The 144,179-nt window shown below is 37.9% G+C and overlaps 5 protein-coding genes, 1 long non-coding RNA gene and 1 other non-coding gene across 11 annotated transcripts; 3 read left to right on the forward strand and 4 right to left on the reverse strand.

The window, feature by feature from the left end:
* Positions 1 to 9,241: 9,241 nt before the first annotated feature.
* On the forward strand, positions 9,242 to 20,930 carry LOC147506059 (protein ACCELERATED CELL DEATH 6-like). Its single transcript, XM_086558372.1, has 4 exons — positions 9,242 to 9,417; positions 18,086 to 18,761; positions 19,441 to 19,967; positions 20,222 to 20,930. The coding sequence occupies exons 2-4, from the start codon at positions 18,086 to 18,088 to the stop codon at positions 20,810 to 20,812; spliced, it is 1,794 nt and encodes a 597-aa protein (XP_086414498.1). The 5' UTR covers positions 9,242 to 9,417; the 3' UTR covers positions 20,813 to 20,930.
* A 3,871-nt stretch (positions 20,931 to 24,801) lies between these two features.
* On the reverse strand, positions 24,802 to 25,748 carry LOC147506060 (uncharacterized). The gene is made up of 2 exons (XR_015220729.1): positions 25,282 to 25,748; positions 24,802 to 25,191 (listed from the first exon to the last, which is right to left on the reverse strand). It is a non-coding gene; the product is annotated as an uncharacterized LOC147506060 (long non-coding RNA).
* Positions 25,749 to 56,178: 30,430 nt separating this feature from the next.
* Positions 56,179 to 68,276, forward strand: LOC147506061 (protein ACCELERATED CELL DEATH 6-like). 4 transcript variants are annotated; one of them, XM_086558374.1, is made up of 5 exons: positions 56,179 to 56,456; positions 57,487 to 58,162; positions 58,880 to 59,406; positions 67,095 to 67,289; positions 67,375 to 68,276. In XM_086558374.1, exons 2-5 carry the CDS (start codon positions 57,487 to 57,489, stop codon positions 67,411 to 67,413), a joined length of 1,437 nt encoding a protein of 478 aa, XP_086414500.1. In that variant the 5' UTR covers positions 56,179 to 56,456; the 3' UTR covers positions 67,414 to 68,276. The 4 variants fall into 4 exon arrangements, with proteins under 4 accessions (XP_086414500.1, XP_086414499.1, XP_086414502.1 ...); XM_086558376.1 differs by having other exon boundaries at positions 56,180 to 56,456; positions 68,057 to 68,276; XM_086558373.1 differs by lacking the exons at positions 67,095 to 67,289; positions 67,375 to 68,276 and adding an exon at positions 65,507 to 66,299.
* A 9,785-nt stretch (positions 68,277 to 78,061) lies between these two features.
* LOC147506062 (protein FAR1-RELATED SEQUENCE 5-like) lies at positions 78,062 to 79,174 on the reverse strand. The gene has a single exon (XM_086605687.1). The coding sequence runs from the start codon at positions 79,172 to 79,174 to the stop codon at positions 78,062 to 78,064; it is 1,113 nt and encodes a 370-aa protein (XP_086461813.1).
* A 19,855-nt stretch (positions 79,175 to 99,029) lies between these two features.
* LOC147506063 (protein ACCELERATED CELL DEATH 6-like) lies at positions 99,030 to 109,093 on the forward strand. Its single transcript, XM_086605688.1, is given in 8 exon segments — positions 99,030 to 99,064; positions 99,146 to 99,389; positions 106,134 to 106,219; positions 106,301 to 106,735; positions 106,888 to 106,972; positions 107,268 to 107,918; positions 108,525 to 108,729; positions 108,732 to 109,093. Coding segments are annotated over 8 exon segments (2,103 nt in total).
* Positions 109,094 to 109,461: 368 nt separating this feature from the next.
* LOC147506064 (U1 spliceosomal RNA) lies at positions 109,462 to 109,622 on the reverse strand. The gene has a single exon (XR_015194064.1). It is a non-coding gene; the product is annotated as a U1 spliceosomal RNA (small nuclear RNA).
* Positions 109,623 to 110,780: 1,158 nt separating this feature from the next.
* Positions 110,781 to 120,292, reverse strand: LOC147506065 (heat-inducible transcription repressor). Of its 2 annotated transcripts, none has more exons than XM_086558379.1 (11): positions 120,153 to 120,292; positions 118,824 to 119,105; positions 116,905 to 116,982; positions 116,247 to 116,809; positions 113,915 to 114,544; positions 113,643 to 113,797; positions 113,303 to 113,514; positions 112,459 to 112,592; positions 111,982 to 112,334; positions 111,793 to 111,896; positions 110,781 to 111,018 (listed from the first exon to the last, which is right to left on the reverse strand). In XM_086558379.1, the coding sequence occupies exons 2-11, from the start codon at positions 119,098 to 119,100 to the stop codon at positions 110,960 to 110,962; spliced, it is 2,565 nt and encodes an 854-aa protein (XP_086414505.1). In that variant the 5' UTR covers positions 119,101 to 119,105; positions 120,153 to 120,292; the 3' UTR covers positions 110,781 to 110,959. The 2 variants fall into 2 exon arrangements, with proteins under 2 accessions (XP_086414505.1, XP_086414504.1); XM_086558378.1 differs by having other exon boundaries at positions 110,781 to 111,514.
* Between the last annotated feature and the right edge of the window lie 23,887 nt (positions 120,293 to 144,179).

The raw sequence follows: 144,179 nt of genomic DNA on the forward strand, positions 1-144,179 counted from the left end.
AGTTATTGGAACTGAAATGCCCTAATTTGATTCGGGAAGAAGTAATAGTTTATTCATACCTTATTAATGTGTTGATACTACTCAAGATTACTTCATCTTAAAATATCCGTTTTTTATCGACAGAGGATGCTGCTCAATTAGATAACAAGACTTGGGCCATTTGGAGATGAGTGTGACGAGAAAGAGAATGGTGGATTTCTTGAATATTGTCACACCCCAAATTTCGACAAAATCGGAAAAACAATATTTGTCTCCGACTCTTCGATTTTCGAGGTGTGATGCACTCTCCACTTCCAAAAATCCATTATCTATTTAATTACTTTAATAATTTCAAACCAATAAAATTTTTAAATAAACAAAAGTTTTTTTATTACCAAAAACTCACAAATATGATTAAATTACAAATTTCTTTTCAACACTCTTTAATTAAATACAAAACAACATTGTCTCAACTGAAAATCTATTGCACCTTAAGGAAAAAACAAAACATATCCTGAAGGCAATGCTAGCGCAAACCATAAGCAGCAACCGACCATCTTCAACACTAATCCTGTCAAGACTTATCAACTATGTTCATTTAATAAACACACCCGATAAGCAAACATGCAAATCGGGTTAGCATTATAAACAATGCTGATATGAGTAGCCCTAAAATACAAAATATACTTATACAAATATATACACAATCCATAAGGCAGTTAGTTCCTCCACCGAGGCGCATCAAATTACTTATGCCCGAAGGGCCATTCAGATTCACTGAAACGCCATAAGGGCCAATCATATCACATATGCCCATCACAAAGGCCAAATCACATGAGTTGTGGTAGCTAGGTTCTAGGATTTTCGTTACGTAATTTATTCAAGTGTCATACATTTATATCTCATAATCATTTCACTTTATCACGTGCATGCCAAATACATTATTGCACTAAGCCACGATATTTAGAAATATCTCAATACATCTCATAACAACTTTCATTCTTTCACGTGCCAAATAAACTATATTAACTCCTAGTAGCATCTCACAGATATAATAATGGAGCATTTACATCTATTTCTCCAAAAATATTGCATTTAATATATATATCCCAACATATCATATAATGTCACAAATTTCTCCAAACGTACCCCATAACATTTTTATAGCGTTTTAGGAATATTATATCTCCTAAAATCTCAATCTCGTCACGGGTCAAAAATACACAATATCAACGTCAAATCCATCTTAGAAAATTACGAACCAATTTATGCTGCCTTCCGCAACATTTTAGCATTTGATTTGTCCATACAATTTACAACATAAAATGTAGCACAATTAAACAGTCAAAAGTCTACAATCAAAGCCCAAAACCAAAACCCAAAAGTTTAAATATTTAAAGACCCAATTTGGATTTATATTAAGTTATATGGACCGGCCCCAAAACAAACTTGAAACTGGCCCAAAGAATAAATGAAATTTGCCCTAAAGACTAAACTGAAAAAGCCCAAACAACTAACTTATTTCGGCCCAACCAAACAAAAAAAACTGGCCCATAGAAACAAATGAAATGTTGGCCCAAACAAAACCAACCCACTTAGTTCCGACCCAAGCCCAACCAAGTCGTCTCCCTCACCAGCTCCCTCCACCACTAGCCACCACCGGATCAGCCACCATCCTCCACTCGCTAGCCCCCCCAACCTAACCGAAAATACTCACAACCAAAACCCCTACAACTTTAATTAACACAAAAACCTCAAATCATTTAATCAATCATCTTCATTAAAACTAGATCTAGAATTATCGACGCCATTAATAGCTTCTTCAAGCTTCAATCTTACCCCTTTCCAGCACCCATTCAAACATCAATAACCAACCTCAAATCAACAAAGTAAAAATCATAAAGACAAGAGTTCAAATAAAAGGTCGAGATTGGGGCGGCCATTAACCTTCCAAAGCTTCACAAACCCCATTCTACTACACAATCCAATTTTCATTCCCCAAACCCAATTCAACAACAACACCACTTTCCCATACACCCCGACAGTTCAACCACCAATTTCAATCTCGACAGCCCCAACAAACCTCAACAACCAAACATCAAAACTATATACAAGTTCAATTCATAATGTATAGGACAATTCTTTCCTTTGGGGCTTTAGCCGCCATTAACGGGCCCAAACAAGCTTCGACAGTTCAATATTAAATTTCAGAGTTTCAACAGAGTTTTAACAACACGACAGACAGAACGCCGAATAATAACAGGAGAATAAGCAGAAATAAAACAGAAACCGTGGACATAAATAAATATCTCTGTATACACAGTAAAACAACTATAGGTTTAATGAAATAACAAAATAACTACTCACATTAATTAAAAGCTCCAGAATCCCTCATAGTCCGAATCGTTGTGCTCAAACTCTCTAGCAAGCGAGCCGCTTCCATTTTATTTTATTTTTATCCAAAAACCCTATTCTCTAGAAAAATATGAATATATACTTGGGTTTAAAACCTAAGCCCAACACAAACTCGGGCCCAGAAATCAGGCCCACATATCCCAAATCCAATCTAACAATTTTTTTTAAAAAAAATAATAAATAAATAAATAAATAAATGCATATTACAAATACGAGCGTTACAAATATAGTTGGGAAAACATTGGAATCTTTGATGATCTTGACAACATGTTTAGGTAATACGACATATATCTTGGTTTCTTGACACGTGATTTAATTACTAATTCTCAAGACCTATTGACATTGGATTGGATCTTGTGGGCTTATCAAGCAAATTGTTTGTTATATAATTTTTAAGTGACGATTCTACATAAATTAATGATGAACCTATACTTGGACGTGAAAGTCTTGGTGATGCAGAACTCTGGTCACCCTCTGCAGATCTATTCAGCAGTCCAACAAAGTCATTCCCTATATGCTCCCCAAATTCGGTATGAATGCATTGAGTATGTCGGAACATGAAATGAAGCTGGAGTTTGTGCAACATGAAGAGCACCCTCTGACCTCGGCTTTTGTTGTCAGGTTTCATCTGAGTGCAACGGAATTAGTAGAATTAGTCCCAGGTGAAAAATTATGCAGAGTCTTCTTTAATGTTTAATGAGTTGTTTTATAGTTTTAGAAGTAATTTGTGTTATGTATAAATATGAAGTTATATATCTTGGTATGGTTGATCTATGGGGATTGTATTGTTTTGATTTTCAGGTTATAATAGGATTTAGGTTTTTGAAATATTGAAAATACAGAGGAGACTCGGCTAGATTTTTTTTATTACTTTTTTTTTAGACTCTTTCCCCTTATTTTCCTCATTCTCATTCTGATATGTGTTGAATTAGTGAATGTGTAAGGGGTATGTGTAATGAGTTGGTTTGTGAGAAATGAAATACATAGAATTGCCTAAGCTCACTTGAGTATGTGCATGAAATGATTATGAAGTATAAAATAGCTGGAAATAGTTATATCATCGATCCAGTGCTACCATAGAGATGGTCTCTTGGGGTGTTGTTCACAAGCAATGTGTCTAGAGTGCCGACTGGCACGGGCATTCGATCACTAGTAATTTAATAAGTGACGGACAGACAGCAGACTCTGTTCCTTTTGTGCTATAATTTCTCAATTTAGACATACATACTAATGAATAGACTGCCGGCTGTATCATTTTAGCACTTCAAAATTAAAACTTGCATTGGAATTATTTGGCGCGCCTAAATAAAATAGGGGTGGGATAAGTGCTAAAATAGCGATGAGGCCCCTATTCATCACCTAGTTGGGCAAGCTATATTTTGGACTTGCATTTATTGTTGTTGGGTGCCTATTAAAGTCCGTGGAATGGAATGGATTTCTCATTTTAGAAATGGAAAACACTAGTGTTAGTTAGTGGCCTGGGAATGGTTTTGGTTATAATAAGGGTTATTTTGCTTTAGGTCCTCCTAATAATGGCCTTATTTGCGTCGACTCCAGAATTTTTCTTTTATTGTAGCTTTATTAGGTCCTCCCTACCGTTATTTGACCACGTTGACCGTCATTGACTATTACTTGAACTCTTCAATTTTTAAATATCCTTAAATTACCCTCATGTGCTTTGCACATGACCTTATCATAAGAAAAATTTTAAAATTGGTGCAATTTCAACTAATTTTAAATTTTAAGAACTCAAAATTTAAATCAATCTATTGGTTTTAAACACAAGTTTTCTTCTTCAACATGCCTACAATGATGGATGGTGAATTTGGATGTCAAATGAAAGAATTTAAGCAAAAACAAATAGGTTGGGTTTAATTTTGATTAAAATATAAGATTTGTAAGTTTAATAACTTTATCATCATTAAAACTCATAATTAAGTTTTAAAAGCATTAATAGGTTTGAAGAAAGAAGATTGGTCAAATTCTTGCTGCACTAAATTTTTTTGCACGATTTCGAAGTTTTGTAAATTATCCATTAATGGTGTTAGAAGGACCAAAAACAAATATATTATGTCGATATGGAAGGACTAAACACAAATAAATATAATTTCATTATAAAAACATAGAAAGGTAATCTTGTCATTTAATTTTTTTTAATATGTCAATCAACGACTCAACGTGGTCAAGTAACGGTAGAGATGACCTAAAGCTAATAAACAAAAAAATCTTGGCTCAATGCAAATAATACCATTATTAGGAGGACCTAAAGCAAAATATCCCTTATAATATCAGTCGTCCACATCATTTGGTAGGATGAAATCTGTTTGTGCTAGTGTAATCTCGTTTTTGATTGAGCCAATGTGCTTATCTTATCTTGTCTTTCTCTTTTTTTTTTCCCGGTAAGCATCTGCTTTTTATTGACAGAGAATATTATGGTTGTACAAACAAATACCAAGACCAAGATACACATGGAATCTTAAAGCAATTAAAAACACCCCCAAGACAACAACCATGTAATCTTGAATTGCATAACCACTAAGATCCACCATCAACCAGCAAGCCCATTTCTTCCCTTTAGCTGCAACAACAAACATTTCCATGTCTTTCTCTCTTTTTATTTGATAGAATGGCTAGACATTATAACATAAAGAAATGATTACGACCGGATGTGACAAGAGTCCACTAACAACCCATAGTGGAAGTTCAAAAACCACCTAATTAAACATAATAGAGTATATTTGACTTGCATCACTACTTTTTAAGGGGCAATATTGTATTTTCAAAAAAACAAATCAAATACAAATAGTGGACAACAATAATCCGATGACACTTTTAGATTTTTAGCATCAGGATCAGTTGAACTCTTCATTAGGTTGCAAAAAGTAATAGACAACAATGCGATAGATGACCGTTGATCTGAGGAGTATGTTTTCAGGAGGATAGGATTTGCAATTCAGAAAGGGTTAGACATACAACTTGTAGCATGTTTGTCCCCTACCACTTTTGTATGATTTTTTTTCCGATATGATAATCAATAAAATATTTTGTTCAAAATCATAATAATAATAAAACCAAATAAATAAATGGCGCTACTCTTTTTGTATTTGAGTATTTGGGCACTATTTCCTTTATTTTGGTAACTACAATAGTTGCAAAATTTTATAAAATGAGGAAGCAAACTATAAAACTCTTATAAAAGAAGTGATGCAATCATGCAAGTGAAAAAATACAGTGTATATGACATGAGGTATACTACGACCATCATCCATACTATAAAAAATGGAATTGTATCACACAAGTTTGAGTGCAACATAGATATTTTGCTTGTAGACTGACAGTGAAATATGTTTTATGTTATATATATATATATTATCTATGTTAGAGATTTCTAAATGGGTTGAAATTTTGTGGAGGTGATATTTATGATAAATGTTTTATAACCACAAAAAATTAGGTTTGAATTAATTTTCTAAGTGAAGTTTTACTTACGTACTTTTTAGAATTAGCTACGTAAGTTAACTCAAAATAAGTACGTAAGTAAAAACTTCACCTAAAAATAAATTCAAACCTACTTTTTTGTGGTTATGAAGTACTTACCATAAAGATCATTTCCTCAAAATTTCAGCTCATTTAGAAACCTCTATCATAAATAAAAATTGTTGTTATATATATATGACTAAGAACAGACTACTAGTAGTCCAGGCATTTCGAATGGCTATAAATGGTTAGTTTTTATGAAATTGCATATTTATATACAACTACTTTACACAACTCTCTCACCATTTGCTCACAATTTTCACAAAATTTCTATCTACTCCATCTACAACAATGGATCCAATTGAACAAACAATCACATCAAAAGGGAAATGAAATAAATTTACTATAACAAAGTCCGCAAATTTCTCAATTGAAGAAGACCAGACTCTTTCACAAGTCGTGGACAAACATTAATGAAGATCCAATTGTTGGTGTCAGGCAATTGGTCACACACTACTGAGAGAGAATATATCAGAATTATTGAGAGAGAGAATTGACGAAAACAATAAGAGAACCAAGGATTCGGCGTTCACTAGATTTGGACACATCTAACGAGCTTGCAACCGGTGGGCAGGGATTATCTCTTCTTCGTAGAGGACTGCAAGAAGTGGCACAATGATCCAAGATTGGTTAGCCGATGCAAAATCAATATATACGTTGGCTCATAACACCCACTTTTAATTTGACGATTGTTGGGTCCTCCTCAAGGAAAGCCTAAAATGGAATTAAGAATTGGAGAGTCGGTCCACTACTATAACGAAGAGACGAGCCAACATAATTCTCAATGTAGATGACGAAGTGGTGCCTTCTACACCCACAATGTCGTTGGCAACTCTTGGTGGCATTCCAATTGGTCAATTTTCTACACAAAATGGGGATGGAAATAGTGGTGGAGGTGAAAGTGGAACCAAGAAAAAATGACCACCAAGAACAAGGGGTGAGAAAGAGAAGTTGAAGAAAGGATGAGAGAATTACAAAATGATGGAGAAATATTTGGCACAAATGACGAATGTCACACATCGATAGGGTGAAGTTGATGGAGCTCAAGAAGTGGAAAGAAAACAACAAAATATTAGCACAAGATACTTCGACTCTTGAGCAGGAAGTTGCCGAATACTTAAAGATGATGAAATTAGAGATAATTCGGCAAAGGAGAGAGAGTGGGACGTTTGGAACTCCAAGTGATGCGTATAATGGTGGTGGTGCTTCTAGTGAGGGTGATGCTTCTACTACTTAGATTAATTTCAATGTTGTTAGTTATTTCATTTCCATTGTTGTTGTTAGTTCATTTCCAATATTGTGATTTCAATTTGAATTATCTTAAAACAACATGAAGTCAAACATAGATAATCATTAAACATAGATAATACTCACTAAAATAGATAACTCCCAAACTACATTCTTTGATCCACACACGCAATATTGCCAAAGGTGATTAATAAGCTCAATTCTTAGTTGAACATTAGTTTCTCTGCTATGAATACAACGAAGTGTATTGAGTTTTCTTGCAATTTCCTCATGTCGATTTCTTGCAATATGCAATGCGGCTGGGGGCTCCCAAGAAACGTCAATTTGTCAATCTTCAGTATCAATCTCTTGTTCATCATCGACAATCATATTATATAAAATTATACACGTCTTTATTATTTGATTAATGTCATCCCTACCCCACATTCGCACCGGCTTCTTGATTATTCTCCACTTAGCTTGTAAGACACAAAATGCACACTCGACATCTTTTCGACATGCTTCTTGCATCTTAATAAAGAATTCATCCATTTGAGTTGTTGGGTGCAATGAGGGATTGTTTGCACAAGTGTAACCCATTTAGGATAAATCTCATTGGCCAAATAGTAACCCATTTTGTATTGGCGATTATTCACGGTGTAATTGCAACGAAGAGCATCACCACGCATAAGATTGTCGAATAGGTGAGAACGTTGAAGCCCGTTAACGTCGTTATTTGAACCCACCATACCAAAAAATGCATGCCAAATCCACAAGTCTCTATCGACGACGACTTCTAAAATTATCGTAGGTTTCTTCTTATGTCCTACATGTGTATATTACCATGTTATAGAACACTTTTCTCATTGCCAATGCATACAATCCAAACTTCCAAGTATACTTGGGAAGACATGATTTTCACCTTGTTGAAGTAGACGACGTTGAATGTCTTGTTTGTTTGGAGCTCTCAAATGTTCTTCTTCGAATATTGCCATCACGGCATCACAAAAATGCCTCAAGGTTTAAAAAAAAGTTCTCTTTACTATTTGAATGTATTCATCCCATGTATCCGCACTACAACCATATGCAAGCAACCAACTTTTGCATATCCGTCAACATCGTTTTCCAATACTATATATCAACCTTGTATGTGAAGTATTTGTCGTGATCGGAAACGACTTTCAAGATTCGGATGAAGAGATGGCGTTGCATCTTAAACCTCCTACGGAAGACATCAATGAGATACTTCGGGTGTTACCCAAAGTAATCCCTCATAATCCTATTGTGAGTCTCGATTCGATCATGATAAATGTACTTCCTACTGGTGACTGAGCCTTAATGATCACGACTAGTTTCGTGCATGTTTTGCAACAAGGAGAAGATAAGCAAGAATATGTTCTCTTCTTCAGATGAGAAATTTGATTCAACATAGTGAGAAAAAAAAAACCATTTTGAGTGTGAGAAGAAATGTTGCAAAGTTGAGAATGGTGAGACTTTGATGATACAATGAAAAAGAAGGTGTGAGTGAATGAGAATATTATAATTTTGTGGACTATAAAGTTGACACAAGAAATGAAGTTGGTGGAATGGATGAATGTGATTGGAGTAAGAAATGGAGTTAGTGGAATGGATGGATGTGATTGACATAGTATAAATGAAATTGGTTGAGGCCGGCTGTGAGGGTTGAGGATTTGAGGGTTGAGGCTTTGATGACAAGTAAATGCATGTGAGTGAAGAATTGGTTGATTTGGCTAAGTAAAATCGCGTTTTGTGTTTGGAATGGACAGATTTTGTCATCTGTCTATTTAATTAAAATGGGGACAAACAACACAATGTCAGCCGTCTGTACACAAATGACTAACAGACGGGAGAAATTGCGTTGTCCGTCCTCGACAACTTATTATAGCAGTTGCTAGACAAGGCCACAAATTTGGTTGGGTTTATCACACTAGCCAAATTTAGGAGCCTTCTAGCAGCCCCATTGGATTGGTGTTTTCATGTTTGGGGTGTTGTATTGCATTTAGCTGCCCCATATAGCACCCCATTGGATTTGCTCTTATATTCTTTTTTCGTCAAATATTTTGTTTGTATGTAATACAATGAAAAATGTCCTCTTTATCCTTGTGATGATCGAGTTTGCTCTCTTTTTTATATACTCAGTGACCAAAATAGAAATCCTTGCTTCAACTTCAGATTTGAATCAACTTTTATATATTGCTCCTTCAAGCCATAGAGGGGTCTTAATTATCTTACTAAAATGTAAGTTATATAGCTTGTATGTACCACTGTACTTGTACCCCTACGAACGACAATCATTGGGTACCACTATAAGAGCCGGCCACTAATGAGGCGGGCTTGCTAGCCCGCCATTTGTGGCAGCCCGCTTTGTCTACTAATGTGGCATTCGGGCATGCCCTCTATTGAAGCAATGACACTGCCCACTAATATGACACCCAAGTTATATATAGCAGGTCCGGAGATATGTCAAGGGATTTTTTCCATATGAAGCTTTAGGAAAGATTTCATACAAAGAGGGAAATATCTCGTCAAATAAGGAAAGGGTATTTTTAGCAATAAGATTCCTATAAATACCCAACAATCATTTCAAACAAAGAACTACGTGCATTTTTGAGACTTGATTCCAGAGAACAATTTGGATACGTAGGCAGCCATTAGTGGTACAGTCTCTTTCACTCTCTATCAACCTCTCCAACAAGATCATTAGTGTGTTTGTGTGAGATCTCACCCAAACATAATTGGCGCCGTCCGTGGTCCTTATTGACGGGCCCTCTTCCACGTTCCTTCTTCCAAGCACCATTAATGGCAAAAACTACAAGGTCTCAGGCGAACAAGAATGCAAGAACACAACAACAACAAGACAAAAATCCGGAAATACTAATCAATCAGGAGGTGATAGAACAACCGGCTGCAACAGATCTGCAAGATCAGCCTTTTCAACTCCCAAAACGGCAACCCCGGATCTAGGCGTCCGACATCTCGGGCTCCAAGAACTCACCTTCAAGATCTAGATGTTACAAATGCAAACGAAATAGATCCGGATAACATGGAGATAGGAGATGAAGACATGCCGTTAAAGTCTTTGCGTCGGAGGTTCGAAAGAGAAGGAGCATAGCAACTACTTGCGAAGCAATTGGACAAAGGGAAGCAAGTACAAAGGGATGACGCCGATGCTGCATCTTCCACACCGGCAAGAGCTCCCAGATCCGGTGAAAATCGGAGTGTATCCAACCGACTACAATTTAATTACGGTACATCCCGTCCATTGGAAACGGTCCCTGAGCATCGTCACCCAAGGTCAAACAGACATTCATCTCATTCAAGAAGACGATCCAGATCTCGAAATACCAACAACACTAGACGTATAAGTGGTCATAACATGACAAGATCATTGAATGTTGATCATAGCGTATCAGAAAGGTGGACAACATCCACCATAAGACGAAATGCTGAACGCCAAGATCGGGGACCTCGAGAGGCAATTGCAACATGACCTTAGACATGGCTTGAATGTAGCAAACCGATACAGACAGGTTAATGACGGTCAGCCCAGAATATGGCCACACCAAAGAAATGGGTCCCCAATTCGACAGCCTAGCCCGTTTTATCGGCATAGGTCTCGCAGCCCAAGGAACCAGCCAAATATAGAAGCAAGCAACAAGTGGGGGCGACAACACCGTGAGATGCAACGTAGTGAAGTTACTCCTCAAGTCGTAAGTCTAGAAGCCACAGGTGCACCATTCACGGAACAACAAATCAAAGACATCATCAAGAAAACAATGACTAATGTGGGTGTCACTGAAGCACGATGGAAAGACCTTGCAGTAAATGAAGATATCGTCGGGAGATTTTCTCTAAAAATACAAAATGCAGAGCATCAGAAAGGATTCAAACAACCAGACCTTCCTACGCTCAACGGCGGAGGAGACCCAAACGATCATGTTATGGAGTTTAAAAGCGGGGAGGTAATTCTATGGCGAAAGATGACCCCCATCGTGGCAAACTTTTTCCGTCTACGTTAAAAGGAGAAGCTCTACGTTGGCTTTCCCAAATTTGCCACTCAATCTATCGCGTCATTTCAGGAATTAGCAAACCCGGTTCACGATCGGTTTAAGCATAATTGACACGCCCTAAGGATGTCAACATCTTGCTCAACACCAAGCAAAGAAAGGATGAAGCATTGGCAAAGTTAAGTAATTCGTTTCCGCCAAGTGCAAGCAGAGGTCACCGATGTCCCCGGCGTAATGATCATTCATGCATTCAAGGAAGGAGTCCATTTCGATAAAAACGAATTTACAACTCCCTTGTGCGGACCCCCACAATCAAAATCCGATTTGTTTGCACGAACACGCTAGCTCATTAACGTGGAGGAAGATGTTAGATCAAAAGCCTCAAGAGACAAAGACTTCCTGAGTAAAGACTCAAACGAAGGTAAAGGCAAAACGAAGCAAAATATATCGGAAGGACCACAAATGTAAGTTAGAATACAACAAGGTTAACACAGTTAAATTGGAAATGAAGCTCACTCCATTAAATGCCAAGTACAATGTGATATATGAAAAGATCAAGGGGCGCAACTTACTTTTTCCACCACTACCCTTGCCTGAAAACACTAAGTCTACACGTGACAAAAATCTTTGGTGTCACTTCCACAATGATTTCGGCCATGAAACAGAGAGTGCAGATCCCTCAAGGGAAAAATACGAGGCTAGTCGACAAAGGGACAATTAGATGAGTTTGTGCTTTCAAAAACGGTGAAACAAAATGTAGCAATGACTGGCCACAATGTCATACTAGCTGGTCATGCCAAAATCAATGATGTTTCACGAACAAGGCAAAAGTGAACAAGGAAAGTTTGGTTTCTTACGGGAATTTTATCACGTCAATAACATTGATTTTGTTGAAGGAATTGCGCTCGAAAACCACGAGCTTGGTCCCCTATGTTTTAGTGATAGAGATCTAATTGGCGTCCATCATCCTCATTATGATGTTTGTCGTCATTTCAGCTTCGTTGGATTATGGCGAAGTTCAAATGCATCATGATAGTTCTTGGAAGCTCTGTCGGCCATTTTGCAGTTGCTACAAGAACATGCAACCGTGTCGAAAATTTAATTAATTACTAAAAGTACTCCAATCATTGGGTTTGACTAACCGCAACAACTCCAAAGAGGAAAGAGTCTCTCTACCAGTCACGCCATGGACAAGTCTATTGACATTGAATTCCTCCCCGATGAATTGCAAGTCCCCGCATACAATGCAATCCTAGGAAGAGATCGGCTCCACAAAGATGGGCGATGAGTCTCTACCTTTCACCAGCAATAAAATTCCCATCTCGACAAAATTTGTAAGGTCTTGCGACCCGATGGCTTCCCACAAATGTCCACGAGAAAGTCTTGGATGAATATCGTCGACCGGGATATCGGAAAAATACAATTCTCGAATTTCATGCGGTGTCTAAATCGAGTTAGCCACGCACGATTTATACCGCTAGTTCACAAAATGAAGGACACTGACTATCGACCGCCTCTTAGAAGTTCAAATTGGGAATTTAGGCGACAAACAACTTTCATTTCGGCAGAACTGACGGAAAATGAACAAAAAGAAATGGTAGCACTCCTCAGAAAAAACAAAAAGATCTTTGCTTGGTCAGTCGAGCAGATGCCAGGGATCAGCCCAGAAGTTGCATGCCACACACTTGACATGGATCCTACCATCAAGCCGTTTGGAAGCCTTGCGCAGCGCGATGGCCCCGTGATAGAAAACTCAAAGTCGAGAGGAAATTGATCGGTTACTCTCAACTCACCATATAATGACCAGTTTCATATCCGCGGTGGTTATCTAACGCGTGGTTGCGCGGCCAAAGAAAGATGGTAAAATGAGAGTGTGCATTGATTTCACGAACCTTAACAAAGCTTGCCCGATTCATCCCTACCCTCTTCCACGAATATCGGAATTGGTAGATGCCACGCCATACCCACGCTTATCATTTATGGATGCGTTCGATACCACCGATCCCGCTAGTTGTTAAAGACCAAGAAGCAACCGCATTCATCAATTCCACCAGGGATTTTTGTTACCAAGTTATGCCTTTCGGTTTAAAAACGCAGGGCTACGTGCATCAAAGGATGATCAACACCATATTCGAGATATGTTGGGCAAGACAATGGAAGCTTACATTGATGACATGGTTGTAAAATCCAAACACGATTGGCGATCACATCTCGACTTACAATCAGTTTTTGACAGAATTGACGAATTCAACATGCGGCTAAATCCTTTGAAATGTGCTTTCGGACTGATATCAGGAAAATTTCTAGGGTATTTGATGACTCGTCGAGGCATCGAAGCTAACCCAGAACAGATCCGATCCATTCAATCCATGCCCTCTCCAAAACAAAAAGGAGATTCAACAACTCACAGGGCGTTTAGCAAAGACTAAATCGTTTCATCTCTAAATACTTTCGACCGGTGTCATCCTTTCTTTCAGACGTTAAAAGACTCAGCAAAGTGGAATGATGATTGTGAAAATGCCTTTCAATCAATTAAGAACTACCTTGTCGCACCACCAATCTTGGCCAGCCCAGCTACAGGGCAACCTGTTGGAGCTTACTTGGCCGCTCAGATACTGGCAGTAAGTGCAGTCCTGTTCATCGATGGAGAAGACGGTCGTCCAATCTTCTTCATTAGTAAAACACTAACGGGGCCGGAAAGCAGATATTCGAGAATTGAAAAAATTGCTCTAGCCTTGGTTCATCTTGCCGCATTACCTCCTCAAGCCATATTTCCAAGGAAGACTGATCAAAGTGTACACGGAATATCCTCTACGCAAAGTTTTCCCAAGTGCCCAGGAATCAAGTAGACTCGCGGAATGGGACATCTACTTAAGTGCTTATAGCATCAATTTTGAACCTCGTGATTTCGAAAAGGGTCATGCACTTGCATCCCTAATGGCAGATTTCCCTATCGACGATTTTGTCCCCGAAGTCAACCAAGACAGCAGTATCTATAGTGAAACGGCTATAGTTGGGGGCGAGGAAGCCCTGCCAAAGCATACTGACCCTTCATCCGATTCATGGATTGTTTACACGGATGGCTCACACAACAAATCCGCCTCGATTAGGATGTGTTTTATCAAACGGATAAGTCAACCATTGAGCGCTCAGTTCGTTTTGGGTTCAAGGCCTCCAATAATGTAGCAGAATATGAAGCTGTCATGTACGCAATGCGCACAGCTTTGGACTTAGGAGTTCGAAAATTACAAATTTTCACTGACTCACGGTTGGTGGCAGGGCAATTCTCAGGCTCTTTTGAAGCCCGAGACGATAAAATGGCAGCATACCTAGACCTAATTCACAGACTTGCTCACCAGTTTGAAACCATCCAGATTATACAAAGGCCTCGGAATGATGTTCGACATGCAGACGCTTTAGCATATCTATCCGCAGCAGTAGACATTGATGGACCAAGACAAGTTAACGTTGATTTCCAGCAAGACCCGAGCATTGACTTGTCCTTAGAACAACTCACAGACATCTACATCAACGCGTGTTGCTTTTTCAGTATGGATAGGGAACATCTACCATCGGACATTAATATTGTCAATACGAGGAAAAGGAAGTATGATATTCCCCTACAAGACAAGCCCAGTGAAGACGCTTCCCAGAAAGATGGAAACATGACTCTTCAAGAAAATGATGCAGACTCCTGCTCTATACCTGAAAGTAACGATCAAGGTGACGACGAAATTAAATTACGAAGATCCCGACAACTTCACTTACCCAAATATCGCGGGCGCGACATCGGCGATTGGCGACACCGGTCATTGCATTTCTACGCGAATGGCATAGTCCCCGCAGAGCCCAAGATCGCAGATAACGTCAAAAGAGACTCATGGAAGTTTATATCAGTATCTTCATCCACGTGAACTCTGCAATTGTACAGAAAGGTAATTCATTGTCTCTATCTTTGAGGTGTCTCACAACACGGGAAAGGAACAGCCGTGCTACAAGAAATCCATGCGAGGGATATGCGAAATCATTCGGTGGTCGGTTTGGCTCATAAGGCAATGACGCAAGGATATTGGTGGCCTCATATGCAATTGGATCGCGAAAAACATTTCCCGGACATGTATTCCTTGTCGAAACACTATCATTTGGGTACTCTTCCAAACCAATCGAGCTACACCCGATTTTCTCACCATGGCCATTTGCAAAATGGGGTTTAGACATCATTGGGCCCCTACCTAGAGCTCGGGGAATGTTAAACTTTCTCCTCATAGCTACTGATTACTTTACCAAGTGGGCGTATACAACCTTTGGTGCACATACAAGCTTCGGACGTCGACGGTTCCTATGGAAGGGTATAATTTGCCGATTTGGTATCCCCTACCGAGCTAATATCGACAATGGAAAGCAATTTGATGCGTAAGAAATACCGCGTGCTTTGTGCTAGTCTCCATATTCAAAGACAATTTTTCTGCACCCTATCACCCCCAAGCAAATGGGCAGGCCGAAGCGACAAATAAATCCATCTTAGCAATCCTCAAACGTCGACTCGAACAGGCTAAAGGCAAGTGGACAAGGGAGTTACCAGCCGTTCTATGGGCGTATAGAACAACTCCAAAGCGCTCGACAGGAATGTCACCATTTAACCTGGCGTATGGAGCAGAAGCGGTATTACCCACGGAAATTTTTGTTGAGACGACCCGCACCGCTGCCTTAAATGATGGCCATAATGACGAATTAGTAGCTCATTCAAAGGCCAATCTAGATGAAGTGCGCGAGGAAAGTATTGCTCGTCTCCTCCATTACCAAGCTGCAATGAAGAAGCAATATGACAAGAAGCTTCGCTTGAAAGTTTTTCATCCAGGCGACTGGGTCTTGTGTAGACAATCAAAGATCATCGAGGCAGGGAAGCTAGGCGAAAACTGGGAAGGACCTCTTATCATTGACCGTCTCCTCTAAGGGCGATATTTCCTTCGCAAGACAATTTCGAACCCTCTCCCCAAACCATGGAATCGCTCCATCTTAGGCGTTTTATCGTTAAATTGGTTTCCCATTAGTACAAATTGGTAGCTTGAGTGACAGCTCCTTAGTGTTTGTCCATGAGACGGACTAGCTATGTTGTTTCAAATTTCAAATCATCAATAAAATTTCATTCTTCCATATTTGACTTCCATTCAAACCAAGACACGCATTAAGGTATATAAATTCCTCAAAAGCAATGTACGAAAAGGCACACTAGTTCAGTCACCACCACCTTAGTTTAGGTGAGGTTGGTATTTAACCTACACAAATTCAAAGTCGTGGAGTTTTCGTTTGCAAAACCTTACTCCACGCATCAAAAGTCGTGGAGTTTGGCGTTTGCAAAACCTTACTCCACGATCAAAAAGTCGTGGAGTTTGAGTTTGCAAAACCTTACTCCACGATCAAAAGTCGTGGAGTTTGTTTCGTTTGCAAAACCTTACTCCACGCATCAAAAGTCGTGGAGTTTGCGTTTGCAAAACCTTACTCCACGATCAAAAGTCGCGGGAGTTGGCGCTTGCAAAACCTTACTCCACGCGATCAAAAAGTTGTGGAGTTTGTGTTTGCAAAACCTTACTCCACGCATCACAAAGTCGTGGAGTTTGTGTCCGCAACACCTTTACTCCACGCATCAAGAAGTCACGGGACTTGCATATGCAATATCTTGACCCACGCACCAGAAAATCGTGGGGTTAGCATTTACAATACCTTACCCCACTCATCACAAATCACATAGCAATCAAGCGGGAATGACTATATAAATGCAAACCGGTTTATCGTGTCTATCAACAAAATGAAATTTCTGTTTCCCAAATTTTACATTATCACCTAGGTGTTCTTCAGTATAAAAGAGGTTGTGCACGCATCGACACTTAATTCAAAGCATTCTAAGTTAAGTACCTTAACTAAGTTATTCGCGTGGCATCGCAGAAATTGTGACCACACTGTTTCATTCTTTTATAGTAATATGATGTCTATTCTTCGCCGTAAGGAACGAATTCCATCCGGCAAAGAGGGGGCGGTGTATGTACCACTGTACTTGTACCCCTACGAACGACAATCATTGGGTACCACTATAAGAGCCGGCCACTAATGAGGCGGGCTTGCTAGCCCGCTACTGTGGCAGCCCCGCTTGTCTACTAATGTGGCATTCGGGCATGCCCTCTATTGAAGCAATGACACTGCCCACTAATATGACACCCAAGTTATATATAGCAGGTCCGGAGATATGTCAAGGGATTTTTTCCATATGAAGCTTTAGGAAAGATTTCATACAAAGAGGGAAATATCTCGTCAAATAAGGAAAGGGTATTTTTAGCAATAAGATTCCTATAAATACCCAACAATCATTTCAAACAAAGAACTACGTGCATTTTTGAGACTTGATTCCAGAGAACAATTTGGATACGTAGGCAGCCATTAGTGGTACAGTCTCTTTCACTCTCTATCAACCTCTCCAACAAGATCATTAGTGTGTTTGTGTGAGATCTCACCCAAACATAGCTCACACAGCTTTCTGTATAAAAGTTTTAACATTTCTGTTGTCCTTTTGTTAATGCTTCTGTGAAAATCTAACTATAAGCTACAAAATTGTGTTGGAGTTTCATACTTCCACTGGTGACATTTTTAGTTCTTTAGACATTTTTGTTATGTTTTAGCTTTCATAAAAGATAAAAGAATAATCTTTAGTTGAAACTTCTTCTATATGGATGAGTATCATGAACTCATGAAGCATGGATGCAATCAAAGTTCAGTAACTGTGCATATAGCAATCCTCTAGTGTTATACTTTACTTGCAGAATGGAGTTTATGTTCCATTTATATATGACTTTGAACATTCACAATTGCACATATATGTTTTATGCTTACAAAATGTTGAATGGTAGATGGATCAAACATTTTACAAAGCAGCGAGAGAAGGAAATGTTGAGTTTCTCATGTCAATCTCCTTGGACAAAGTGGAAGAGACTCTTCTTTTACAGTCACATATGAAGAACAATGCTCTCCATGTTGCAGCCAAACTGGGGCATAAATTGTTCTGTCAGAAAGTTCTCCAGTTAGGTCCTCGATCCCTTCTTTGTCAGAAAAATGCAAAAGAAGACACTCCACTTCATGTTGCAGCAAGAGCAGGGCACTCAGAACTTGTCAATCTCCTAATAGATTACTATCGTCGACCTTTAAATGGAGTCGCTCTAGCATTGGATTCTGAAAGAGGTACTCATGATACAGGAAACGGAACTGGGTCAAGCGTGGAGACTCAGAGAGATATAGAAGGTGGGGAAGGCCTAGAGCCTCTTTGGACGATGAAAAACTTGGAACAAAATACTGCCCTTCACCTGGCCTTGAAAAATCGACATGAAGACATAGCACTCAGCTTACTGGACTTGGAACAAGGACTGTCCTGTTTTGTCAACTCTGATGGGGAGAGCCCACTTTTTCTAGCTGTTGAAGCCAACTGCCATGGTGTTGTAAGGAAAATTTTAAATCACGAATCATCATTCAGCTTCGATGGCCCAAATGGACAAAATCCCTTGCATGCTGCAGTTACTGTTAAAAGTGCTAGTAAGTCTCTTTTTTCTCTTACATTAATCTGTTAAACGATTGGGAATGTGACAATTGGCTTTGCACTACGTGCCATTTACAGAACAGGTGTTGGTGTGCTTGTCAATTAACAACTGAGACCTCAGTGAATTTTCCTTCGGAGAAGTGAAAGAATATAGAATGAACGATGTCAACATTTACAACCAAGAGGAAACTAGGGCCATCTCCCACACTTAATTCCCTAAGTCTTATATAATTGCCAGATAACAGAAATTTGTTAGTGCAAAAATAGTATACTATACCTTGGTAAGTTGAATTTCAGTTCAAGGGTTCTATGTAGGTACGTGTTCTGCAAAACAGCTTTAGAATTAATGTAAATAAATGTGTCTTTGTGAAATATAAATATTAAAATAATAGGAATAAGTACCTGGTGACACTTTTAAATTCCAAATAGAACGATTAGTCTTGTAAGTTCATCATCTCTTAGACAAAGGGTTTTTTTTTTTTTTTTTTTTTTTAATGGGATTATTTTCTATCGCATGTGCTCAGTAAATCTTTAGTCCGCTAATGCATTTCTGTTTTTGTTGGACACAATACTAAGGAGTTGTACTTAAATGTAATGTGTCTTTCACTCTTCATCTCATTTTCTTTGTTTTTAACATCTTCTTTTTCTCTGTGCTCTTCTGTTTTGGTGCTATAGCAAGTGCATATCTTCTACTACACAGAACGCCAGAGCTCATCCAAAAAATGGATAAGGATGGACAAACAGCTTTGCATTATGCAACAGTAGCGAATTCTCTGACTATGATACGTTTGTTGCTGAAACGAGACACATCGGCCGTTTACATTTTTGATAATGATGGCCTATCCCCTCTGCTTATTGCTGCTCATTCAGGCACTGCATCTGCAGTTAAAGCTATCCTCAAGTTCTGCCCAGACACCATTGAGCTTCTCAATAGGGATGGACGGAACGTGCTTCATCTTGCAGTGGAAAGTAACACTGGCACTGTAGTTAGGAGCTTGTTGAAAATGCCAGAAATACAGGAGCTTATAAATGAAGCAGATCATGCAGGGAATAGTCCTCTGCATCTAGCAACAAAGAATCATCACTATCGAATAGTGAAGGAGCTGATGAGGACCAAAAGCATTGACCTAAATGCTAAGAACAAGGAGGGCTCCACAGCTCTGGATATCTGTGAGTCTCAATGGGAACTTTCTCTGCAACAGGTATTGGTTGCTATCGTTAACACTTGCAGTGCACACACATACGAGCAAATGCACTCATCATTGGTGCCGTACTTCTTTCCTTTTCCCTAAGTTCCCTAAGCTAAAATAAATTTCTTTGAGAATCCAGGTTGCTGCTTACAACCCAAGCAACATGGTGTTAGATAATGAACATGACATGTCGTCCATATATAGATCTAATTTTTATTAACTCGAGGATTTATTTTTAACTTCTTCGTTTTATAACTTAATTTCAGAGGTTTATCTGGAAACTCCTTACAAAGCACAAAGCATCTAGAGCTCAACGCCGCCATCCCCATTGTATCACGAAATTTGAGAGATCACATGATATATTTGCCCACCCCAAAGCAGACTTGAAACGAATGGCCAATGCCCTAATAATTGTTGCTACACTTCTGGGTACTGTAACTTTTGCTGCAACATTTCAGATGCCAGGTGGTTACAGAAGTGATGAACCTCGTGCCGGTACTGCTATCCATGGGAAAAATATAGCATTTGTAGCTTTCGTTGTCTCAGATGCAGTAGCTATGTGTTTCTCCATCACGGTGATGTTTCTCCTCATTTGGGCAATGCTAGGTGACCCTGCATTCTTATTTCGTGCAGTTAGTCTAGCTGTTACTTGGCTCAGATACGCATTCTGTGCAACAATACTTGCGTTTGTTACTGGCATCTATATGGTCATACGTTTGGAAGCCTTGTGGTTGGCCATCCTTGTTTGTATGGTGGGTTGCAGCGCTCCCATCCTGGTTCGCTTCTTGCAAAACCGATCTTCTCTTTGCACCCGCAACACTAAGATAGCAAAGAAGAATAGGTCAGAGCGACGTTAATAACCTGACAAACCGCGCACTAGCTTGAGTGAAAAAAATCAGAGCCCAGTCTGATACAGTTGTATGACTTCAACTACTCAACTAGATTATATATATGCAGTTTGTATTTAAAACTCAACTGACTTTTGAGATCATGAACGCTTCTATATTCCATTGATTAAAGTTCATATATACTTAAAAGTACGTGTTTAGATTAGTATGAAGGCCAATGCACTAAACGGTATAATAGGCGACATAGAGGTTCCTCGAGTCCGAATTTGTTCACCAGCACATTTGCTGGTGAAATCTACCAGCGCTACTTAGAGCCCACGTGTAACCTCTACTATTTTCTTTTTTCTTTTTTCTTTTTTAGAGAAATAAATTAAAAAAAAAGTAAGTATATAAAAAAAAAACCAAAAAGGAAATAACAATTTTTCCCACGATTTTCTCCTCAAATCATTGGCATACTCTCTCTCTCCCACTTCCCTCTAACTTCCATTCTCTCTCCCACCCTTCCTTCATTCTTCATCTTCTCCTCTCCTATACCGTACCTTTCTATATTTTTCCTCTTTTAGTAATTAAAGATGGAACCTGATGAAAGCGAAACTGGAGAAAAATCATGGGATGCCAAAAAAATTCGACAAGCTTATTTTTGCAAGTTTACTTTCTTGAAAGCAAGCTCTACTGCATATATGTGTTGGGAAAAAAAAGAACGGGGTTAGGTTTTTAAAATGCTATAATTGCCTTTTGTGTTTGAACCAAAGCAAGTTTACGTGAAGCAGATATATGTAAGTGAACAACTTCATGAAAGTTGATACAGGAAGAGCTTTAGAAAGGGATTAAGCTCCTAAAATAATTGTTGCACTTGCACCAACTGCTACAATTGGCTTGCTGGGTATTAACCTCTTTTTATCTGAATTTTTTAGAATCTATTTATAAATTGATTCAATGAACACAGAAGAGTGGGGAAGAAGAGGGAAGGAGGGAGAGAAGGAAGTTTGAGGGAAGTGGAGAGAGAGTACGTAATGTTTGGGGAGAAAATCTTGGAGGGTTATTTCCTTTTTGGTCTTTTTGGATATACTTACTTTTTTTTTAATTCATTTCTTTAAAAAAGAAAAAAGAAAAAAGAAAATAGGAGAGATTTGGTAATACACGTGGGCTCTAAGTAGTGTTGGTAGATTTCACCAGCAAATGTGCTGGTGAACAAATTCGGACTCAGGTTCCTCTGGAAGCAACTGTTTACTTTTTCCTTAGTTTAACGGAAAAATGCAGAGTCGGCCGATAAAAGTTGAGACAGTCATATTCCATGGAAATTTGTACGCGTTTAGGCTGCTGTGGTCTGTGTGTCAAAGGAGCGTATAATAAATTGTCGGGCCATAGCCCAGAGGTAGCTCATCCATCCTTTTTAACTTACATATACCAAAATTGCACCTGCCAAAATGAACTAATCTTTAAATACATATAAATACATAAATACATAGAAAAACAGATTGCCTGCTGACAATAAATTTGATGTTGCAAAGACATGGAAAAGCAACAAAAATGAAAAAACGGTATGTAAAAGTGGGTTTTGGGAAACATTCCGTCAGTTAACCATTCAATCATATATACTAGTATAACTCCTAGCAGTGGGAGTAAGCGGAGAGGGAAGGAGGGAGAGGGAAGCTGATGCAGTATCAGCCTTGTCAGAGCAATGCAATGCAGCGGTGGAATAAGCCTGTCAAAGTGAGGGAGGGGCGCACCTATGTCAGGCACAGTTTGAGCGTGAGGCGCCCTTTGGTTTTAAGTTTCGAGTGTTAGTTTTATTTAAGTAGTTGTGGGCCTTGTGCGTGTCGCAATGCAAGAATCCAGTCCTTTTATTTTCATAAGTATTTCGGAATACCTATATCATGGCTTAGTTAGGGTTTTGGAAAGGGTTTTTTTTATTTGATTAATTAAACAAAATAGAGATTGTCTGTTCTTGGTTGTGAGTATTGAGAGCTATTGATCTATCAGAGCTATTGAACTATCGCCTTGCATAATTTTATTAGAATATGTCCTATATGTAAAGTTCCACGTTTCTATAAGTGTGGACATCCATATATAGTAGTTTCTATTCTCATGTTTTGGGGTACTTCACACCCAAAGTAGGTTAATATAAATATGTAATTCTAGGTAGAGAACTCTCAATCACTCTAATCCTAATCAATCTCCAATCTCTCAATCCATTGTTCTTCTTCTTGGTTTCTCTCAATATATCAATGTCACAACTCTCCTAGCATCACAACTAATATGGAATTTAACATGTATTGGAGCCATAAGATTTCATGACATCATGCCTCGAGCAAGACTTGTAGCAGCAAGTCGTGGTAGAGGTCAGAGAATGGATCCCTTAGAAAATGTGTATGAGCGAGATCGTGTGGCCGATCTCCAACGGCAGTTGATCGCCACCGCCCGATTGGCGACTCTCCAAAGAAGAAATTGAAGCTGCCGTCGTTCTCCTTCCCTAGACTCGGAGGAAGAAGATAGCGGTGAGGGGGATGTTAATCCTTTTGTTCCTATAGTTCGACAAGCAAACCATGACAATAGGCGCTAGGAATCTGGCATCAAAGTAGAAATTCCTGAGTTCCAGGGAAATCTGCAGCCAGATGAACTTATTGATTGGATTTGTACTGTGGAAGAGATTCTTGAGTTCAAAGAGGTACCTGAGAACAAACGGGTTCCCCTGGTGGTCACAAGATTTCGGGGAAGGGCTTCGGCATGGTATTAGCAGGTGAAGGCCACTAGAAGCAGCCAAGGTAAGAACAAAATCGCATCTTGGGATAAATTAAAAAAACATATGCATGCGGCTTTCTTACCCTATAACTATAAGCGCGATTTGTACAATCGCCTCCAGAGTCTTCGACAAGGGTCTCAATCCATTGATGATTGTACACAGGAGTTTAATCAGTTGGTGGTGCGTGCTGATTTAATGGAGGGTGATGAACAACTGGTTCACCGTTGTATGGGAGGGTTGCGGCATAATTTTCAAGACACACTGAACCTGTTCGATCCATGGTCTGTGTCTGAAGCTCATCAGCGTGGTTTGTGCCTTGCGAAACAATTCTCACGAAAGGGTGGACTAACTACTCCAGTTACAAATTCTCGGCCTATTGTTGGGACGCCAAATAGATTTCCAACTCTGCAAGGTGGGGGTCAGCGATTCAGGGATACTACATGCTTCAGCTGTGGGGAAAAGGGTCATATCGCCTCTAATTGTAAAAAGAAGAGTTTGTTTGTGAACAATGATGAGCCCACTGATGCACAGTTGCACAATTTTGATAACCCATTGTTTGATGTGGGTGACGATAAGCAGCAAGCTAAGAAGAGATTGTTCACGGTGACCAGGGTGAATTACTAGTAGTTCATCAGGTCTATTTTACTCCAAAGGATGACAGTAGTGATGGCTGGTTACGCAACCATATCTTTCACTCTAGCTATACTATTGGTGGTAAGGTTTGTCGCATTGTCATTGATTCGGGGAGTTGTGAGAACGTAGTCTCTGAAGATGCTGTCAAGAAGCTGAAGCTACCCATTGAAAAACACCCCAAACCATATACTCTGTCTTGGTTGAGTAAGACTATTGAGATAACTGTCTCCAAACGTTGCCTAGTTTCCTTTTCTATTGGTGCTAAATACAAGGACAAAGTTTGGTGTGATGTGGTATCAATGGATGCATGCCATCTTTTGTTGGGTAGGCTGTGGCAGTTTGATAGAGGTGTGGTGCATGATGGTCGTCTTGGCACGTATAGCTTCATGGTTGAATCTGTTCGAATTGTTGTAGCGCCCCGATTTTTCAGACAATTGAATATTCAGATAAAAAAAAAACTCGATCCAAATATTCAACCATCTAATCAACCAAGACGTGAGCGGTTTTTTACTCACATGAGTCAAACTAGAACTAAAATATAAAACACCCCTTTGAACATCACGTTCAAAGAAATTTCGACAGAGTTTCCTCTGTATTTCTAACATTTCATAAATCTACAACCTGTCCTAACCTGAAAATCATATAATATACTTCCATTTAATATATTACAACCTCAGTCGTAAACCCAACTACTAAAAGATATATTGATTCGTGGCACCGGCTACTTAACCATCTCGACAATTGCCAGTTAAATCAAGTAGCTGTAGCGCCCCGAAATTGATCTTTTACCCAATTATCTTCATAACTTCTAATTAATGAATTCATAACTAAAGACAATTAACATTATACTAAATTATTACAAACTCACTTAAAGGGAATAAATTTAGAACAAGAAAGAGTTAAAAGAACCGCCTTAGCCAATCAGAGTATGCTTCACGTTAAATTTTCTTCGTGAGCACATACGCCTTTTCCTGTCTTCTGGGAGCCGGTTTTCCCTGTCATTTAACACTTTCTAACACGCAACATTAAATGGTTAGTAAATATAAGATAATCAATGTGAATTACACTTATTAACAGCTGACAAGATTACTTAACGGCTTACCTTTCAGCTACATCGCAATGCTTGGCCTACTGTTTTTCTTATAAAATTCCCCTAGCTCCTGATGGTCCTCTTATGCAAGTCCAGCATGAAACTTCTTTACTATGTTCAAGACATCAGGTGAGATCTCCCCTCTTTTCTTCTAGGTGGTGGCAATATGTTAAATTTCATTTTGTAAGTGGAGAAACCCCGCTCCCCCTCATCATGCGTAACCCCACTTTCTTCCTCATTTCCTTTCTTGTTGTTGTTTTTTTTTAACCCTCCAATTTTTGTTTGAACAGGAGGTGTACCTCTCACTCTCCCCCCATGCGACAGCTAGCATCTCCAGAATATATCCAAAACTAACCCTTGACTAAGTCAAGCTCCCTCTAAAATGTGTCTACGCCACTAAACTTTTATGTAGGCTTGCTGTGGCCCAAGCCCATATATACCAAGCGTGGTTTAATGTAGAACATGCCAATAATATTAGAACAGGCCCAAAATACAATAGGCCCAATAGAATAAAACAGCCTAACTAATATAATAAAACAGACTAATTACGTAAACAAGTGGCCCAACAAAATAACAAGCCCAATACAATAATTAACCAGGCTCAATATAAAAAATAACCATTAATGAAAAGCCCATAATCATCAAATCCCTCCAATAATATACGTTACTACCCCGCTAATGATAAACGTTAAACCCCGCCATATATCTGGTAATTGACCAGTTCCATTTTAATGGTAACAACAATAAATTTGCATTAATTTTGGAATTTACCGCATCAAACACCCATACCAAAAATTGTAATTACTAGAATACTTAAATAAAATATATACCAACACTCGTCACCCACATCAGTCTACACCAATTATTCTATAGTAGCACTGAACTAACACGTGAAATGACCAGATTACCCGTAAGTAAAATTATGGGTCATTACAATTGTATTGATGCCTAGTCAAGAAGTGGTGCCTAAACCGAGTACAAGTAATAGTGATTTGACTACGTTGTTATCTCGACGTAACTTTGAGAATGAGATGGTGGATTCGGGTGTGGTGTATTTACTTTTGGGACAATCAAAGGGGATGACTAGTGACATTCTTGAGTGCGTCAAAGGGTTGTTGGGTGACTTTAGTGATGTGTTCCCTACTGATTTGCTGCATGAGTTACCACCTTTACGCGATACCAGCATCACATTGATCTTGTATCGAGGTCTAGTCTTCCTAACCGTCCTCATTATCGGATGAGTCCAAAGGAACATGATGAACTCAAGCGACAGGTGGAAGAGTTACTAGCAAAGGGGAATATCAGGGAGAGCCTTAACCCTTGTGCAGTACCTGCATTGTTAACACAAAAAAAAGATGATACTTGGCGTATGTGTGTGGACAGTCGGGCAATTAATAAGATCACTGTCAAGTACCGTTTTCCAATACCTCGCCTGGATGATTTGTTAGACCAGCTACATGGGGCAGTGGTGTTCACTAAGTTGGATTTGAAGAGTGGTTACCATCAGATACGGATACGGATTGGGGATGAATGGAAAACGGCATTCAAGACTCGTGAGGGTTTGTTTGAATGGTTGGTTATGTCATTCGAACTTTCTAATGCACCTAGCACCTTCATGCGAGTGATGAATCAAGTGTTGAAACCGTTCATTGGTCATTGTGTCATTGTTTACTTCGACGATATCCTGATTTACAGCCGTGATTTAGAGACACACCTTACAATAGTTGTGTGATGTTTTATCAGTTCTGTGCATGACACAGTTATTTGCTGCACCCCAGAAATGTTCTTTCTGTGTTGACAGCGTCCTTTTCTTGGGTTATGTCATCTCTAATAATGACATTTCAGTGGATGACGCTAAGGTGGACATTGTTAAAAGATGGCCTAGATCAGTGAATTTACATGATTGTCAGAGTTTCCATGGGTTTGCATCCTTTTATCGGCAATTTATTCCCAAAGTTCAGCACCGTGACAGCACCCATTACAGCTTGTATGAAGGCAGGTTCATTTGTGTGGACTAAGGATGCAGAAAATAGTTTTGACGAGCTCAAACAGAAGTTGATTTCGGCTCCTATCCTTGCTTTACCTGATGTTTCGACTCCTTTTGTGGTTCATACGGACACCTCTAAAGTTGGAATTGGGACAGTTCTATCTCAGAATGGTAGGCCCGTGGCTTATTTTAGTGAGAAGTTGACAGGTGCGCGACATAACTATAGTGCTTATGATTTGGAGTTCTATGCTATCCTTCAGACGCTTAAACATTGGCACCACTACTTGATTCATAATGATTTTGTTTTGCATACGAATCATGAGGCTTTGAAACATATTGGTAATCAGGACAAAGTTAGTGCTCGGCAACTTCGTTGGTCCAGTTATCTGCAAGATTTTACTTTTGTTCTTAAACACACATTTGGTGCTCAGAATCGGGCTGCGGATCGATGCACTAAGTAGGCGTGTTTCTTTGTTGGTTACTATGCAAACACAGGTGGTGGGTTTTGATAGTTTCCGGGAACTTCTAGTTGACGACCCCTTTCTTCTCGCCTATCTTAGCTGATTTACAGGCTGGTAAGCGCTCAAATTATCTATTGTATGATGGCTTTTTGTTTAAGGGTTGTCGTTTGTGTTCCGGATGGTAGTATTCGTTTGAAAATTATTCATGAGGTACATGCAGAGGGACACTTTGGGCGTGATAAGTCCTATCAGCTTATTTCTGACTCTTATTTCTGGCCCAACATGACTAAGGATGTGCACCGGTTTGTCGATCGTTGTTGTATTTGTCAGGTGTCTAAGGGTAATCCAACCAATGTCGGCCTATACATGCCTTTGCCTGTCCCTTCTCGGCCTTAGGTTGATATTAGTATGGATTTTGTTGTGGGTTTGCCTAGAACTCAGCGGGGTATGGATTCTGTGTTTGTGATTGTTGACAAGTTTTCCAAAATATATGGCTCACTTCATCGTATGTAAGAAGACAACTGATGCTGTTAATGTGGCTCAGCTTTTCTTTCGTGATGTTTATCGTCTTCATGGCCTGCCTGAGTCGATTGTGTCGGACAGAGATACGAAGTTTTTTTAGCCATTTCGTGATGTTTATCGTCTTCATGGCCTGCCTGAGTCGATTGTGTCGGACAGAGATACGAAGTTTTTGAGCCATTTCTGGCAAAGTTTGTGGAAGCTCTGTCACACTAAACTTCATTTTAGTAGTGCATATCATCCACAGACAGATGAGCAGACTGAAGTGGTGAACCATTCTTTGGGAAATCTTCTCCGTAGTTTGGTTGGGAATAATGTGCGAAGGTGGGAACAGGAACTGTTTCAGGCAGAGTTCGCGTTTAATTGCTCTGTCAATCGCAGTACAGGGTATAGTCCCTTTCAGATTATGTATGGGTTTAATCCTCGATCGTTCTCCTCTTGAGTTTGCTCCTGTTCCGGATTTAACTTGTATTCATGGGACAACGGATGAGTTTATAAAACAAATTTAGGAGATCCAGTGCGCTGTCCAGAAGCACTTAGTTGCTTCTAATTCCAAGTATAAAACTGCTGCGGATAAACACCATCGGGTTGTTACATTTGAAGTAGGGGATTTTGTGTGGGCTATCTTTACTAAGGATCGTGTTCCTGCTGGTGCTTACAGTAAGCTGGGTCCTCGTAAGATTGGCCCGTTTGAAGTGATTCGCAAGATCAATCCTAATGCCTACAAGTTGCAGTTACCGAGCCATATCCGCACTTCCAATGTCTTCAATGTGAAGCACCTTCGTCCTTTTCATGATGATGATTCTTCCGGTGATGACATCCCGAATTTGAGGTTGAATTTCTCCCAAGCAGGGGGGAATGATGCAGTATAAGCCTTGTCAGAGCAATGCAATGCAAATGGGAATTACTGTCGAGTGAGAGGGGCGGGCGCCTATGTCGCAGCCTCCGAAATTGGCGCGAAACCCTTGGTTTTAAGTTTCGGGTGTTAGTTTTATTTCAGCAGTTGTGGGCCTTGTGCGTGTCGCAATGCAAGAGTCTAGTCCTTTTATTTTCGTAAGTATTTTGGAATGCCTATATCATGGCTTAGTTAGGGTTTTGGAAATGGAGTTTTTTATTTGATTAATTAAACAGAATAGAGATTGTCTGTTTTTGGTTGTGAGTATTGAGAGCTATTGATCTATCGCCTTGCATAAGAAGGTGAGTTTGGGGCGAAGAAGAAGAGAAGAGAGACTGAGGACAGTCATACAGAAACAAACGAAATAACATTTTGGTTAAGGTAGTTATAACTTATCAGTATCATTTGTTGTTTAGATATGCTTAAATGCTGCAATCTAAACAATGATTTTGTTAAGCGTTTACATAAGACTGATTGAACTTTATCGTAATGCAATAAGAGTTCATACTCAAGAAATAAATGTGGTTTATTACTCATTGACAACTAACATTCAGTAACAATATGAAAATAAAAATGACAACAAAACTATCACTCAAGTGTAATAAAAGTAGAACATGAGTTGTACGCCAGACATCCTTGAATTCCTCATAAACCTAAATTCATATTGCATAATATTAATCTCCTTGTTGATGAGGCATCATCCTCTTTAATATTTTTGTTGGAGTCTGGTATCTAATAAAAGTAGTGTCGGTTTAGATCTTGGCGCGTACCCAAATTTAGACAAATTTTCCAATGCACTCCTGTGAGCTTCCTGTATATGTGTTCTGATGGGAAGTAATTGATGAAAAAAATTGACATGAACCTGTGTTGCTGCTAGCAAACTGGTCGAAACAATGAGCTTCCGAGAAAGCTCTCAAACCACCAGCAACTTGTGTTCATTGCATAGGGACCTGCGTACATAAGAGCTTCCTGTTTGTGAAATGATTAGCTAGCTGCACTGATTTAAATATTCTAAAAAGCCTATCGCACATCTTATAAAGTGAAAATTTGGAAAAGAGAAAAGGGTGAACTAGTGGTAGCCCTCCCCCGCTACATGAGCCACCCGCTAGATGAGCCAATTAGGATTTCTTCCTCCAAATACACACAAAAAAAATTCGGTCAATCCAATTTAATTTTTTTTTTGTGTATTTAGGATTTTAGGAGGAGAAAATCCTAATTGACTCATCTAGTAGGAGGTAATATTGGTTAATTAGAACACAACTAAGTAGTGTTAAAATACTTTGACAGAAATATCTTACCATTTGTCTAAAATCATTTCGCGGTATACCACGTAATGTATAGAGTCGCCTTAGACACAGTGCAACTAGTTCTTTCAAATGGGAAACACAACTGAGCAGTCCCATTCACCCACATGTTAACAGGTCAATTCCACCACCTTCAGTCCGGTGGAACATGGTCCATTTTCAAACCGAAAATGTAATAATAAGGTCAAGACATCACCTAGATAAACTATATGGTTTTAAAAGAAGAGTATGAAAAATCAGCAAACAAATAATGTAACAAATAGCATAATGGAACTGCTAAACGTGCCTTGATATATCAAAGTTGTATTACAGAGTATAAACTCGAATAGCATATGTTGTGAATAGGACAATGCGGAAACAACGTTATCCACAACAAATAGATCAATCCTATGCAAGGATCGATCCGTCTCACTAGACAATACTTCAACACCCTCAAAGTAATATCCCAACACTTCTCAATATCAAATAGCAAGCATATAAAGTAAAACAATTAATGTAAAGGAGAACAAACCATAAGACGAGATATATCGTGGTTCAGCAATTTGCCTACGTCCACACTGCGAGTTCCAAGCTTTCCTTGATGTCCGGAGTAACAGATTCAATTCACTCACAAAGAATGAACACTCAACTCACACAGAATTGCTCTCTTATAATCTCTCTCTTTCTTGGTTTTGGTTAAGTTAGGTTTCTACAGAAAAAACTTATATTTATACTATTTCAGAAAACTTTCGAAATAAGTCAAATTCGTGCTGAAATACGGTGGAGTACGGGCCGCGCCCTCGGCAAGCCAAAGTCGAGCGCGGGTCACGCCTAATCGTCTGGAGGTCGACCAAGGCATAAGCGCGGGGCGTGCCCTTGTCAAGGCAAAAGTGGCCTTGGGTATTACATTACATGAGAGAGAAAAAACACATTTTTCTCTACATTCTCCACCTCAGTGAGGTTTTAACACATAAAACCGAGCTGAACACATCCAGCAATAACACATCCAGTAGGAACACATCCAGCAATGAAGACTCGCAGTCAACTGCCCCAAAGGGCCATGCCCACAAAGGGTTCTTTCAAGCATGTAGGATTTGGAGCAAGTCCAAGTAGTATTGGAACTTAACTCCGGTAACAACCTTTGTCAACATATCAGCAGGGTTGTCATGGGTGTCCACTTTCTCAAGTGCTACATCACCATCCTCAACGACATCCCGTATAAAGTGATAACGGACATCAATATGCTTGGTCCGAGCATGATGAACCTAGTTCTTCGCCAAATGAATAGCACTCTGACTATCACAATATAAAACAACACTGTTTTGCTCAATACCCATATCATCTAGAAGACCTCGAAGCCATAGTGCCTCTTTCACTACCTTTGTCACTGCCATATACTCTGCCTCAGTATTAGATAGAGCAATTGTAGCCTGTAGCATAGACCTCCAACTAACCGGTGCACCATGCATCATAAACACATAACCAATAGTCGATCGTCGTCTATCTAGATCACCTGCATAATCTGAATCCACATACACACTGATATAACAAGTGCCTCCACCATAAACTAATCCCACATCCAAGGTACCCTTCACGTACCTTAGTATCCATTCACTGCCTCCCAATGCTGCTTCCCAGGATTTTGCCATATACCTGCTTACAACACTAACTATCTGTGAAATGTCTGGGCGAGTGCACACCATAGCATACATCAAACTGCCCATGCTATTTGCATAAGGAACATACATTTGCCATATGCTTTTGTTCTTCCACCGAACTAGGAGAGAACTTAGCTGAAAGCCTAAAATGCCCAGCTAAAGGTGTAGAAACCGACTTTGCATTCTCCATGCCAAAACGAGAAATTACTTTCTGAAGGTATTTCTTCTGAGATACAACTATCTGTCGCTTCTTCCTATCTCTATCAATCTCCATGCCCAGTATTTTCTTGGCTCCACCTAAGTCTTTCATCTCAAACTCAGAGCTAAGTTGAGATTTCAACTTGTCTATCTCCACCAGGCTTTTGGAAGCAATAAACATGTCATCCACATAAAGTAGGATATAGATGAAGTCATTACCATGAAGCATACGAAAGTAGACACAAGAGTCATACTTACTTCGGGTGTACTCATGTTGCATCATGAATGTGACAAAGTGCTTGTACCATTGCCTGGGCGATTGCTTTAACCCATACAGTGACCGATTTAATTTGCATACATGATCTTCTTTCTCAGCAACAACAAACCCTTCAGGTTGTCTCATATAGATCTCTTCCTCTAAGTCCTCATGCAAGAAAGCAGTTTTAACATCAAGTTGCTCTAACTCCAAGTCGAAGTGAGCAACTAAACTCAATAACACACGAATGGAAGTATGTTTGACCACTGGGGAAAATATCTCATTGTAGTCGACTCCTTCCTTCTGTGAGAAACCCTTTGCTACTACTTTTGCCTTGTACCCAGTACTGTCGGACTCAGGAAGAGCCTCTTTCTTTCTGAACACCCATTTACTGCCGATAGTCCTTTTGCCCTTTGGCAATAAAACTAGGTCCCATGTGTGATTTTTATCAAGAGATTCCATCTCTGCTTGTATAGCTACCAACTAATCTATATAATGAGCATATTTAACAGCTTCTTTGAAGCTATTTGGCTCATCATCTTCGATATTCAGTACATATGCCACTAAATCCACCTAACCATAGTGTTTCACCGGCTTCTCGTGCCCATACTTGTACACTTCTTTAACTTGTCTCTTTGGCCTAGGGTTAACCAATACAAGTTGCGGATGTCCATGCTCTTCTTCCTGTTGCTGTGTGGTTCCATGATTTGGTACCTCATCATGAACCAACCAGTCATCTGCTGCATTAGACAACCCAAGCTCAGTGGCTTGAACTTCTATAGACTCACCATTCTGCCCAGCTCCTTCCGGCTTACTGAAAAATAACCCGGAAGTCTCATCAAAGGTAACATCTCTGCTGACTAGGAACTTGTGGTCTTCTTGACACCACAATATGTATCCCTTTACCCCATTTGCGAAGCCTAAGAATATGGCTTTCTTAGCTCTAGGATCTAGCTTGCTCTCTCTCACATGGTAGTAAGCTGTCGATCCAAACATTCGTAAAATACTATAATCAGCTGGGTTACCTGACCACACCTCATAAGGTGTCTTGCAATCTATAGCTGGAACTAATGACCTATTATACAGGTAACACGCCATGGACATTGCATCTGCCCAATACTCTTTGCCTAGACTGGCATTAGACAACAAACATCTCGCTCTTTCAAGCAAGGTTCTATTCATCCTCTCTGCCATTCCATTCTGCTGATGTGTGCCCCCGATTCGATTAATGCGGCAATTCCTGTTGCGCACAAAAACTCTTGGAAAGGCCCATAGGTATACTTCGATTGCCGTTGTCGGACCGTAGTGTCTTTACCTTCCTATCTGTCGCGATTCTCAACCACTTGCCTTCCACTTCTTAAATGTCTCAAACACTTCATCTTTCGTTTTCATCATATACACCCACACATAGCGGGTATGATCATCAATGAATGAGACATAATAGCGGTTACCTCCCTTTGAAGCCACTCTGGAGGGTCTCCAAACATCCGTATGCACATAGTCAAGGATGTCTGTTGTCGTGTGCTTGCTTGACTTGAACTTGACTCAGACCTTTGCTTCTATAGGACGCCTTGAATGCTCACAAAACCCCATACTTGGCTTCTTCAAGTCCTTCAAGAACCCTCGCTTGCACAACTCAGACAAACTCTTTTCACTCATATGCCTTAGTCACATATGCCACATCTTAGTGCACTCATAATTGTCACTACATGCAACCATTGCTACATCGCCTATCACCGTACTACCCATCAAAGTATACAAGGTTCCATGTTTTGACCCTTCATAACAGTTAAAGAGCTACTGACAATCTTTAGGACTCCACCTTCGCCCACAAACTTGTGGCCTTTAGAATCCAAGGTACCAAGAGAAATAAGGTTTTTCTTTAGCTCAGGAACATGCCTCACATCAGTTAAAGTCCTCACTATACCATCATGCATCTTAACCCGTATAGTTCTAATTCCTACCGTCTTACAAGCAACGTTATTACCTATCAAAACGAAACCACCATTAATACTCTCATAAGAAGTAAACCACTTTCTATTCGGGCACATATGGTAGGAACATCTGGAATCAAGAATCCACCTTTCGGCCATATAGTCTTATGTGGACACACAGAGACTCAACTCGTCCCCTTCAGATCCTGAAACATAACTTGCCTCAATTTTTGCCTTACCTTTCTTCTTACCATCTCTCTTGTTCTCTTTCTTCGGGTGAGAACAATTACTTGCGTAATATCCTTTTTCATCACAATTGTAGCACTTCACATGTGTCAAAGGCTTCTTTGACTTGAACCTAGACTTCACATTGCTTGTAGAAGCCTTTTCATACGACCTTCCTCTTGCCACTAGCCCTTGACCTGCATCATTGTTATTCTCTACACGTGTCTTCTTCATCAACTCGTAAGAAAGAAGAGCACTCTGAACTTTGTCAAGATCAACATCTTCTCTGTTCATAAATGTAGTAATTAGATGCTCATAGCTTTCTGGCAAGGAGAATATTAAACATGTCGTTTGATCCTCATCATCTATCTTCATGCCCACATTCAAATAATCTACTAGGCGTCGACGGAACTAACTAACGTGCTCTTGCATCGTTGAACCATCCACCATCATGTACCGATAAAGACGCTTCTTAAGGTACATCTTGTTCATCATGCTCTTGGTCATATACATAGACTCTAGTTTGAGCCAAATACCGGCAGTGGTATTTTCTCCTATCACACTATACATGACCTCATTAGCAAGACATAACCAGATTGATGAACAAGCCTGAAGATCGAACTCTTCTCAATCATCATTACTCATACTCGCCGCCTTAGATTTAATCCCCTTTAAAGCCTTGTGCAAACTTTGTTGGATGAGGATATCCTTTACTTGGACTTGCCAAATCCCAAAGTTATTCTTCCCATTAAACTTTTTTACTTCAAACCTTGCGTTTGACATCTTGGGAGTCATCTTTCAAGTTACACATAATAACCCAAAAAATAATTTCACTTCGGAATTTAATCGAACACCTTGTCTTCACAAATTTCGAGTACTAAACTCAAAATCTTAGGTCGAATACCTACGCTCTGATACCAATTGTTGTGAATAGAATAATGCGAAAACAACGTAACCAACAACAAATAGATCAATCCTACACAAGGATCGATCCTTCTCACTAGACAAGACTTCAACACCCTCCAAGTAATATCCCAACACTTCTCAATATCAAATAGCAAGCATATAAAGTAAAACAATTAATGTAAAGGAGAACAAACCACAAGACGAGATATATCATGGTTCGGCAATTTGCCTACGTCCACACTGCGAGTTCTAAACTTTCCTTGATGTCCGGAGTAACAGATTACAAGTCTCTTAATTCACTCACAAAGAATGAACACTCAACTCACACATAATTGCTCTCTTATAATCTCTTTCTTTCTTGGTTTTGGTTAAGTTAGGTTTCTACAGAAAAAACATATATTTATACTATTTCAGAAAACTTCCGAAATAAGTCAAATTCGTGCTGAAATACGGTGGAGCGCGGGTCGCGCCCTCGGCAAGCCAAAGTCGAGTCCGGGTCGCGCCGAATCGTTTAGAGGTCAACCAAGGCATGAGCGCGGAGCGCGCCCTTGTCAAAGAAAAAGTGAGTGCGGGGCGCGCCTTACACGTGAGAGAGAAAAAACACATTTTTCTCTACAGCATACTAGCCAATATATATATAGTTAAAAGTAAGGTATAAGAATACGTAAACTTACTTACAAACATGAGTCCTTGTGTAATGGGTAAGAATTTAGAGTAATAATTAATGAATGAAGAAGCAAGTTATGTCTCCACCAACTTTCAAGAGCTAGTGTCAAAGCACCGGGAAGAGGTCCGCAACAACGTTACCACGTACACTTATTTAAGTGTAGTGCCTGCTGGGGGCACACAATGGCAGAGTGGTATTTCAGCAGGGGAAACAAAGACACTCATTTTCAGTCATTTGTGACTCGCCATGTAACACCCACGATAATTTATTAGCTGGTAAGTATCATTCACCTCTCTTTGCTTCCTGCAACTATATCTTGGTATGGACTATACATGCCTGGCTGCCAAGAAACAACCTCATCCTCTGAGTGAATGTTGTGCTAACCTTAAAAAGCATTCCACGGCGCATCATATGAACGCTTATGAATCTAGGAAGCTCGATTAATCATTAGAGCAAAGATGACATACTCCATTAATATATCTTCGTGCATCTATAACCTCATAAAGTACAAACAAATGAAGATTCATCCATAATCTATAATCTATAATCCATAATCCATAATCTATTATCTATTTTTATATTGTTTGTTTAGTTAGAATTAGAATTCAAAGAACCATACTACCTCTATAGTAATAGATAATAGATGTCTAAGCGACGAGTTTAAAGACTTGAAAAAAAAACTGATGCGCAGCACAATTTGCATATTTGAATATATACAAGGGCTTACATCATATATTGTTGTTACCTAAGCTCTACATCATCATAGTGGAGTGATAGTATAGTTGTATTGAAACAACAACTAGAGTAGAACAGAAGGAACAGTTGACAGCGGTAGCAATGAAGAGACAAGGACATCAGTAACAGGGAACAACCACGGCGCGGATTAGGCTGCTCTTAAGGAAAGATTTCTCCCCTTCCAGTGGTGCAGAAAGGCAGTAGTGGCGTTTTCCTCACAGGATTCAATGGTTTACAGCAGTTTGACTTGCACTAGAACAAACTACTCTCTAGAACGACAATATAACTCTTTCTAGCGGCTAAGTAAGAAGAGAAGAAGAATAAGGTAGGATGCAAATTCTGTTTCTCTGATGGGTTTCACGAGTTCTCTATGGACGCACAGTCCTCTTTAAATAGAGACAAGGTCGGTCACCGCAGTCGGTTTCCTAAACTGATGAGGAAGAGAGACCAACTACTAATATATAGAACACCAAAACTTGCTGTTGAAGCAAAAGTAAAACAAGTTTAGGCAATTCGTCAAGCCACTACCCACTAGACAGTAAGCCCAAGCTCAACTCGGTGTGGTGCGGACCGGTGCGCGCGCGCGTGGCTTTGGGTGAGTCCTCCCTCCTAACACAAAAGCATTTGTACCCTAAGGGTACGCCCTTATGGTAGAGGAATGTCTCATATACCTAACTTGCTAGTGGTGGATAACCAATGTGGGACTATCTTCTATGCACTAAAGTGGAGAGAACATTTTTAGTTCATCTCTTCCACTTTGCACACACACACTAGTACTTTGAAAAACAATAGAGATTCCAACATGGAGTACACTGACGCTTTACTCATTAAACTGTCATACGTAACACTCTTATTGCTACAACTCCGCATACACTTCTCATCAGTCAAGGAAGATAACTGTTACAAGATTCAATGCGTGTCAAACATACCATATTAGGCACAATAATCCTCTAGATCTTATGCAACCGTTACAGATTTGCTCATCATTGTATAGCTTATTACGTTACTTCCTCCAATTCTTTTTTTTTTTGCTAGGTAAGCGAAAATATCATTAAAAAAGAATAAAAGAATAGAAGGGTTTGGGGCTATATGCATGTAGCACCAAAAATACAAATTTGTCTCCCATTAGGCAAAAGCCCAATAAAAAGAGACCCCAAAACTACATTAGCTTGATTTCTCTCCCTTGTAGATTGGATACGTAGGCGTCTTTTTCATTAATTGAAGAACAACCACTTTCCACTATCACAACTTTCTCCTCAATCTTAAAACCTTCAACCCAATTCTCTTCACTTTTAATGTAATACCGATTACAAGTCTTACAGACAAGAATGGGTATTTACACTAATCAATCGCTATGTTGTATTTCCAAAAAAATAAAATAAATAAAAAATAAAATATGGCACTACACTTTCTGCACACATTTGAGTTTTCAGTCACTATTTCTGTCATTATTGATAACTAGTTGCAAAATTTGATAAAATGAAGAACGTAACCAAACTCAAAAACTATTTTAAAAGAAGTGATGCAAGCATAGTACAAAATATCTCGATATATCACGATATTTGGGGATATCTATCCATATTTCAGAAAAAGATATATAAATATCACGATATGTTTAGAGATATATACGACTGCAAATATCAGTGATATTCGATAATATTTGCGATATTTGTGATATTTGGAGATATTTGGCGATATTTTGTATATATAACAATTTTATTTAATATTTACTATTATATTTCAAATAAATATAAATAATGTATCATGATATATCAAAAAATATCTACAATATCCATGATATTTGTCGATATTTTGAATATATCAACGATATTTGTATGTGAAACAATGTCAAATATCTCCAAAGAGGGAGATATATCCACGATACATATCCATAAATTGAATATCGATAAATATTCATATTCTGATATTTTGTACTATGGATGCAAGTGCTAAAAAAAGAGAGTATGACATTGTTGGGTGTGTGGACTGAATAAATAACCATCATGCATGAGTAGCAATGAAGCTGCAATCTAATCAATAAAGTGGGCTCTGCCTCTCACCCTTCATAGTGCCGAGGGCTTTTGAGTTAAAATCACACGCCATAAGTGAGATCCAACTGTGGATTGGGCTTACTAGTGGCTAAGGTTGGAAACAGTAACGGACTTGGTTGAGAGCACCATGTGTGGGCCCTAGGCTTGGCTGTGGTCATGCTTGATATAAGCGTATACCATCATCTTTTTCTTCTTCTTTTTTCGGGCCTTTTTCTTCTTCTTTTTTCGGGTAAACTAGCGTATACCATCATCAAAAATAGAAAAAAAGAAAATTGTGTCACACAAGTCCGGAGTGCCATCCTTTTGTCATCGTAACCTTGACTAGATTGGATTAACTATGGATCAGTGTGACAAATTAAAAATCATCCTCACAAAATTTCATATCATTTGGAAACCTCTAACCTAAACAAAAGATGATTGCAAAAACACGACATTTCTGGACCGTTGGATTTTTTTTTAAAGATGACAACAATTGTTAGTTAGGTTAGAGATTTCCAAATAAACTCAAATTTCGTGGAGATGAATTTAATGGAGTGTAGGTAATACCTACTAAAAATTAGAATTGAATTCATTTCTAGGTAATGTTTTACTAAGTATATATATATATATAGGCAGTAAAAATAGTCATATTAAAACTTAAGGTTTAAAATTGATTCCACCTTTACTTGGGAAATGGAAGGGTAGGGGTTAAAATGAACTAAAAACTATTAGGAAAAATACAATACATTTTGCGCTCTCCTAGATTTATCTTCTAATATTATGATCATAGTATCAATGAAGGACCTTTCATTGTTTCCATCGTCGTCGCGATCGTAATAATGAAATCCAGTTTTGTTACATCTGTTATGAGTGTGACATTACAGTATTTGAACTTTATTTTAATATACAATACAGAGACACTTGGATTATTGCATGTACTTGTATGATATGTACTACATCTAGATAAGCATGATATTATGCCAATCAAATATTTCAACAGAGGTGAGAAATAGTTAAGCTTAAATTCAAACCTTTGGTGTATTCTTTGTTTCCATTATATCATAGCACTTTGATATCCACAATTCTTGACATGATGGCTCAACCATCAATAATTCAAATAGAGACCCAAAAAACTCTTTTTACATACATACATGAGATTATATTATTTCTTAATTGCAGTTCGAATGACTCACTTTTTTCTGATGGACAGCAAGACTTATGTCCTTCATGGACGTTATGAGCTAACTTGTGATTAGCTTAGTTGACCTCCTTCCTTTTGATATTTCAACTCAAGTTCAATGATTTTTGGTTGGGTTTTAAATGGTCCTTGTTATTCAAGTTATCACGTATTTACATACCTGAGCTAGTTACAATAGTCGTGGAGAAAAACAAAAAGAGTAACTACTACAGTAAACAATATTATTTACCTCAATTCGTGAAGAGGTAACAAGGGAATGGAGCACATCGGATTCGGTAAGGGTTTTGTTTCATTGGGGTTTTAGGCCTTAAGAAGTTACTTTTTATCGCCCTCATATATACTTTATTAAAATAGGTTTGTCGAAGAGCCCGATTTTTTTTTTAATTCACTTTCGCTGTTTTTTGTTCCTGATTTCTCTCCTAATTACTCGTAATTACCAGTATTTTGAAAACTTTGGAAACTGTTAGCAATATTTCTTTTTTTTTTCTCCTAAATTGTAGTGAGTAAAAAAAATGACGTAGACACTCTTAGAGCTCTAAAAGGGACGGGCTATTATATATATATATATATATATATATATATATATATATATATATATACACTAACTTGTAGGCCCGTGCATACGCAGCTCTTTTGAAAATATTTATATTTTTTTTAGAAAATTGGGACTATAGTCGCTAATTTCGTTTTAATTTTCTAACAAATTGTTTTAAATTAAATTTTAAAAACCCGTTTTTTTTTAATTGGGAAAGAGAGAATGATTCCCATATTAATTAGATACACTAGATTTTCGCTTAATTTTCAATAGGGGAGGAATTCTCATTTTAATAGGAGAAGGATTCTCACTTTAATTAAAAGTGGTGGAATTTGTTTTAATAGGAGAAGAATTATCGTTATAATTGAAGAGAAATTCTCGTTTTTCAAATATGAGAGAAATTCTCGTTTTAATAGGAGATGACGTGGAATTTTAATAGAGCACGGAAAATACCCCTTGTGGACAATCATAACTATATACATATAGAAATTTTCTAACAAATCATGATTCCCGTTTTAGTTGCTAACCTATTGTAATTTCATAACAAATCGTTTTAATTAAGTTTTAATAACCCGTTTTAATTTTCTAACAAATTGTTTTAAGTAAGTTTTATAAACTCATTTTTTAACCTCGTTTTAATAGTTGACTTAATTTAGAAATATGATTTCCGTTTTAATAGGAGAATGATTTTCGTTTTAATTAGAAGTGTTAGAATTTCTTTTTTCTAATAGAGGAGGAATTTATGTTTTAATAAGAAATTGATTCTCGTTTTAATTAGAAGTGTCTAATAAATAAGAAAGGAATTCCCGTTTTAATAGGAGATGATGATGTGGAATTTTAATAGAGCTCGAAAAATACCCTTTGTGGGAGCTTTAATATTATGACTAGCTTGTAGGCCCGTGCATATGCACCGACTCTTTTGAAAATATTTAGATTTTTTTTTTAGAAAATTGGGACTACCGTTTTAGTCGCTAACCCGTTTTAATTTTCTAACAAATTGTTTTAATTAAGTTTTAAAAACCCATTTTTTTCAATTGGGAGAGAGATCGTGTTTTAATAGGAGAATAATTCCCGTTTTAATTAGATATGCTAGATTTTTCCTTTTCAATAGGGGAGAAATTCTCATTTTAATAGGAGAATGATTCCCGCTTTAATTAGAAGTGTTAGAATTTGTTTTAATAGGAGAGGAATTCCCGTTATAATAGGAGAGGAATTCCCGTTGTAAAAAAGGATTCCCGTTTTAATAGGAGATAACGTGGAATTTTAATAGAGTTCGAAAAATACTTTTTGTAGGAGCTTTAATATTAAGACTAGCTTGTAGGTCCGTTGCATACGCACCGACTCTTTTGAAAACATTTATATTTTTTTTAGAAAATTGGGACTACCGTTTTAGTCGCTAACCCGTTTTAATTTTCTAACAAATTGTTTTAAATGAAGTTTTAATTAAGTTTTAAAAACCCGTTTTTTCAATTGGGAGAGAGATCATGTTTTAATAGGAGAATAATTCCCGTTTTAATTAGATATGCTAGATTTTATCTTTTCAATAGGGGAGGAATTCCCATTTTAATAGGAGAATAATTCCCGCTTTAATTAGAAGTGCTAGAATTTGTTTTAATAGAAGAGGAATTCTCGTTATAATAGGAGAGAAATTCTCGTTATAAAAAAGGATTCCCATTTTTCAAATATGAGAGAAATTTTCGTTTTAATAGGAGATGACGTAGAATTTTAATAGAGCTCGAAAAATACCCTTTGTGGGAGCTTTAATATTAAGATATAGATATAGACTAGATTTTGGACCCGGGCATACGCCCGAGATCTATTAAATATTTTGTGTGATGAAAAGACTTTACAAAATGTCTCACACAAATTTTCAAATCAGAATATATTTTTATTGAAAATAAACCGAAATACGTTAATGAGCAGCGATTATGGTGCATAAGTGCTTGGAAACTAAGGGATCAAATTGAGATAGTGTCTTCACTTTGTGGTTTAGGATATTAATCCGTAATTTTTCAAATGGAATTATCTTAAACTCGATCTAGCTTGTATAATAGTTTTCTTAGATTTATAGTGATTTATCAGTAAATCATCACCGCTCGGCTTACGTACTAATGTGTACAAATCACTAAAACAGATTGATTGTTTCCATATCCTCAAAGAATACACGTACTACTCCCACTTGAAAATATTTATCACATGAACGTGTTCTACGATGAATTAATGAATACAAAAAAAATTCTCTTTCAAGAAAATGCATTCACCTACTTAGAATACTCTCCCAAGTATTTTCTCTTTTTCTAAGTGATTGTTTGTATACATGCAAAATATATTTATTCAATTCCAACATGAATAACATAGAAGATCATGTCGTTCTATGTCTATCGTCAATGTGAACATGTCAAAGTCTTAACGTAAGATTGGGTGGGTAAAATGAGTAATGATCATTAATTTTCAGATTTGAACAATCTAATAATCAAATGGATGGAAGAAGAGTGTGACTTTCAAATAACATTCCCTTTCCAAACTTGAAGCTTCTAACACACACCTTAAACTTACAATAAAATGCTCAAATATTCCATCTTATTTCACCTTTTTCTTTATTTCTTATAGTATATTTATCTATTCTCAATGTTTCTGCAAGCACATTGTAAAACAAAGTTCAGATGAAGAAATAGTACCACAAAGTTCTTCCAATATTACACTAATGTTGAAAGGGTTAAGTTTGATAGTATCAATAAAGTGTCACAAAAATAAGTATAATAATAATTAACACAAACACTCTTCACTCTTTTGGACCAAATAATTATCATCCATCAATTATTAGTAGAATACTCGTAAGAATTTTTAAGTTTCGATATATTTTACTCTAAAATATAATTATTAAAATTCCTACAACCAAAAAATGTTTAGGTGGCTCTCTTTGCAACCAAAGTTTGTTGTGTATCGAATAAAGGTTGTTGAGCTATTGTAAGTTCAACTGTAGTTCCATCGCTTTGAAATGCTAATCACAATGCAAATTCAATAATAGGTTTCTTATGCAATACTAAGAGTAGCTCGTATAGGACATCATATTATTATACAACTTGGCAAGATCCTACTCCATGATGATATGAACATTCTATAAGCATCCACACCCATTTATGAAGTTAGAGAGGTGAAACATACTTGGCAGGATCCTACTCCATGATATGGACATTCTATAAGTATCCTGACCCATATCTTTTAGCATTATCACATCTTCCCCACTTTTCGGAATGAGTACAAATTTTGAAAACTTATTTTTAGCACTATCCCATTTTCCTGTACTCGGGAAAAAAAGGAACAAAACTTAGGAAACCAAAGATAGCCGCCTCGATTAGTTAATTTAATCATCGCTCCTGAATGAAGTGATTCACTCACAGTATCTTGTATTTGTTATAAGAGTCAGTTCCAATTTATGTTCCAGGAGCTGAAATGAAATGTAAGAAGGTTGTATGTATTCAGTTCAAAGAAAGCCAATGTTGTTTATAAATGAAATTAGTTAAGTACATATACTTAAGGTTTTGCTTACCATTTGGGCCCTAAAAGAAATCATCCCCAGTGCCAAATACAATTTTGCTTTTGAGTTCATTTGTGTTTCCCGATGATATTCGAATACAAAATCTAGATTGTTATAGTTAGCTCTTATTGTGATGGAAAAAGCTCTATGAATTCACATATAAATGTACTATATTGCTCTATATACATTGAATAGAAAAACAACATCACATGCATAACCACCATGCATTACATCTACCTGTCTTCCAAATATATATGACTATCGGTGACCGTCCGATCCTTTCAATTCATAGTGTTCTTAAATCGATAGAAGCACATTTATCTACATTAATGAGAAAGAACTTGGGAGAGTTTGCACTTTAGCATTTGATCTCGTGTTAACTTTGACATTTTCTGAATCGAGTGTTCGAGTGTATGTATGTGAGAGGTTGTATTTGGATGATTATTAAATATATCATTAGATTGTCTAAAGAAATAATGTCATACAAAGAAACATAAATCAAATGTGCAAATAAAAGCACCCCTTCATAATAAGTCGGTGTTCTTTTTACAGGTTTAGACTTTCAATATGTATTATCATATTGTAGCCTACATGTGTTTGAAAATCAAAATGAGATCCAAGAAAGAAAAATGAAAAGGAATAAAATTGCATATGTTAAAAATATGAGAGTACGTGATGGGTATTCAGGCACTTACTCGAGAAGTATATTAGTCTACTTCTTAAGAAGTCAATAACCAACAACAAATGCAAATTTTAGGTATATGAAAGGGTTATGCGGATAACATTTGGAGTGTTCTAATTCGGTATATCTCACATAATCCTTAGAGAATGTGGGGAACCGTCGGAAGCTGATTTTACACTCTATAATAAGTTATTAACTGAAGAATATGTAGTGTTTTTGAGGTCACGTTAAGGATATATTGAAAATAAGTCAGTGCTTTATCATAAACACTAAAAGTGTATGATTTGTAATAGGAAATTAGCTTATACAAATCATCTATTTTTTAGCAATTTTTTTTATTTGATAAAATATATAAGAATTTGAACACTAAAAGTGTTTGATTCGTAATAGGAAATTACCTTATACAAATAACCTATTTTTTAGCAATTATTTTTATTTGATCAAATATATAAAAATTGGAAACACTCAAACTCTCCAAATATAAGAATTAGAAATACACTCAGACTCTCCAAAGAGGTTCTATGTATGTGGGATTGTAGGCTACTATAAAAGACTATCTTTCATATTAGAGTGCCACATAGGAGAGAGAAAAAGCTAACTCTTATATTAGAGTGGCACATAGGAGAGAGAAAATGATAACTCTCATATTAGAGTGCCACATAGGAGAGAGAAAATCCTCCATTGGAGGTCTCCGCTTTAGTATATAGACTAGGTATTATACCCGGGCATATGCCCGGGTTCTTTTATGAAATTTTCATTTCCAGCATTGTATAATAGGAGTAAGGGTATTATCATGTAATTTAACTAATTGAGAAATTTCATTTCCAACATTGTGTAATAGGAGTAAGTGTATTATCATGTAATTTAACTAATTGAGAAATTATTGTGTAATAAATCACAAACATGTAATAAATTTAAGCATATATTTATGTGCTTGATAAGCTTAAAACTTGGCACAATCTATAACCTAATTATTACTCCTAAAATAAGTAATAGTTCCATTAAAATTTATTCTACTGATCATCATCATCACTAATGTTGATTATCTTAACAACTTCATCACTCGTCATGTCAACATTAGTAAATGATGTTCGTAATTCTCTATTTTCTTGCCCAACGTGCATAATATCAACATGCAGTTCTTGATTTATTTCATGAAACTGTTCATTGGCTTCTTGAAGTTGTATGATTTCGTTTGTAGCTTCTTCATGAATCTGACGCAGATGATTGATTTAAACCTTGCTTATTTAAGTTGTTGTCGATATGGCTAAGTTCTTTGAAGTTGAAATCTCGGCGTCGAATTGGTACAATTCACTGGTGATGTGAGAGCGACTGTCGCGGCTTGATTTTCAGCTATATTTTGTGTTTCTTCTAGAGTTCCATAACATGTTTGCAATGTTGACAAATTATCATAGTCGTCACAATATTCTTTAAATATTCCTTGTAAAATAGGAACGTCTATAGTCACATTAGATCCAAATTTATCGCCTATAATTTCCGTTTTGTAAACTGGTGGTGTATAAATTTTGTTATGCATTAGTATCTGATTCAATATTGCTTTCCTTGAAATAGGAAATATTTTATCATCATCCATTTTGCTGCACAAAAAATTAAACATAATTAGTACGTTAAATTGTGAATAAGTTTATATACATGTTGGCATAATATCTACTATCGTGCCGATGCAATATTCCGGATATGGCATTTACCAATACATTTGTTAATTATATTTGCTAAAGTAATATGCCAAGAAATATCGTGAGTTCCACATAGCGATATTTCTTTAATATTCAACAATGATAATAATTAGTATGCGAATTCCATGTACGTGTAATCCAAATTCCAACTAATTAGAAACACGTACACGATATTAAATAAATATCGTGAGTTCCACATAGCGATATTTATTTACTATTCAACAATTCAAAAACACTCACCATTGGCACTCTGGCAGTATTGCTATTTCTGGTTTGGTTGATCATTATTGATAATTTCATCAAGCAATGCTACGACTTTGAGTATGATAAATATACTCAAAATTTGGAAAGGAAGCATTGAAGAATTATAAATTCAAGGTAATTTTTTCTAGTTATCCACGTTTATTTTATTTTATTTTTTTATCTTACAGTCTACTCTAGAAGGTAGAACTAATCTTTTTCCAACTGAAGTTGGTGTTGAGTCTCCGACAACAACTGCATCTTGGAGACCTTGGTACAATTCTGATATGATCTTTTTATGGTTATCACGTATCCAACGTAGGCAGAGTTCCACCATGCTTGTTTCTGCATCAACAACTAACTGGCTCAAAAGACGTCCACCTCTCATCAGTGTCTGTCCTTCATTTTTTCTATGTTGAAGCCTGTAAGCATAGAATTCTCTAATGCTTAATGTATTGCGTTTTGTCAGCTTACCTCCACATACATTATTTTTTAAAATCTGCAAATGGAAACCGTCTTCTCCAAATGGAAAAAGAATAGGATATTGCATAGCCATAAAGCTTGGTTGTAACTCATTCATCCTTTTTAAGCCTTCTGATCTTTTCTCGACAATTACGTCTCTACCGTTATTATTTTCATGTCCGTCTCCAACAATTAATCTATCAACTTTTGCTGCCTCTGGTATGTTGTACTGCCTTGCATCCTTGTTTCGTGTTCCGATGATTCTCAAGAGCACGTGGATCAAATCAGACTCTCGGAATCTTTCTCTTGTTGTTCTGAAAGATTTTATCAGATTATTCCAACATTGAACATTTTTATCAATCTGTCAACAATTTCTTTATTTATGTTTTTTGGATCTTCCTTTTCTTTTCTTTTCAAAAAATCCACTCGGTTTTGAACTTCGTTTTCTGTGTCATGTATATATAACTGAGCAAATCTTGGCTTCTGGCTTGACATTGGCAGTAAAAAACCTATCTTATGATGCTTTTGCCCAGTCAATTTGAAAACATAGGGTCCACAACCTTTTTTGTTTATATCTTTGTCTATTTTTCCACCCATAGACGTCATAGCAAACATCGTATTGTATGACCGTATGTTTTCTCTGAATTTTCTTGATCTAGGTCTCCCATTGTAGTCCATGAGCTGCTTTAGAAAACTCGGAGGTTCTTTTAGTAATGGCAATTTTACCTTCCCTTGTTGGCAACAGATGGTGAACTTAGGATTCTTGGGTCTCTTATATTTTGTGTTCCTCTCCTCATACCAAAGTATAGCACCACAATGAGAGTAGACACTTGAAGGTCCTCCGAAATTCCATGGCGTAGAGAATTTTCCTGAAAATGAAAATGCACACATGTTAATAATATAAATTAATTTAGCAAAACAATAATACAATTAGAACTTACTATTGGTGACAACTTTGTCTTGATTGTTCTGTTGATCCGTAAACATCTCGTCTGCTAAATTGTCATCGTCTGTAGCATTAATAAGGTGTTAACAAATGATTTTGTGATATACACTAAGAAATGCATTAATAAGGTATTACCAATTGTATCATAATCAATTTCCATATGATCATCGCTTGCCAAGGTTGTGGCATTTGTGTATACAGTCGAAACCTCTTGTGACCTTTGTGTATTGCAAGAGCCAATATCTGGACGTATAGATGAGAAAAGTAAGAATCCTAAAAGTTTTATTTCATAAATATATTATCATATTTTCAATATTGTACCTGATTGATATTGAGGAAGATTTGCATATTGAGTCTGCTGGAATAATGATTGTGAGATTGGATGTGATGGCTGCACATTGTTATATCCAATTGCTGCACACATAATGATGTAATTAACTTCTCATAAACGATATAAATATAATATAAATATGAATTTTTTTACCCGTGAATGTTGAACATAAGGAAAGTATCTTATTGTGAATGTGAAATCATAGGTGATGATTGCACGCGTTCCTATTATCTTGAAAAAGATAATGGATACAAAGGAAAGAATCCATGTGCTTGTCTTTGTTGAATGTTGAACATAAGGAAAGTATTGGTATTGTGAATGTGAAATCATGGGGATGATTGCACGCTTGCTATTATCTGGAAAAATAATGGATATGAAGAAAAGTATCCATGTGCTTGTGTTGTTGAGATAAAGATATGTTAGTTCATGTGCTTGTACGTGCTTGTGCTGTTGAGATAAATGAATGTGATAAGAATTACCAAATGCTTGACCGGTGGGTGAGTTTTGTCTCCGTGTGTTATGCATTCTTCTTCTGTGTGTATGGTTTCCCTTTACTCTCAACTTAAACATTCTTCCGATGCGTGCTTGTTTTGCCTTCAGTTTTTTGGAGATATCCATTTAGTTCTGCACTGTAAAATAAATTAGTCAATAAAATAAATATATACAAACTAATATGGCATGCTCTCTGTAGGATGGCTGACTCCTCGTGCTACTATGAATGTTATTGTGCTATGAATAATGGAGATCAGCTTATGAAGGCCTCACAATCTAATATATAAGGAATAAGCAACGAAAACTCATCAGATGAAGCATTCGAGAGATGGAGGAAGCTTTGTGGATTTGTTATGAATCGTAAGCGTAGGTTTCACTGCCAATCTTTCCAAATGTTATGAAGCTCAGGCTATGTGTCAAACCAATCAGGTTGTTACATTTCCTACCTTGTCTCGTTTGTAAAATTTGTGCATGTTGATTTTTCTTCTCCGTAACTTTATCTACGTAGTTACTTTAATTTTTTTCTTATGACGTGACAATCAAATTTGGATTCTCTAATTGTTTGAACAAAAAATCAATGTGAGTTGGGGTTCGGAATGGAATTTTTATTCAAGTGTAATTGAGGATATAGGTCTTTCTATTTATTTCTAGTTTGAGGACTCGTAGTTCTAGGAGTTAACTCAGTTCTAGGACTTTTATTTCCATTAATAAGGGTATGGTAATTGGTCAGACTACAACAAAAACACTTATTAGCTTCCTTGATCTAATCCATGACGTCTATTATACAGGATGGACGTAGAAGAACCGGAAATAAACTGTTAAAGTTCAATAAGATAGAAATGAAATTGAGATTAATATTGTTCCATTTTTTATTTTTTCACAGGTAAGTCAGTTCCATTCTTTATTTTCAGGCTCAAAGTAAGAATTGAGATGAAAGAGGAGAAAGAGTAAACCCCCCTTTCAGGGCTTGGTATCAACTATGTCATAAGGTCATCGAGCCTCCACCGACTTCGAAGCCTACCTCAGTGAGGCAGCCTTGAAGGAAGGCTAGAAGAGCCCAAGCATTTCAAAGTGGAATACCCGTTGTGCACTAATGTGACTGTACTAATGTGCAGTCAGTTGGAGCAAGATGTTCGTCTGCATATGTAAAGGCCTACATGGGTATTCAGTGGAATACAGGGGGCAATGGATGGTGCCAAGGGAATGATAAGAGAAGCGATTGGAGAGAAGCTTCATGTTTCTTCTTCCTCTCCATCAGGCACAATTATTTATATTGCAAACTTGGGATGTTCAGTAGGACAGAATACATTCCTTGCAATACAGACCATAGTAGAAGCCATATAATACATATTTCAATCTCAAGGCCTTGGCCCTCAAACCCCTGAGTTTCAAGTATTCTTTAGTGATCAAGTCTCAAATGACTTTAACAAACTCTTCACTTCCCTTTCTCCCAAAAGACAATATTTTGCAGCAGCAGTACCCGGTTATTTTTACTCTTGCCTTTTTCCCGAGTCTCTCCATTTTATTTACTGTTCATATTCACTTCAATGGCTCTCGAAAGTACCAAAAGAAATCTAATGAAACAAATCAAGGACGCTATGATTAGTGCTACTGGATTCTTACAATGTTGAATGTGCCCAATCTAATTGCATATGTTGACGCATTGCGAGGTATGGTTTCAGACTAAATTTTTCTTTTGAAGTTGGTGGTGAGGTTTTGTTGGGGATTTTTCTAGTCAGCTTATGTGTGTTTCTTGTTGTTTGGTTTGCTAGTATTGGGATTCGTTATAGGTGGTGTTACAATGTACTACCTTGATGAAGAACAAATTCACATATCAGATAACCTTAACTTCGATTATACCAAGAGTATTATCTTCATCATCATGTCTTGCCCAAGCGTGTCATGTGGCTTGAATTGTAAAGAGAATATTGAACTTGAAAAATATGTAGGATCGCGTGTTATTGCTCCTAATCAGAATTTGAATCTTGCTATTTCGTTGAAGTTACCGGAGTCAGATTACAATCAGAAGCTTGGAGATTCCAGGTATATACATTTGAATCACTTTAAAAAATGTTAGATGTTTTACGTTCTATGTGTAGTGATTTTGTTGTCTGCCTGTAGATCTAAGTTTTACGTGCTTTTCGTGTTTATGCTAGTTTCGTTGTCTTGTTACATTCCATCATGTTGGGAACAACTTTCCTTGGAAAGACTACAAAGGACCCTTATCAAAACTTTGGTTCATTGATTCTTAATTGTACACCATGGTTGTTCATTATATATGTGTGTCTGACTTAATGACTTATCGACCAATGTTGTGTGTATAGGTTAAGGTGAACCTCTTATCGACTGATGGTGAAGTTACTGCCAGTCCAAGCTATCCATGTTTATCTACACGGTGGGTGTTAGCAACTATTTTTATCTATTAAACACGGTGGCATATATTAAACACGGTGGGTGTTCCATTATTTATTTTCAAGTTTAACAAAAGAATTGAGATTAAGGCAAATACTTTCGGGTGGACTCGAGTCGGGATAGATCGCAGATAACTTGGGCGATGAACAAATTATTGTTAATATATAGAAGATGAGCAGCACAATTCGATTGCTAATAGAATTTGTTATCTATTTGTCGTACGGATTCGATTGCTAATAGAATTTGTTCTAATAATATTTAATAGATTGTGATGTTATCTATCTACAGAGTTTTAGTGGAGAGATGAATCTACGTGGGAGTCTACAGAGTTTTAGTGGAGAGATGAGTCTACGTGGGAGAGCTCTCTTATAAGAAATTGCCACCTAGGATTGTGATTGCCACCTCAGGTGGACTCTGCTTTAATATAGAGAGATGTGATAGTAGATACTAGATTTTGGACCCGGACATACGCCCGGGATCTATTAAATATTTTGTGTGCTGAAAAAGCTTTACAAAATGTCTCACACAAATTTTCGAATCAGAATATATTTTTATTGAAAATAAACCGAAATACGTTAATCACCAATGATTATGGTGCATAAGTACTTGGAAACTAATTAAGGGATAGATCAAATTGAGATAGTCTCTTCACTTTGTGGTTTAGAATATTAATCCGTAATTTTCAAATAGAATTATCTTAAACTCGATCTAGCTTGTATAATAGTTTTATTATATTTATGGTGATTTAGCGGCAAAATTTCGAATCAGAATATTTTTTTATTAAAAATAAACCGAAATACGTTAATGAGCAGCGATTATGGTGCATAAGTACTTGGAAACTAAGGGATCAAATTGAGATAGCCTATTCACTTTATGGTTTAGGATATTAATCCATAATTTTCAAATAGAATTATATTAAACTCGATCTAGCTTGTATAATAGTTTTCTTAGATTTATGGTGATTTAGCAGCAAATTTTTGAATCAAAAAATATTTTTATTGAAAATAAACCGAAATACGTTAATAAGCAGCGATTATGGTCCATAAGTACTTGGAAACTAAGGGATCAAATTGAGATAGCCTATTCACTTTGTGGTTTAGAATATTAATCTGTAATTTTCAAATGGAATTATTTTAAACTCGATCTAGCTTGTATAATAGTTTTATTAGATTTATAGTGATTTAGCGGTAAATCATCATCGTTCGGCTTACGTACTAATGTATACAAATCACTAAAATAGATTGATTATTTCCATATCCTCAAAGAATACACTATTCCCACTTGAAAAGATTTATCATATGAACGTGTCCTACGAACGGGTGTCGTAATTACTCGTAATTACTCATATGAGAAGGTTAAAAAAGTGGATATTTATTTTTTTAGGTCAGTGCGATGTAGTTACATCCGACTTTCCGATTTCTAGTTAACCATTTTTTGATGTTATTTCAATGCATTTGCATCAAATTTCTGATTTCCCGTTAGTTAATATCTGATTTTAGTTTAATGCAGTTGCATCCAGTTTTTGGTTTTCCGTTAATTATTCTTTGAGGTTAGTTCACTGATTTCCCGTTAATTATTTTTTAAGGTTAGTTCAATGCAGTTACATCAAATTTATAATTTCCCATTAATTATTCATTTAGGTTAGTTCAATGCAGTTTCATCCATTTTTTAATGTTTCATTAATTAGTCTTTGAGATTAGTTCATTGCATTTGGATCTAGTTTCCGATTTTCCGTTAATAACTCTTTAAGGTTAGTTCAATACATATGCATCTAGTTTCTGATTATTTATGTTTTGAGGTTATTTCGATATAATTATATCCGGTTTCTGATTTCCCGTTAACTATCCTTTGAGGTTATTTCAATATATTTGCATTTAGTTTTCAATTTCCCACCAATTATTCTATGAGGTTAGTTCAATGCAGTTGCATTCGGTTTTTGATTTTATGTTAATTATTTTTTGAGTTAAGTTCAATGCATTTGCATCTAGTTTCCGGTTTCTCATTAATTATTATTTGAGGTTTGTTTGATGTATTTGCATACCGTTTTCGATTTTCCGTTAAATATTTTTCAAGGATTTGCATTCAATTTCTAATTTTCCATTAGTTACTCTCTGTCGTTAATTTAATGCAATTTGCATAAAGTTTATAATTTTCCGTTAATTACTCCTTGAGCTCAGTTATGTATTTGAATCAAGTTTCCAATTTCCTTATAATTATCAATGTGGTGTGTAATACCAACTTCTACTGATCCATCTGTAGTGTCCTTGCAAACATGACATAAAAAGTAAATTATGCTTAATTTACTATGTGGGATCATCGAAGATTATCCAGTTTTTGATTTCTCGTTAATTATTCTTTAAATCATGCATGACTCACTATGTGGAATCTTCAAAGATTATCTACGAACGGGTATTGTTATATTAATTATTCTAAAAAATATTTGCAAATATGCATAATTATTATATATTAATATTATATTGATCACTCAACCAAATTTCTTATAACGTGAAAACCTCACTCTCCATTAAAAAAAAATAACTCACTTTTAATAAAATCTTTCAACTTCATTTTTTTGTTTAATAATAGAAGTTTGATTAAAGTTTTGTGAGATTGCCTAATAAGGCGAAGTTCATATATATTGAAGTTATTTGAATAACAAGGAGTTCCCAATCATACGGAAAGAGATAAGATAAATATCATTTTAAATGCAAAACTATACTTATAGAGACATTCCCACAACATATAACCAACCTATGTTTTGAGGTTAGTTTAATGCATTTGCATCTAGTTTCTAATTTTTTGTTATTTATATTTAGAGGTTAGTTCAATGCAGTTGCATCCAATTTTCAATTCCCTTTATTTATTTTTTGAGACCAGTTCAATGCAATTGCATCCAATTTCTGATTTATCGTTTATTATTCTTTTCGATTAGTTCAATACATTTGCATCCAATTCCCAATTTCCTATTAATTGTTCTTTGAGGTCAGTTCAATGCATTTGCATCCAGTTTCTGATTTCACATTAATTATTCTGTGAGATTAATTTAATATATTTGCATCAAATTTTCGATTTCTCGTGTTTATTATTTGATAAAGTTGCATTTGCATCTAGTTTATGATTTCTCGTTAATTATTGTTTGAGGTTAGTTCAATGAGTTTGCATCCAGTTTCCGATTTCCCGTTAATTATTTCTTGAGGTTTTGCATCCAGTATATTTTTTGAGATTAGTTCAATGCAGTTGCATCCGGTTTCCGATTTCCCGTTAATTATTTTTTATGATTAGTTCAACGCATTTGCATTATGTTCCCAATTTATCATTAATTTTTTTTTAGGTTAGTTCCAGTTGCATCCAGTTTCCGATTTCCCGTTAATTTAATCTTTGAGGGTTAGCTCAATGCATTTGCATCCAGTTTCCAATTTTCCGATAATTATTTTTTGATGTTAGTTTGATGTATTTGTATCCAAGTTTTGATTTTCCGTTAATTATTCGTTGATGTTAGTTTAATGCAGTTGTATCTATATTCCGATTTTCTATTAATTACTTTTTAAGATTAGTTTAATACTTGCATTTGCATCCAGTTTTCAATTTTTCGTTAAATATTATTTGAGGTTAGTTCGATGCATTTGCATCCAGTTTTCCGTTCCCCATTAATTGTTTTTTGACGTTAGTTTCATTCAGTATTATATATATTTTAAAATATTTGTCATTATTGCTTTGCCATTATTATTTTTTTTTCATTTTCTATTATATATTTTGTATAATTGTTTTTAACTATGTTTTGAGGTAATGTTAAGGATATATTCGAAATAAGTTGGTGTTTTATCATAGATATTAAAATTGTATGATTTGTAATAGGGAATTAGTTTCTACAAATCACCTATTTTTTAGCAATTTTTTTTTTATTTGATCAAATATAAATTAGTTTCTACAAATCACCTATTTTTTAGCAATTTTTTTTATTTGATCAAATATATAAGAATTCGAACACTAAAAGTGTTTGATTCGTAGTAATAGAAAATTACCTTCTACAAATCACCTATTTTTTTAGTAATTTTTTTTATTTGATCAAATATATAAGAATTGGAAATACACTCAAACTCTCTAAATATAAGAATTAGAAATACACTCAAACTCTCCAAAGAGATTCCATGTATGTGGGATTGTAGGCTATTAGAAAATATTATCTTTCATATTAAAGTCTCACATATGATAGAAAAAAGGCTAACTCTTATATTAGAATGTCACATAGGAGAGAGAAAATCATTTTTTAAAGGTCTCTGCTTTAGTATATAGAAGATAGTAGATAAATAGATATATATCATCATCATCCATGGTATTATTTCAACATTATGAAAGATAATGATTGAGGCTCTTCATACCTCATCGTGATATATTCAACATCATTTTTTTCTCATCTGTGGTGGGCGATATTGTAAATTTAGAAAGAGACTTCTTCAGTTGATGGGACTCTTTTGAGGATTGCTCACATAGCACTTAGCTTAATAGATAGAACGCCACATAGGAAAAAAAAAAATTGTCAACCTCATACATACTCGGCTTTAATATAGAGACTTTAGAGAGAGGTGATAGATAGAGTAACAAATGTTTAACTAAAAGAAAACAAACTATTTGAGTTCGGTTGAAAACTTATGGTCACCGGCTCACTCTCGAACTAATTCTTGACCCCGCGAGGGTCCAGCTAGCTTATGGACACCATTATTCTTCCGTACACATATTTTTTGTGTGTAATATTCTCCTGATCCTTGTGATGATGAGTTTGCTCTCTCTTTCATAAACTCAGTGACCAAAGTAGAAATCCTTGCTTCAACTTCATATTTGAATAAACTTTTATTGCTCCTACGACAAAGCCATAGAGGGGTCTTAATCATCTTACTAAAATGTAAGTTAAATAGCTTATACATCTTACGTTTTTATTAACATTCTTGTGTCCTTTTGTTAATGCTTCTGTGAAAATCTGACAATACGCTAGCTAGCACAATTGTGTTAGAGCTTCGTACTTTCACTGGTGACATTTCTAGTTCTTTATTTAGACATTTTGGTTATGTTTTAGCTTTCATAAAAGAAAAATAGATGCAATCTTTAGTTGGAACTTCTTCTATATGGATGAATATCATGAACTCATGAAGCATAAATGCAAACAAAGTTCAGTAAATGTGCATTGTAGTATATACAAATGAACTATAACCAACTGCACATAGTATTTCATGTTGTATTGCGCGCATTTCTGGTAGATGTACTTCTTTTGTGTCAAAAATAAGACTTGATATTGGAAATCCGAATTGAAGGCAGCGCAGGATAGAATCGTAGTCATGTTAAAAATCCTAGATCAGGTTCTTAAGATGCGATAAAAAAAAAACAATGTACATTTTGTTTCTTCACTTTGAGTAGATTTTCAAGCATATAGTTCTGCAGTTCTGTTGGAGGCCTACCTAGTAGGGTTGCAAGCACACTTCATCATTGTACTAAGCCTAGATTTTTCATTTTCTTTTATACTTTTATGTAACTCCTCCCCTCTTTTCCTATACTTAATAAAATTCACAGCTAACTTAGCAAAAAAAAAAATTGCAATTTTGTTGTATGTTTAAAGCTGCGGGAATGACGATTCTTCTTGATTTGCTTATCTGCTATGTTATTTTACATCGATCTCTTCATGTTCAATATGTTAGAAGTACCCAAAAGGTTTGAGATTTGAGTGAACTTTTGCATGGTATTCTTAGGAAATAATGGACATAATAATGTTTTAGTGTTACTAGAAATGCAAGGTACCAAGCACTTGACCTCTCCTTACATAGCAATCCTCTAGTGTTATACTTGACTTGCAGAACGGCAATTTATGTTACATTTATGACTTTGAACATTCGCAATTGCACATCTATGTTTTATGATGTTTACAAAATGTTGAATGGTAGATGGATCAAACGTTTTACAAAGCAGCGAGAGAAGGAAATGTTGGATATCTCATGTCCATCCCCTTGAACAAAGTGGAAGAGACTCTTCTCTTAGAGTCACATATGAAGAACAACGCTCTCCATGTTGCTGCCAAACTGGGGCATACATTGTTCTGTCAGAAAGTTCTCCAGTTAGGTCCTCGATCCCTTCTTTGTCAGAAAAATGCAAAAGAAGACACTCCACTTCATGTTGCAGCAAGAGCAGGGCACTCAGAACTTGTCAATCTCCTGATAAATTATTATCAGCGACCTTTAAATGGAGTTGCTCTCACATTGGATTCTGAAAGAGGTACGCATGATACAGTTAATGGAACTGGGTCGAGCGTGGAGACTCAAAGAGATATAGAAGGTGGGGAAGGCCTACAGCCTCTCTGGATGATGAAAAACTTGGAACAAAATACTGCCCTTCACTTGGCCTTGAAAAATCGACATGCAGACATAGCATTCAGATTACTTGACTTGGAACATGGACTGGCCTGTTTTGTCAACTCTGATGGGGAGAGCCCACTTTTTCTAGCTGTTGAAGCGAACTATGATGGTGTTGTAAGGAAAATCTTAAGTCATGGATCATCATTCAGCTTCGATGGCCCAAATGGACAAAATCCCTTGCATGCTGCAGTTACTGTTAAAAGTGCTAGTAAGTTTCTTTTCTGTTACGTTAATCTGTTAAACGAATGGGAAGGTGACAATTGGCTCTGCACTACATGCCATTTACAGAACAGGTATTGGTGCCCGGCTTGTCTATTAACAACTGAGACGAGTGAATTTTCCTTGGAGAACTGAAAGAATATTGAATGAATGACGTCAACATTTACAACCAAGAGGAAACTAGGGCCATCTTCCACACTTTCGTTCCCTGAGTCTATTTAATTGCCAGATGACAGAAATTTGTTAATGAAAAAATAGTATACTATACTTTGGCAATAGAAAAGGCTAATGCAAACCTAGTATACTATACCTTGGTAAGTTGATTTTCAGTTCAAGGGTTCTAAGTAAAGTAGGTAAATGGCAATTTTTCTGTAAAACAGCTTTAGAATGAATGCAAGTAAATGTGTGTTTGTGAAATATAAATATTAAAATAATATATAGGAATAAACACTTTCAAATACCAAATAGAACAATTCTTCTTATAACTAAATCATCTCTTAGACCAAGGTTTTTTTTCTTCTTTAATGGGATTATTTTCTATTGCATGTGCTCAATAAATCTTTAGTCCGATAAGCATATATATCTGGTTTTGTTTGACACAATACTAAGGAGTTGTACTTACATGTAATGTGTCTTTCAGTCTTCATCTTCTTTTCTTTTGTTTTTAACATCTTTTTCTCTGTGCTCTTCTGTTTTGGTGCTTCAGCAAGTGCAAATCTTCTACTAGGCAAAACACCAGAGCTCATCAAACAAACAGATAAGGATGGACAGACAGCTCTGCATTATGCAACAGTACTGAATTCTCTAACTATGATACGTTTCTTGCTGAAACGAGACACATCGGCTGTTTACATTCTTGATAATAATGGCCTATCCCCTGTGCTTATTGCTGCTCATTCAGGCACTGCGTCCGCAGTTAAAGCTATCCTCAAGTTCTGTCCAGACGCCATTGAGCTTCTCAATAGGGATGGACGGAATGTGCTTCATCTTGCAGTGGATAGTAACACTTGCACTGTAGTTAGGGGCTTGTTGAAAAGGCCTGAAATACAGGAGCTTATAAATGAAGCAGATCGTGAAGGGAATAATCCTCTGCATCTGGCAACAAAGAATCATCACTATCGGATGCTGAAGGAGCTGACGAGGACCAAAAGCATTGACGTAAACGCTAAGAACAAGGAGGGCTTCACAGCTTTGGATATCTGTGAGTCTCAATGGAAACTTTCTCTCCAGCAGGTATTGGTTGCTATCGTTAGCACTTGCACTGCACATATACAGTAATACACATACGAGCAAAAGCACTCATCATTGGTGCAGTACTTCTTTTCCTTTTTCCCGCAGCAAAAATAAATTTCTTTGCATATCCAGGTTGCTGCTTACAACCAAAGCAACTTGGTGTTAGATAATGAAACATGACATATCACTGTAGCCACATTATAAATGAATCCAAGCAAAATCGTGAACTTAAAAGTTGAAATAAATGCTGGATTTTCGTAGATACGATCTCCCCACCATGGAGTGTAGAACCAGAGGATTTAATTCAATTCAGTGTATATTTACTTGATTGAATTCTAAAGAGATTACAATTGTTTATATAGAGTTTACAAAATAGGAAACAACACAATTCAGTGGCTTGAGAAACACGGGGCGCGGGTCGCGCTCTATACACACTATATCTGAGCACAGGTCGCGCCCTATACACAGAAAGCAAAACACAGCTTTCTACACTCCCCTCAAGTTGGTGCATAGATGGCAATCATGCCCAACTTGTCAACTGAGCTATCAAACACCTTGTGGGATACACCTTTGGTAAGAACATCAGCTAATTGCTCCTCAGAGGTTACAAACGGAAAACGAATAACCTCCCTATCAAGATTTTCTTTAATAAAATGACGGTCAACCTCCACATGCTTTGTCCTATCATGCTGAACTGGATTATGTGCAATTTGAATGGCGGCTTTATTATCACAATGTAAATCCATGGGCTTTTGAAGTTCGAATCCCAATTCCATCAAGACAGTATGAATCCATAACAATTCACATATTCCCTATGCCATACCTCGAAATTCAACTTCTGCACTCGATCTGGCAACAACTTTCTGCTTCTTACTACGCCAAGTGACAAGATTTCCACCGACAAAAGTAAATTATCCTGATGTATACCGTCTATCAGTTTTATCACCAACCCAATCTGCATCTGTGTATCCAACAATATCCAATGCATCATACTTTCCAAATAGTAAACCTTTGCCAGGTGCTTTTTTCAAATACTTCAGTATACAAAAGACTGCATCCATATGTTCTTCACTAGGACAATGCATAAATTGACTAACCACACTCACAGCATAAGCAATATCAGGTATAGTATGAGATAGATAGATTAACCTTTCTACAAGACGCTGATACCTGCTTTTATTAGTAGGAATGAACTTGGTCAGAATGAATGGCGAGTCCGTGATTCATCTTAATGGGTGTCTCCATCGGTTTGCAATCCAACATCCCGGTTTCAGCAAGCAAATTAAATCAAGGACATACTTCCTCTGTGAAAGTGAAATCCCCTTTTTAGACCTTGCAACTTCAATACCCAGAAAATACTTCAGTTGTTCTAGATCCTTCATTTCAAATTCCTTCGACAAATACTTCTGCAATTCATTTATTTCTTTTGGATCATCTCCTCTAACGATCATATCATCAACATACACAATTAGAGCTGTAATCTTACCATCATTGTGTTTGATAAACAAGGTATGGTCAGAATTGCTCTGTTTGTACCCAAAAACTTTCATTGATATGTAAAGTCTTCAAACCAAGCTCTTGGAGATCGTTTGCCATACAAAGATTTCTTCGGTTTACACACCTTTCCAACATCTTTGGGATGGTTCTTCACGCCTGGAGGCATATCCATGTATACTTCCTCCTCCAAGTTCCCATTTAGGAATGCATTCTTCACATCAAGCTGGTGCAAGGGCCAATCTCTATTTGCTGCAAGTGAAATTAAAATTGGATTTGTATTGATTTTTATTTCACAAAGCGAAAAGTCTCCTCGTAATCAATTCCATAACGATGTGTGTATCCCTTGGCAACCAATCTCGCCTTATATCTATCAATAGTTCCATCTGCATTAAGCTTCAAGGTAAACACCCAACGACATCCAACAGTCTTCATTCCAACAGGCATATCAATTACCTCCCATGTTACATTCTTTTGAAGGGCTTCCAATTCTTCATTCATTGCTTTTTTCCATTTTGAATATTTCAAAGCATCCTGCATGTTACTAGGAATAGATACAGTAGACAATTGATTAATGACAAGTGCATGGGTTTCAAAAAGGCTATGGTTAGACATAGAGTTAGCTATAGGGTATTTAGCATTGGCTTTGATGTCTGGTTCATATTGTTTCTTAGGAACTCCCTTACTAGCTCTTTGTGATTGTCTAGGTTCAAGACTTTCTACCCCCAACAGACTCATTAAAGGTTATAGGAGGTACCTGAGGAGGAGCATTATGATCGAGATCTTTAGTTATTGATGTAGAAGGGAAAATGTCGTGTACTACAATTTCAGATACATCCGGATCATGTGCTTGTCTCTATTATTCTTAGGATCAATTTCTGCTTTAGGAACTTCAAATCGTTCCTCCAAGTGTTCCAATTCTCTAAAGACATCATGATTCCCTTCACCGCCACTCTCCCCCTGAAGGGAAGACTGGGAAACTCCCCCTAAGTAATACGGGTCTGATTCATGGAATGAGACATCAAGAGATATATACATCTTGGCATTAATCGGATCATAACACCTATACCCCTTCTGAAACTCAGCATAACCCACAAAAATACACTTCTTCGCACGAGGATCAAGTTTACTTCATTTTGGTTGTGGGATATGAATAGAAGTTGTACATCCAAACACCCGAGGCTCCAAGTTAGGCATAGATGGGATGGACAAAAGTGTATGGAGTTTCTGATAAGGATTCTGGAACTCAATTACCCGTGAGGGAGTACGGTTGATAACATAGGCTGTTGATTTCACTGCTTCACCCCAATAGGATAAAAGTACATTCATGCCAAACAAGGAAGCACGAACAACCTCCAACAACTGCCTGTTTTTCCGTTCGGCTAAACCATTTTGTTGGGGGTACCAGAATTGGAGGTTTGATGACGAATTCCAATTAACCGGCAAAATTCAGACATGAGACCATCCACAAATTCTCCACCATTATCAGACTGAAAGACCCTGATAGATTGTTGATACTGCGTCGCCACCATTTTGTAAAAATCAGCAAACATCCCATATACATTACTTTTGTTTTTCAGTAACGACACCCACGTCATGCGACTGCAATCATCAATAAAAGTCACATAATATCTAGCTCCAGAAAATGAAGAAACTTTAGCAGGACCCCAAACATCAGAATGAATTTTCATAAAAGGAACATGACATTTATTAATACTTGGTGAATATGAAATACGGTGGCTCTTGGCCAGTTCACAAATGTCATAATGAAACTCAGACTCACTAACAACTGAAAATAACTGAGGTTGCAACCTCTTCAAATAACTTAAAGATAGATGACCTAACCTACGATGTCATAACCACACAACTTCTTTTGCATTCTCGACCCTATTAATCTGATTAGCTTGCCCCAGAAAATTCTTTTGTTTCTCGCCAGTTTCTGTCAAGTCCAGGTAGTACAATTTCCCCTTTCTAACACCATAACCAAGAATGCATTAGAATTCGAATGTCCTGAAAAACACAGAAAGATGGATAGAATGTCACAGTACATGCAAGTGCGAGGATAATTTGACAAATAGACAATAGGTTATAAGCAAGGGATGGAACAACTAAGACAGATTCAAGAGTGAAGGTTTTAGATAACTCAATAGACCCTTCTCCACTAACCGGAGTTGGAGTACCATCAGCAGTAGAAACAACGGTCTGAGGTGAAGGTCTAAGACTTTTCACAAAGTTAGGGTCATTTGTCATATGGTTAGATGCACCTGAATCAATTATCCATGTATTATTCGAAATAACCTTACCATTCATACCTGATTGCGCGACACTAGCTGAAGCATTGTCTCCATTCACAACATTATCAATGGCAGCCTTGCTTAAATTCTTTCGTGGCCTCTTCAAGAAGTCCCACTAATCAGGATAACTGATCACTTTATAACATCTCTCCTTGCTATGACCCAAATCTCCGCAAACACCGCACTTTTTATCTGCCCAAGGATTTGATTTACCTTTAGGATGGAGTGGAGGACCAGAAAAAACTGGAGGAGTTGTCTTGCTATGAACAACCAAGATAGAGGATTCAGTTGATACAGAGCGCCCCATAGCCTGTTTCTCATATTATACCTTACGAATGTAAGCATAGCTTTGTTCCAAGGAAAATTTAGGTTCTTTCCGAAGGATCTCTCCACGCACCTGATCATACTCCTGATCTAGGCCACGTAAAAACATATGAACACACATTTTGGATATCATGGATGTTTCATGGACTACAGCTTCAACACTGTTATTCTGGGATGTCACTCTCTGATCAATCTCCTAGAACATAGCCACCAATTCGTTGTAATAGGAAGGAATAAGCTAAGTCTCCCATTCCGCTTTACTTCAAAACACTTCATATTCAATTCAAAAATTCGAGTTTCATTAGAGTCATCATAGAAGGTCTTCTCCACAGCCTCCCAAATATCTTTTGCAGTAGGAAGACGAATATAACGGTTCATAAGAGAAATTTTCATAGAATCAATAAGCCAGCTTTTTACCTTTTCATTATATGTTGCCCAAACTTCATATTCGGACGAATTCATAAGCGGTTCAACCTTTGCACCAGTCAAATAACCAAGCTTTCCCCTTGCTCCAATCCGCATCCGTATGAGAGGAGCCCAAATGGTATAGTTAGACTCATCTAATGGAACAGTTTTTGGGAACGCTGAGTTGTCTTGTGGGGTGTAGTGGTGATGAATGATGCTTGAAGAATTGTTGTCAGATTCAGCCATTGCAGAAAAAAAAAAAAAAAAAAAACAATTTAGGTTTTTGAAAAAAATAAAAAATAAAACTTTGTGAGAGGGTTTAAGATTCAAGGATTCAATAATGGGTTTAAGATTCAAGGATTCAATGCAGCGGATTTCAATGGTTTGGCTCCGATACCATGTAGAACCAGAGGATTCAATTCAATTCAGTGTATATTTACTTGATTGAATTCTAAGGAGATTACAATTGTTTATATAGAGTTTACAAAATAGAAAACAACACAATTCGGTGGCTTGAGAAACACGGGGCGCGGGTCGCGCCTTGTTTAGGCTAGAGAAGGGCGCGGGTCGCGCTCAATCTACTGGACATCCCGAACGTCTGAATGCGGGTCGCACTCTATACACACTATATCTGAGCGTAGGTCGTGCCCTATACACAGAAAGCAGAATACAACTTTCTACATGGATAACATGCTCACAAAAATTCAGTTCATTCAAAGAAGTCTAACCTTAGAACATGCTCACAAAAAATTTGGGCCGTTGGATGAAAAGTTCAAAAATGACATATATAAATGGGCTACCTTGACATACTTATTCTAACATACCATCTTGACATACCCATTATATATAGGGGGGATTTCCCGCTACTGTCTAAATGACATGTGGTTGGGAAATATCCTAAAACTATAAATCCTCGGTATGAGATGAGGACTATCAAATTAGTTCTGAGGATAAGTGAGCTCGTGCTTGTCACGTGACTTTAGCGGCATGTGCATGTCATGTTGATGAACCGCCCCCAGGAGTGTTCTCCATATCGTTAGGAACTAATATAGACAGTTCCTGAACAGAAAGAAACACGAGAGGACCGGTTCTCAATGATAAGGAAGGAATCTTGGAAGCATATCTTGTAGCTTCCTCTTAGGGATAACCTTGTATCCAGAGAAGAGTTATCTTGACCAAAGGGGAAACTCACATTAGAGAGGATGCAGTCTAGATTCGGACTTCTAAATAGAGTGGACTCCTAATAGGAAAGCAGAGTCCGAGGAGGGAAGGAAACTCGCGGTGAGTTAAACCCGCCTAACCCTAGGACTCCTAATTAAGGCTTCTCCTATATAAACCGTAGGAATCCACTCCTATGAACTACGCGTAAAAGGGTTTGATTCTTCTAGCATTAGGAGATACGTAGGCAACTGCACACTGGTTCAACCCTGATTCATTATCATCCCATTCCCACCTTCACCACAGTTCTAAGTTCTACATCACACTATCCAGTTGGGGATTGTGGAATACTCAGAGAATTCCACAATATATATATTAACTTGAGGATTTACTTGGATCTTCTTTATTTTTTATCTTAATTTCAGAGGTGTATCTGGAAACGCCTTACAAAGCACAAAGCATCTAGAGCGCAACGCCGCCATCCCCATTGTATCAGGAGATTTGAGAGATCACATGATATATTTGCCCACCCCAAAGCAGACTTGGCACGAATGGCCAATGGCCTATTAATTGTTGCTACACTTCTGTGTAGTGTAACTTTCACTGCAACATTTGAAATGCCAGGTGGTTACAGAAGTCAAGAACCTCACGCAGGTGCTGCTGTCCATGGGAAAAAATTAGCATTTATAGCTTTCGTTGTCTCAGATGCAGTAGCTATGTGTTGCTCCATCACGGTGATGTTTCTCCTCATTTGGGCAGTGCTAGGTGACCCTGCATTCTTATTTCGTGCAGTTGGTCTAGCTGTTACTTGGCTCAGATACGCATTTTTTGGAACAATTGTTGCGTTTGTTACTGGCATCTATTTGGTCATACATGCGGATGCCTTGTGGCTGGCCATCCTTGTTTGTATTCTGGGTTGCAGCACCCCCTTCCTAGTTAGCTTGTTGCAAAACCGCTCTTCTCTTTCCACCCGCTACACTAAGGTATCAAAGAAGAATAGGACATAGCGACGTTAACCTAACAAACCACTAGCTTTAGTGAAAAAATCAGCCCAGTTTGATATATCTGTATGAGTTCAACTAGATTACATGTATATATGCAGTTGTATTTTGGCAGTTTATAATTGTATGTTCCTATATAAACTTTAGTGTTTACTATTACGGTAAGATATGTTTCTCTTATCTGTTCCCTTGGTAATGACAAGACTCTCATTTAAATCTTCCTATGGTGATTGTATCATGCAGTTGTATTCCAAAACTCAACTAGCCCTGATTATTGAGATCATTAGCATGGCGATCTATAATTCCATACACTAAAGTTCGCACTTAAACTGTATGTTTAGAACTTTTGATTGGAATGAATGCCAATTGCCAATGCACTAAACGTATAATAAGCGCCATATAGCTTACTGTTTTTCTTTAGTTGAGAGGAATGAATGTATAACACAGAATCAGCTATGTACACATTATTAATTACATAAAACTAGGTTCAAAATCCTGATTCCGGTCTTTATTAGCCTAAAACCCGTTGACTTTATGAATTACGTCTAAAGCCCACCCGGTTTTTAAAAATGCGAAATAATGGTTTCATTTTCGGTAAGTCGCAAGAAAAAACCAACCGTACCATATTTGTTTTTTCAAAATGTCGTATATACCCTTTTACGGTATTTCTTATTCATTTCTTCAAAATTCCAAAATTGAACACATTAAAATTCAATTCTAATGACAGAAACGAAAGAAGAAGAAGAAGAAGAAAAGAGTGTCATCCAATTAGACGAAAAAGTAAAAGAAGGAGACTTCAAAGAATTAGAATATTTGTTTTTCAAAAAAAATTGGTCATTCCATTCCTTTAAAATCTCAACCTTTCACTTTCGATCTTCAAAACCCACCAACACATCTATTAGCAGTATCAAAAAACCCTCCAACTCTATTTATCGCTCATTCTCAAGGTAAAACTTTTTATTTATTGTGAATTAGGGTTTTATCTTATTAATTGAATTGCAATTTTCTATAGTTTTATGTGGCGAGAACTAAGGATGTTATCGAAGGGGCGAAAGAGAAAAAGGGTTGTTGTATTAAGGAGATGAGTGTTGTTGATGTACAAATTGGTAGAGTTCATATTGTAGCTGTGTCCAGAGATTGTTCGACATTGGCGGCTTGTGTTGGTGCGAAGATTTACTTCTTCGAGATTGAGTCACTTTTGAATAAGGTATAATGTTGTTGAAATTTTAAATTTGTTGTTGTTGTTTTGGATTTTGTGGTAATTATTTTCCTGTATTTGTGACATATATTAGATTGAAAAATTAGGCAAATGCATACTTCCGCGGTGCTAGATACAGTTAGATGTGCTCGACACTAGCTGAATGTTTCAATGCATGGATCACTAAGGAGTGTTTCCTGTCTATTACTCCTATGCTTTTTGGAATCATGGAAAAGATTATGGAAATGAGTTGGAACAGATTGGAGGAGTCTATGAAATGGAATTCCATTTTATTATGTCCAAAAATAGAGATAGTATTGGCTAGCAAGGTTGAAGCTGCAAGGACTTTGAGGGTTGTTAGATCCAATGAAAATCAGTTTCTAGTTCATAGGGACGTTATTCATTCAGACTTGGGATATTTTTCTCGACAATGACTTACGTGGTAGTGGAGCTTTTCAAAGCTCAGGGGGTGCGACCGCCCCCACACACACACCTATAGTTCCATCTATGCATTCAGTTGATTTGATGAATAGAACATGTACTTGTAACTATTGGCATATCGATAATTTCCTTTGCATACATGTTATCGCCTGTATTGGTAGTAAGGGTGGTGATGAAGGATATACGATGATTGTGTTTAGGAAATGTTATGGCTACATTGATAAAGGATATACGGTGATCGCGTTTAGGCAATGTTACTCACATTTTATCAAGCCAATTCTGAATGGTTTTATGCCAAAATGTATACTTGATTTTCCTGTGGTTTATCCATGTAGTCCGAAGATTGATCCTGGTAGACCCAAGAAGAAAAGAATTGAAAGTACCGGTGTGATTCGTTAGTTTGAGATCAATTTTGATGTTCTTGGCAAACCATATTTTTTTTTTGTTATCTTAATTGAGATTTTTAAGTTTGGTCTTCTAACATTTGTTAATGAGAAATTGATACTCATTGTATACTTTTATTGAATGTTGATACTTATTTGAGATTATTCGCTAGTCGGTTTGTTTTATTTTTCATTTGTTATAATAAAATTTCATAGTCTATGAAATAATTCATGTTGCAGTCGTTATTGACAGTGCAATATTCATGTTGCAGTCGTAATTGAGAGTGCAACATCCATGTTGCAGTCGTAATTGACAATGCAACATTCATGTTGTTATAGGAGTTGAGAGTGCAACATCCATGTTGTAGTCATCATTGAAAATGCAACATTATTCATGTTGCAGTCGTAATTGACAGTGCAATATTCACGTTGTTGTAGAAGTTGAAAGTGCAACATCCATATTGCAGTCGTCATTGACAGTGCAACATTCATGTTGCAGTCGTAATTAACGTACAATGCAACATTCATGTTGCTGTAGGAGTTGAGAGTGCAACATCTATCCATGTTGCAGTGGGATATTGCACAAGAACCATGCATGAGACTTACTTTGTTTGAACCCATCTCTTTTAGAGGAGACTTCTCCTTTTAAATTGAGTGTTTTTGTCTTTGGAATCATGTACTCATAATGCAGACAAAGCTAAACCCATTTGTTGGAAACTTGGAATTTAGGAAGCAACTAGCTGAGGTATTCAACATGAACAAACATAGGATACTAGCATTTAAGAACAAGCCACCACCAGCTGTTTGTGACCGCCGATAATTGTAAACGTCGACAATTGGAAGATTCTTTTAAAAACATGGATGTTACACAATTGTAAGCACACAGTACACCTGATAAACGATATTACAAAAATAATGCTATATACACATATAAAATAATCTTGGTAGATTTGAACCACCATCCTCTTGGGATTCTTCTCCCAAGTGCTCTACTTTTTTTTAGCTAAATATCCATTCTTTTTATGTTAACTTCATCGATCACGACAATACTTAGAGTGCATTTGAATCAAAAGTAATTAGTGCATATATAGCCATTAAGTTCTTTAACATTCAATTCGTATATGAGTGCACGTAATCTCAATTATTTGATGTCAATGTAACAATGCAACATCCATCTTGCAGTAGAGGTGACAGTGTAACATCTATGTTGTAGTGGTAATTGACAGTGCAACATTCATATTGCAGTGGGAGTTGACAATGGTTGTTGCAGTAGTAATTGACTGTGTAACATCAATGTTGCAGTAGTAATTGACAGTGCAATATCCATATTGCAGTAGGAGTTGACAGTGGTTGTTGGAATGATAATTGACTGTGCTAAAATACATCCATGTTGTAGTGATAATTGACAGTTTAAAACAACATATTAAATCAAACAACAAGCATCAATAGTTAAGTTTCATATTCATCTAAATAAGAAACAAGTTCATTCAACCAAAGCACAAAATAAAACTGAAATCAAATAGAGAAGAGAGAGAGAGAGAGAGAGAGAGAGAGAGAGAGAGAGAGTTTTAGTTTCTCACCTTTGTAGTAGTTGGTTCTCTTTTGTTTTGAGTAGATCTCGGTTTTTATTGCACAAAATCAGTGGAATTGTCATTAATTTCGAATTTCGAATTTCCATGTTACACACTTCAAACTTTCAATTCAATTTGGGGGAAGGGTTTGTTTTTTTTGTTTTCAAACTATTTAGATTTATGTTTGGAGAAGATGGGGTGATGGACAAATTTGTAATATTACCAATAAATTGACGGGCTTTTGATATAATTAAAAAAGGTTGTGTTTTTTTATCCAAAAAAGGTTGTGTTTTAAAAAGTTGACACGGTTATACTCCAAAGAAATTAAAAGGCCATTTGATCCAACGGTTATTAATTAGCTAAAAAGTTGACACAGTTATACTCCAAAGAAATTAAAAGGCCATTTGATCCAATGGTGGAACACAATAGAATCAAAGCTTAACATTTTGTCTGTGTATACTAGGATAGATTTGTGAGATAGAAAATGGCAGGCGCCACATCGGCACTGTTTCTTTTAGATATACAAGAACGTGTTTTAGTCTGGAGGGATTACCGTGGTGATGTTTCTATTAGTTTTTATGGGGTTTGATCCAACATACTTAACATGGTTACTATGTCTCGAATTGAAGAATAATTCTTCTATCATTACCTACAAAAAATTAGCTTTTACCCCTAGCCTAATGGGAGCTGGGTGGTGGAGTTGTTGGAAGCTCTTAATAATCAATAATGCTACACCAACCCCACTCATTTGACCTACTATTTGAACTTACTAATGTATCAAAAGACCAAATTATTGATTTACATAGAGATACGTGTCAATGTGCATTGCAATGCAAACCAACGTTATCCAAATAGTGAGTCGCAATGGTAGTTCTAAAAAGTAGGTCTGTGTAGCACTACTCCTTAATAATTAGTTCTTGAAATGTAGATTGAGTTGGGGGAATACTATGAGAAACAAATTCTGTTAAATTTTGAAAACGGGCCATTTTGTATTGGGCCCCCAAAAAAATTCACATTCCTCATTCTCAATCCCCTCTCTAGCTCTCTAATTATTGGGAAAAAATAAATAAATAAAAATAAAAATTGGAATAGAGAAAAAAAAAATTTGTTGGTTCTATATGTTAACACTAATTTAATAGTGTTTAGAGGATCAGGAATCATATATATTATTTCACATTATATAAAGAATGTAAATAATGAATCAATAAAATTGTACATTGATCCATAGCAAGAGTGATGTGTTGAATCCAATAACAAATAGCAAATCACCATTTATATTCCAAACTTTTAGTTTCTTTATTGTGTTAATTGTTGTTGTATTGAAATATGGGGTTTCTATATGCTTTTATAAAGGACGGAGAGAGGACGGTGGTTACTTCCAAGTCTTTTTATCTCTCATTTCCTATAATAGGTGAAATAGAAAATATAACATTCTTCTCTTAATTAGCCAATGCAATTAAGGCACGAGTAATAGAATATTTACTTAGGACTAACCCACACATCAATTTAGAAACCGAAAAACTAGCTATAAAGTTTTGACTTGTTGACCACTTTATGGAGGATATGATATAGTGGTTTTTGGACTATTATATCATATCTTACACTATATCTATTGACTCCAACAAATAATTGGAGAAAGATGAACTAGACATGGAAGATGAAAGGGCAAAATATCAAAATGGTGTGATTGAATATGAGTTTGTATTATTTGTTACTATTTTTTGTTTTAGTTATTTAATTAGATAAGTTTTTGAGTTTTGGAAAAAGAAAATATGATTTGGATGCCACATAGGACATGGAGTCCCAAAGGAGTTAGTTAGGGGTCTGAATAGAAGTATATAACTGCTCTTTTATATATATATATATAGGCGACTACAACACATGGCCCAGCACAAACAAAAGTTGTGAAGTCATCTCTTATTGGCTGGATTGGAATGACGTGGCAGAAAATAAAAGAATTAAATAACACCAAGAAACCGCGAGAAAATAAACAAATTCTTCTCTTCTCGTTTCTTTCTCCTCATATCCCTTCCTTTCTGTTCTAACATTTTAATGGTGAAGAACTAGAAACCATTAAAGCTGAAAAAGCTACCATGTTTTTGTCACCAACTTGTCCAAGAAAAGAACACTAAACAAAAGCGTCATATACCATTTGTTGAAGCAACTCCGAATTCATATTTTCAACACCCAACATTGTTTTTGTACAATTTTCATCTTCGGTATTACTTATATCAACTTCTCCACATTTTAAACGAAGAAACGAATAAGACAAATTTGTGGGTTTTGTTGGGGTTTTGAGTATGACACTAGTTGTGGGATTGAGATGGAAAATGGGGTGGGTCTATCGTTAGTCAGAAAAGTATAAAAACAGCAGATTGTTTTGGATAAAATAGAAGAGCAATTATTGAAGAAAAATTAACTAGAGCCTGTCTTCTTGACTATGTAAATAAGAGATTAAATCCTATTTTCCAATAATAAAATCCTCAAATTGTAAACTTTGTAACTTCAATATGCTTTCATTTTGATCTTCAAAGTCCAATCCTAATAAACGATCACAAACTTATAAGCATTGATAATACTTTGGTATTTCTTCTCCACCAACACATTTTATTGGTTTTTTTTCTTGTTTTGTAGAAGAGGAAGCAGGGGTGGGGAATCGGGGAAATGAGGAGAGGGAAACGAGAAGAGAAGAGAAGAATTTGTTTATTTTCTCACTGTTTCTTGGTGTTATTTCATTATTTTATTTTCTGCTATGTCATTCCAATCCAGCCAATAAGATATGACTTTGCAACTTTTGTTTGTGCTGGACCATGTGCTAGTTGTAGGCGCGCCCATATATGTGTGTGTGTCGTTAATCAATCGCTATGTGTCACACCCCGAATTTTGACAAAATCGGGAAAACAATATTTGTTCCCGACTCTTCGATTTTCGAGGTGTGATGCACTCTCAACTTCCAAAAACCCAACATCAGTTTAAATATACGGATATATAATTAAAAACAAATAAAAAATTCAAATAAACAAAAGTCATCTTCATTACAAAAATTCACAATTATGATTAGATTACAAATCTCCTTTCAATAACTCTTTAATTATAATTACAAATGAAAATACAAAAAACATTGTCTCAACTGAAAATATATTTCACCTCAAGGGAAAACAAAACATATCCTGAAATGTGACACTAACGCAAACCACAAGCAGCAACCAACCTTCTTCAATACTACACCTGTCAAGACTTATCAACTATGTTCATTTAATGAACACACCCGATAAGCAAACATGCAAATCGGGTCAGCATTATAAACAATGCTGGTGTGAGTAGCCCAAAAAAATACAAATTATACTTATACATATATATACACAATCCATAAGGCAGTTAGTTCCTCCTCGAGGCGCCTTAACTTCCAACGACTAATACAACATTCTTAATTACAATAATTAAGGCAGGTAGTTCCTCCACTGAGGCGCCTTAGCTTCCAATTCAATAATAATAAGGTATTTAGTTCCTCCACTGAGACGCCTTAACTTCAAACCCGTACTAGATCAACTGTATCTAATAATAGAATAACCAAACTAACACTTACTCTATACTTACATTGGTGTAAGCCAAATCACAGAGTGAGTCACACCTGCATAAATAATCAATTCAACCCACCCTTCTGCAAAACCTTTGTGAATGCAACATAAATTACCATAAAACAAACATATCATACACATAATTCCAATCATCTCATTGAACCAAATTTCACAACCACCATCAATCATTTATTATAGATTTAACGTACACTTTGATATATTATCACAATTATTGTTTAGAGTTTCTTCAAGTGTCTCTATAATCACGTCATCTTTATATCTTACCTAGTTTCCCTGGCTACCACAATCGTTTCCCAAAGCCGAACATGTACATCCACATGCCTCCCCTCACATAATGAACCACTTTGTGCGCGGCTACCCTAAGCGGGATATCGCATACCAGGTAACCCTCACACGAAAGCCATTATGTGAGTACTGCCACTATTCGGCATAAAATATCGCGCGTCTCGTTCTAGTTTTGCGAACGGAATAATCAAACCACTATTCGGCTACGCCAGAAGGTCATTCAGATTCACTAAAACGCCAGAAGGGTCAATCAAATTACTTACGCCAGAAGGGCCATTCAAATTCACTGAAACGCCAGAAGGGCCAATCATATCACATACGCCCCTCACATAATGAACCACTCCGTGCGCAGCTACCCTAAGCGGGATATCGCATACCAGGTAACCCTCACACGAAAGCCATTATGTGAGTACTGCCACTATTCGGCATAAAATATCGCGCGTCTCGTTCTAGTTTTGCGAATGAAATAATCAAGCCACTATTCGGCTACGCCAGAAGGGCCATTTAGATTCACTGAAACGCCAGAAGGGCCAATCATATCACATACGCCCATCACAAGGGCCAAATCACATGAGTTGTGGTAGCTAGGTTCTAGGATTTTCGTTACGTAATTTATTCAAGTGTCATACATTTATATCTTATAATCATTTCACTATATCACGTGCATGTCAAATACATTATTGCACTAAGCCAAATATATTTAGAATTATCTCAATATATCTCATAACAACTTTCATTCTTTCACGTGCCAATATATTATTGCACTAAGCCACAATCCCGTGGGAAAATATCCACAAATACTATACTACCTCATAGTAGCATCTCACATATATAATAATGGAACGTTTATATCAATTTCTCCAAAAATATTGCATTTAATATATATATCCCAACATATCATATAATGTCACAAGTTGCTCCAAACATATCGCATAACGTTTTTATAGCGTTTTAGGAATATTACGTCTCCGAAAATTTCTTTCTCGTCACGTGTCAAAAATTGCACAATATCAACGTCAAATCTTTCTTAGATAATGACGACCAAATTTATACAAACTTCCCCAGCATTTTAGCATTTAATTTGTCCATATAATTTACAACATAAAATGTAGCACAATTAAACAGACAAAAGTCCACAATCAAAGCCCAAAACCAAAACCCAGAAGTCTAAACATTTAAAGACCCCATTTGGATCTATTTTAAATTCATATGGACCGGTCCAAACAAAGATAGAACTGGCCCAAACAAAAGAAATGAAACTGTCCCAAAAACTTAAACTGAACTGGCTTAAAACACAAATGGGTTCGGCCCAAAGAATAAATGAAATTTGCCCCAAAGACTAAACTGAAAAAGGCCCAAACAACTAACTTATTTCGGCCCAACCAAACAAAAGAAACTAGCCCATTGAACTAAACCAAACTGGTCCGGCCCAAGCCCAAGCGAATTAGAGTTAGAATAGGTGAGACTGGGAGCACCGGATCCAAATCTCGGTCATCCCCTCCACCAAACCAGCTCGCATCCGGCCACTGCAAACCTCCACACACCACCATCCAAAAACCAACCGAAATTAATCCCCATAAAAAACCAACAACATTTAATAAAAGCAAAATCCTCAAATCATTCAATCCATATTCTTCATCAAAACTAGATCTAGAATTTTCGACCTCCATTAATGGCTTCTTCGAGCTTCGACAACCCCCACCCAATCCAGCATTCAATCCCCTCAATCAATCATCATAACTCATCTAAAACAACAATATAACCCACCAAAACAAACAACAAAAATTTAAAGAAGTACAAATTCGAGCTCGCGCCTCCATTAATGCCTATTCAAAGCTTCAACAGAGCTTCAACAACCCCACCCAAATCCGGCATTCAAACCTCCTAATACAACCAATCAGACATCCAACTAACACACCACATATTAAACACAATAAAAGTTTAACAAATATACAGAGATGATCTCTCTGTCTTACGCCACCATTAATGCTTCTTCAAGCTTCGCCAACACAATAATTTTAATAACTAAGAGCATCAAACCATATATAACAGTAATCAGTTTAACAATTTGGCAAGTTTAACACTTCAGCGTGATACAAAAAATATCGAAAGAAGAATAAAGGCATCACAAAGAAATTGAGCAGAAAAACTCGGCAGTAAATGTTTTTATTCTAAAACTCTAGTTTTGATGAAAAAGAAAAACATAACTACTCACCTGTATCGCGAAAAACGTATCTAGAATATGAAAGAAAAATCGAGTCCGCGCCAGCTAGAATACGCATGATCTGTGCTCCGTTTTTCTTTGTTTTAACTTGTCTAGTTCTAATGAAAAATTAGTTTTTCTTAAAAACCTCCATTTTTGAAAAACCATCCATTCTAAAGAATTCTGCCATATTTCACTTTAAGAAATTTTCTATATTTTCTCCCATAAATTTCAGAATTATTCTCTCCATGTTTCCTTATTAATACAATCTCTACACATTATTTTAAAACTTAAAAACTTTCCTATTAAATCATTTTTCAAACCAAACAAACTATTTTCCCTCTTTTTTTCAAAAGGTCAAACATACATATTCACTCAACTTAACTTAAGACTTAGTCAATATTATATTATTATTATTATTATTATTTTGCAAAATAATTAATTTTGGACATTTAATAAAATGAGGGTGTTACAGCTATACACATTTCAAAAGAATCTCGTCCCAAGATTCGGAAGTAAGGTAAACTATACGAACAAATAACGTTGGTTATTAACTTAGAACCTACACAAGAATATACAGAGATATTAAACTTAAGCAAGATAACTTTGATATGAATTATTTTTAAATAATTCCAGAATATATGTCCTCATGCCATTACAAAATCTATTATAGTTTAACTGCCTATATTGAAACAAATTATTACTGTCACTTAAACACAAAACAAATATATCGCTTCTCATTAGCATGCAGTTTCTTGACACGTAGCAACCTCTAAGAAAAAGTAATATTATACTTAAACAAATCAATAATGTGAGGTAAGTTCATCCCTGCATAAAATATTATGGAGTTTTTCATTATCAAACACAAAAAAAAATTAGTGTCCTAACACACTTAAAACAAAATCAATCATGTCATTGAAACTACAATAAAAATCTCAAACATTTTAATTAAGTGTACTCCTGTTTCCTATGAGTCAATTCGAAAGGGAAACATCGAATTAAAAATACAAACAATAATATGAATCAATAATATTCACTACTCTAAACACCAATGTATCATCATCAATAACGCATTAAAACACTCTTATTTAATTTTACATCAATTTTTTTCTCTTATTATCATGGATGACAATCTAAGCAATGGACATACTACGCATTTCATAAGAGAAATTGAAACAACAAAATGCATATAATTTGTAGTTTGTTTCATGACTGCTCACACCATAGGTCATTCATTCAGATGCATTTAGAGTCCACTGGATTTGTCTTTCTTTCTTTCTTTCTAGATTAGTAGTCCATTGGATTTGTCACCATTGGTCACTCATTCAGAGTCAATTTTGAACTATTGAGCATTGGCAACATCCATTGAGAAAGTTCCACAACTAACTTCATAAAATATAAGAAACAGAGTATAGATTTGATGTTATATTTATATGCTATGCGTTTCTAGATCCAACTGCTGCAACACCTACTATATATATCAGGGCACTAAAACAAATCAGCAACATTAGAAAAAGTTAACTATCAGACGAAAAGAAAGATTCCTGACCTGAACCAAATCCACAAAGATCACGATATCATTGAACAAAATCTTCAAAACACAAAGATGCCATCACTTACTATTCATATACAAAAGAATGTATGCCCCTACATATTTAATCTTCCAAAAAGAATATGATTCCTACATATTTTGTCCATAAAAAAGAATCGGAATTCTATATATTTAATCCACCAAAAAAAATGGCAGCGTCTTTTCGTCCTCGATCGTTCCCTTTTCAACCTCAAAAGTACGTTTTTCCTCCTCGATCATTCCCTTTTCAATCTCAAAAGTGTTTTTATCTGTTGCAAACATGAACATGTAAAATAGTTTTAGTACACAATAAATTGAGTTAGAAACTTACTTGTAACAGTCGAGAGAAAATAATTACCTTAAAATCACATCTTCTCATTGTTGTTTAGAATGTCAATATGGTCATGTCCCAAGTTTTCAACAGTCTCATCAGTAGGGGCTGCATATAAAAATAGTTAAAATTAGTACAAATCTATGAAAAAAATAGTGTGGAATGCCCACAAAGTACTTACAAGGCATAAATAAGTTTGCTTGCAGCTTTGGATTTTTTGGACATCTTCGTCTATCATGCTCTGTGCTTTTACATAAGACACACTTCCTTTTCTTTTTATTCGAAGCTATCTCAATAGCGGGCTTCCACCTCTCATTGTTATTACCTTTCTCCTTCCTCGTGCCACCCTTCGGTCTTCCTTTCGTTTCAGAGATAACTGGATCTAATATTGGCATTTGTCATGATCCCTTAAACACAAGTCCTTCTTGATGGTTCTGGGCACTTGAAGTCTCGACATTTTTTGCAATCTTAGCAATTTCATCACGCTCATTTAAAATATTGAGAAAGAGTCCTTCAATTCCCACTAATGCCATCTTATACAATTTTTCATCTTCGGAAGCAACACACCACATTTGGGTAGATCTACGACATAGATGACTTAGCCTAAATGCTTTAGGACAACCATGAACACCATGTAATGCTTGTTCATCCATTCCTCTAAATAAGTTAGCTCCTTTGGTCCATCTCTTCAAAATGTACGGTGATGGAATTTTATCCACATCATGACGAACAAATATTTTCAAAACATGTCTACATAGTATGTCTGTAAACTCGAAGTGACCGCATTCACAAGACACCGTTTCTTTCTCTTTGTTCCACTTCACGACATATTGATGACCAGAAACAGCAAGCACAGAAGTAACCATGTTAGTGTCACAAACTCCATCCCATATTGGTTCACTAGCTTTAAGTTTATCCACCAATTCCAATTGGATACGAAACTTGTCGAACATATTCCGAGTATAGACACTTGCTGCATGTTTTAATAGCAAGTTGTGTTCACTGACGATTCGATCCTTATGTTCTGAAACAAAATCCTCGTCACATTCATTCCGACCTATCCTTTTTAAAGCTTTATCATATCTATTAACAAAATCACCCAGACTAGTTCTATAGTTTAGAAACTCATTAAAGAAGGCATTGACCCCCTCACTACGACCTGTCGTATTCATACCAGCAAAAAATGTACGACGATGATATATAGGTGCCCAACATTCTCTTATATCAAACAAACCCTCAAGCCAAGGATTCTTAGTCAACTTAAATTCTTCCATCAAGCTTTTCCATATCCTTTCAAAGTCTTCAACCTTATATGTAAAGTGAATGCATTTCTCCAATCCATTCTTAAACTTTGAGTTTTTGAAATAAACATGTCCCAACTTTTCACCAAATTTCTTTTTAATATGCCAAATGCATAGGCGATGTTTCGTATTAGGGAAAACCTTTTTCACAGCACCACACATGGCAGCATCTTGATTAGTGATGATGGAGGTTGGATGTCGACCACCCATTGCTTCAACCCATGTCTTGAACAACCAATAAAAAGTAGCCTCTATTTCATCGTGAAGAAGTGCACATCCAAATTGTATAGATTGGTAATGATGATTGACACCGGTAAAAGGGGTAAATGACATTTTGAATTTGTTTGTCATGTATGTGGTATCAAATGTTACAACATCACCAAATTGTTCATACGCCATACGAGATCTTGGATCAACCCAAAAAAAGTTTGTTGCTCTTCCTTTTTGATCAACTTGCATGTCATAAAAATATTGAGGATTTTCTCGATACTTCTTTTGAAAATAGTTAATAACTGATTGAGCATCACCTTCCCCTAGTCTTTTTCTGATTTCCCTTGTTGTCCGCAAAGTGGTTCCAAAGAATCTCGTCGCCATACCCAAATTGGTCACCTCCAAAAATCCAAGGAACCTTAGACACTCGCATATTCTCCCTATCAAATCTCTCAGTCAAATCCTTAGCAGCAACATGCATATTCCTATTAGACGGCAAATGGTGTCTTTTAATTGGTGTAACAAAATTATGGTTATGTCCCTTTTCATAGACAGAAACTTTCCACTTCTTAATTTCCTTCATGTACAATATCCGCATGCTTGCCAAACAAGCGTTTTTTGACAGTGGAACAACTACGAGCTTTTCCCTTGCGATTGACGTTGTGTTCCTTCTTATGAGTTCCCTCACGTGAACATACAAACAAGACATTTGTCACTTCATCCACGCGAGATTGAGTTTTCTGTGATGATTTTATTCTAATGGTAAATCCCTCTTGTCGATCATATTCTTGATAATATTCCTTCGCTTCATCAATGGAATCAAAAAGCATGCCCACTTGTGGCTCTTTTTGGTTTTCAACCTCTGTAGGACTCGAAGTATTTCTGTCACCATTTTGTGGCAAGTCATTTCTCTGACTTTGATTTTCATATCTGTCAACTTCTACCAAATTCAAACTTTCTCACCTTATTTCATTTGAAACTTCAGAACTAACATGCTCCACCATTTGACCACTTCTGATAGAATCTGAAACAATTTTAGTTGGTAAAGTCAATGAAATGCGTTTAAAGTCTACAAAAAAACTGAAATTTCAAAACTTTGGGTTGAGAAATTTCTATACTAAAAATGTAGAACAACATGCTGGAAAAAGAAAAATAGAAGATGCAAGTAGCATAGGAAGAAACAAAATATTTCATAATATAATTAAGAGAATGAGAAAAACTTGTAAAAACTACCTTATCCCTCTTAAAACTCTGTGTCTTATTCCTCTTTGAGCAAATAGAGAAGAAATGGGACAAACTTGTCTTCGTTGAAGTATTGCTATAGGGTGAATTATGAAACCAAAACAGAGAAGGGATTTTTTGACGGAAATGTTTTTGGCGAAAGAAAAGTATTTAGGCTGGTGAAGAAGAGGATTAGAGCTTCTTCTCTCTCTTTCTCCCCAACTCTCGTATTCTGTTTTTCAGAAGAAAATAAAAGAATTCCAACCCGGGTTTAATTTATTGTTGAACCGGGTTTAACTCAAAAAACCGGTTTAAAAAATTGCTCTCTCAGTTCTTTCCTAACCGTTAGGTCTGTAATGATCCAGTGGCCCAGATCTTGAGTGACTTTGTGTGTCATTTTTATATGTCCCTAGATCCCCTCCCATAAATAATAGTCTCACATGATGAAGCTGCACTCCAATTGATAGAGTGGGCTCTCACCCATCAAAGCCCCGACCATTTTTGAGTTAAAATCTCACACCATACATGTAGAGCACAGAATTGACAGAAAAGAGAAAACAAAAGAAAATTGTGTCACACAAGTCCAGATTGTGGGGAGTGCCACCATTTTATTTGTACTGTCATCAGGAAGTGTGTTCTTCAGGCCATGCATGGAGGGGTCCAGCTAGCTTATGGGCACCATTATTTTTCAGTACACTACATATTTGGTTTTTTTCATTTACGCCGTGACCAAAATAGAAATCCTTTCTTGCTTCAACTTCATATTTGAATGAACTTTTAGTGCTCGTTCAACCCTTCAAGCCATAGAGGGTCTTAATTATCTTACTAATAAAATGTAAGTTATATAACTTAACATTTTATTTTTTTTAACGTTTCTTTTGTGTCATTATATTATTAATGCTTATGTGAAAATCTGATTATTAGAAGCTAGCAAAATTATGTTGGAGTTTCATACTTCCACTAGTGACACTTCTAGTTATTTAGACGTTTTGGTTATGTTTTAGCTTTCATATATATAAAAGAAAAAAAAGAAGTAATCTTTAGTTGGAACGTCTTCTATATGGATGAATATCATGAACTCGTGAAGAATAGATGCAAACAAAGTTCAGTAACCGTGCATTGTAGTATATGTAAATGAATTATTATAACCAACTGCAGATGCATAGTATTCATGTTGTATTGCACGCAATGTGGAAATTATGTACGTTCAGAGTCCAATGTTATTATGTTAACCATGTATGAAGTCCAGATGAATAGATGATACTTGTTAGAGAAACAAAAACAGGAGATCAAAGTCCCATTTCTGGTAGATGTACTTCTTTTTTGTGTAAAAAATAAAACTTGAAATTGGAAATCCGAATTATCCAACCAATCAATTTTCCCTGAAAGTCAGGATAGAATCGTAGACATGTTAAAAATCCTAGGCCAGGTTCTTAAGATGCGATGAAAATGTTAACTCGTAGAGCTTTTTTATTCTGTTTTTCCCTTCTTACTCTGTACACAGGCGAACACTCCTATATAGCTCATGGAAGGAGCTATATATATTAGCATAGATGGAGACAAGGGGGGGGGTGGGGCAGTCGCCCCCCAAAGGTTTTGAAGAACTATTATATTCTATGTATTATCAGTATGAATTTTTTTGAATACGTAGAGGTTTGCCCCCCTCAAAATAAGTTTAAATATTTTACTACCACCCCCTCATAATTTTTGACTATGTTTTTTAAACGTGAAACCACAACATAATCTTCTTATAATAGGTGTAGGAGCGCCATATCAAACCCAAGTGTTTTATCATTAATCTATTCAAGATTCCTTTACCAATGGGCATCATTTTTGAGTTGAAATTTTCATGGGTACAATTGATTCACAGCTGCAAGAATTAAATCACAGGTTTAAGGAGGATGTAATGAGATTGTTTATTCTTAGCTCTGCTTTAGATCCCAGGAACAATTATAGATCATTCAAAATTAATGATATTTGCGAGCTGCAAATAATTATTATCCGATGGATTTCACCGAGCAAGAAAATTTTCATTTGAGATACCAGTTGCAAAACTATGAGAATGACATTCTCATACACTCTGAGTTTCAAAATTTGTCACCCATTTCCAAGTTGTGTTAAGTTTTGATAGAAACAGGAAAGTCAACAATTTATCATCTTATAGATAGACTGATTCTGATTCGTCTTGTGTTGACTTTACATGTTTCAACTGCTACATCGAAACGTGCATTTTCAGCGATGAGGATTGTAAAGACCAGGCTACGTAATAGGATGAAAGATGATTATCTAGCAAATTATTTGATTGTGTTTATTGAGAAAGATATTGCTAGACAATTTGATAAAGATTCTATCATAGATGCTTTTGATGTCTTGAAGAAAACTCGGCGAGAGCGGCTTCAAATGCCTGACTTGGCTACTTGAGCTCCTTGTTCGATCTTTTTTGTATTGGAGGATATAGGCTAACAAACCAATAGGTTCTTTTTGTTTGTAAATGTGGTATGTGGATACAAGTGATCATGATTAATTGTATATCCTCTTTGATTTTGCAATCATACTTTTTTATGACAAATATATGTATGCAGAAACTGTCATTCCAATTGTGGTGTTGTTTACTTACTGTCCATTACTATAGACAATGTATAAGTCATTTTATGGTTAATTTATATGTACAATATATAATTTATATGTTGGACTATAGTGTAGCGTGAGTGAATTTGTAGTAGAAGAATGAAAAAAATATAAGTGGTGAATTTGGGTTAACTAGTATTACCATATCCCCCTCCCCCTAGATGAGCCAATTAGGATTTTTTTTTTTTGCGTACCTGGGGGGAGACCCTAATTTCCCCCCTAGGGGGGGGGTCCTAATTGGCTCATCTGGGGGGATGTGGTAATTTTTGTTTTCAGGCCTTGATGTGGTGATGACCATAGTTGTTATACTTACTTACAAACCATCTGATCGGATATGCCAATTCAACGATTTGGCTTAGTTTTTTGGAGACGAAATAGCATGAGAGTACACGTAATATATGGAATAGACCTCTTAAAACAGTCTATATAAGTGACTGTGGGGAGCTTAAAGTGGCCAAGCCTTTGCTTTCTCCTAGTCTGCCTTGATTGTTCCTTTTCGAGATCCATGGGGTATGTTCATAATTTGAATGTTTTACTTCATCTACTAATACATTTTGTTATCCCTTGTTAATTACATGGTCAAAGTGGTAAACACGCTTCATGTTATTTCATTTTCTGAAATAGTTTAAGCACTCCCCCCTAGGTCAGATTTCTGGCTCCGTCCAACCGTCTTGTATTTTGATTGTGTATATACACTCGCTAACTCGCCCCCTAGGTCAGATTCCTGGCTCCGTCCCTATATATTAGGATATTATCTAGATCCCACAATATGTGGAGTCTAATACAATAAGGAAACTTTAGATTTCCTACATCTATTACAATTTCTACAGCTCACACCAACACTCCCCCTCAAGTTGGTGCGTAGATATCTCCAATGCCCATAGATATCTCCAATGCCCAACTTGACAAGTGAGTTGTAGAATATTCTACTGGAAACAGCCTTTGTTAGTATAACTGCCAGTTGGTCTTTAGACTTAACAAATGGAAATTGAACTATCTTGGCCTCGAGTTTCTGTTTAATGAAATGTCTGTCTACCTCAACATGTTTTGTGCGGTCATGCTGAACTGGATTATGAGCAATATCTTTTGTCGCCTTGTTATCACAGAATAAACTTATTGCAGAAACAGGTGTGTACCCAATCTCTGTCAGTAACCTCTTTAACCAAAGAAGTTCACATAGCCCTTTGGTCATTCCTCTAAATTCAGCTTCGACACTAGATAAGGCTACTACCTTCTGCTTCTTACTCCTCCAAGTAACTAAGTTGCCTCCCACAAAGGTAAAGTAGCCTGATGTAGATCTTCTATCCATAACACTTCCTGCCCAATCTGCATCTGTATAACCACCAATATCCAGATGATTATTCTTTGAGAACATAAGCCCCTTCCCAGGAGCAGATTTCAAGTAGCGAAGAATTCGAACTACTGCATTCATGTGATCTTCACTAGGACAGTGCATAAATTGACTTACTAAGCTCACTGCATAAGCAATATCTGGCCGTGTATGTGACTGTATTAACCTAAAAACTCTTCATCTCTTTTTTCTCTCTTCCTTCTTTCTCTAATGCGGCCTCCCCTTTTCCTCTCCTCTTCTTTTCTTTATATACCCCTCCCACTCCCTCTATGCACCGTCCATCTGTCCCTTCATCAAACGGTTCTCCCCATTGCCGTACCACGGCCACATCTGACTCTTAGGGTTCCGCGGCTCCAATCCTCTGCTCCCTATGGTAATGTATTAAGCTGCTCCACTCCCTTGTCCCGCTAACTCAGTCAAGCCTATCCAGTTCGTTCCCCTCCCCTTCATCACATGACTATTACTTGTGCCACGTCCACTCTTTAGAGTTTCGCGGAAATGATCTAGTACTTACCGGACTATCTTGTTTCACTGCCTTCTTCCTTTGTCCTTGTCCAAACCCCGTATCCTATAATGGCCACTACAAATGCCCCTTCTCGACTTCGCGGTCATATGATTGACCCGAGGTCGAGAACTTCCACCTCCTTATCTTCTCTCCAGCTAATACATGTTCACCTTGGGAAGCGTGAGATGTGACAGGCACTCATCACGCGTGCTTTTTCTGGCGGCCCCTTGTTTCCTGTGCTTACACGTGTCGTCTTTCGGCTAGAATTCCAGCCGACGCTTCGATTTCCTCGCCACCCTAAAATTACCTTTTTGCCTCTATACTATTTAAACGATACTCCTTCTCCATCTTCCCTCACTTTCTTTTCTCTCGTATCTTATTCCCCTCTCACTTTGCTCCAATTCTCCATTTTTCTTTCCCTTCACTCCTTCGCTGGTGCTCGCGTGCTAACCGGTGGTGATCTCTCCGGTATTCTTCTTCCCCTCCGGCTATCATTCAAGGCCTCACCAGCTCTCTCTTCCCCTTAACCGGTACATTTTTTCTTGGCACTCTTCTCTTTAGTTTCACTGTCTTTTCCCTTTCTCTTTTCTTTTCTTGTTTTGAAATGCTCCGATTTCTGGAATCTGTTCATCTCCCTTATGATGTCCGACCGTGAATCCGGCGACTTGTCATCTTCCCGTTCAGTGGGGGCATCCTCTCCTCCGCCTCCTGCTTCCACTGCGGTACCCTCCACTTCCGGCCGCCTCACTACTTTACTGCCGCCCCCCCTAGATCTCGTAGACCTAATTTGGACGCCCTTAGAGCTGCATACGGTGTTCCAGCTGATGTTCAATTGGAACACATGTCCTCTGTCACTCACTACCCCCATTTGGTTCCCCGCCGACCGGGCTCTTTTGTCATCACGGTAGGCCAGATAGTTGCCGGTCTATGGCTTCCCCTTTCCCTCCTGGATGTCGAAGTTTGCAACCACTTTAACATTCCCCCTTACCAAGGCATCGGTAATTTTTTGCGGATAATGTATGCCGCGAATTCTTACAATAGGACCCAAGAACCTAAGATCACCAGCCGCGACATCTACTCTCATTACTACCTCAAAACTAGCACCAAGGACGTCAGCATAGGATACCAATCCTTCTGTGTTCGTCCTAAGAAACAATCTTTCCTCCTTCGTCTTACCACTTCAGATAAAGTTTGGCACCACTACCCTCTTTATGTTTCAGGACACTTCCTGTCCGCGGATATTCCCTCACCCTGACTCTTAATCATCTTGCCTTCCAACTTTGCGGTGAGTATTATAGTTCTTTTCCCGCTATTTGAAATGTTTTCCACTTAACCTATTAACTCACAATTGCTCTTATTTGCAGGTTGGTGGCCGGATTCCAAATCTCGGATTTACGACAACATCTCCTGTCCCATCTTTACCAAGCTCCACGACCTTGGTTCTGCCCAAGCCGACTTTTTAGGTATTCATCCCACCACCGCTACTCCCTTAGTACCCATTCCCGCTCTCAACACCTTCCGTGGATTAACTGGTCCTTTTTTTCCTCCCCCTCCTCCCAAAGAGTGAAAGTCCCGTGCTTCTCCTCCTTCAAAGAAAAGGTCTCGCCCCCATAAGTCTCACCGCCCCTCTCCACAAACTTCCTCACACTCTTCTGCCTCTCAAGTCCCTCAAGACCTCCACCCTTCCTCCATTCCCGACGACGTCCCGTCCTACCGCTCTATTTCCCACTGGGACGATCAATTCACCTCACTCCCATCTCCTCCAGAAGACATGGATGTTCGCAAGCAGAAGTTATTCGACAATGGTTTCGACGGTGATGTGATGGAAGTACCACCCACCGCCATGCATGCACCGGTTGATCAATAGCCAGCCAAGAGGCGGCGGACCTCCACATCTGAGGGGCCTGTCTCTGCAATTCACCGGGATTTCGTGCCTGAAAGCCAAGCGCTAGCTTCTGCGCCGTCTCAACCAGCTAACTCCTCTCCCTGCGCTCGCTGGCTTGGCAAGGAACCCACTCAGCCTCCTGCCCCGGCATCCACTCTTGCGCCTGTTGAAGACTTCTGTCCCGTTTTTAATGTGCGCAACTGGAAAGTAAATACTATGGACTCCGCTTTAGATAATGCTGTTGTGGCCTCCTCCCTGATCTATAACGCTCATCTGCCTAAGGATATTGCATATGCTGATGGGGGTACTGTTTCGACCAAATATGATCAAAACACCAAGTGTTGATGGAAAAAGACGAAGAACGTAGAAAAGTAATTAGAAAAATGATAGTGATCGGGGGAATGATGAGACTCAGACCTTCGCGGTTGCCTCACGCACCCAAATTATCGGTGGGATCAAGTCTCAAGAACGTAGTTCTGAATGAAAAATAGTTTGATATTTATATAGGTAGCGTAGAGAGTCCTTGTAGATCAAGTATTCTTGTAGTTTGAGTAATTGTGATAGAATATAAATCTCAACTGATAATTATCTCTTTGATAAGAAACGAATCTGGACATAAATCAACGTACATTCGTGGCAAGCCATGTGGCTAAGGTTCAGCCTTAGACACACGAGTTAATGGGCCCAATACATTGATCCATGATATTGCGAATTGGGCTTTAGCCCTGTCGATTAAACGAATAAAGTGGAGACTCCTACCAATGGACGTTTGCCACGTAGGTGGGGGTCGAAACAGGTACCTTTGACCAGCATCGCACCTCGCTATACACAAACTGGGAAAGGGTATAACTTCCTCTCCTTTTTTTTTTTTTTTTTCTTTTACTACTCTACCTTTCTGAATCAGGTGAGCCTGGATATCTCCTTCATGATCCGCGGCCTTCTCTGCGCCAAGAACAAGGTGACCGCCCTAGAACAGGAGCTCAACGGCCCCACTGGTTTGCGAGCGGCCTACTCCGAACTTCAGACAGATCTGGCAGCTGCCAATTTGGCCAAAGTCCAGGCTCATGACGAACTTAAGTCCACGGAATCATCCCATCAACTATACATGGACTCCGTCAACGATCGCTTGCGCTGTCAAAGAGAAGAACTTCTCCACCATCACCAGCTTAATCTGGACGCCCTCACCCAACAGCATGAAAAAACTGTGGACGCCCTCAGTCAGGCCCACAAGGATGACACCGCCAAAATTATGGAACAACACCAGTCAGACATGACGGCTCTCCGCGACCGTTTCAAAACTTTGGCGGAGAAGAGGGTGGCTCGGAAAGTCTAGGAGAAACTCGCTCTGCTCACCCAGGAAGGCCGCCTTCTTCCAGAGAGACCTTCCGATCTGGTGACTAACCCCACTGAAGTCGCCGATGATCCTACGGTAGCTGCAGATCCTTCTGGCATACCCAAGAACATTGGGATGAGCGACGACCCCCTCCCTGCCGCAACTATACCGGAGTCCCCTGCTGCCGCTACTGAAATTACTGTTGCTGAGGACATAGCTGATTCATCAACCTAGGGAATGCCCTAGTTTTCTCTTTATATCAAATATTTGTCACTAACTTGCGACCTGGATTTGCCAAGTCCGCATATTTTGCTATGTAGCTTCCCTTTAAATGTCTGTGGTTCGCCATACTTTTCTTACTCCCATCATTTCTTCTAGCATGATACTTGATTTAATATGTTATGTTGTCCCCTCCTTATCTGTTGGTTCTTTCTCCATATGCAAACCTCTCTCTATGCCACGTTGTTCCCTCTTTAGTATGTTATGCATCATTTTCATCTTTGGTTTGTGGAGGACTTTTCCCACTCCGCGGTCTTGACCAATTATTGGATCCCCTCTCTTTGCATCATGCATCTCTCGCATCTCGGAGGGCTCATCCCACTCCGCTGTTGGGGACACTCTCTTTGCCCCAGGTGTTCCGCGGAGGGCTCATCCCACTCCCCGGGCTCGGTCAGGCACTCCAGCCTGTTGGGTCACTCTCCTTGCCCCATGTATCTCTCACATCTCGGAGGGCTCATCCCACTCCACTGTTGGGGACACTCTCTTTGCCCCTTGTGTTCCGCGGAGGGCTTATCCCACTCCGCGGGCTCGATCAGGCACTCAAGCCTGTTGGGTCACTGTCCTTGCCCCGTGTATCTCTCGCATCTCGGAGGGCTCATCCCACTCGGCTGTTGGGGACACTCTCTTTGCCCCATGTGTTCCACGGAGGGCTCATCCCACTCCGCGGGCTCAATCAGGTACTCAAGCCTGTTGGGTTACTCTCTTTGCCCCATGTATCTCTCGCATCTTGGAGGGCTCATCCCACTCTGCGGGCTCGGTCAGGCACTCAAGCCTATTGGGTCACTCTCCTTGCCCCCTGTATCTCTCGCATCTCGGAGGGCTCATCCCACTCCACTGCTGGGGACACTCTCTTTGCCCTATATGTTCCGCGAAAGGCTCATCCCACTCTGCGGACTCGATCAGGCACTCAAGCCTGTTGGGTCACTCTCCTTACCATGTATCTCTCGCATCTCGGAGGGGTCATCCCACTCCGGTGTTGGGGACACTCTCCTTACCCCATGTGTTCCGCGGAGAGCTCATCCCACTCCGCCGGCTCGATCAGGCACTCAAGCCTGTTGGGTCACTCTCCTTGCCCCATGTATCTCTCGCATCTCGGAGGGCTCATCCCACTCCGCCGGCTCGATCAGGCACTCAAGCCTGTTGGGGCCACTCTCCTTGCCCCATGTATCTCTTGCATCTCGGATCCATGGAGGTCCCCTCCCACTCCTCGGTCTCGAACAGATTCTGGAGTCCCTCTCGACCTTTCTCTTGCATCTCTTATCCGCAGAGGGCTCATCCCACTCTGCGGGCTCGATCAGGCCCTCAAGCCTGTTGGGGCCACTCTCTTTGCCCCATGTATCTCTCACATCTCGAATTCACATTTTATGTTCTTCTTTAAACACTACACATAAGAAACGTCTTTTCATTCACAAAAGTGTTACGGTTTTATACATTTACATACAGCTCTAGTCCTCTGTTCTGGACTTCCTTACATTGCACATGACCCCATTACATTCAGTGGTAAAAAAATTCAACATTCTTACGTTCCAAGGCTTGTCTATCAGTTTACCCTTCATGGTCTGCAACCTATATGTACCAGAACCTCCCACTTCCACCACGGTGTATGACCCCTCCCAGTTAGGCCCTAACTTCCCATCCTTCTCTTCCTTGGTACTCGAAGTTATCCGGCATAGCACAATCTCGAAACGCCGTGGTCGGACCCCTTTTGGTGTGTTGCCTTTGCAGCTTTCGATGATACTCCTCCAATCGAATACGAGCTGAGTCTCTTTTCTCCTCTGCCATATTCAAGTCACCTGCCAATATTTGCCAATTCGACCCCCCTTCCACAGCCTTGGTCCGCATAGTGACCGCCACCATTTCCGTAGGAATTATGGCCTCGACGTCGTATGCTAAGGCGAAGGGAGTCTCCTTGGTGCTTGTCCGCAGTGTGGTTCGGTAGGCCCAGAGCACATGGTTCAATTCATCAGCCCACGCCCCCTTCTTATCTTCTAACTTCCTTTTCAAATTGTTCAGTATGGTTTTGTTAGACGATTTCGCCTGGTCGTTGCCCTCGGGGTTGTAAGAAGCAGAGAATCCTTGTTTCACCTTGTATGCTTGTAGAAACGCCGTCACCTTAGCTCCCGTGAATTGCGTCCCATTGTCTGCAATGATGGCGTACGGTAACCCAAACCGACATATGATGTTCTCCCATAGAAATTTAATCACCTGTGTTTCTTTGACTTGCTGCAAGGGGACGACCTCTATCCACTTAGTAAAATAGTCCGTGGCCGCTAGCATATACCTCCTTTTGCCGCTGGCCATGAGCAACGGTCCCACGATATCCATGGCCCACATTGCAAAAGGCCACGGATTCGAGACATTATGCAAAGGTTCTGCGGGTGCGAATATCAGCTGTGAGAACCTCTGACACTTGTCACATTTCTTTGCGAAGTCCACCGCGTCCCTCTTCATATGGGGCCAAAAGTAACCTTGTGTCAACAGTCGGTGCGCGGTAGTCCTTCCTGCCGAATGGCTCCCACAGTCCCCTTCATGCAATTCTGCCAACACCTCCGATGCCAATCGCGGCCCCAAACATTTTAACAAGGTCCCATTGAAGTTCTTTCGGTATAATTCCCCTTCCACCAGCACATACCGCTGGGACGTCTGTTCCAACCTTCTTTTTTCTTTCTTGTCCGAAACCTCCTTTCCCTCTAAGAAATATCTGATGGGCTCCATCCATCCCCCTTCATCTTCCGTAACCTGACACACCTCTACCACCTCCTCCGTGCTCAGCTTGTCCAACCGCCCTACCCGTAATGTCCTTTCCTCCGATCCGGGCATGGCAGTGGCCACATACGCCAGTGCATCCGCATGTCTATTCTCCCCGCGACCCAGATGTACAAATTGGAGTTTTACAAATTTGTTGGCTCTCTCGAGCACCACTTTCAAATACTTTGCCATTCACGGACATTGAGCAGCGAACCCTCCATTAACTTGACACACCACGAGATTCGAGTCTGAATACACAGTCAGTTCCTTCACACCCAGATCCTCGGCCATTCTCAGTCCTGCTATCACTGCTTCATACTCAGCTTCATTACTGGATGCTGCAAACCCTAACTTCATTGTCTGTTCTATTCTGCTGTTATCTGGAGTGACTAACACCACCCCTATGCCGCTGCATGCGTCAGTGGCAGACCCGTCTGCGAATACCTCCATCCATTCCTCTTGTCCCAAGGGTCCAGAGAGTCAGACTCCCCCTCTTTTTCTGATTCCATAGCCATCTCTTCCCCCCAAGTGGGATCCTCGGCAGGGAACTCGGCCAAAAACTCCACCACCGCCTGTGCCTTTTCTGCGGTCCTTACCTGATATTGTATCTCGTATGTCATCACTGCCCACTTCAGCATTCTTCCTGATGTTTCAGTTCTTAATGCTTGTTTAAGAGGTAGGTTCATCACCACCACCACGGAGTGCGACTCAAAGTAGGGCTTCAGTTTGAGAGCCGAAAAGACCAATGCCAGGGCATACCTCTCTATCCTACTATACCGCGTCTCTACATCCAATAGTGTTTTGCTTTGAAAATACACCGGTTTCTCCACCCTCTCTACCAGACGGACTAGCACCAAACTTACCGCGTACTCGGTGGCACCCAAATACAAGTATAACTTCTCCCCCTCCTCGGGTCGCGACAATAAAAGCGCCTTGCCCAAATACTCCTTCAACTCTTGAAATGCCTCCTCACATGCCGCGGTCCAGGAAAAGTATGAGGTACCTCTCAGCAATCGATATAATGGCCTGCATTTATCAGATGACTTGGATATGAATCTATTCAAAGCCGCCACCCTTCCCACTAACCGCTGCACCTCCTTGACGTTCTGCGGTGACGGCATTTCTATCAAAGCTCTTATCTGCTCCGGATTGGCCTCAATTCCCCGATGAGTCACGATGTAGCCCAAGAACTTTCCCATAGTCACTCCGAAGGTGCACTTATTTGGGTTTAACTTCAAATTGTACTTCCGCAGTATTCCAAACGTCTCCCGTAAGCCCTCTAAGTGCTCATCCTCGGACATACTTTTCTCCACCATGTTATCTATGTATATCTCGATTCCCTTCCTAATCTTGCTTTCAAACATTTTTCTCCCCCAATCTTTGGAAAGTGACTCCAACGTTCTTCAGCCCAAAAGGCATCCTTGTGTAGCAGTATGTGCCGCCTTCTAGGACAAATGTTGTCTTCTCCTGATCCGCCCATACATCGCGACCTGGTTATACCCCATAGACGCGTCCATGAAAGAGAATATTTTGTACCCGGCCGTCCTATCCACCAATTGATCTACTCGCGGCATGGGATAACTATCCTTCGGACACTCTGTATTCACGTCTGTGAAATCTATGCACATACGTACTTTGCTGTTCTTTTTCGGTACCGCGACCACATTAGGTAACCACTCGGTGAACTCCGTTTCCCAAATTATTCCAGCTCCCTTTAATCGCGCCACCTCTTTGCGAATGCCCTCTGCATACTTCGGTCGAACGCTCCGCATCTTTTGCCTTACTGGTTTGGCATCTTCCCTCATGTGTAACTTATGACATACGAATTCTGGGTCTAAGCCCGTTACATCCTCGATGGTCTACGCAAACACATCTCTATTTTCTGACAAGAATTGTATCAATGTACTCCTCCAGCCCTCCGACAGACTAGACCCCACCGACGTGAATCTTTCTTCCCGCCTCCAATATTCACCACTTCGAGTTCATCTAACGTCTTTAGTCCCTCTGCGGTCTCCACCTTTCTCTCCACGGGGACACACTGTAATTGCTATACTTGCCTCTTCCTAGGGTGGGAACTTTCTTCTTCTGTCCTGTGGACCAACCGCTTCACCGTTCCTCTATGACTGTTCTTGGTCGTCACCTGATCCCCGCGGACTTCATAGGTGCCCGTCAGAGTAGGCAATCTTATAACTTGATAGTATATGGATGGGACGGCCTTCATCTCATGGATCCATCGCCTCCCTAATATCGCGTTGTATTGTGATGCGGGGTCCACCACCATGAACCTCGCAAATACTGTCACCGGCAACAAGAGTTCTCTCATAGGCTCTGTCATGCTTCCATTGAATCCGTATAAATTAGTCCGCGGAGGCCTCAACTGCTTAGGATCCATTCTCATTTCTTCCAACGCTCCTTTGAATAACAAGTCCACCGCGCTGCCACAATCGATCAACACTCTCTTCACCAAGTAATTGCCCATCGCCACCGTGATGACCAATGCATCCTCATGGGGAGAATCTACTGCCCGCAAATCCGCCTTGCTGAAGATGATCCTGTCTCAGTCCTCTGCTGACTCTATCCTTTGTCTCGGTATATCAGTCCCCTCGTGGATCTACTGAATACTCGCAGTCCTCCTTACCCGTCCTCTGTGAGCATTATGACTTAACACCTCCCCACTGAAAATCACGTGAATTATTCCCAGTATCTGATCCTGCCGCAGCCTATGTTCCTCAGTCTGTGCATCCCTCACAAACTCTCTCATCTTACCATTTTCCACCAACCTCTGGACCATCCACTTTAGCGCATAACAGTCGTCCGTCTCATGGTTTCTCATCCGGTGGTATGCGCAGAAGGGTTTATCCAGTAACTCTATTGGCGTGTTCCGCGGCCCTTCATATCCCTACAGGTTCTTAATCAATGGCAATATTTCTCTCAAGGGTCTATTCAACGGTGTCACCTCTGTCTCCCGGTACGGCTTCCTTTCTCTGTTATCCCTTCAAGCCATTTCTCGGACTCTTTCCGCCCTCGGAGCGTATCCGCGGTACCCCCCACTTCCCCTTTCAGACGTCCCTTCCTTTCGGTGCTCCCTATTTTTCTCCAACGACAGAACAGCTTTCCCTGACCTCTTAGACTCCTTCTGTAAAGTGTCCTCATACCTAATGTATTTCTCTACCCGCAGATATAGCTCATGCAAGGTTGCAATCTCATTCTTCGCTACTGACTGATGCACTCCCGTTCCTAGCCGCAACCCTCGCTCAAACGCGATCACCACGTTCTCTCATCCAGATTCTCGACCTTCAATGTCTCAGCTTTGAACCAATACAAATATTCCCTCACTGACTCTGTTAACCTCTGTCTCACGTTGAACAAAGCTACGATGTCCACCGCCCGCTTCTTCTGGTGTATGAAATGATCTACAAAAGCTTGTTCCAACTCTAGGAAATTCTTTATGCTCCCTGCCGGCAACCGATAATACCAGTCCGATGCCCCTCCCTTTAAACTGGCCAGGAACATCATGCATCTCAGCCCATCATATCTTGATTCTTGCCATAAGGGCATCTGCTGCCTGAAATGATGTATGTGATCTATTGGGTCCCCCTTACCGCCGTACCTCTCGAACCTAGGCTGATTAAAACGCTTTGGAACCTCCGATGTCCAAATGATGTCTGCTAACAGATTGCGGTTTAGCCCCGCCACCACCTGACTAGCGGTTCCTCCCCGACTCTTAGCCTTCTGCTGGTTCGCTTCCCTATCCTTGTCTATCACCTCTTGCACCTGCTCAATTGTTAAGCCGGTCACTGGGTTTTCAACGAGGTTCGGCTCATCGTCTTCCTCTTCAGATCTATCACTTGCCTCTCCATCTACGCCTTCCTCTTCTCGTTCTCTCTCTCTTCTTAACCCTTCATTCTCCTCTCTCAACCTCCCTATCTCTTCTCTCATAAGTCGCGTCTCGTCTGTTTTCGGTTCCTCTCTCATGCCTCTTTCTTCATCAATCATCGCCTCTGGTGTCGATTCCTGCACCGCCACCTTCTTCGGTCTGCCTACCCATTTTTTAGGTGTCATTCCTATTTTGTTTTTGTCCCTACAGACGGCGCCAAATGTATTAACCTAAAAACTCTTCCTCTCTTTTTTCTCTCTTTTTTCTCTCTTCCTTCTTTCTCTAATGCGGGCACCCCTTTTCCTCTCCTCTTCTTTTCTTTATATACCCCTCCCACTCCCTCTATGCACCGTCCATCTGTCCCTTCATCAAACGGTTCTCCCCATTGCCATACCACAGCCACATCTGACTCTTAGGGTTCCGTGGCTCCAATCCTCTGCTCCCTATGGTAATGTATTAAGCTGCTCCACTCTCTTGTCCCGCTGACTCAGTCACGCCTATCCAGTCCGTTCCCCACCCCTTCATCACATGACTATTACTTGTGCCATGTCCACTCTTTAGAGTTTCGCGGACATGATCCAGTACTTACCGAACTATCTTGTTTCACTGCCTTCTTCCTTTGTCCTTGTCCAAACCCCGTATCCCATAATGGCCGCTACAGTGACAAGTAAATTAACTTCCCAACTAACCTTTGATATCTTTCTTTATTAGTCGGTACCTGATCAGGATACTCTTCCATACTATGATTTTGAACCATAGGAGTGTCAACAGGCTTACAATCGAGCATTCCAGTTTCTGAAAGCAAGTCGAACACGTATTTTCTTTGGGATAGAAATATGCCTTGCTTTGACTGAGCAACTTCAATACCCAAAAAATATTTCAGTCCTCCAAGATCTTTCATTTCAAACTCGGTTGCCAAATACTTCTTAAGATTAGCAATCTCCTCTATGTCATCTCCTGTGATTATCATGTCATCTACGTAAATTATTAAGGCTGTTACCTTTCCTTTTCGGTGTTTCAGGAATAGAGTGTGATCTGAGTTGCTCTGCTTGAAATTATACTTTCTCATAGCCAAACTAAACCGCCCAAACCATGCACGGGGTGATTGTTTTAACCCATATAACACCTTCTGCAATTTACACACAACCCCAGTTTGTGATGATACATTGTATCTTGGCGGAATGTCCATATATACCTCCTCCTTGTGCTCGCCATGAAGAAAGGCGTTCTTTACATCCAATTGATTCAACGGCCAATCTAAATTTGCTGTAAGGGATAGTAATACCCTGACAGTATTTAGTTTCGCCACTGGAGAAAAAGTCTCCTGATAATCTATACCGTATGTCTGTGAATACCCCTTTGCCACAAGTCTTGCTTTGTACCTTTCAACGGATCCGTCTGTTTTGTGTTTGACAGTAAACACCCATTTGCATCCCACTGTTTTCTTTCCTTTTGGAAATGGCACAAGAATCCAAGTCTGATTTTTCTATAGTGCTTCCATTTCTTCTTTTATTGCCTGAGTCCACTTGGGATTTGTTAAAGCTTCTTGTACTCTGCTGGGAACATGAATAGATGATAACTGATACACAAATGCCTTGAGTGGTTTTGATAAGTTCTGAGATGATACATGATTGGTAATCGGATATTTTGATTTCTTTGTCTTATACTCTGGAGAATACCGGTCTGGTGATTTTCCTTGATTATGCCTGTAAGGTAATTTAGAACCAACAAAAGTATCCAACACATTTGGAGGAGGAGGAGAAATAGTAGCAGGGCTTACCTCAGGAATATTCTCAGGAGATTGGTTGTCTGGTACAAGAGAGTGAGAGGGTAGTCTTCATTTTCAGCTGTAGCTCTTTCTACCTGTTCAATTTCCTCCACAATAGATGACTCAACAGGAGCATCCGACTCAAGGAGAGGAGCATATGGATTTTCTCTTTCACTTACCAAGCCGGTTTGTTCACTTGGAGCTTCTAAGTTGTCAAAGCCTGTCCAATTCTGCTCTTCACTCTGTGTCTCCCCCTGAAGAGGAGAAGTGGAGACCGAGGCACTAAAAAACATCTCAGTCTCCAAGAAAGTAACATCCATAGTAACATAAGTGCGTCTGGTGGAAGGATGGTAACAACGGTATCCCTTTTGATGTGTAGCATACCCCAGAAAAATACAACGAACAGCACACGGATCAAGCTTAGTACGTTGATTTTTATGGAGGTGAACGAAGGCAACACATCCAAAGATATGAGGAGTAAGCATCAGGATGGAAGGCAATGGTCCATGTTTGGAAAGAGCCTAAAGTGGAGTCTGGAAATCCAATACTTTAGAGGGCATACGGTTCATCAAGTATACAGCTGTGACAACTGCATTATCCCAGTAAGTTCGAGGCACATGAGCACCAATAAGGAGAGACCTTGCAGTTTCTGAAATATGTCTGTTCTTTCGTTCTAATACCATTCTGTTAAGGAGACTGAGGACAAGTGGTCTCATGAAGAATGCCATGAAGCTGAAAATAACTTTGAAATTCATGTTTGACATATTCTCCACCATTGTCAGAGCGAAGGATGTGAATTTTAATGGAAAATTGAGTCTAAATCATGGTATGAAAAACCCGAAAAATACTAAGCACATCATGTTTATGTTTCATTAAGTAAAGCCAGGTCATGCATGTACAATCATCCACAAAAATGGCAAACCAATGAATGCCAGAAGAAGTCGAGATGGGAGAAGGTCCTCAAACATCAGAATGAACTAAAGCAAAAGGTGTATCACTCTTATTCGAACTCAAAGGATAAGACACACGGTGACTTTTGGCTAACATGCAAGTGTCACATTTAAAAACTTAGTCATGTAAACCTAAAAATAAATCAGGTAATAACTGTTTCAAATAACCAAATGAAGAATGCCCCAACCGAAGGTGCCACAACCAAATCTGTCTCTGCTTGACGCCCGATGAGTGTTGCATATTATTAGCTCTGCCAGCATTGAAATCATCGATATAATACAACCCCCCTCTTTTAGTACCACGACCAATGATCTCCTTGGTGAGAATATCCTTAAGAAAGCAAAAACCTGAATAAATTAGTACACAGCAATTTAATTCCTCAGTAGCCTGTCCCACAGGCATCAACTTATTTGAGAGAGATGGAACAAGTAAAGTATACGATAATGAAAGAGAGGGTGAGAGAGCAACAGTTCCAACTCCTCTAACTGGATATGTAACCCCATTAGTATTGGCAATAATGGTGCATCTTGGTTGAGTAGTACTAATAAAGTCCTTAGAATCAAATGTCATGTGGTCTGTTGCCCCTGAATCAATTATCCATCCATGGTAATCACTCTGATTAGAACTAAATAAGGCATAACCACTGTTACCTGAATCACTAAAGGTTGTAGACCCATTAATGCGAGCTGAAGTAATGGATGATTCACTTGGTGAGATAAAAGATAACTGAGGTCCTGTATTTACCAAAGTAGCCCGACATGAGTGACCATTGGTACCAACTACATGTTGTTTCCGTGTCTTGAGTTCGTTCCACCATTCTGGATACCCATGTAACTTAAAACAAGTTTATTCACGGGTATGTTTCAAGTCACCACAATGAGTACAGCCCCCTCCTTCAGATTGTGCCTTAGCCTTTGATGGATTAGACTTTCCACCACCTGTAGAGGAAGACTCGGTTTTGAGCATCTGGAGTGAAAAAGATAGTTGGTGTCCACTCTTGATACCTTTAGATGCCATAACAGCGCCAGTTGTAGTTTCTGTACCTGGCATCATCACTACCTGCCCAATATCCTCCCTTCAAACGCGTGATGAGGGCCTGTTTCTACCTTAGGGGAACGGTCTTATCTCGAGAGCACATCATCACTTCAACATTATCCAACCGATCATCCAATCCATCAAGAAAAGTATAGACTCTATCTTCTTGTAGGATTGAATTATACTTATGTATGTCAGCAACACACTCCATCGGATTAGGACAACGAAAATCGATTTCCCTCCACAAGCCTTGAAAACCATTATAATAAGTTTAATGGATCCTCCGGCTTGTCTCATTCTTGTCACACGGTTTCTTTAGATCATACACTTGGGAGGTATCAGTCCCATCAAAATAAGTCGTAGCAATCGAATCCCATACATGTTTTGCAGTTGGAAATCGAATGAAGTTACTGATCAAGGATGGATCAATGGCGTTGATCAACCATCCCTTCACAATCGCGTTTTCTGTCCTCCATCTATTGAAGTTGGAGTCTGTCTATTGAGATTGTGGGAAATCTCCATTGATATATCCCAGTTTGTCTTTGCCAGAGATATACATCTCAACAACTTGGGACCAAAGAGCATAGTTGGTGTTGTCCAACTTAATGCCGATCTTTGCAGCGGAAGAATCGTGGTTTGATGATTGAGTTTGGGTCTGATTTTGGGTCAAGACTTGCGTTATTCTGGTCGTGAGATCTTCTAGAATGGATTCGGTAGAGTTTCTGCCATGTTGTTGGTAATCCACTACATCGGTTGGTTCTACCATAGTTTTCGATCGGGTTTGGGTGTTCTTGGTTGACTGCTACGGAAAAAAAATCGTTGAGGGATCGAGAGTAGGAGTTTTATACGAGGTTGCGGAGGCTTATGTTTTGGTTGAGAGATCGCCGCTCCGATACCATGTTAACTCGTAGAGCTTTTTTATTCTGTTTTTCCCTTCTTACTCTGTACACAAACGAACACTCCTATATAGCTCATGGAAGGAGCTATATTAGGATATCTAGATCCCACAATATGTGGAGTCTAATACAATAAGGAAACTTTAGATTTCCTACAACTATTACAATTTCTACAGCTCACGCCAACAGAAAATACATTTTGTTTCTTCACTGTGAGTAGATTTGCAAGCATATAGTTCTGCTTTTCTCTTTTGCGTTGCAATTTTGTTGTATGTTTAAAGTTACGGGAATGACGATTCTTCTTGATTTGCTCATCTGCGATGTTATTTTACCATCGATCTCTTCATGTTCAATCTAGGTTACATGGACACGCCATATTTTGAAAAAAAAACTGTGTCGGATACATATCCACGTGTCCGTGTCGGACACATATTGCATGTAATTTATCTCGAATTATGATATTTTGCCGTGCCCGATAGGGAGTGTCAATGTAACCTAGTGTTCAATATGTTAGAAGTACCCAACAGGTTTATGATTTGAGTGAATTAACTTTTGCATGGCATTCTTAGGAAATAATAAACATAATGTTTTAGTGTTACTAGAAATGCAAGGTACCAAGCTCTTGACTTCTCCTTACATAGCAATCTTCTAGTGTTACACTTGACTTGCAGAACGGCAATTTATGTTCCATTTATGACTTTGAACATTTGCAATTGCACATATATGTTTTATGTTTACAAAATTTTGAATGGTAGATGGATCAAACGTTTTACAAAGCAGCGAGAGAAGGAAATGTTGGATATCTCATGTCCATCCCCTCGGACGAAGTGGAAGACACTCTTCTCTTAGAGTCACATACGAAGAACAACGCTCTCCATGTTGCTTCCAAACTGGGGCATACATTGTGTTGGGGATTACACCAATACCAATCGGTTCCCCCACTACACAGATAACTTGTATGAACTCAATTCAACTCCGGACAAAATCCAAATATCAACTACAACCTATACTAACATGCCCAACTCGCTAAACAACTATTAACAAATGTGATAATAATGTAAAGCAAAGAAAAGCAAACCACAACACAAAGATTTACCGTGGTTCGCCAATGATGCCTACTTCCACAAGAGCCATTCTTAATAAAATGGGAAGGAAGATTACAATCTCTCCTTACAGCCTCTCTCACCTTACTAGATCACTCTTATCTCTTTACGGGTTGTATCTCTGTAAAGGTCTCTTTTGTTTTAGTCCGGATTCCAATCCTTCCGACTTGTTTGGTTCTTTAGGTTAGGTTTTCCAAAACCTTGATTTTTGGTTTTTTCCAAAACCAAATTCGGATACTGTAGAAGCAAGCCAAAAAAATAGACTGAGCCTGGCGCTGCTTCACTCTGAGCGCCGAAGTCGCTACCAAGACTGGAAGCTGGCGGGCGCTTTCCACTTTGAGCCAGGTAAGCCTATGTTATCGGAACTCGAAGCGAAGTCGCTTTATCGAGCGGCGCCGCTCTGCCTTGTCGCGATGAATTGTCCCGTTTCGTCGGCTCCGGTTTCTCTCCTCATGTGAGGGATAACTCCAACAATCTCCCCTCTCCCGAATGAGGGGCTACCTCCATGCAATTGCCAAATCAACAGAGGAGTGTGCTGCCATTCCGCAATAGCACAACAAACATCAAACTTACCTTTTCGGTAAGACTTTGGTCATCATATCCCACCCGCTCTTGTCGGTATGGATCTTCTCGATACACAAATGCTTGTCTTCGAAAGTACTTCTCTAATCCAATGATAACGCGCCGCGTGTATGTGCTTGGATCTAGAATGAAAACTTCGGATTCTTGCTCAAGTGGATGGATCGCCATCACATAGAACTACAAACTGTTTCTGCTTTTAGCCCTAGTTCGTCGAAGAACCTCTTCATCCATAGCAACTCTTTTGCAACACTTTCGGTTGGCTGCAATATACTGCGGCTTCTGTAGTGGAGAGGGCAACACACTTTTTTTGCAACTTAGATTGCCAAGAAACCCCTCCCCCAAAAGTAACCCGGATAACCGGAGGTGGACTTCATCGAAGTCAACATCACCGCCATGTTCCCGCATCGATTAGCCTTCAAGTAAGGGCTTACTTCCACCAAAACACAAACACGATTTGGAAGTGCCTTTGAGATATCTCAATATCCACTTAACACCTTCCCAATGCTCTTTACCCGTTTGGCAGAAATCGCTTACCACCCCAACGGCGAAAGCAATGTCCGGTCTAGTACACACCATGGCATACATCAAACGCCCGATCTGCGGATGCATAAGGAATCTTTTCCATCGACTCTGCTCATGCTCACCCTTAGGACACATCTCTTTGGTCATGCGAACTGGCCACCAAGCGGGATTAACCGACCGGCATGTTGATCCATGTCAATCTCTTCAACACCTTTCTCGATGTAGCTTTCTTGAAAGCCACAACTTTCCACTCTTTTCGTCACGAAAGTGATCCGCGATCCCAAGTATCTGCTTTGCTTGACCCAAATCCTTCATCTCAAAGGACTTACTCAAGTCTTTCTTCAAATTGGATATCTTGTTGATGTTTGGGCCAACTATCAACATATCATCCACATACAAAGAATAAAGACTATGAAATCCCCATCCGGAAATCTCCAACAAACACACAATGATCGGAAGCGGACTTCTTGTATCCTTGCTTCATATAAAGGAATCAAACTTTATGTACCACTTTGTCTCGGTGCTTGCTTCAATCCATACAAGCTCTTTATCGACTTGCATACTAGGTGCTCCTTGCCTTTGACCTCAAACCCTCGGCTGGTCCATGTAGACATCTTCTTCAAGGTCTCCATGAAGAAAAGCTGTCTTAACATCTAGTCGCTCAACCTCTAGGTTCATACTTGCGGCCATACCCAATACCACCCGGATAGAAGTCATCTTCACTACGGAGAGAAAATCTCATCAAAGTCAATCCCTTTCCTTTGACGAATCCCTTCACAACAAGGCTTTGTGCCTTGGGTGAGGATTGTTCTCCTCATGCTTGACTTTGTATATCCACTTATTCTTGAGAACTTTTCTCCCGTGGGTTTCTCAACTAACTCATAAGTGTGATTCTTATGCAAAGAGTCCATCTCGCCATGCATGGCCTTCAACCACTTTTCTTTGTGCGTACCTTCAAGTGCCTCTTGATAGTACATAGGTTCTCCACCATCCGATAGTAGCACGTCATTATGTGGTGGATACCCGTTGAAGCTAGTCTCTCTTCGTCGGACCTCCTTGCCCCATCTACCGGGTGCCCTCGGAGGTTGCACTTCGCTTTGCTCGGTGGTGGTGTTCATGCATCTCATCTGCATCTTCTATACCAATAGGTTCTATCCCATCATGAGCAATAGGATTCTCATCATGAGCTTCAAACTCATGGTTCTCTGCATTCTCAATGCCTTCTCGCGACGTTCCACGGTAGGAACTTCGGTTCTCAATCAACAAGATCATTGGTGAAAGCCCAGTAGCTTCTCACCTCCTCAAAGTCTGCTATGGTTTGGTCTTCTAAGAACACAACATCTCGACTTCGGATTACCTTCTTGTTAATCGGATCATAGAGTTTGTAACCAAACTTTTCATCTCCATAACCCGAAAAATGCACCGCTTGGCTTTGTCATCAAGCTTGGATCTCTCATCCTTCGGAATATGCACAAATGCCCCTCGCACCCAAATACCCTCAAGTATCCATAATCAACATCTCGCCTTTCCATACTCTCGATAATCACTATTCGAGGCTTTTCTTTGACAAAGTTGATCACATGCACGGCTGGTTGACGCATTGCTTCTACCCAAGAGCTTCTAGGTAGCTTAGAGTGGGATAGCATGCATCTTATCCTCTCTACAATGGTACGGGTTCATTCTCTCTCGCTATTCCATTCTCTGTTGCGGTGTCTTGGGAACGGTGCGCTCATGGAATCCCATGACTCGGCAATACTCTTCAAATGGCCCAATGTACTCACCCCCATTATCCGAGCGAATACACTTCAACAACTTCCCCCTCTCTCTTTCCACCATGCCGTGGAATTTCTCAAACACGCCAAGTACTTCATCCTTGGTCTTCGGACTATAGACCCATATCTTTCTTGGACATCATCAATGAATGTCAAAAGTACGGCTCCCCGGTGGGACTTCACTCTCATAGGACCACATAAGTCCGCGTGGTTACACTAGCTCAAGGGCGGTGTCCTTTTCACGTGAGACGGGAATCTTTGGAAAGACACCCGTGTTGCTTTCCTACCAAACAATGAGTACACGTATTTAAATGTGTACCTTTAATGTCAGCGGCGGCCTTTTGCTTAGCAAGAACTTCCATCCCTTTTATGCCCATGACCGCGGTCTCTTGTGCCACGATTCAGATGAAGCTTCTTTATTCGCGTTAAACCTGCTTTACACAAACTAGCCTATGTTTTGTAAAGAGAGCAAGTTTTCTTTCCTCACGCTTGCTTCAATGGAACCTCCGGGTCGGTTTCCATACCCGCTTACCAAACGAGTTTACAAAGCCATCATCATCTAATTTCCTGGCCGAAATTAGGCTTAACCAGTATGTCGTGGACATGTCTTACATCCTTGAGTGTCAAGGTGTAGCCGACATTGGTTTCTACATGAACATCTCCATGCCTATAATCTTGAGACTCCATCGTTACCCATCCTTACTTCACCATATTCACCACAACCGTAGGTAGTGAAGAATCCCCTGCGGTGTGGCGTGATAGGATGCTCCTCAGATCTATCACCCACTCAGATCGACATGAGGTACTAAGACAAAGACACACCACAATCGACACAATTCTCACTAGGTCATCGACTAGTGCGGTAGTATCTATCTGCTGTGTTTCCGTTCCTCTCGCACCATGTCTTCATGTACACAGCTTATTCTTCTCATCCCTCTTCCGTTCGTGACTCATATCCGAAGTGGCCTTTGGTGGCACAATAGTAACATTGCCTCTCGCCTTAGGAGTTCTAGCTTCACCCCTAGATTTATACGTCATCACCTCTAGAACGCGAGATGGTTTTCTTCGCCGACCTCTCCCCGTTTCTCTGCGGAAAAGACCTCCTCGAGTTAGAAGAGCCGCTTCTTGCACTCCTTCTAGTCTCCTCATTCAACAGAGACGTGGTAGCCATCTCCATGGTAACAATTCCATCCTTGGCGCTCCATGTAGAAAACCGCTAATGTCTCCCAACTTTCGGGTAGAGCCTAATAGAAACAAAGCCTCAACTTCGCCTCCCAAATTGATCTTCATCAAATGCATCCGATTGATGATATTATGTACTTCATTAAGATGCTCGGACATTGAAGAACCTTCTTGGTACCGGTAATGTTCGCAAACTTCTTAACGACTAGCACTTTGTTTCCACCCCGACTTCCTCTCATAAAGGTCTTGAGTTTCTTCCATAGATCAAGGTCAGTAGTCTCTGGGCCACATGGTGAAAGACACCGCCGTCTATCCATTGTCGAATGTACCCAATAGCTTTTCTCACAAGCTTTTTCCACTTTCGGCATCATCGATTTTTTACGGTTTTACTCCCTCATTCTCAATGGGAAGTGCCAAGTCCTTGCCGATAGCAAGTCTTCCATCTTGGCTTTCCGGATGGTGTAGTTCTTCCTATTCGACTCATCATAATGAAAGTGTTCACGGAATGGTCCATCTCTACAAGTTATTTAACCTCAAATCTTCTCTCGTGAATTTCACAAACACCTTCTCCGACCAAGATTCGGATAACACCCTAGGCTATTCTAACCAAGGCTCGATACCACTTGTTGGGGATTACACCAATACCAATCGGTTTCCCCTACTACGGATAAACTTGTATGAACTCAATTCAACTCCTGACAAAATCCAAATATCAACTACAACCTATACTAACATGCCCAACTCGCTAAAACAACTATTAACAAATGATAATAATGTAAAGCGGAAAAGCAAACCACAACACAAAGATTTACCGTGGTTCGCCAATGATGCCTACTTCCACAAGAGCCAGTTCTTAATAAAATGGGAAGGAAGATTACAATCTCTCCTTACAAATTCTCACCTTACTAGATCACTCTTATCTCTTTACTGTGGTTGTATCTCCTCAAAGGTTCTCTCTCCTTGTTTTAGTCCGGATTCCAATCCTTCCTCGACTTGTTTGGTTCTCGTTAGGTTAGGTTTTCCAAAACCTTGATTTTTGGTTTTTTTCCAAAACCAAATTCGCGATATCTTGTAAGCAAGCCCACGAAAAATAGACTGGCCTGGCGCTTCACTCTGGCCTTGAAGTCGCTACCAAGACCTGGAAGGAGCGGGCGCTCCACTTTGAGCGCAGTCATACTATATGTTATCGAACTCGAAGGCCGAAGTCGCGCTTCTATCGAGCGGCCTTCTGCCTTAATCGCGATGCCGAATTGTCCCGTTTCTGTCGAGCTCCAGTTTCTCTCCTCATGTGAGGGATAACTCCAACACATTGTTCTGTCAGAAAGTTCTCCAGTTAGGTCCTCGATCCCTTCTTTGTCAGAAAAATGCAAAAGGAGACACTCCACTTCATGTTGCAGCAAGAGCAGGGCACTGAGAACTTGTCAATCTCCTAATAAATTATTATCGGCGACCTTTAAATGGAGTTGCTCTCGCATTGGATTCTGAAAGAGGTACGCATAATACAGTTAATGGAACTGGGTCGAGCGTGGAGACTCAAAGAGATATAGAAGGTGGGGAAGGCCTAATACCTCTCTGGATGATGAAAAACTTGGAACAAAATACTGCCCTTCACTTGGCCTTGAAAAATCGACATGCAGACATAGCATTCAGATTACTTGACTTGGAACATGGACTGGCCTGTTTTGTCAACTCTGATGGGGAGAGCCCACTTTTTCTAGCTGTTGAAGCGAACTATGATGGTGTTCTAAGGAAAATCTTAAGTCATGGATCATCATTCAGCTTCGATGGCCCAAATGGACAAAATCCCTTGCATGCTGCAGTTACTGTTAAAAGTGCTAGTAAGTTTCTTTTCTGTTACGTTAATCTGTTAAACGAATGGAAAGGTGACAATTGGCTCTGCACTACATGCCATTTACAGAACAGGTATTGGTGCCCGGCTTGTCTATTAGCAACTGAGACGAGTGAATTTTCCTTGGAGAACTGAAAGAATATTGAATGAATGACGTCAACATTTACAACCAAGAGGAAACTAGGCCCATCTTCACTTTCGTTCCCTGAGTCTATATAATTGCCAGACGACAGAAATTTGTTAATGCAAAAATAGTATACTATACTTTGGCAATAGAAAAGGCTAATGCAAACCTAGTATACTATACCTTGGTAAGTTGATTTTCAGTTCAAGGGCTCCAAGTAAAGTAGGTAAATGGCAATTTTTCTGCAAAACAGCTTTAGAATGAATGCAAGTAAATGTGTGTTTGTGAAATATAAATATTAAAATAATATATAGGAATAAACACTTTCAAATACCAAATAGAACAATTTTTCTTATAAGTAAATCATCTCTTAGACCAAGGTTTTTTTTCTTCTTTAGTGGGATTATTTTCTATTGCATGTGCTCAATAAATCTTTAGTCCGATAAGCATATATATCTGGTTTTGTTTGACACAATACTAAGGAGTTGTACTTACATGTAATGTGTCTTTCAGTCTTCATCTCCTTTTCTTTTGTTTTTAACATCTTTTTCTCTGTGCTCTTCTGTTTTGTTGCCGCAAATCTTCTACTAGGCAAAACACCAGAGCTCATCAAACAAACAGATAAGGATGGACAGACAGCTCTGCATTATGCAACAGTAGTGAATTCTCTAACTATGATACGTTTCTTGCTGAAACGAGACACATCGGCTGTTTACATTCTTGATCATAATGGCCTATCCCCTGTGCTTATTGCTGCTCATTCAGGCACTGCGTCCGCAGTTAAAGCTATCCTCAAGTTCTGTCCAGACGCCATTGAGCTTCTCAATAGGGATGGACGGAATGTGCTTCATCTTGCAGTGGAAAGTAACACTTGCACTGTAGTTAGGAACTTGTTGAAAAGGCCTGAAATACAGGATCTTGTAAATGAAGCAGATCGTGAAGGGAATAGTCCTCTGCATCTAGCAACAAAGAATCATCACTATCGGATACTGAAGGAGCTGACGAGGACCAAAAGCATTGACCTAAATGCTAAAAACAAGGAGGGCTTCACAGCTTTGGATATCTGTGAGTCTCACTGGGAACTTTCTCTCCAACAGGTATTGGTTGCTATCATTAGCACTTGCATTGCACATCTCTACACTATATGATAGCCGGGTTTGTAGGAACCACACTTCTCAACCGAAGAGTGTATTTATAATCTCTCAATTTTAAGATTTTAGAACCACCTCCCTATGTTTATTTAAATTACATCTCTCATATTTATTAATTATAATTGGCTCCCTGATCTCTATTAAAATTGAACCACCTCTTTTTTCAATAATTTTAGGATAGTCTTCTTAATTTAAAAGCTAAAATTTATGTATAGGAATTGTATATCTTCCCCATTTTTAGAAAATTGTTTCTCTTTTCTTAGTGAGAGATTCACAAAAAATTGTTTCTCTTTAGTTTTTTTAACAATTTTCATTTTAGTTATTTACAACTTGGTGAACTGATGTGTAGCACAGGACACATGCTAGTATACACATACGAGCAAAAGCACTCATCAGTGGTGGCGTACATCATATATTTTCCTTTTTCCCTAAGCTAAAATAATTTTCTTTGTATATCCTGGTTGCTACTTACAACCCAAGCAACTTGGTGTTAGATAATGAAACATGACATGTCGTCCATATATATATCTAATCTTAATTAACTTGCGGATTTACTTTGTAATTCTTTATTTTTTCTCTTAATTACAGAGGTTTATCTGGAAACACCTTACAAAGCACAAAGCATCTAGAGCACAACGCCACCATCCCCATTGTATGCCAAAATTTGAGAGATCACATGATATATTTGCGCACCCCAAAGCAGACTTGGCACGAATGGCCAATGCCCTATTAATTGTTGCTACACTTCTGTGTAGTGTAACTTTCACTGCAACATTTGAAATGCCAGGTGGTTACAGAGTGAAGAACCTAACGCAGGTGCTGCTGTCCTTGGGAAAAAATTAGCACTTATAGTTTTTGTGGTCTCAGATGCAGTAGCTATGTGTTGCTCCATCACGGTGATGTCTCTCCTCATTTGGGCAATGCTAGGTGACCCTGCATTCTTATTTCGTGCAGCTAGTCTAGCTGTTACTTGGCTCAGATACGCATTTTTTGGAACAATTGTTGCGTTTGTTACTGGCATCTATTTGGTCGTACATGCGGATGCCTTGTGGCTGGCCATCCTTGTTTGTATTCTGGGTTGCAGCACCCCCTTCCTAGTTAGCTTGTTGCAAAACAGCTCTTCCACCCACTCACTTATCCAGAACCCGTTAACCTGACAAACCACTAGCTTGACAATCTTTAACTAGATTACATGTATGCAGTTGTATTTTGAGTTCCTGATGCATTATTCCTTTGGTCTATGGATTGGCATTTGAATGCAACAATATAGAACAAATGGATTGGCATTTGAATGCCAATGAACAAAATGCATATAGCATACTGTTTTAGTTTTTCTTTTAGTTTAGAGGAATTAACGTATGACAACTCAGAATCAGCCGATAACAGACGCATTAGCTAAAACGTTGACACAGTTATAGACCAAAGAAGGATGGCCCTTATTTGTCGGGACCAGAGAGGTAGCTCATAGGTAACTGGAATGTCAAAATCAATAGTTTTCACTCAAATCTTTTGGATCTGTCTTTGGTAGGGGCAGCGCAAGCGCTGACCCCCGCTGCAACAAATTAAGACGTAGATGCACCCACATGGGGAGATCTTAGGCTAAGTGCCCCTCCTGGGTGCAATGGAGGTCACTAACCTAGGCCATGAGCCTTCTTGATCACTCATTGACCCCGTCCAGGTATGTATGTTTTCCAGTGCTACCCATCCAATATTTATACATGCTCTCCTGTTTGCCCATTTTAAGCTGCATGATGTGGGACTAAAAGTAGCTAACGAAACTTGAAACACAATTTCGGGCAAAGAGAGTTTCTGACCATTTTGTATTTACTTGTGCTTATGCTTATGCCTGCAGTTTGGATTGTCATTTTAGACATTACTTTCACGCCTTTGAACTTTTCCAATTTGAGTTCTTACTTGTGCTTGAAGGGTAAGAGTAGTTACCGGACTTTGATTTCTTAAAAATGGGTGCGGCAAATGCATCAGTATCACCAAAATTGGGGGATGGGGTCGAAAATTTTGGAAGAATTGGTATCCTAAAAGCAACTTTGTCCATGGATTTGTTGATTCCTATGCGAGAATGTTAGCCTCAATAATATCAGAAGCCTAGATAATTGCTACTAATATGTAATTTCATCTGTGTGTATTATAATCGCAACTAATTTAGTGTAAAATTAGGCGATAGCGAGAAGCATGGTTAGTGAAACCTGCTCGTGGTGGACCACTATATGCACCTCCGAAGGTTATTAAACTATTAGTTGATAAATGTTTAGTATAATTTTAAACACATTCTGGTTACACACTGCAATTTTACCATGTGCAAAAACTTTCACGGCGGTAACCTTATCTAGAAAATAGCCCCTTTTCATCGTGTTGTGTCACGATCAGTTACGCTTGTAGCAAATTGAGAAATGTGTTCTAAAAAATTTAATTTGTCACACTGATCCATAGCTAATCCAATCCAGTCAAGGTTCACTACCACGTGAGTACATTCTGCCATATGAAATGCAGGAGCAACTCTGTACATATTTCTAGTGACCTATATTTTTTGGTCTTCTGATTGAAACTAAAAAGCTCCAATTCTACTCGCTGCAATACCTTTTCAGACTAGGTGCTCTGCTCAACTTGAATGTCAGAGGATTCAGAGATCGCCTTGTGCTCGGAACTGGTATGCAGTTCTTCCTCGCCAAAATTCCTTTAACAGCAGTTTTTGGCAGATGGTTTATAAAGGAGCTTGGACTATATTTTATATTGACAGCCAATATACAGGGGGCAGAATGTTAGTATATATTTGAAATTAGACTTTCATTACAAACCATAAACCATATTCAGTACCATTTCGCATACTTCGCTAACAAAATAACTGATATAGTATAAAGAAACTCTACGAGCTGCATATACAGATACGCACAAGCGTGATGTTAGTAACGTACATGATTAGAAAGGAAATCAGAATAGAAGACATACTCACTCACTCACTCACTCACTCAAGGTTATGGTAAAGAAGAGAACTCGCAAGGGATGCTTCAAATGGTGGAGCACAACTCCCAAAATACTCCATCACGGTCTCCATCATGGTTGAAAACTGAAAATCATATGTAAAGCATCTATGAATGCCCTGCTTTTATTTTGGAAGGGACATGAACATCAAACCACTCAACTATTTTCTTTTACAAGGGAGTATAATTTCTGATTCTCTTTCCCGCAAAGGGAATTGAAAAAGAATGCCATTTACAGACAATGGTCTATATTATGACATGGGTTGAACAACCATTTCGGGGATGCCACCCGCCTCCGTCTCTCAGATACCTCGAGTCATTCTAGTCAGCATAACAAACCCCATTCCCACAACTCCAGGAAGAACTAATGGCATGTATCTCTCTGGTGCGCATAAGAATAAGCAACAGCTGCATTCCACCCAACTCGGAGAACCATTGGAAAGCATTGTGGATATATTGACATGTTTAGTAAAAAGTGGGATTGAAATTGCGAGTGGAGTCTGAAAATATCTTAAATGATCCCAGTCGCAATGCTGGAAGTTGCATAAATCTTCAGGGAGTGTTCCGGGATATAAGTCAGACCTGTTAAGTTGATGAATCATTCAATTAGGATGTTAGTTGGCAACCACATCTCCATATCGTCCATGACTAATAGACATTTTCCATGTCCAAGCATGGAGGTAGCAGCTAAGGTGAGAGTTTGGGAATGTAGCCTCCTTATAAAAAGATTAATTATGCTTTAGATAAAGCAAAAAGGTGTTTAAATTCAAGGTGTTTCGTCTAAAAATCTGCCTATACCTCAAGCATATATGAATATAAGATCAAGAAACGTATAAAGTAGTTCAGGAATCAGTGCATACCTTTCTCCTTGACATTAACTTGCAGAGTGTCAAGGGTGATTATCCCATCGGTCAAGGGAAGTAACTCCAGCTTGACAGTGGCAGTGGATTGAGAAGGAACACACCTGATACAGCAAAATATATAATTATCCTCCACACCATCTAACATTGACAAGAAAGAATAATAATACTATAAGAATGATAACTTACCCGAGAGGAACTGCACTTTGCAACCACAGGTGAGTACAGCCCAAACCAGATGTTGGAACCACATCAGAGATGGAAACAGTCTGCTCATCAAAAGAAACAGATCTTGCTCCACCGACCTTTTCTTTCTGATTCTCTGATACACGAGGCATGGAACTCGGCCTATGCATACCAGTACTGCGTCTCTCTCCACTTACTCTTCCGGCAAACTCAGAGAAACCAACAAATGGGCTCATTGGCGTAGATGGTGCAGAATTCAAGGACACCACTGAAGGGGGTGAAGTTAATGATGCGGGAGCAAGAACTGTTAAGGTTAGGTCTTCTGAAGTTAAATTTGAAGCCTGAAGCGTTAACACCTGAAATTATTAGAAGTAGTGCAATCTCAGTATAATTACACAGTTATCTTTTCTTTTCCATTACATTGACTGAAACTTATTAGAGGCATAGAATTAAATCAACTTCAAAACATTCTTATGAAACCTGAACCGGAAGCTGGGTGAGTCCTCCACTGGGCCCAAGTGATTGTTCGGACATTTCAGATGCAACAGAGATCATGAGATCTCTTGTGAAACGTGGTCGCCAACTGGTTGGTTGCTTGAAAAATAACCTAGACTCTGTGCAGAGCAAAACAAGGATAAGATAAGGTATAATTGTACTTATATATGCATTATAAATTGAAGACCAGGACAAAATATCATTATATATATAGATTTCACAAAGTTAAAATATAGACAACCTGCAGGGAACAAACTTGATACAACCCAAAACATAAGGCCGTGGCACACTTTAATTTCATGTTTTTCTATTAAAATAAACATCTACGAGTTGTGTACATCCTCAAGATCTAAATTCTTATATCGACAAACATTTCCACTACTATATACAACCCAGAGCATAGGTTGTATGGTAGTGTTTGTTTTTTACATTTCCCATAACTTAATCCTTTCAAAATTGGTTTTTCTAACACTTGAGGTCTTATAGCCAAATATGATACTAGTCTACATTGTGTCAGTACCTCAAAGGTCAAGGGCTTCTTAAAGGTGCCTATCACACCTTGGATCCATGTTGAACATGTTACATGGGTTGAGAGAAATGGTTTAAAATAGACTGTAGTTCACTAAGCATACAAGATGTGCCTATATAAGTCATCATATACTGAAAGGGTCATAAGAGTTTAGTTAAGTCAGCACAAGCTTGACGTGTGTATGTTGTCTGCACAAAACTACTGTGATGCTGTCCTAGTTGCACAAGTGCACAACAGTCTCAGGTAGGCAGGTGTACAAAACATTCTCTCAAGCTTTTCAATATGGTGTAGTTTCATTACCAGTGTAGTTGCATCGACATGATACTAAAACTGCATACTGATCAGCACTTGAAATTCTCTTCCCTTCAGCAATCTTTGATGGAAGATACAAATTCGGTACTGCACTTCTGGACTTTGAATGCGATTGCTGCAAGCTTCTTCCACTATGAACCTTATTACTACTCCACATAGATGTGGCTGGTTTGAGTATGAAGGAGTGTTCTTCATTTCTTCTGCAATGATTAAAAGGAAAACATGGAACAGTTATCATAAGATTGAGTTTAACGATGAAGATGATAAACTAAATTATGAAATAAATAAAAATATATATTTTTTTAAAAACATATAAAAAGAAACCAGCCTGAGGGGCATATTTGGTAGAGTGTAGTCATTTCCAGCTTCAACGCATGTAATTGGTAAGGATACAGGTGGTCCACCCTTTGGAGCCTCTTCGAAAACAATTGCTATAGCATCTAAATATATAACAATATCTGGTATATGTGGTGGGCATACATTCTGCAAAAGGGGTGGAGGGAAGTTAGTTACACAGCAAATTTTTCATCTAATTTATCCAAGTTCAAAAGGATATATTTAGAAATCAACGAAACTTTGTACGTGAAAAACATAGGTCACCTTTATCTGCACACAGAGGAGGTCCTCTGTATTGCATTCAGCTGCAAAAGAGTGGATTTCTACTGGTTGGATAACTTCAACTTTCTTTCTCCACCTTCGACCAGGTATGTATATACCTTCAAGTCCACAGTGAACAGAAAATCTATCTGGTTCCAGTGACACACCTCGAAAAGACAGAAGCCCCGCATTTCCAGCTTCTGGACCATCCAACGATTTCTGGGGCGAGAGGCGATCCCATTCGTCTAGATCAAAGTTGGGCCTAGAATTGGATGTTGTGATAGCAGGAGGTGGTGTGCTATTTTGAGGAAGTGAAGACATAGAGTAACTTCTAAAGTTACCAAAAGAAAAGAGATGGGAACCAGATGAGGAAGAAAAAGACGACTTCTGAGATGCACTGCCAATACCTAAACTTGAGCTCAAAGGAGGAGGGGACAATGGACGAACTGGAGGGAGGAGAGTACGGTCCAAAGGAAGTAACCATTTAAGCAATTCCCCACATGGATCATTTAGATGAACTAAATTTTCAGAATTTGCAAGGTTTTGATTTCTATCCTGATATTTTTCAAATTGAAGAACTTCAAGGATGGGATCGTTCAAAAAATGCATTCCAACATTCACTTGTAAAAGCATCTGCATCCTTACAAACAAGAAAATGAGATGAGAATCAGAAAGTGCCCATGCTGTTTTTTCCAGGCACCATAACAATAATTTATAATGACACCAAAACAGTAAATAGATAAATTACACAAAAACAAAGATGAGAATGTCACTGAATGTATATGAAGAATCAGAGCAAAATTATAAAAAGTGCTAAAGTTAATATTCTTCTTACTGACTCCTGCTAGTTTCTTATCTTTCGTTCTTTCTTTCTTTTCTTTTTTTCCCCATTTGCACCAGTTATCAATAATGGTAGTAAGACCATTTTGACCAACTAACAAAGTGAGCCAGTTCTGGCAATCCGAATGTGATATGGTCGACTCTCAAGATGCATGATAACAACAAAGTGGATTTTGCCATGCTCTTAAGTATTCATTGGTGGTCATTGGGAGCAGAATCCCATTCTGCTCTTCGCGTACATAAGTAGACTACGAATCAATAAAACTAAAATCGGGTGACTCATGAACCCAAACCGCCAGTTGAAATTTGTCAGTTGGAAGAGCTATCACTTGTGGGCCCACTGTATCCTTTCTCTTGAGTGGCTGATGCATATAACTGAGCAGCTGAATTAACTTGTTAACTGAGTTATGCTCTAGTTTAGATAATTATTTATCCAAGGCATGAGAATGCACCTCCTCTGGGGTACATGTCAACAAGTGGAACTGAACATTAGACATATAGAATGTCGCAATGGTCCAGGCAGTGGACATAATGTTAGATATATACTTATATAGAGTAAACGTTTTTGTTCTCCTACATATGAATCTGTATCGAGGCTATTAATCTGGAATGCATAGAACACCAAAATAGTGGAACTGTTACAGTATAGCAGAGTATATCTCGTATAATAAATGTAGGGGGAAAAAAATATGACACACCAAAAATAACACTTTAAATGACACGTTTGTTGGGTGCATGTGGATAAGATCATCTTCACTAAAATTCAGCCCATTTGAAAATGTCTATAGCCTTGTCAAAAGACCGTCGCAAAAGTGAATAACTGCAAACCGGTCGATAAATCCTAAAAATGAACACAGCTTTTGGCAAGGTTAGATACATCCAAATGGGCTAAAGTTTTGTGAGCATAATCGCCATGATGTGGAGAACAAATCCACAAAAAATGAACCCTTAATTCTTCTCCATGTGGACCACAAAATGGGTCATTCTAATGTGTCATTTTAGTGTGTCATAATATCCTTCTCCATAAATGTATGTTGTAGCTGGAGAAGTTATAGTAAATTAGTTTACATAGACAAAACAACAAAGCAGTAAAGGCCCACAGAGTTTTTACAACTCTTTATTTAACTTTTTTTTTTTAGGGGGCAGGGGGTGAATAGGCCAAATTCATAGGTTCAGGATTATGAAATAACATGGCCAATGACCAATCTTTAGACACTTCTAAAATCTAGACCACTTCAACTCTCTTATTTAGCTCAGCACCAGCTACTTCATTGATCATTTTAATTTTTTTTGAAGAGAAATCTACGGGAGCTACACTATCATTGGCTTATACTAATAAAGTGGTCAGTCAAATATAACTCAGTTACAAACAAACTCCTCCCTATATCTTGTAAAGTCACTCAATTATTAGTTAGATATAGAAAACCTGCCTTTACATGTACAGTTATTGAAGATATTATTTTGATAAACAGGGTAGAAACTATATGAAGCATACCACTATATCCCCATTAGAAAGAGCATAGCACTTGACAGCATTCCGAGCAACGCCACCGGAGACACTGGCATCAAAACTTCCTCGGTCAATATATGCATTAGCTTCGGTTGTGGTGAAATTATCCCTAACCAAATTGGAAGTTGCTGATGAAGAATCCCGAACACTTCTCTTTGACCAAAGTGGTTCATCTGACTCTGCTATCCTAACAAAGAAGTGGGAGTTCCTGAATCTTTCCAGCTGTGCTTCAGTCCGTTTCTTGTGGTTTTCCATTCTAACAAGAGATTCGCTTGCAGTAATATCAGCTTGGATATCAACCGTCTCCTTTGTTGAAAGGTTTTCACCATTCTGTTCTGCATTTTCACTAACAGCAGATAGATGCATGCTACTCCCAGTCCCTTGATCAGCGACAGAATTAGAATCGTTTCCTGTGTTCTCATCTTTCTGCTTTGGATCGTGTCCAAGACTACCATTTTTACTCATCACTGCTGCAACCTTAAATGGAGTTATAATTTCCATATCCTTCTTGGACGCCGATAAGCATGCTAAAATATGAACCTGTTCACCTGAGATAAATGTGAGTGAGCTCTCAATGTAAGAAACAAATAAAGGAGGACATGCCAATCTTGAAATTGTAAGCATAACAAAATTACATAACTACCAGGAAAGACAAAAGAGCGGTCCAAAGCACGAAATGTAAGTATATCTGGTGCATCACGCCAATTTTCAGGAAGTTCCTCTGCAAATGCATATTAACAATCAGGATTACCATGAAAAAAACTAGTAGTTGATATATCAAATTTTATTAGTTGCAGACTGAGGCTTTAAAGAAAAATGCAATTACGATCATTACGATGTTTTACAACAGATGGCATTGAAAGTCAGAGAATGCGAATAAAGTTTACCCCTCAAAAGATTTGGACAAACAACTTAACAACTGAGATTTACAAAGATTAGAAAGGTCGATACCAAAATAAAAGATATTGCATTTAATGAAACAGCCTTTTTTCCTATGTCATATCATCAAACATCCAATTTACTGAAAGTTCTGTTTAATGTAATAAGGCCAGCATCTGACAATGACAGCTAACCCACAAGTGCATACAAGCTTAGGAGCATATATTGGCATGTGATATGGGTGGGTCATTCCACTCTGCCTACATAATGACAACTCCACAGAGCAGTTTATCTATACAAAGTTTAACCTTTCATAATCTGATAGTATTTTTTTTTCCCTTTTTGAAAAATAAATTACGAACTTTCACTTTAGTCAATCAGTTTCCAGTTAACATGCAAGACATACCAAGATACGCTTGGCATATAACTATATAAGTACCACGAAGGTGAAAAACTCAAGGTATCAACAGAAACTTTGTACTTTTCTTTTTATCTGTAAACAGAAACTTTATACTTGGTCCACAAATTCTCACTAATACCCTGAATAGGAAACCTATGAGGTGATCATATATCCTACTTCACCTTTAAATTCTATCCTAAGCGGCATTGTAAGTGAACTACGCTGTTTTAAGGAGGAGAGGGGGGCGAGAGCAAGAGAGAGAGACCACATGTTTTGAAACATAAACCACATGGAGTGTCAGACTCATGTTCAATTGTAAAAGCACCCCATTAGTTTAGAACTATGTAACGTCGACACTCCATATTCTTAAAAAAAATCCGCGATCGGATACGTCACACGAACAGATTGAAGATATTATACCTCAATATTTGGCATTTTGCCGTGTCAGATATTAGCACATATCCATGTCACTGTCACTTAGGTTTAGAACAATCCAAGAAACTAATGCCTAATGACTCAGTTAGCTAAAAAGAAGCTTTACAAGATGTTTTTCACCATGAATATGGTAACTTCCTCTAAATATCAAAACACATTTTCTAACAATATCAAGTCTAGTGTCTGACTTGCATCAAAATAAGTACTTCACACCCCATCAAAGTAGAAGAATCCATGAAACTAATGCTAAATGACTCAACCATCTCAAATCAATTACAACCACATGTTCAATAAAATCATAACTTTCTCTTAATATGCTGGTTTATCTGCTTTTATTTGTATACATTCTGTCAAGTTTGAAGTTTACGACACTAAGAAAAATCTGGCCGATGAGAATATATAAAAGACTCCTCAGAACCATTTATCTGTTCATCAGAAGTTAACAATGCACAAACTTTGCACTGTAAAAAGCAGATAGAAGATGGGTAAGCTTTCCATACAACACAGCAATTCAACAATGCTTAAATATATGACATATTCAGGCAAAACATTGAAAACTGCAGAACCCATGTCATATTTCCTATAAAATTAAATCTGATGGTGGTTAACTTTGCAACATTCTGATATCATCATGTTATTATGACATTAAACTAAAATGTCAGAAGTTTATCCTCCTAGTTTTGTTATAGAGTTAAATAATACATGGAAAGGACATCTTGTACATGCAAATGTATATTGGTGACATCTTCTAATAGATGCAAATGTATATCGATGCATCCAAGTGTTATGTGTGTATAACTCTGTACACTCAAGTGAAGATAGTCATAAAAGAGTTCTAGAGGTATTACTGCATGGAATAGTTATCCATCCTTCAAGTTCGGTAACATCTGAATGGTTTCCAACAACTGGGACTTCATTCTTTGCACTTGAAACCCCAATACCACCGCTTTGACCTCCAACTCCATTATCTCTATCACCATTTTCAGGCTGCAGAAAAGTATGATCTGCAATTAGGCCCTCCAAAGTAGTTGGTGCTTTAGAATCAGGACGAAAATCTGCAGAGAGATCATGACTAGTTGGCTGATCTGGGACTACAGGCTGTGCACTCCGCAACAAGAAATTCATCGTCCCTAAAATGATACATGCAGTTTATCAGGACTCCTATAGGATTTCAAGTTTTCTTATAGTAAAAGAAAAGGTATAACAACAAAAAATATTTGTTTTCAAGGAAAGAATAAAAGCCTTCTTCAAATGCTATGAATGTGAAACTCAATACGACTGTGATTTTATTCTACACTTCTAGATACTTTGAATGTTCACCTCCCCAAACTCACCACCGAATAGGAATCTCCAAATTAGATTTTAAAACTTTATGTTGTCAAAGATTCAATCCAATGGTGGATTCAAGGGAGGTGATAATTCAAACTCTTGAGAGTTTGGAACAAAATCTTTCACAAATTCAATGGACACGAATTCTCAACTTATATTGTTAGCACAATGCAATAAAAACTACCAGTGTAACACCTTAAATGATCACAGAGGAGGACCACAGTAAGGAACCAAGTCCACTAATCTAATCACGAAGACTTAGCTAATAAAACCACATCGTCTACTTCAGGTAATGATTGGTTTGCAAGTTGCAACACAATCTCCCTCGTAATTGCAACTCAGTGTGGATATGGCGATAAACCACACTCAAAGGGGAAAAAAAATCATATCCCTACTTATAACTAAAGAAGGGTGGGTGTCAATAACCCAAACAGGTAGTGTGGCCTCAACAATCTCGTCACTTAGTTAATATAACAAAATTAAAATTCTAACATAGCATTTCAATATCTAACAAACCCATCTAATGTTACACAAAGTGTGTACGTAAGCTGTAGAAATGCTAGATAATAACCTCAACTGTTGTGATCTAGACTTAACACTGTAACCCCAACACTATACAAGCTTCAAATCAATAAAATTTTCTTAAATAATGAGCATTTTTGTGATTTACAATGATTTGCAAGCACACCCAGATCACAATTTTGTATAAAAAAGATGAAAAGATCTCAACTTTGTCTAAACGTTACATTAATTCCAACACATTTATAACAAAATTAGAAGTAATACAAACTAACAAATGAATAGATAAAAAAAAAAAAAAAAAAAAAAAAAAAAAAAAAAATACTTACAGTATAGATGAAATTGTTGGGAGAATTGGGATCAGGAACTTGTGCGTGGGTGAAGCAAAGAATTTGAGTAGAACCGTGTGGAATAAGAGAGAGTGAGAAGAAGAATAGAGAAATGAGGTTGGATCATTTGTTTTGTTAAAACACAAATTAATCCTCCAATTTATCTGATATATCTTTCAAACATGGATTTATTAATTGGGCCGGGGCATATTTGTTATTTGGGCCCAATTGAGCCGGTCTAAACTCCAAAAACAGACGAGTTCAATTGTGACCAGTTCGTACCCAAGTCAAATAAACTCTTTCTACTGGAGAACACCACATTAAACTAACCACTTTCAGTTTAGTTTTAACTAGATTTTGTCCGAATCTTTTAGGTATCTTTCATGATGTAAAAGAAATATTTTATTATATATAATAGTTTTTATATTTAAAAAATTTATGGTCTAATTCAAGTACAAAATGTGTGGCTCTTTCGCGTAAGACTCTTAAGAGTATAAGCAACTAACCCAACCAATGAGGCAGTGACCCACTACTAATTTTACTATCATCACTTGAAGTTTCCAAATTGAAATAGAGTTTACAAAAAAAAATATTTTCAAAACTATTATGCTTATTCTTGTGACTTGCATTGTTTAGAAAGATAGTCTGCAGTCAGATATGTCATCCCTCCAAACCCTAAAAATATTGCACGTATATATTGTTCCAATTATTGCAGATTTTTTAGTACTGCATGCTAACTTGTTTCATATGTTTGAATTGAGACTATTGAGCATCATATCGGATTCGACTTACATATAAACCGACTTTAATAGCTGGTACTTTAGTGGGCTTTGGGTTTGGCTATTGTAATTGGTCCAAACTTTGTTGTTATTAGAGTAAAGAGTACGTGTCTCTTAAGTTAGAGCATGTGTCTTGGTGTCTCCTATTTCGACCTTTTTTCGTGAAACCCCGTGTCCAATTTTTTAGTTGAAACTTGAAACTGATGAGAATGAAGTTATTAATTCATTTCTCTTTAGACTAATTTGAAGTTATTATATTCTTTTTGGATTTTTAAATTCCTTTTATGTTATTCATCAGTTGCATTTGTCTCCTTCAACAGTTCTTCTTCGTTTTTGACAGTGTTATTGCAGGTATTTATTTGATATATTTGTTTTTAAATATATTTTTTTGTGCAATGAGTAAATCTGTTATAGAGAATTGGTAATTGATTAAATCTGTAGTAATATATGTATAGTATATTGTTGCATTGTTTATTGTTTCCTTAGAAATATACTACTTCGTTGACCATCCCACCTTAGCACCTCTTTAACCTGTCAAGTATTTTAGTTCACAGTAATGTGAGACGGTTCAGTTGTTGAATTGCTTAAGTAATAGTGATGATATTGGATGTTATGAGAAGCCCATTCTTTTTTTGTTGAGATTTTTAAACTAATAGGCCAGATAAGTTGTTTTTGTTCCTGTGTGGGTCTATTATATTAGAGAAATAAAATTTTGTTCTCCAATCTTTATTGTACTTGGTCATGTGTAATTGTGTACCACTGTATTAGTGTATATCATTGTATATTTGCATGTGTGTTACTTTGAGTAATTAGTATACATGCTCCAGTTTCTACATCCAAAATAAGGTCAAATCATTAATGATGTTTTATTCTCACATTTTAATGATTCAACTACATTGTCCAGATAATTTAGATATATATCTCAATCCCTGTCTAGATATTGTTCTTAAAACCGCCACATACAATCGCCCATGTGTGAAAACTGTAATAGATTCACATGAATTTCCAACCTGAATTTCCTAGTACCTTGGAAAACAATGGAGGGTCTTTATGATTTTGGCAAGTCTTGTGTTATTGGTATTAGAATTTTTTTGTTAAAAAAGTTGGGAGAGCTTTTGGAAGTTTCAAGTGTCCTTGCTGTTGTCAATCAGGTAGAATGCCACCCAACTTGGCAACAATCTCAGTTGCGTGTCTTTTGCCAATTGAACGGAGTACACCTATCCGTGAGTTATAAGTTTTAAAGAACTTAAACTTCTAACTTTAATATTATACCCCTCTTTGCAGAGCATTTTTCCATATCTGGCCTTCACTTTGTAGGGATATGATATTAACCATTAGGTTCTCCTGGTTCAGCATGGCTAAAAAGTATTGTGCGTAAACATCTAAGATTAAGTATGGTGTCAGAGAAATTGGTGAAGACTCATGCACAAATTGCTCTTAGTTGGGGACTCCAAATGGGTAGCAATGTGCTGCCTAAATGGCATGGATGATGGAGAATCTTTACTGTTTTGATTTGTCGATTTTTGAGGACTCTTTTGTGAAGTTCTCTAAAATTGAACAGGCAATAACTGATCTCTTGTAATACTTTTCTGAAATTATAGGTAGATTTTGTTTTTTGCGTGCTCTGACTACACTTAATCAATCATTGCATGTTGTCCACTTATGCATCTGAAGCCATTTATTATTTTTTATTATTCAGAAAATAGGGATCGGGGGTTGAACTGGATTTGATATGTACCATTCCAATGCAAGCTAGTCATATTTTCTGTGTGTTTGGTATTCTTGAGAATAGTATGTTGGTAACCAACATATTAGTTATTCACTTGTGCTTATTGACTCGTCTTCTACTTGTTCAATTGTGCTTTTGGTGGTGTTGTTCATAAAATTAATCTATAATTTCTAGACATAAAAATTATGTATGTCGTATTAGGTAGTACTATTTATGTCTTGATGTGGTGGTCAAACACTATATATTAACTTTGTTTTTTGTTTCGAAGTAACTGTAAACTTACCAAATGGTTGCATGACAATATTTTGACACATTGAGTGAGAAGGTGTTGCAAAAGTTTGGTTTGGGAATTGATAAGGTGTTGCAAAAGATTGGTTTATGAATTGATACGTAATGTAATGTCTATAAGGAGTCCAATTCAACAACCAACTTTATAACTTAGTTATCATTAGAAATGATTAAAAGTTTGGCTTTTCGTGAACGACTACCATGATCCTCGGTTCACCCGTATCGAATAGAACATGCTGAGCAAAATCTTCTTCATGTAAAACCTACTCGATTTAGATCAGAAAAATCGTACGGATTTTATGAAACTGTGTGCTATGGGCTCGAATCCTTAGTCATCTATCTCCCTTGTTTGATTTCTTTTCTATTTTATTGCATTTCATATATTAGAGGACCTGTATTTGTATTTATTCCAATAAAAAATGATTCTATCATTGATGTATCTGCAATTCAATATGGATGGATATATACCATATATATAGGCCTCTCTTACTCTCATTTTTCCCTATAATTTTTTTACTCTCATTTTTCCCTATAATTTTTTATTACTTGAACGGTCAATTCATTTTTTTTTTTTTTTTTTTTTTTTTTTTTGCCTTATCCCTAAGGCTAATAAGATTTAAACTTTCCCTATAGATCAAGAGTTTCCTAATAGGAAATGCTTCATTTTGATAAATTTTACATTTAAAATTTTTACGATCTAATTCAAGCACAAAATGTGATGCTTTAGTTAAACCCTTCAATATACAAAATGTTTTAACTACGCATTTGGTAGCAACTCCTGACACCACATGTGAACACCCCAACTAATACATCATAATTAATTTATGGAGGTACAAATTGTAGCAAGCACTTATAATAGTAAAAACTTATAAGTTATAAGTACAAAATATTCAAGTTCTTTTATCTCCCTCGGTCCCCTTAATATTAAACTTGATAGTTTAATTCGAAAACTTTTGGCCATCTCAACAATTAAAAGTCTCCTTGTGTATTTGCCATGCTCAATTTATCTTCTTTTTTATTTTCTTCTTATAGATTTTGAATAAATTATGGTCTTTTTCCAAGTTACAGTTGGTCGATCTCATCCCTAACTGTATTATGGCCACCTGTCAATATTTCAAAATAGGTATTTATTTAGACCAAGTGTGTTCTATGCTCCAATGCGCCTATCATCAGTCTATCTCATATGTCCCATTCCCCAAGCCTCTTTGAAGTACAAGCAAAAAACCCATTTCCAGTAAAGGTTTTTGTGATGTTATGTCAAATGGATTCTATGTTAAGATGGAACCTAGACACGTACAGAACATAGTTTTTAGACTTCTTTCATGATTTTTTGACAAACACACAATTTCTCTAATTGAGTCCCGTTTTGTGTTTTCCTATTATATAATTTCTCTAATTGACTCATATGCTAGGCAGCGCAACTTCGTTTGCTTAATTTTTTGTTCCGATCAAAAGGTTACTTAACTGGCAATGAGGTTACTTGGCCACAACTAATAATAATGATCTTATTTTCTTTAATTCCAACATGAAAGAACAAATTCTATTCATAGGGGCGAATGGAGATGTCTTGGTGCCAAGTCTTGCTTAATTCAATACAATGATCATTCTTTTACAACTTTGAATTTAATGAGTGTTTCATTTCAAGTTCTATTATACACATTTATTTTGGTGGTGTCAATACTTATAATTTTATGACGACATCCTCTCACTCAGATTTTATGCTTTTACCTATAGCTAAATTGCTAATACCATTGGGGTAAGAGAATGCGTATGTGACATGTCTGTATACACGCAGTTTATGTTGCAATTAGATAGTCTTAGACTAATAATATGAAGTCCATTTATGTTGTTGAGAATGGAAATCAAGACATATTTAACATTGTTCTTTCCATGATCACCGTGTTATGCTAGTTTCCGGTCAATTTGTATTCTTTTCTACTGTGTTTTCATGGCTTCAGTGCCTATTATCTATTCTCTCCGAAACTTCCAATTATATTTAAGAATTTTAGGAGAGAGCTTTAGATTTACGTATTTTTGAGAAAATATAATTGCTAGTTAAACATAATTATTTTTGCGGAATTTGTGGGGTAAAAATAATCGTTAGTTCAATTTGTATTCTTTTCTACCATGCTTTCAGGCTTCATTGCCTATTATCTATTCTCTCCGAAAATTCCAATTATTTTTAAGTTTTTTAGAAGAGAGCTTCAGATTTACTTATTTTCGAGGAAATAATTGCCAGTTAAACATAATTATTTTTTAGGAATTTGTGGGATAATTTATTTCCTATTTTCGAGGAAATAATAGCTAGTTAAAAATAATTATGTTTTAGAAAAAAATTGTACATACTAATTTAAATTACACTTAAGTTGGGAGAGTTGTACTAAAAGAGTACGTCTTGTTAAATGACTTATCTTGATCTTTAATTCCAACATTAAAGAAAAATCTATATGTACATGTTTCCTATTTTTTAAGAAATAATTGATATATTATTTATACGTGCGGAATTTGTGTGGTAATTTCTTTCCTATTTTTGAGGAAATAATTGCTAGTTAAACATAATTATATATGTTTGCGGAATTTGTGGGGACTAATTTGAATTGCACTTAAGTTGGGAGAGTTGTACTAAAATTTTGAATTGCACTAGGGACTAATTTAAATTGCACTTAAGTTGAGAGAGTTGTACTAAATTTTTTGAATTGTACTTAAGTTGGGAGAGTTGTATTAAAATAGGAAACCATATGGTAAAGCTATATTAATTGTAAGTAGGCACTCTTTTGGAAAATCAAACTCTCTAAAAAGTCCACGTGGCATGGTAAAAAGCATTGTAAAAAGCCACGTAGGAGAGAGAAAAAGTTATCTCTCATATTAGAATGACACTTAGGAAATAGAAAAATCTCTTTTAGAAGTCTCTACTTTAGTATATGGATAGTAGATTTTTTTATAAATGTTCAATATTAGGGTGACACTTAAGTTTAAAAATTTTATTATTATTTTTTTTAGCTTTTTTGTTTTCTTTGAGGCCAAAATTAAGCAATGTTGGGATTTGTGTGATTTGGTAGTAAAACTCCAATACATCTCTACTACTTATAAGGGGCGTGGGTAAGTTAGCTGATTGAGTTGTCTCTCGGTTCTGCCTTTGCATAATTTCGTGACAGTTGTTTATTTGAGCCGGGTTTGTTTTGTTTTTGTTTTTTTTGTCTTCTGTTGGCCCACCAAAAACAAAGATATGAGAGAGAGAGAGAGAGAAGTGACGTGGGATCCAAAAAAAAGTATGAGAGAGAGCGTAAAAGAAGAGAGAGAGAGACATGTGGTTCATCCAAAAAAAAGTATGAGAGAGAGAGAGGCGACGTGGGAACCACGTGCCAAAGCCTAGTTTGCATAATAGAGTTTGTTGAAGGATTGGGTAGATGTATATGAGTACATGACATAGTGCAAAATAACATAGATACATATATTATATACGCTTTGTGGGTATAATTTACATCTATTATAATAAAACAAAATGGGTAGACAAAAAGTGATGGGGATCGCGTAGGGATCTGAATTAGATGCTGGCAGACGTGTGGTTGGGATCACTTCAGATGTGAATGCCAATTAGCTCCCTCATTTAATTTCTTAATTTCTAAATTATCATTTATTTGATTTTAAGTGAATTAAACTTAAAATCAAATAAATAAGTGGGCTGATAATAAGAATATGTGCGTACTTTAGGCCCGATTGGGCTTTAAAACCAGTAATTAAATCCCTTCCAAGAATGCCTAAAACGCACTTCGTCCTCTACGCTTAATGTCACGAACTTTGCAATCCCCACTCTCCTCTCTCTTCTTTTCCTGTCATTGGCTCTTACACTCACATTTGAGTGTTGTCAATTTTACCATGCATGAAAAGAGGGGCAAAGGCTTAGAAGGAGATCACTTCAATTCCATAGCAAGTTAGTAGTTTCTTATCAGAGTTTGAAGTGGGTTTTGGGCCTGTACTAACCAAACCAAAACTATTATTTGGCGATGAATTAATAGCTCAACTCAATACATTGGCATCGGTTACGCTGTTTACTTTTCCTTTGTTTGGGGTCGAAATTTAATAGATTACACAGGGCTTCAAAGTTGAAACACACTATAATTGGCTTTAAACAAAATTAAGGATTTTCCCATAATCAATTTTTCCAGCAAGAACATTTGATATTCTCATTTGCGTATGATGAGAATATTAATTAGCACAGCAACGCCAGATTAATTAGCATATTAATTGGCACGTTAGCACCTCTAAATTAATTGACACCTCTTCCTATTAACCCAACCTCTACCTTTTCTCAAAGATTTCACACTAAATAAGCTCTCGAGGTCAAGAGGAGTGATGGACTAAGGCGGTCAGGGTATCTATTCATCTTAGTTTTTTTTAGTTTCTGCAAATTTTTGTTATTTCTTTAATTTTCCCCTCCATGTTATGTTTTTTTTTTCCGTTCATTGTTGTTGATTAAGTTTTAAAGTAAAGAATTAATTTCATTGTTTCCTGATACTATTTTCTAAATTTGTTGATGGGATCTTTGATTTAGTTGTTCGTCTTTATCTTTGGTTTAGGTACATCTACGTAAAAGTGATTAAGCTAATGGATTATACTGTAGGTCCATTAGGTTTCTTGGACCTAAGGCATGAGTTTAGTTCTTCAACATGAGGTAAGTTCCATTTTGTAAAGTCATTTTTAGTTTTTTTTTCCTCCCTGTTAGACTTGATACTGCACCCCTCATTAATTCATGTTGTTATTACACTAGGAGTTGTATCCCTTCTCCATTTGAAATAGGATGTTCAAGATTTTAGGTTTCATGATGTTTGCCGAGTTGTTAAACTGCGGTAAACAATAGTTGTTACTTTCTCATGCAAATATTGCCCAAATTGTTTTTTGTGAGTGTGTTTTATGTTTGGTGCTATGTTACCAATAACAGTTAACACTTCGAATTTAGTTTTTGTCAAAACCAGTGAGAGTGGTAAATAAAGGATGTGTCACGCTCCCGAATGGGGTCGCCACTTAGTTGGTATCTACTAAATAGGTTATTGTTTCCTAATTCTTCGTTTAAATGCTAGACTAGGTTTTACTGCTCATCTTTGCAGCAGGTTAGTTCTAAAAATGGATTGTTACCTGAACTATTTGTTTACATATTCTAGCTTTATGAGTAAATTAATATTTCTGATCCCCAAGCTCTTCTTTTTGGTGCAGAATTATTAGTACATGTGAAGTGCTATGCTGGTAATTGGATTCATATCAAAGGTATGTGAAATGTGTTTATTATACTTGATTTGAGATTCAGATGCCACTGCCCCCTCCCTAATAGGTAAATAATAAACTAGCATAGTATACACCTCATTTTCACATTCTAAGCTAGGTTTTCATTTTTAAGATCTACTTTTCTTCTATGTAATACTAATCTCTATAATAAACCATTATATTTTGACTCGGCATGAAATGAAATTCCAAGTTGAGAGAAGGTGGTCTATAAACAAGAATGAATTTGCTACTCAAAACAATGATTTGTGCAATTTATGACAAGTGTACACCTTTGTTATGGCTTCATACTTAACGATCCAAGAATTTCCAAAGAGATTCATTTGTTTTCGCATGTTTTGTGTACGTTGGGATTCTTTTGCTTTCAATGCACATGCATAATTTTTATTCTTTTAAAATGCTTTCAAACTTGGACTTTCAGTTCTAAACTTAAATGCTTGATCTTTTCAACTATGCTGCTATATTGTTGTCTTAGTTATTTCTATTTTGGTTTCCACTACTTATGATATTTGTTGGTTCCTTTCTCTTTTTGTTTGTCAGATTGTTTGATTTTGATAATTTCATATTTTATGCTTAAAAAATTGGTTGTGGTATTTTATTAGTGTTTTGTTTGAAGCTTCCGATTGAAATTTTTTTGACGAAAGCTTGCCAGTACAGCCACGCTCACTCCTCTTCAGGTGGTGGAAGTGAGGTAGGTTTAATTGAGAAGGGTGTAGTCTCTTGAAAACCATGCATGTATGTATTGGAACTATGCTTAATGTCGACTCAATGCATTTTGAAGGATAATATGAGCATCTACATCAGTTAGATATGACTTCGTTATTTGATAAAAAAACTGGGTGAGTGTGCCGGTGGTTGTGAAATAAGCAAGCATGCAAACATGCATTTTGTAGTTACCTTTTTTTTATTATTATTAATATTAGGGCGTAAGGCTTGATTTTTTTGTTTCTTAGAGCGCCCAAGTCTAAATTAGTGGTGATGTTTATTAATGTCTAATTCCAACAATAATGAATTTTTAGGCCACTAAGAAATGACATGCATAACTACTATGTAACTAGAGGACTGCAAATATATATACACCAGAATTTCAGAATTAGGAAACACCCTTGGGACAATATACCCTGTCTCTTATTAGGAACGAGATTTACCGTCTTAAACAGTTTGAAGCCCGTCGTAGTTGTTTTTTAGGTTGACTAAAGTTGACTACAGTTGACTATAGGACATAAGTTTTCGTTCCAAATTAAAGACGAGACAGTTTGTGCTCTTCTAGTTTCGGTGCCCGTCGTAGATGATTTTTTACAGAGAAGGTGTTGCCCTTGTTTTCTTTGCGTTCAATAATTCATTACCCCGCCCAATATTTCACTACCCCGCAGCCTAAAATTTCTTTCTTTCACTATCCCTAGTGTAAGAAGAAAGTGAGGCTTTCGTGGGAGGGCGGTAGTGGTTTGACGTTAAGAGCTTGGAATCTCTCTCTCAAGTTTTGGTAACCCTCTCTCTCTCATCAAATTTTGTTTGTGTTTGTACCTCAATTTATGAACCCAATTTCCAGTCCAGTTTCTTGTAATTGGCTCAATTCTTTAAATTTTCGGGTTTATTGTGTTTTTAAGTTTCTCAATTCCTTAAAAACTTGTGTCTTTGTTGTTTACTTTGATGTGATTGTATTCTTAACATGGTTTTACTATCCGACCTAATTAAATTGTCAGGGTTTTGTAAGCATAATAATTGAATGTTAGCCAACCTTTTCTTTTCTTAGATATTGAAACTGATGATACAAGCTTGCGAGCTAATTGTTTTTTTCGTTTTCATAAATATAAAGTTTGAAACTTTGTTGAAGCCACTAGAATTAGTTCTGACTGCATTTGGGTTTGGAGTTCTCTGGTCTCAAAATATACAGCTTCTTGCTGGCATTTTGTTGAATGTGATTGGCTAATTATTTCAATAGTGTTCTAGCGTTTAGAAGATGGTTTGAATACAGTGGTAGGATATGACATTTAGGTTAAAGGTCTTATCTTTAGTAGGATATGGGATGGTTTCATTCAGAGTCCTTTGTTTGTTTCATGATTATTATTTGGATAAATTGTTTACACCTATAAATGTCATTTATGGTCACCATAAGTTATATTTACTCGCGACAAATATTCCTACACCGTAGAGTAAAAAACCAAAAACATAAGTGCATTTGCTCTTGTTACTCCTTCGAGCCAAAATAGAGAGTGAGGGTGGGTCATTCATTGGTGTTTTCATCTCTTAGTTCAGGTAATTCTTCATATTTCAACACTTCTATTTATTTTTTCCATCAGTTCTTCTATTAGTCGAAAAATTAAATTTGTTGTTGTTATATTAACCAATTGCATTTTTTTTCTTCAAAAAGGTTGAATTTTTCCTCAAACATTACGAATTTAATGTTTAATTTGTTGCTCAAACAAAAATTTCAGCTGTAGTAACGCATACAACTAGTCACCTTTGTTCCTTTTAGGGTTATTTAGCTTTTGGCCCCACTTTATATATGGATATTAGTGTTTGGCTCTCCTAAGTTGCTAAATTCGTTTTTGGCTCTAGTTCTGTTAGTTGAATCAATCAACTTGAACTCTACCATATGTTTTCTGCTCACATTTTTGTAATGACATAAATACCCCTCACACTTGACACACGTACTGATTTTATTGAAAACAACTAAAATTTACACGTGTCGAAATCTTGTGGTTTCCATCCAACGGTCACCTGATTGGCAATTAACTACCTTCACTATCTCCGTTTCTTGGTAATTCCAAACTCCACCATTTGCATTTGGATCAAACTCTGGTGTCCCGCCCTTAAAGTTTGACACCCTAAGCATTGGCATCCGAATGGCTGCCACAACACCCAATTCATCAGCACCATTGGCATCCGAATGGCTGCCACAACACCCAATTCATCAGCACCACCACTGCTTGCAGCTCCAAGAGCGGAATCCGTACTTAGTGTTTTCACTCCCTCACTTTTTTTTATTTTCAATACATCTGGGTCATCATATGGGATTGAAACACGACTCCTGCCTTTCAATTCATGGATAAGATTCATCTCTGTCCTATCCTCATTTGGCATCCAAATTGCACAATTCTGAAGATCCAAAGTATTGGTACAATAGAGAATGTTGGGTGTAATGATGAGTCAGAGAAGCCTCTTCCAGTGTTGCCCCCACATCTGCGTTCATTTAGTGTTTGTGGCTCTTGTAATGGGTTGCTTTGTTTACGGGATTCCGGTTTTCGTCATCCTTTAATGGATCCAATAAAGATGGGTGAACTCTATGTTTGGAATCCATTTACTGGAGAAATCTTACAGCTACCAACTTCTAATACGATTGGAGTCAATACTTTTTCTTTTGGTCAGAATCCTATTCTTAATGAGTACGTGGTTTTGGCAATCACAAAGGTATTCCTGGACGATTTTGGAGATTTCTATGATAATAGCGAAGATTACGAGTGTGAACTAAAAATTGAGATGTGCACACTCGGATCGACTTCGTGGATAAGAATAAGAAATGTCCCATTCATCCTAGTAACTTCACACTTATCATATTACTTTCTCTTAGACCGCTCTTCACTGGCTGGCGCGGAAAGAAATCAATCGATATAGTGCTGGGATCAGTTCTTTGGATTTGGGGAATCGACGCGTTCTGATTTTACTCCATTACCTCCAGAGATCGCGCATAATGATAAAATAAGAACATATGGATAATATCAGTAACCGTTGGATGGAAACCACAAGATTTCGACACGTGTAAATTTTATTTGTTTTCAATAAAATCAGTACATGTGTCAAGTGTGAGGGGTATTTATGCCATTACAAAAATGTGAGTAGGAAAACATACGGTGGAGTTAAAGTTGACTGATTCAACTAACAGAACTGGGGCCAAAAACGAATTTAGCAACTTAGGAGAGCCAAACGCTAATATCCATATATAAAGTGGGGCCAAAAACTAAATAACCCTTCCTTTTAGGTATTAACCTTTCAACGTCCTCTTTAAGTTAATTTTTAGGGAGTTAGATACTTGGATGTAGAGACTTGAGCTATTTGGAGCGAGACTTGAGTTGTTCATAATCATAATCAATAATCAATAATGGATGGTAATAATTGGAGACTTGCTCCTCAACTTGAACCAACTATGGTTGAAACTCCTGATTGGCGTACTACATTACAACCTGATTCTCGTTATCGTATTGTTAACAAGATGTATGTTTCTTTGTTGTTTTTAACTGTTTGCTATTCCGATCGTCTTGTTTTGTGAAATTTGAATGGTAGAAATGAGAAACAATGAGTAAAGTTTTGAACTTGTGGAAGAATAAGTGTTGTATGAAGTTAGTTGAAGTATATAAGAAATGGGATTTAGTTAGAATTGAGTTTTATTGCTTGATCGCTATAGCTTAAATGATTGTGGGTGGTTTTTTTTAACTTATATATAATGATCATGTTTAGTTTATAGGAAGCTTATTTACATTCCGAATTGCGATCGGAATTTAATTAAGTAGTAATCGGAGTTAAGCTTATTCGTGTGAGTTTTGTAGCATATATGGTTTGTGAGAATATTGTATGAATCCTTGAGGATAAACATATTATTGAGGATAGTTTGTGCTTGTCTGTTTATATACTTGGAGCTTGCACAAGCTCACTCACATACAATATTGGGTCTTCCGGTAAGTTCATCATTATCATGTATTTTCTCTTTAGAATTTTAACTTCTCTGAAAATACGTGTAATAATTTGATGCAAGTGAACCTTTTAAAGTTTGAGGGATTCATCTCTTTTAAAGTTACTTGGGTCGCAATCAACAACTTGGTTCAGGTATTCGTTTACTCTCTTGTGTCAATTCTTTTTGGTATCAATTCTACAGTTTTCAATTCTTCTTTTTATTTTTCTTATCAGATCTCTGGATTTCTACATTTAGCTCGGTCATCCAATTAACAGGTACTTTACATACGACATATTTTGATATTAATTCTTTGATTAGTTAGCAAAGCTATTAGATGCACAAGGAATTCTGAGTGAAACCAATATATTGACTTAACCTCAAATGACTACAATGGTCTCTCTATATGCTAGAGAGTAGAGACTTGATGCGTTAATTACACTGTTAATTACTAGACTTGATGTGTTAATTTCATTGTTACTTAGTTTGTTAGAATCATTAACTGAAAGCAGTTAGTATGTTAGAACATTTTAGCTGTAATAACTGATTTCTACTGATACAAAGTTAGAAATGAAGAAGTCCTCTTTGGAAGCCCATGTATACTTCAAAGTGCGACTCTTTTGTTGTTTGTGACTCGGGAGTCGGTGATACATTTTGATTATGTACTTGTATAGTAACCCACTCATATTTATATCTTAAAATTGTATAGTTTAGGCTTTAGGACTTGGATATTTAGCTAGACTTGTGTGTGAGGAAGTTAATACACGTGTAAGCCATAAGTTAGTTTAGTGCTAAGCTTTTTATTTTTATTGTAATTTTACGCTTTGCATGTGATTCCAGTTAATGTAGTTGTTGGTTTCTTGTTGATGATAATGCGTACTAATTTATTTAATATTCATTTTTATGTATCAAGGCAAGTTTGCCTAGGATAACATATTAGTTGTTGGTTCCATAACTATAATACCTAGTAATTAGTATATAGATTAAAACCAATTAGAGGGTGTTACTGAAAAATCCTTATAGAGGAGGGATAATAGAACGACGATGACGATATCGTTTTTGAAGTATTGATTGGGTAGGAATTTCAGGAGCACACTTGGAGAATCTGCCATAAAATTCTTACTAGGTAATAGTTATCTTTACTTTAGTTCTTCTTTTGTAGAGTAACACCCACTCTATACTTGGTTTCTTATATTGTTTCAACCCAATTTTGGGTTTGATGACTTGAGACGTTGAAGTCTCCATTGAATAGTTGGAGGTGGAACTAGCACGAATAATGGCTTTCTGTGACCCAATGAGATGGCTAGTAGCAGCCTAGGACTTAGTTTATTATTAAATATGAAGGTTGGGTATATTTTGTACCATTCTAGAATTATCAATTTGAACCATACAAACTTTTGTAGCACATTGCCATTATCAGTAGGACCTAGGACTTAGGTTATATTTATCCAGAAGTAGCTTAAGTTCAGGTGGAACCCTGTATTATCATATCTGAAGTTGCAAAGCTACACTTCCATTGGGTTCAGTTCTTGCATTGCTTGCTTGTTTCAGTTCATAAGGTGAATGCAACTCCTTATTGCTTTTTCGATTGGAATTGGTATTTGTCGTGAGTGGTTAAAATTAGTAATTTCCCATTCATTTCAGTTGTTAAGTTCTTTGTTCGAATACACATGCACACTCCAATTCATCCTTCTTCTTGTAGTGGAAATTTGTAATTGTCTTATTCTAGATTGGACATCATTGATGCAGATTTTTTCAACTGGGGGCCAAGCTCCAAGCTCCGTTACTGCGATGGTGCATCTTTTACAGGAGATAGTGAAGATAAGGTTTGATTGTTAATTCCAATCAACTGTGCAGTTATTTGTTTGTTTCATGATTTTTATTTTGATCACAATAAGTTATATTTACTCGCGACAAATATTGTTACACCGTCGAGTAAAAAACCAAAAACATAAGTGCATTTGCTCTTGGTACTCCTCTGAGCCAATTTTTTTACTGTAATGCATGCCCTTGCACTTCTCATGCATGCTTTTAGAATATTTTGGCGTGTCTTAGATGTGTTTGGTCAAGACTCAAGAATATACCTATAACCATTTTTGAACGTCAAATTTTATTATACATAGGCGTCCCTCGTGTCTGTGAGTGTGACCCTTGTGTGTAAAAGATTGTTTTGTAATTGATTTATTTCTTCATATTTGGTTATAAAAATTGTTTCTTTTTTCGTATGATTAGGTATCCTGAGTGGTGTTTGTTTAGTTTCATGCTATGGATGGATTTGGTTTTGGATTTTCTTGGATTCATGGTAGGGGCAACTTTGTTTCTCTATGGGTAGTAGAATAAGTCTCGGAGTTCTTAAGTTTTTCAAATAATTTGTCGTAAAGATGAGATATTTTTTGATTGATTTTGTTGAAATGTAGCTTTGTTCGTTAACTCTCTTGTTTGTTTGTGTTGAAGTGAAACAACCTTTTGAAATTGGTTTTGGCCAGATGGCCAGTGTCTTGACTGTGTAAAAAATCCAACATAGCACTTGTGTAAAAAAAATTGTTTTGGCATTGGACTTAATAATATTCATCTGACTTAATAGTATTCATCTGGCAGGTGTTCTTATCAAGGGGATGCGTCAAGTAGTTAGCGGTCAATGAGCTTAGATTACATGGAAAACTTTCTAAGTGACTACTATACTATTTACTTAAAGGTCATATACTTGTTATAATTATGAATTTATGATATATAATTTAGTTTATCTTGTATTTACTAAGCGCAGTTAAAAGCTATTGAATTGGTTTTCAAAAGTTATTTCACACATAATGGTTGTTAAGATCTGGAGGTTGTGCACTGAACGACATATGGTTGATAAGTTAGACTTCTAGCTTCTATGCGAACTGTTCACTCGAAAGAAACCAACATTTTTTTAGTTCTATGTGAAACTTTCAGGTTATTTTCACTTACTGCGCTGCAGAACGAAAGTGCAAGGAAGAGTTGTGCAAGACACGCACTGGTATATGGCTTCTTTAAACAGATATGCCTTCAAACCTTTCTGTTTGCTTCTAGTAGATCCTTTATGTTGTGTGAAGCGGTTTGGAATTTGTTCTTGTGTTGCTATGCTGCTGATTATGAAAGGGAAAGATTTGATTGTCTTATTTGAGTTCTTTTGGATCCTACATACAAGACACAATAGTTTATTTTAGTATGATGGAGTAGTATGCTGATTTTCTAAAAGTTGGACCTCTTCTCTTATTGTCTGCAAAATAGGTTTGCCACTTCATTGACATGATGGAGATGCTGAATCATTATCCCATGCCTCCAAGTAAGACTTTTAACTTTTTTGTATGTATACTATTTGTCAAGCGTCAATTCCTTTGCATGTCGTACTTCTGGAACAATACAAAGTGGGGGAGGTAAATACTGCTCTCCACCATTAACTTAGTTAATCGAGTTGTTCCAAGTTTCAAGTAATTGAGTATATCTTTCTTTGCTCATAATGTGGTTTCTTGGAGCCGCTCTTTATTGATTTGTCTATTATTTAAGAATGTGGTTTTATAGTTTTCTCTGATGTAGTACTTTGGGACCCTTGGATTGGTTTGTGTTTGTTAACAATAGCTTGAAACCATTCTGTAATTTTGGATTCAGATTTCATATTCATCTTTTGGGATATGGGTCTATGATGCTAGTTTCAATTTAAGTCAATTACATAATCTAATAAGCTAATGCTAGTTATTAATGAACTACTTCCTATTACTCTTGTAATGGAGAGTAGGTCTTCCTTATTTCTGTAATTTCGTTTGTGTTGGTGTCTTAGTATATAGAGAGAAACTCTCTTCCAAAAGATTAGGATCTAGTTCATAACCTACAAAGTAGAATGTGGAGAACTGATCTTGTTGCCATCATATTACATTGGAGTTTAACATCCAAAAGTTATTGGGGTTAAAGTTGGTCCTTTTTCTCACAATCTGAATTAATGTCCTCACAGCTCTTGTTGAAATAACTTGTAACATTGTTTTCATCTACAGGAGTTACTTGATTTAGGTGAGGCAGTTGGGTCTCATAGCCGAGGCCTTTCTAAAGAAGTTATTGAATTGCTTCCAATGTCCAAGTACAAGAGTGGCTCCTTTTTCTCAAGAAAAAGTTCCCGAAATGAAAGGTAAGATTCTGTAGAGAAAAATGGCGTTTTTTCTCTTTGGTGTGAAGGGCGCGACCCGCGCTCATGCTTTGGCGACCTCCAGTGATTTAAGCGTGACCCGCGCTCAACTTTGCCTGGTCGAGGGCGCGACCCGCGTTCCACCGTTTTTTAGCACGAATTTTGACTTTTTCGGAAGTTTTCTGAAATAGTATAAATATAGGTTTTTTCTGTAGAAACCTAACCTAACCAAAAAGAGAGAAATAAAGAGATTGTAAGAGAGAAATTCTTAGTGAGTTGAGTGTTCATTCTTTGTGAGTGAATTGAGAGCTCTTGTAATCTGTTACTCTGGACATTTAGTAAAGCTTGGATCTCGCCAGTGTGGACGTAGGCAAATTGCCGAACCACGATATATCTTTGTCTTGTGGCTGGTTCTCTTTTGCATTATTATATTTACTTTATATACTTGTTAATTGTTAATGAGAAGCGTTGGGATAGTACTTGGAGGGTGTTGAAGTCTTGTCTAGTGTGTAGGATCGATTCTTGTGTTGGATTGATCTATTTGTTGTGGGTAACGTTGTTTCCGCATTGTCCTATTCACAACAATTGGTATCGGAGCGAGGTATACGACCTAGGATTTTGAGTTTTGATAAATCATAGTGCTCGAAATTTGTGTAGACAAGGTGTTCGATAAAATTCCTGAGTGAGATATTTTTTGGGTTATTGTGTGTGACTTGAAAAAAACTCCCAAGATGTCAAATGCTAGATTTAAAGTAGAGAAGTTTGATAAAGAAGCAAAAGAAAAGATGGCGAGGGTGATGTCGAATGAGATGACTTCCACAAGTAAGTGGAAGGGTAGTTCGAAGAAGCCTTTAAAACATGTACGGTGCTACAATTGCAAGGAAAAGGGGCATTATTTATGTGATTGTCTTAGCCAGAAAAAGAGTAACAAGATGAGTGGTAAGTTTGAGAATGAGGATGTTAGTGAAGCAAGTCTTGCTTCCGGCTTCGATGGGGATGATGTAAGTCTTTCGGTGTCTACACAAGATGACCACATAACCATACGTGGATTCTTGATTCCGGGTGTTCCTACTACATGTGTCCAAATAGGAAGTGGTTTGCTATCTATGAGAACTTGAGTGGAGGTTCCGTTTTGATGGATAATGATGTTGCTTGTAAGACGGTGGGAATTGGAACTATACGGGTCAAGATGCATGATGGTGTAGTGAGGACTTTAACTGATGTGAGGCATGTTCCTGAGCTAAAGAAGAACCTTATTTCTCTTGGTACTTTGGATTCCAAAGGCCACAATTCTGTGGGAAATGGTGGAGTCCTAAAGATCCTTAGTGGCTCCTTAGTCATTATGAAGGGTCAAAGACTTGGAAACTTGTATACTTTGTTGGGTAGTACAGTGATAGGTGATGTAGTAGTGGGTACATGTAGTGATGATTCTGAGTGTACAAAATTGTGGCATATGCACCTTAGGCATATAAGCCAAAAGGGATTGTCTGAGTTGTGCAAGCGAGGGCTACTGAAAGACTTGGAGAAACCAAGTATGGAATCCTGTGAGCATTGTGTCTATGGCAAGCAGTGCATAGTCAAGTTTGGTACAAGCAAGCACAAGACGAGAGGCATCCCCTGGATTATGTGCATACGGATGTTTGGGGACCTTCTAGAGTGGCTTCTAAGGGAGGTAACCGGTATTATGTCTCTTTCATCAATGATTATACACACTATGTGTGGGTATATATCATGAAGTCTAAAGATGAAGTTTTCGAGACATTTAAGAGAACTATTCAACAAGAGAGTGAGGTTCTTAGTGAAAGAACTATTCAATAAGAAGTAGAGTTACAACAACCTGAGCAGCAAGTTTTGGCTAGATCAAAGCCAAAGAGATGTGTGAAACAAGTTATGAAGTACGGGCATGATAAGCCAGTGAAGCATTATGGTCAACCGGACTCGGTTGCCTACGTACTGAATATTGAAGATGATGAGCCAAATAGCTTCAAGGAAGCTGTTAGAGATGCTCATTACAGAGATTGGTCGGTGGATATGCAGAAAATGGTGGAGGCTCGTGACAAGTTTTGTACTTGGGAATTTGTTTCATTACCTAAGGGTACAAGGGCTTTGGGTTGTAGAAGGCTCTCTATGGAGTTGAGTTCCAACATTGATTGGAGGTACTCCACAAATGGTGGAGGCTCATGCATTATTGATTGATGCCTTTCGTAGGCATGGCCCTTTGTGGGCGTGATTGCTCTTTGTGAGCATGACTCTCTGTGAAGATAGCTCTTTGTGGGCATGACGTGCTCTTCGTGGGCATGACTCTCTGTGGGTGGCTCTTTGTGAGCAAGACACTCTTTGTAGGTGGCCCTTTGTGGGCATGACATGCTCTTCGTGGGCATGACTCTTTGTGGGTGGCTCTTTGTGAGCATGACACTCTTTGTGGGTGGCTCTTTGTGAGCAAGACACTCTTTGTGGGTGGCCCTTTGTGGGCATGGCCCTTCGGGGTGGTTGACTGCGAGTTTCTGGATGGATGTGTTCGGCTCGGTTTTATGTGTTAAAACCTCACCGAGGTGGAGAATTGTAGAGAAAAATTACGTATTTTCTCTTTAATGTGAAGGGCGCGACCCGCGCTCATGCTTTGGCGACCTCCAGTGATTTAAGCGCGACCCGCGCTTAACTTTGCCTGGTCGAGGGCGCGACTCACACTGCACCGTTTTTCAGCACGAATTTTGACTTTTTCGGAAGTTTTCTGAAATAGTATAAATATAGGTTTTTTCTGTAGAAACCTAACCTAACCAAAAAGAGAGAGAAAGAGATTGTAAGAGAGAAATTCTTAGTGAGTTGAGTGTTCATTCTTTGTAAGTGAATTGAGAGCTCTTGTAATCTGTTACTCTGGACATCTAGTAAAGCTTAGATCTTGCCAGTGTGGACGTAGGCAAATTGCCGAACCACAATATATCCTTGTCTTGTGGTTGGTTCTCTTTTGCATTATTATATTTACTTTATATACTTGTTAATTGTTAATGAGAAGCGTTGGGATAATACTTGGAGGGTGTTGAAGTTTTGTCTAGTGTGTAGGATCGATTTTTGTGTAGGATTGATCTATTTATTGTGGGTAACGTTGTTTCCATATTGTCATATTCACAACAGATTCAAATTAACATGTTACTCCTTATTTAAAAATACTAGCTTGTTTTTTTCAGTTCTGGTTGGAGCATGTTATTAATGTAATGAACATCTTGTTTTCTTTGAACTCGTTTGACTAGTATATGTGACAATTTTCAATTCACCTGAAGTAGACAAAAAGAGTTGGGTTTTTCTTTGGGACTTGATGTTCTATGTTAATATGATGGTAAAAAAAATGTTAGATAAATAAAGTGGTTCACATACAAACCTGTAAGCTGAATGGAACAAGTTACCTTGTCTTTATTTTCATGTGATGCATATATTTGTTTTGTCGTTAGGAGTAGATTATCAGTTGATGGTTCTTTTCTCTTTTTCATTGTTTGGAGAAAGGAAACCATGAAGTTTTTTTTAGTGTCAAGAATAAAGACAAGTTTTTTATAGAATATGCTAGCTACAGTAAACCTGTGATGTAGAGCTGGTGCTTGGGTTATTCAAAGTTCATTGTATTGCATCATGTTTGTTGGTTAGATCTAAACATATATAGACAAGATTAATTTGCAGAAGTAGATGAACGACAACTTGTGTTTGTAATTTCTATTGCATACAATGAAAAACTTACAATGTGGTAGTATTCATGAACTGAAACTAAAAAGACAAAGAGTATCTTTTCCCTTTTTAACGTCGTGAAAGATTTGGTGATCTATGAGGCAACTTGGACATTCCTAACACAGATATTTCCCTTCTGTTTTTTCTTTTTGTGATTCTTTAGAGTATGCGTGCTTACTGTATAGTTGTTGTTAACTGTTAAGTGTAGTTTTTATTTGTTGTTTATGTATGCTGCATTTCCAACTTGAAATGGTATTTGCCTTGACCTAACGCTCTTATGTTCCACTAAGAAAATAAATGTTTCTGCAATTCACAACAAGACTTCTAATATTGTTGCTATCAAAGGTGTGTGATTTGCCAAATGAAATATAAAAGACGGAGCGGCAGATTACTCTACCCTGCAAACATGTCTACCACAGTTGTGGAACAAAATGGCTTAGTATCAACAAGGTCACTAATTAGAGCCTTCCCCGTTTCTTTGAATATCTCATACTAAATTACCATGTTGCTTTTGTTCACCACTAAACATGTATTGTCCTTTCTCAGGCCGTTCAATTTGCTATCTTGAGGTGTTTGGCGATAGTTCTACAAAGTAAAACCCAGTGAACAACAAATGGAAGGTCATCTTCAAGTTATTTCGTCTTGCGTGGTGATGCTTACTCTCCTTGAGGGTTTTTCTCTTCCTATAGAGAGATAGATAGACTAGAGCTTTATTAGGAGAATCTTTTCTTTGTAGATGTGGAATAGTAATCATAGGCTAGTGATAAGCGAATGTAATAGATTACAGGGACAAGAATGTAATGGATTGCTGGGACAAGATCTCTCTGCTCCACAGATGTGCAGAGAAAAGTTGCAGTTACATTTTTGTGATCTTTCAGTCTCATTGTTATACAGCTTTACTAGAATAGCTTTAAACAAATAGCTTCTGCCAAAAAAATTACTTTAAACAAATACGACGGGGAATACTATCGTTACTTGCCTTCCCTAAGACAATACACCACGAAAATGCGTGTCCTAAACTTAAGATGAAAATTTACGACGGCTCAGTATGTTATAGATTTGAAAATAGGCAGTTCCAGCAAAAAGGAAATTTGCGACGATTTTGAATGTCCTATAATTAACGACGGTCTTGAGTGTCGCATGCCTGTCACATTTCTAATTCACTTTACCACGCATTTTTCCGTCGTTAATATTAACGACAGGGCTATTCGCGACGAACTCTAGGACACCATTTCCCGTCGTAAATCTCGATTTAGGACGTCAATTTCCGTCGTTTATGGCATTTTTTGGTGTAGTATATGCTGCTTGGTTTCCTATACGTGGTTCATTTACTTTATTTATGTTTGGTTGTTTGATTATTTATGTTATTTCTTAAGGGTTCGATGGGTCAACTAAAATGGTGGAAGCAGCAAATTTGGTTGATTGTAGGCAAGAATTAGTCGGACAACGACTTCATATGAGATTTGATGGGGTCGTCGAGGTTTGTACATACTCAAGACTTTATATCTGTTCATGTTGTTCTGTATTGGATTTTGTAGTAATGCGATATATATATATATATATATATATATATATATATATATATATATATATATATATATATATATATATATAAAAAGAACAACCTATATTTTAAACTTGAATCCCCAAAGCAACCTCAAATCATTTGATTTAAATATATATATATATATATATATTTAAATCAAATGATTTGAGGTTGCTTTGGGGATTCAAGTTTAAAATATAGGTCTGTCCTTTTTCGTTTAACAAGCATTGTACAACCTAAAAAGATATGGTATATTAGACAACTTAATTGCGTTTATAATAGATCGGAAATGGAAGTTATGCTATATTGCTATTGTTTTACACTAGATCGACTCAACACATTACATGGACCAGATAGTGTTCATGACTTTATTGGCACACTTTCTTTACATTTTCAATTCTTTATCGCTGGATTCACTGTGATTGTGGTACCTGATTTTAGTAGAAGTTGGTTCGTACAATATTCATTTCAGTTGCATGTTTCATAACTTTATCATTTGTTTGTTAAAAAGATGCAATACACTACAAATACACCAAACATTTGTTCCATACATCCTCCAACCCACACACAAATACACCACAATGTTAGTGCATTGTTGTCAAGCAGGTAATTTCATCGTCAGGGTTCTTCATTAGGAATTTGTTAAAGCTTTTTCTATATGCAACTGAACTTATATCAGTGTTCATTAGAAGAATAATATGCATGGATTATAATGGTGCATACAGATAGGATACAAAACAATGGAGGTAGTGTGAGACTCAGTAAAGAAATTTAAGTTGTGAAGAATATAATAAGGAGGATCTACTTTAGGTAGTTGGGTCTGCTATTTTGTAGCTTATGGTATGTGGAAGAATCAAAATCAAGCTGTGAAGTGACTCAAGCAACCTTGCAGATTTACTAGCTTTTCTAAGGGTCCCATAAAGGTACAATGTTTAAACACGTCTCTTTTTAGGAAACTAAACACTAGACCACGACTTGTTAATTTGTAATATTTGTTTTATTGCAAAATCCTTTGTTTGTAACAGTGCAAGTGCAAGTGTTTCATGTATGTAAGGCTTTGGATATAAACTTCGCAATTTATTAGAAGATGATGATTTATTATTATTTTTAAATGTAAAACTTTTTTTTTGTAACAGATCCACGTATTTAAGGCTTTGGATACAAAGTTGATTCTTAACCAATATGAAGGCTCATGATGCTGCAACAAAGAATACTACATTTAATTGGTTGGGCATCACAAGCAAAAAACGAGAAGCACTAGTGCGAATAGTTGGTAGGGAGTATATGATCTAAAAATTTACTTGCTGAGATTGGTACAATTTGTGTACTCATTAATATGTATTTTACTCTTTGTTGAAATAGACTTTGGCTAATTGTTAATGGCACATATGCAACAAACAAACATTTAAGTTGAAGTAATTATAACATTCAATCCATGCTAAGATTTTTTTGCGAAGTTCATGGATTGAAAATTGCAACAACCCATTATCCATTACTTTTTTTTTTTTTTGGTCTTTTGGTCTTTTTTCCTTTTTGATGCAATGGTTTAAGTAGTTTCCCTCATTTTATCAATTTATTAAACTGTTCATGTTTAAATAAAGAAAAAGTTATGGGTGGCTTCAGGCCTTCAATGGGTGGGAGTTCATGTAGCTGATTTTAGAAATTACAGTTGTGAATTCATCTTGGTTAATTGCAGGAACACCAGTTTCAAAGCTGAATGTGTGGGATCTCAGAAAGCAATGAAGAAGCACTAAAGAGAGTCGATCTGGCTTAGCTGCAGTAGTACTCTGTTCATTGGACTACTCAACTCCCATGGAACTTCAATCAAGGATGGGAGAACTACAAAGGAGGGGAACAAACTTTGTAGCAGACCAATCACAAAATAGCTAA

Source organism: Coptis chinensis, chromosome 4, assembly GCF_015680905.1.
Source record: "Coptis chinensis isolate HL-2020 chromosome 4, ASM1568090v1, whole genome shotgun sequence".
Taxonomy (NCBI): Eukaryota; Viridiplantae; Streptophyta; class Magnoliopsida; order Ranunculales; family Ranunculaceae; genus Coptis; species Coptis chinensis.

Excerpts from the sequence above, each read along its gene's own strand:
- LOC147506059 (XM_086558372.1), top strand. The coding sequence starts at position 18,086 with ATGGATCAAACATTTTACAAAGCAGCGAGAGAAGGAAATGTTGAGTTT. Across the intron at positions 18,762-19,440 it reads AGTTACTGTTAAAAGTGCTA|CAAGTGCATATCTTCTACTA; the intron begins GTAAGTCTCTTT and ends TTGGTGCTATAG. Across the intron at positions 19,968-20,221 it reads GGGAACTTTCTCTGCAACAG|AGGTTTATCTGGAAACTCCT; the intron begins GTATTGGTTGCT and ends ACTTAATTTCAG.
- LOC147506061 (XM_086558373.1), top strand. The coding sequence starts at position 57,487 with ATGGATCAAACGTTTTACAAAGCAGCGAGAGAAGGAAATGTTGGATAT. Across the intron at positions 58,163-58,879 it reads AGTTACTGTTAAAAGTGCTA|CAAGTGCAAATCTTCTACTA; the intron begins GTAAGTTTCTTT and ends TTGGTGCTTCAG. Across the intron at positions 59,407-65,506 it reads GGAAACTTTCTCTCCAGCAG|AGGTGTATCTGGAAACGCCT; the intron begins GTATTGGTTGCT and ends TCTTAATTTCAG.
- LOC147506062 (XM_086605687.1), bottom strand. The coding sequence starts at position 79,174 with ATGGGTGGTCGACATCCAACCTCCATCATCACTAATCAAGATGCTGCC.
- LOC147506065 (XM_086558378.1), bottom strand. The coding sequence starts at position 119,100 with ATGAATTTCTTGTTGCGGAGTGCACAGCCTGTAGTCCCAGATCAGCCA. Across the intron at positions 113,515-113,642 it reads CTACCAAATATGCCCCTCAG|AAGAAATGAAGAACACTCCT; the intron begins GCTGGTTTCTTT and ends TAATCATTGCAG. Across the intron at positions 112,335-112,458 it reads TCACCCAGCTTCCGGTTCAG|GTGTTAACGCTTCAGGCTTC; the intron begins GTTTCATAAGAA and ends TAATAATTTCAG.